Genomic DNA, 144,179 nt, shown 5'->3' on the forward strand with positions numbered 1-144,179 from the left:
CCAGAGCAAGTAAAGCAATTCTAGACGGGTTTTATGTAGATGATTTTATGTGTTGCTTCGAAGATGCAGAGTCGGCTGTGAAGTTAAAAATCGAGGTATGTGACCTACTTACTCAAGCAGGATTCCATTTACACAAGAGGTGCTCGAACTCATCAGAGTTTATGGCGACGATCGATGCAAATGATACAGAAATATCAGCGGAAACGATTATCGATGATACGCAGACAGTCGAAACTTTAGGGTTGTTATGGGACACAATGTGTTATTCCTTCAAATATAAGGTAGCTCTAAATGAAAAGTACAACCGAAAATTACCAAACGAACAGTTTTATCAGATATTTCGAAATTATTTGATCCATGAGGATGGTTAGCACCAGTGGTTATTTCTTTGAAACTTTTAATGCAGCAGTTATGGTTAAGGGGCATTGATTGGGATGAGCCGTTGCCTAATGATGTGGTCACACAATGGTACGAGATAAGGAGTGGCGTCAATGACATTTCGAAAATAAGGATTCCAAGATGGATTAGATATACAAATAGTGAGTTGTTAGAACTTCATTTCTTTGCAGATGCGTAAGATGTAGCGTACGCTGCGGCAGTGCATATTAAGGCTCGCCATTTAGATGGGTTAGTGTCAACAAATCTCATTGCCTCCAAAAGCCGGGTAGCACCTATTAAACAAATAACATTACCAAGACTTGAGTTATGCGCTGCACAGCTCATGACCAAACTGGTTGTAAAAGTAAAGGAAGCACTTGACGTTGATCAGGTACCCATATTCGGATATTCTGATTCAACTATTGTTTTAGCTTGGCTAAGAGATTATCCACGTCGATGTAAAACATTCATTGCTAACCGAACTTCATACATTTTGAATGTATTACCACGATAAAGCTGGCGTCATATTTCGTCACATAATAATTCTGCAGATTTAGCAACAAGAGGTATTACCGCTTGTAACTTAATAAATAACGAGCTTTGGTGGTACGGACCTAACATACTGAGAATACGTGAGCAAGGGGAAGGAGTTGCACCGGAGCCGCCAGATGGAACGCATTTAGAAGAAAGGCAACATATGGTCATATGCCATGCCGCTAAAAATCCAACAGATAATTTATTTGAATATTTTTTAAGTTATGGAAAGGTGTTGTCAGTGACAGCATACAGAACAAATAAATTAGCCAGAACAACAGGTTTTTTAAGGGTGCACGAGCTGCATAATGCACATGACGTTTTAGTTAGGCAAACTCAAAAGGATTCGTTCCATTCAGAAATTCAGATGTTATTAGCTGACAAATATCTGCCTGTAAAACACAGTCTATTTGGATTAACACCATTTATTGATCAAAAGCAGTTGTTACGAGTAGGTGGAAGGGTTGATAACGCAATTATAAAGTTTGATCAAAAACACCCGATAATTCTTAACAAGGATAGTTTGTTGACACAGTTATAAGAGCGATATCATCATAAGAAATATTTACATGCAGGTAATCGACAATTGCAATATGTACTCGGATTAAGGTACTGGATTCCAGGAGTGGTTCGAATAATCAAGCAATGTATATACAAGTGTACCACATGTATGCGCTTTAGAAATAAACCATTTTCTCAGCAGATAAGTAGCTACCGCTATATCGGGTGGAACCAGTATTAGCCTTCGTATTGTGCAAGACATATACACGTAACGTCATGGAAGGGCAGGGGAAGCGAAACTTACAAATGTTGGATAGCAATATTTGTTTGTTTAGTGACAAAGGCAGTACATTTACAGTTGGTTTCAGAACTATCAACTGCATCGTTTCTGGAAACCCTTCGTAGATTTGTGGCTAGAAGAGGAAAACCGTCGAATATATACTCAGATAACGGTACAAATTTTGTAAGCTGTAATCAGCAATTGAAGGAATTGTGGCACTTTTTAAATGAAAGGCATAACCAGAAGAAATTTGTTAAGGGTGTGGCAGAACAAGAAATTCAATGGCATTTCATTCCCCCAACTGGGCCTCACTTTGGAGGAATGTGGGAAGCAGGAGTCAAAAGTACCAAATACCATTTGAAGAAAGTTCTCGAAGATGCTAATACAACATTCGAAGAGACATACACGGTCCTATGCCAAATAGAGTGTTGTTTGAATTCACGCCCACTGTGCACGAAATTCGAAGGCGATCCAGATCCCATTACAACAGGGCATCTTTTAATTCTTAGATGAATGCCGACTATCCCAGAACCTGATTACACCCAATCCAAGGTAAATAGTTTAAACCGTTGGCAGTATATACAAAAATTAGTTCAACAATTTTGAAAAAAAAATGGTCATTAGAATATATAAGTCAGTTACAACAACGCCCAAAATGGAGCCAAAAACTCAAAAATATCGAATGAAGTGACATTGTACTCCTCAAAAATGATACATTGCCACCAAGCAAATGGAGCATAGGTAAAGTGGTAGAAACATATATAGGCAAAGATGTACTTGTAAGAGTCGTTTCAGTAAAAAAATCAAGGGGAATATTTAAACGTCCCATCGTTAAGTTATGCCCATTATTTATGGACTGTTGAAAGTGAGTACTTTCAAGAGTGGCGGTATGTTTGCGTCCGTTATCTATTGATAAACGAAGTAATCACAAAATTTGATGGTCTATAATTGTTCTATTTAATTCACTAGTTTGTATCCATTTTTATACCAAAGCTTTAGATATACTACATAAAATTATAATCCTGTAAATGTGCATAATAAATACAACCCTGTAAAATGCAACTATGTAAACAATCAGAAAGAACCTAATACAATTTGGCTTGGCTAGACAGTCTTCAAACGACATTTGAATCGTGCAGTTCACTTTTTTAATTATACAGTTCACAACTTTAAAAGTTCACTATTACATATGAACAATTCTTTTAAGGTATACAAGGTTACGTTAATCTTTTTGTGTAAAAAATTCTGTTAGCGGCTTATATAATTATCAGATTTCTAAATGCTTAGTAATATCTACTCCGATCGTAGTAGAATTCAAAGGCAGTTATGTATGATAGACAGCTCTCTAAAATATGCATGACGAACTTTTCTGAATAAAGGAAAACGGAATGGGAACACCTGAATGTTGATTTCATCATGGGGAGCACCTTCTTTCATTTTCAACTTCTTATTTCCCCGTTTTGTTTTATATTGGTTGCTGATTTGCTATTGGAAAAAATAAACTGCAATTTTTGATGTTGCGTATTTTCAATGACGTAGCAAATGCATAACCGTGCATTTTGTTAGTATTTTGCAAAAAATATGCTACGTCATTTTACAATGAAATAATGCTAGTCCCTTTGCACAAACCCTGAAGTCCCCTTATGCTATTTACTCTGTTTCGCATTATTATTCAGAACTTTGTCTTTTCTCTTGCTTTGTTGCTGGAGCTGATGAAATGTTGTGATGTTGTTGTTTTTGTACTTGTGGTTTCATTTTTTCATCTCTAAATTGTTGTTGTAGCTTCTTTTTTTTTTGTTTTTATTGTAGCTGCATTGGCGCACTCAGCTCTGTTCTCCCGTTGCATTGAAAATTATTGTAGATAAGTAGTAGCGCAAGAGAGGAAAAAGTTCTGCATGACCATGCCCAACAGAGCAATTAGCATACAATTTTTATAACTATCATGAAAATGAAATGGTATATTAAATATGTCACTAATCTCAAAATTGCAAGTCCTTAAAGGAAAATAGATAGACCCACTAATAAGTATACCGAAATGATCAGGATGAAGACCACAGCGGGTTAGGGGTTAGAATATACCCACGGTAGGTATGCCTGTCGTAAGAGGCGACTAAAATACCAAATTGATTCAAGGGGTTGCCAGCGCAATATATAGCTTATCCAACCCAATTGTCAACCTCACCTATCCGTGGCGAATCCTGTCTAATTAACAGCCGAGGCTCTGGCGCCCCCCAACTCCTCATTGATCAATGGGGAGGGAGGGCGCGATGGCCTAGAAGGTCGCATGTGGTCATGCCAAATCGTTCCCGAGATGATCGGGCTTGGTACCGGAACGTACCGGATCTGCATCCGGCAAAGGACCATGAACATCGATAACACTCCCCAAGGCCTTCGGAGAGTGTTCTTATCGCTACAACAACAACAACGACAACATCGGAATGAAGACCTGAGTTGATTTAGCCATGTACGTCTGTCTGTTTGTATGCAAGTTAGTCCCTCAATTTTTAAGATATATTTTTAAAATTTCGGTAGCGGATATATTTAGGTGTCCGATTAGATATTTGTCGGAACCGGCCGAATCGGACCACTATAGCATATATCCCCTATACAACCGATTTTTCAGAAAAGAGGATTTTTGTCATATCTTCCTGAGTTTATCAGATTGAAGTTTCAAACTTCACACATGCTTTCGTATATTGCACATATTATTGTCTGAAAAAATGGATGAGATCGGTAGTATATATATCATATATCCCCCACAACCGCTTGATTAGAAAAGAAACTTTTCGTAATTACTGCCCCATTTTAAAAGCTAGAGGATTCAAATTTCACCGAATGGTTATGTATGTAGCATTCATTTTTATCTGAAAAATTTGTACAGATCGATGGTATATATAGTATATATCCCATACAACCGATTATTCAGATAAGAAACTTTTCGTAATTTCTGTCCCATTTTAGCAGCTAGGAGCTTCAAATTTCACCAAATGCTTTCGTATATCGCACATATTGTTGTCGGAAAAAATTATAGTATATATACAATATGCCCACTAAAACCGATTGTTCAGATAAGAAACTTTTCGTAAATTCTGTCCATTTTAATAGCTAGAAGTTTTAATTTCAGAAAATACGGACGTAAATAGTATATATTGTTGTCTGAAAAAATCATAGAGATCGGTTGTATTTATATTATATACCCCATATAAACTGTTATTTCTGCACTCTTATTAACGCCTAGATGCTTCAAATTTCATCAAATAATTACGTTTACGTTATATTTTGTTGATATATGTGATTCATTGTCGTAGCTATTGTCACAAAAACGTGAAAATTTGCATCCTCACACAAACTATCTACCTATTTTTTATCAATCTTGAAACTCGCTTAGGTATGTACATCTGTTCACTATATATTTCATATCTTATATTTATACCCGATTATTTGGATATTACGAATGGGATAAGATTACTGTTCCGCCCCATTCATGAAAGGTATGAAGTTTTCGGCACAGCCAAAGACAGTCCCGTCCTTAATTGTTCTGTTTTTTTTTTTTTGCTCCCGCTGTGCTATATTTCGGTTGAAGTTTTTATTTTGCTGTTTGCTCCGCTCTGAAACACGATGTTGCTCGCAGCAGAGCTTAAGAAATGCTATCAGTTTTTTATTCACTCTGCTTCATGCTCTGTTCATGTTAGGAGCCGGAGCAATAGAAAAAAAACTCCGAAGTAATGTAGCATTTTAAATCACTGAAATTTGACGTGAGATGTGACGTTTTGCATGCACTTTTATGGTTTATTAAACTAAATAATTAAACCGAATTTTTCAACTGCTGAGCTGGAGTTTACCGGAACGGTAATTATATGGTAAAATTTAAAATTACCTTTTCCCTCTTACGCGTTTCGATGCTTCCGCGTCTTCTTCAGGGAGTCTACTCTTTGTTTGGAAAAAAGCTTCTACATAGACTTATTTTATTTTAAATTAAATTCGAAAAATCGTGTTTCAGAGCAAATCGTTAATTAAATTGTTATGATCCGCCTCATACTGTAACTGATCCCGAAACAGGGGCAAAAAATTACAAAACGGTGGTGACTATTAAGACATGATTCTGAAATTCAAATCTATCTCCGCAAGCTTTTCGACTCATACTGGTGTAGAAGCCAGAAAGCTCTTTGTACTCAGTCATTTGAATACCCCGCTGCATATTTTGTTCTGTTCTTCTTACTTTGGTCATTTGCTAACCCTTTTTTTACCAAATTTTTTCGAAAAGTCAGTGCTCACAGCTTTCATTTCAGATTCTCATAACCGGACAAAATTCAAAAATATCACAAGCAAGCTTTGTTGTTCATTATAAAAATGAAATAGGTGACTCCCCCTTTAACATGTATGCACACATTCAAGAAGTGTGTTTCAAATAAAGGGAAGTTTTGCATTCAGTTTGTTGTCAGTTGCATGCGAATGGTTGCATTTAAAGTTCGTTATAATATGGGGCCGAAAAAGGAGGTACTCTCTATTAAAGAAAAAATGGAAATTATTAATGTTTTCGAAAAAGATTAATTATCAGTACGTGGAGTTGCAAAAAGGTAAAGTATAGTGAGCCCAAAAATTTAGTGGTAGTAGGTACACGTTTCTTTTGCTTTGAAAGGTTCAATATTGGCATAACACAAGCTGCTGAAATCAATAAAAATAAAGAACAAATTCGTTATAAATGGGAATCTGTAGTTAATCTTCATGAAAAGCGAAGTATTCTTAAAGAAGGTGGCTCTGAAATAGATAAGATGTGTTTTAATTGACTCGCTAAGGCTAGAAGTCAAAACATTCGATTTCTGGTCCCATTTTGAAAGCAGGGCAATGGAAATTGCAGGGAAACTGGGTGTACCTAATTTTAATGCTTCAGATGGATGGTTAAACAAGTGGCGAATAAGGAATAATGTTGCCTTCAAATGCGTATCTGGTGAAGCTGAAGATGTAAACCAGAATGTTGTCGAACAGTTTAGGACAAAACTGCCATCTCTGTTGACCGGTTACAAGCCTCAAGACATTTACAACGCAGATGAAGGTGGCTTTTTCTTTGGTGCCTTACCTGACAAAACTAAACTATCATAGGAAATACTCACAATTTTGTTCTGTGCTAACATGGCTGGAGATAAGGAGTGCAATGTACAATGTACTTAATCGATATATGTATATGTATTTATATGTATGTAATACTAAAGTATGCAAATATTCTTTACTTCCAAAAATTTTCGCAATTACTAGCATATGCTGATGACATTGATATCATCGGCCTAAACACCTGCGCTGTTAGTTCTGCTTACTCCAAACTGCAAAAAGAAGCGGTAAAGATGGGTTTGATGGTGAATGAGGACAAAACGAAGTACCTGCTGTCATCGAGCAAAGAGTTAGCGCATATGCGCCTTGGCAACCACGCTACTGTTGGCAGCCGTAATTTCGAAATAGTAAAAGACTTCGTTTATTTTGGAACCAGCATCAACACTAGCAACAACACCAGCACTGAAATCCAGCGAAGAATCAATCTTGCCAATAAATGCTACTTTGGACTAGGTAGGCAATTGAAAAGTAAAGTCCTCTCTTGGCGAACGAAAATCATACTCTACAAGTCACTTATCGTACCAGTCCTGCTATATGGGGTAGAAGCATGGACCATGACAACAGCAGATGAAGCGGCTTTGGGAGTGTTCGAGAGAAAAGTCCTTCGAAAGATTTATAGACCTCTACGCGTTGGCGATGGCGAGTACCGAAGAAGATTTAATGATGAGCTGTACGAGCTATACGCAGACATCAACATAGTCCAGCGAATTAAAACGCAGCGGCTGCGCTGGCTAGGCCATGTTATGCGAATGAAAGATGATGCTCCGGCCAAGAAAGTGTTTCTATCGGAACCCGCCTATGGAAGCAGAGGTAGAGGGCGGCCCCCACTGCGTTGGAAGGACCAGGTTGAAAACGATTTAAACTCCCTTGGTGTGACCAATTGGCGCCGGTTGGCGGAGCGTAGGAGCAACTGGCGCGTCTTGTTGGACGGCCATAACCGTTTAGACGGTTAAGCGCCAATTAAGTAAGTAAGTCCAAAAATTTCGTAGATAAACTATGTACAATATAATTTATTTGTATGGTATATATTTTGTGACTTCATCCCTTATAAGCAGACATCTCCCATAGCCGGACAAAAACACTGCGACGGTGAGTGTCCGGTTATAAGGAATTTCACTGTACACATATGTCGCTGTGATCATCGCAACATCAACTCGGAACAAAATACCGATTTTTTTTCTGTTTTGAAACTACTTTCTATTTCTACATATTTCGTTCAGCATTTATAATGTCTTCAAACATGATGCAAATATTGAATTCTTTTGTTATTTGTAGTCATGAGTATTAATTTGTAATTTACCACTTTTTTCATGCATTTTGTCACTTTCTTGTAATTGCTAATGCTTTGTTGCTGTGATAAAAAAAAATGTTACTTTACAATGTGTATTTTTGACTCATCTCAGCTTCACTTTTTTATATTTAGTTTCTTTATCACACATGTATAGGCCAAATTTAATAAAAGTAAACTAAGTTCCCGCACACCTCGATTTGCGAGTTATTGCTTAAACTATGCGGGAGCGAACATGTGTTAGCCCGTTTGAAGCGATCGACGGATTGGATTTATAGAAATGGCCCTGAAAATGTATGGAACGAGATTAGAGGAACATCTACGCAACTAGATGTGGATTTGTATGTAGGTGTAAAACAGAGACCGTAACAGTTATAAGTTTTGTAATAAAAATGAATTTTTTTTTTATTATTTTTTCAGTTATACTTTTCGTTTGGAAAATGTAAGTCATTTTTTTTTTAAATAAGATTGTTTGTATATAAGTAGGAAAATAACTATTATTTTTAAAGCCAGTTAAAAATTATAAATAAAAATTTATTTTTCAAATGGAAATAAAAAATTTAACTATTTCCAAATTTTATAATAATAATAAAAAAATACAGATCTGTAAGTACTTTCTTTATATAAATCGACCAGAGAAAACAAAAAATGTCTCTTTAAACATTGACTTGTTGAATTTTGATATTAAAATTTTAACATAACCTCTGTAAATTTTTATGAGGAGCAAAAATATAAAGGTGTAGTGCAACAAACAGACTTTCAACAAAATCTTCCCCCGAGTGCGTCAATCAGCGCTCCACCTTCATTTTTTTATTCCTCATACAAATTTTTACAACGTCTATGTTAAAATTGGAATATCAAAGTTCAACAACTCTTTGTTTAAAGATACATTTTTCGTTTCTTCTGGTCCACGTATATAAAGGATGTATTTACATATTTTTTATCTTCTTTTTATTTTCGCCTTTTGTTGCATTGTCAAGGTGACCTGAAATATATGTAAGATATCATGATTCTAGGTCAATGAGTAGTGCCTTAAAAATCGTGCGCAAGTTTCCAGAATTCTACAAGGACTTTTTAATACCTCTTAAGATCTTGATCCCTGTTCCATCTAGAAAATGCTTTTATCCTAAATATTAAAATCAAATAAAACCCGGTGTTTCGTTCAAACTTTAAAGTCTCGGGGTTATCGGCAGTGGCGTAGTGAGGGGGGGGGGGAGACAAGGGGGAATCATGCCCCGGGCGCTACGCATAGGGGGGCGCAAAATGTTCCGCAAAGCAGAACTTCCTGGATAATTTGTATTTTTATTATAACTGATTTTTGGAAAAAATTTATTTCTGGAAAAATTTTTCTATACTAAAAAATGCATGCATATATCCGAAGCACTTGCGACAGGTTGTAGGATAATTGAAAGCATATATCTTTTTTTCTCACGCTCAAGACTAAGTGACCTTAATTTCAAATCTGATTTCTCTTACACGTTGGAAATTTGTTAAACAAGGATAATTAGAAAGAAATTGTAAGAATTTGGGTTAATTTTATAATACAGATTTTGATGGAACAGAACTTTTTATCGAAATATGTGACTGCAAAATATTACTTCGCAGTAGAAAAGAAATTGAACCTAAAACTACTTTAGAATTACATACTTATTCTCGTATGTAGAAGATGTTTTTCAAAACCTGCGAGTGACACTTCAAATACTCTTGACTATCTCAGTATCAATTGCTAGCTGCGAACGTTCATTCAGCAAATTAAAATTGATTTTGACTACGATAAACGATGGGGCAAGGTCGCCTAACATTATTAAGTGTGGAAAAAGAAAAGCTTGAAATGATAAAGCAAAATTTGCACATAGATATTCGTTTTAATAATGTATTTAATCATATTATTATTACATAGGTTTTTTTAAAAATATATGAAGGCAAAACCATTCTCTCTTCTTTAAAAAATTTTTAAAATCTCTCTCAAAAATTTTGTGGAAGTCCAAACCAAAGGAGACAAAAATAAATTTTAGCATATTTTACTTTAACAAATGCCCGATAAAAAATAAAATAGATCGAAAATTTGGTATGCATTTTTTTAGATCGGTTTTATAGTTTTTTTTTTTTTTAATTCGAACGATATAACCATTAGGATTGCCAGATTTTTATTTCGGGTTCCCGGGACAAACCTCAAATTTGAGCCAAATTCCCGGAATTTTTTAAAATTTCCCGGGATATTTGAAAAATAAGAAACACCTATGTATTTTTATGGGTTGCTCATTCGGCGAAATAATTTTTAAAGATAATTAAAATTTTAAACTAATTTATTTATAACAAATAGTTTTATGAAACCGGCCAACAACTAATACGTTTACTGTGTTTAATGTGAATTCAATATTCTCCGGATTCAATTTCCAAACGTTATTTTAAAACATAATACTTGCCTTGCAAAATGAATATTTAGGTGTGCGAAATGTCAAACATTGACAATGTTCGAAACCACAGTACCCTCCAAAAACGCTCCATGTCATCTGACTAGTAATTTACGGTCATTGTAGTCATATTCATAGTCACATTTGCATGGGCGAGAGTAGATTTTTCACCAACTTTTCTGTTTCGTTCCTATTAATGTGATCGTGCCGTGTGGCTGTGTGCGTTTTTGGTCACACGATTTTCGCAGGGTAGGGATGAATTTTTTTTCTTTACAGAGTTGCATGCAATATGCTAATGAGATGAATACAATCGAAGTCGCAAATATGGCCATGTTTCGTAGCAGATTATAATTTATTTATTTAGAAATTGTGAAAATGCCGGGACATAGCATTTCCCGGCGGGACACTTTAAAATTTGTGAAAAATACGGGATGTCCCGGCCAATACGGGACATTTGGCAACGCTAATAACCATGCATAGTCATAATTTGCTCATACCAGCATCCATTATTACAGATGTTGTAGGTATTCGCAGCTGGACGATTCACCTAGTCCAATTGGGGATATTAATTTGTAGAGGCTGAATGTTCCCGACACCTTACAGCTCATCGACAGAATTAGGCGGCGTAGTCTTTTTCCCGTCCGTCCATGTATGGTTCTTATTTTTGTTGTAAAAAGCCCTCGCCTGGGTTAATAGGCTAGAACACTCAAGAAATAAAATCCTCTATCGGAGGTCCAAGGAATCAAGCAGTTTCAATATGGATTTAACAAAAAGAAGTTGCTATTACAGATTTTTGTTCCACATCTAAGACGAAAAGATGATTTCTGCTCTACACTAGGCTGGGGCCGTACATAGAGATCGAAGTTGGGGCAGAGTAACGCGCATATCCTTCGGAAGTGTGCATTCTTCTTCGGCGATGCAAAAGCGGGAGCCTGAGTTTGTAGGAAATCACAGACTTTGCGCTCGTGTTACTCGGGATCATACTACACCAGATCTAGTAATAGGATTTATGCAGATGTTTTCTTTGCTGCCTTGGAGGCGCAACTACATCAATCAATGGCCTTTCGGATGCCTTGGTGCTAAGACGTGTTAAGAAAATATTCCGTGGCAGTTCTAAGTGGGAAATTTTGCAGCCCTGCAACTTTCTCCGTTGCAGCGACTTGAGGATTTTGATGCATCTTTGTTCATTGTAGGCAATTTTGGATGCATATGTATTGAAGTAGAGACTGGGTTTGGGCGTCACAACCAAAAATTGTTGGGGTTCCACAGTAGTACCGTTATGCCATCGAAGTGGCTGTCCAGTTTTTGTGTTATATGCAAGGTCCACGCCGTGAACAATATGGCCGTATGTACATTAACTCAGTTCAAGTCCTGTGATGTAATACTTTGAAGAGACAAGTGATATAAATGTTTATTTTACAGCATAGTTTTCTTTTGTTGATTCCAGTCTGCATTTGCAGAGCCATAAAGCTGCGGGACAAAACTAAGTTCCTCCTCTAAGCTATTTAATCCGCCGGGGAATGAAGATTCCTCCGTTGTTGTCCTTAAGCAACGAGGGCAATGTTTCCTATATTCAGGACGAGGGTGGCAGAGTTATGATAAGTTTCCCACCGTTATGATGGCTTTCCCACCAAAATGATTACTCTCCAACAATTAAGAATTCGGGGGTTCTCATAAAAAATGTTGAGCTTAACGTAGAAATATTTAATATAATAATATAAACTCATACAAATAGACAACAATGCTTAATTCTTTGTAGTTCTATAAAGAAAAAGTACCAGTTTCATTGACATGATTACATACAAAGTATGTACTGTGCAAAAAGAATAAATAATAAAATTGGGATACAGTTTACAACATATAAAAAATATTTTTCCCGGGCGCAAGAAAACCTCACTACCCCATTGGTTATCGGAAATTTCCCTATATTCGAAAGCAAAATCCAAGTTCGGGCGATTTTTTTTATTTTTCACGATCACTGGACCACCTATCAATTTTTTTTCCCTCATGCCTAATTGTCATTGTGTTCCAATGTGTGTTTTAAGTTTCAAGACGATCTCTCCGGAAGGTTACTAAAAATGGATTCCAATATTTTGCAATTTTGTATGGAAATCGGCGAAAAAGCATCAAACGAAACTAATATAAAGGAAGTAAAAATAGAAATCAATCAATAAATCGGTAGTATGTATATTATGAAAAGCGTTTATGTAGTTCTTATGTAGGTGGTGTTGACCTTTCAGTATGAATTGTTTGGTTTGAATTTTAATTAATATCCGTAATCGTGAATCCCTGGTATAAATGGCAGTTCCCATTTATACATATCTTAAGAAGTAGTAAAACAAATTCGAATTATTGGTGGGACTACGTTCGAAATTGTATGTACAGTAGACTGGGTCGAAAAAAAATTTCCAAACGACCGCTCCTAAATTTAAAGCTTATGTTTATAAGGTATCGAACATTTTTTTATGCTTGAAAACATTGCCGAAACTGTTTTTTATTTTAACGTGATTATTTTACATCCGTGTTTTAAATTTGATATGTTATTATTTTGGCCTTTTGGCCTCAAGTCGTTTTCATATTACTTTATACACTAAACCAGCTTAATCAGCTTAAAGGGACAAAAGAAAAAGTTATAGAACTTGTGAAGACCGAGAAATGCTGTTAATTTTGAAAATCGGATACCAAACCTGGTTGCTTTCATTGAAAAACATTATTGACCATATTTACATTTGCAACCTTCTTATTTTTTATGAACACCTACCCAGTCTAATGTACATATGAACGAAAATATGATATTTCTACTCTTAAAAATAATTCAGATAGAATACCTGTATCGTGTACTCGGTATCTGCTTGCTATAGCGATATCTACAAGGCACAATGTAGTGCATTAGGGTGCAGGGAAGTACTGAAAATATAAACATTTAAGTTCTACAAAAATCGGAGATTAAAGTAGTAAACTATGGGTAATCCCCATAAAATTTTATTAACAGTCCCGCCAAAGGGAAGAAACTGCAGTTTTTTTCGCCGGCTTCTAATCGATAGCAACCTATACCGACAAGTTATTATTTACTATCGGCCTATTATTGATAGCAAGTAATTATCGATAAACCGATAAGTCTTCGATAACAAATTGGTAACAAACTGATACGAAATCGATAGCAATTTTCAACCAAAGCGAAAACTTTTCTATAACAAATCATTGGCAAATCGATGAAACACCCATAATAAATTAGTAACACTCCCATAGGAACCCGATAACTTTGCAGCAACAAATCCGCTACCTTCTGATAACATAACGATGTCGATAGTTTATCGATAACTTTTCGATAACATATCGATATAATTTTGATATTAATCGATATAATTTTAATATTAATCGGTATCTTTTTAGACCATATGGTGAACACTCCACTAAACGTATAAACAGAAATCGGTAAGTTTTCGATGGCAAATATATAACTTTTAAGTAACAAATCTATAACTTTTAGTTAACAAATCGATAACAATTGTTGACGCTTCGGTTCGTTAATTTTTTGAAAACATATCGATAACTTTTGGATTAAAAGCCTATAAATAGTCTACAAAAAATCGATAACCATTCCTATCGACAGAAAATATTTTAGCACTTCGATGACAAATCTACAAGTCGTATTTTCCTCGCCGATAACCTACCTATGACGAACCGATGAGTCGTCGATAAGAAATGGATTATCCGCCCATAACCGTCGATAGCAAACCGATAACTCATCGACAATACATTGTTAACTCTTCGACAAAAAAATGATAACACGCCTTTGACTTTTAACTATTCATCTTCTTTACGTTCCTATTCAGTTTCTTTTCTTTTCTCCTCTTTACTTTACTTTTCTTTTCTTTTCTTTTATTTTCTTTTCTTTTCTTTTCTTTTCTTTTCTACTACAGTGCAAAGACTACACTTTCCCTTACATTCTATATTTCCCCATATAGCACACCACTTCCAAAGGCCTTCCCAAAGCTTACGCTTACAACTTTCTTAAGTATATGTTCTGAATTCCCCAATTTTGTGGGAAAAAATATTTACACATCAATAATAAACAAAAAATATTTTTTTCGGTTGAAACTAAACTCGTCATTGATTATTAAGCCATCTATCTAAATTCATCGTTAAGCGACAGTTTATAGATATGTATTCATCTCGGTTGCGCGTCATATTTGAGTACGACACAAACGAGATGAAAGAGTACAACTCCCTCCACATATTCTGACTTCTCGTTGCAAAAGCATGTATATTTGACCAACGCTACGTATGAGCAACATATTTGATTCATGGTACTCTACCCTCACTCTTTAGAGCAGAGGTTCATACTTAATGCCAGCGAGCTTCGAATACAAACGCAAGTTTTTCACTTAAACTCCTATCTTATTTGTTAAACGATTATGTTGGGAGATAAGAGATAAGCTTAAGATTGTTTTTTTATTTTGTTATCTACAATCGCGTTCGACATAGCAAACGAAAAATTTGAAAAATTTTTTGACACTTTATAGACATAAAATACTACAAATTACATAATTTCTCATATCTTAGCTAGATTAAGCAAATATCCGATTATAATTTTCACGCTTTTCATAATACACTTCGGTAGAAGTTCGAACCAACATTCCTTTTCAAAGCAGTCTAACGAATAGTTATATGGAATCTGAAAAGGTAGCTAATGAAGTATATGGAAATTCAGAAACATGTTGTAAGCAACATGTCAATGTAGAAGTTTTGTTAATTTTTTAAAATCAATAACAAAAGAACTTGTGGGTATTCTCTGTATCTAAAATCCATAGAAAACGTAGAAAGTTTTCCATTTCACTGTCGAAAGTTTTCTATATGCAACAACAAAACATATTTGTAAAAAATTTTCTATGGTTACAACATTTTCTATACTCAAACCCATGAATATTTGAATAGAAAATTTTTAAATGCGCCGAAGATGTTGAAACTGAATTTTTAGTTAAAAAAACAACAAATTTCTGTGCGCGGCAGTCTTTTGAGCTTTTTGAATGCATTAAATAAGCATTTCTTATTTAACTTTTAGCGCTAAATGCAGGTTCAGACCGACATTATCTTAATTGTGTAATTGCTGTGGTCTCTGGGTGTTATATATTTCGTATAGAAAACATGGAATATTTTCGAAGTTTACTACGCTTCATAGACTGAAAGAATAACCCTTTTAAATTTCATATTTTAAGCATTTTAGGAAATGCAAAAGTTTTGATTTTTTTAAATGTACTCTTTTTCTTATAAAATACTGAAATTTCATACTGCTCTTTCTCTTTAAACACTTCTTATATATTGGCTCGAGGGGACCTATATAATTTATGCCGACTCCGAACGATGCATCTCCACGTCACGTAAGCTGAAAGTTGTACCTTTTTAGAATAAAATTTGACTTGCTACAAAACCTTATGTTTTGTTTTTTTCGAAACTTGTTTTTTTATTTTTATACTCAGTTGAGCAGAGCTCACAGAGTATATTAACTTTGATTGGATAACGGTTGGTTGTACAGGTATAAGTGAATCGAGATAGATATAGACTTCCATATATCAAAATCATCAGTATCGAAAAAAAAATTTGATTGAGCCCAAGTCCGTCCGTCCGTCCGTCCGTCCGTTAACACCATAGCTTGAGTAAATTTTGAGGTATCTTGATGAAATTTGGTCCTGGGCACTCATCTCAGATCGCTGTTTAAAATGATCGATATCGGACTATAACCACGCCCACTTATCGAAAATTTCGAAAAACCGAAAAAGTGCGATAATTGATTACCAAATACAGATAAAGCGATGAAACTTGGTAGGTGAGTTGAACTGATGACCCAGAATAGAAAATTAGTAAAATTTTGGACAATGGGCGTGGCACCGCCCACTTTTAAAAAAAGGTAATTTAGAAGTTTCGCAAGCTGTAATTTGGCAGTCGTTGAAGATATCATGATGAAATTTGGCAAGAACGTTACTCTTATAACTATATGTATGCTTAATAACAATTAGCAAAATCGGAGAACGAACACGCCCACTTTTTAAAAAAAAATTTTTTTAAAGTCAAATTTTAAAAGAAAAGTTAATATCTTTACAGAATATAAGTAAATTATGTCAACATTCAACTCCAGTAATGGTATGGTGCAACCAAATGCAAAAATAAAAGAAATTTTCAAAATGGGCGTGGCTCCGCCTTTTTATACTCAGTTGAGCAGAGCTCACAGAGTATATTAAGTTTGATTGCATAACGGTTGGTTGTACAGGTATAAAGGAATCGAGATAGATATAGACTTCCATATATCAAAATCATCAGGATCGAAAAAAAATTTGATTTAGCCATGTCCGTCCGTCCGTCCGTCCGTTAACACGATAACTTGCGTAAATTTTGAGGTATCTTGATGAAATTTGGTATGTAGGCTCGTGAGCATTCATCTCAGATCGGTATTTAAAATGAACGATATCGGATTCGTTTATTAACGTTGATTATCGTAACGAAATGATATCGTTTCGTTGGTTAAGCATGGCTGCTTTTAACTGCCCCCTGCCACTCCTTTTCCTTTCACAACAACACAAACAATAATGCGCCATTGTGGTTTTACCGCTGTGCATGTGTTGATGTGGTTGTGCATTCAACAGTGAAATACCGTTTGTTAAAACTTTTGCAAGCTGTAATTTGGCAGTCGCTGAAGATATCATGATGAAATTTGGCAGGAACGTTACTCCTATTACTATATGTACGCTTAATAAAAATTAGCAAAATCGGAGAAGGACCACGCCCACTTTAAAAAAAATTTTTTTTAAAGTAAAATTTTAACAAAAAATTTAAAATCTTTACAGTATATAAGTAAATTATGTCAACATTCGACTCCAGTTATGATATGGTGCAACAAAATACAAATATAAAAGAAAATTTCAAAATAGGCGTGGCTCCGCCCTTTTTCATTTAATTTGTCTAGGATACTTTTAATGCCATAAGTCGAACAAGAATTTACCAATCCTTTTAAATTTGGTAGGGTCATAGATTTTATGACGTTAACTGCTTTCTGTGAAAACGGGCGAAATCGGTTGAAGCCACGCCCAGTTTTTATACGCGGTCGTCCATCCGTCCTTCCACATGGCCGTTAACACAATAACTACAGCAAAAATCGACATATTTTTACTGAACTTAGTTCACGTACTTACCTGAATGCACTTTATCTTAATGTAAAAAATGAACGAGATCCGACTATGACCACGCCCACTTTTTCGATATCGAAAATTCCGAAAAATGAAAAAATGCCATAATTCTATACCAAATACGAAAAAAGGGATGAAACATGGTAATTGGATTGGTTTATTGACGCGAAATATAACTTTGGAAAAAACTTTGTAAAATAGTTGTGACACTTACATATTAAGTAGAAGAAAATGAAAATGTTCTGCAGGGCGAAATATAAAACCCTTGAAATCTTTGCAGGTATTACATATATAAATAAATTAGCGGTATCCAACAGATGATGTTCTGGGTCACCCTGGTCCACATTTTGGTCGATATCTGGAAAACGCCTTCACATATACAAATATCACCACTCCCCTTTAAAACTCTCATTAATACCTTTAATTTGATACCAATATCGCACCTTTATGGCGATATCTCGAAAAGGGGTCCACCTATAGAACTAGGCCCCACGCCCTTTTAAAATACTCATTAACACCTTTCATTTGATACCCATATCGTACAAACATATTCTAGAGTCACCACTGGTCCACCTTTATGGCGATATCTCGAGAAGGCGTCCACCTATAGAACTAAGGCCCACTCCCTTTTAAAATACCTATTAACACCTTTCGTTTGATACCCATATTGTACAAACGTATTCTAGAGTCACCCATATCGATATCTCGGAAAAGGCGACCACCTATACAACTACCACCACTCCCTTTTAAAACCCTCATTAATAACTTTAATTTGATATCCATATCGTACAAACATATCCTAGAGTCACCCCTCGTCCACCTTTATGGCGATATTTCGAAACGGCATCCACCTATAGAACTAAGGCCCACTCCCTTTTAAAATACTCATTAACACATTTCGTTTGATACCCATATTGTACAAACGCATTCTAGATTCACCCCTGGTACACCTCTATGGCGATATCTCGAAAAAACGACCACCTATACAACTACCACCACTCCCTTTTAAAACCCTCATTAATACCTTTAATTTGATACCCATATCGTACAAACACATCCTAGAGTCACCCCTGGCCCCCCTTAATGCGATATTTCGAAACGGCGTCCACCTATAGAACTAAGGCCCACTCCCTTTTAAAATACTCATTAACACCTTTCGTTTGATACGCATATTGTACAAACGCATTTTAGAGTCACCCCTGGTCCACCTTTATGGCGATATCTCGAAAAAGCGACCACCTATACAAATCCACCTCTCCCTTTTAAAACCCTCATTAATACCTTTCATTTGGTCCCATATCGTACAAACAAATTCTAGAGTCACCCCTGGTCCACCTTTATGGCGATATCGCGAAAAGGTGTCCACCTATAGAACTAAGGCCCACTCCCTTTTAAAATACTCATTAACACCTTTCATTTGATACCCAAAAAAAATTTCGCTAGGTGGCGCATGGATCGAGATCCATGTTCGAGGTTTGGTGATAATACAATTTATGGAAAACAAAGTTCCGCTAGATGGCGTGCTAATTGAGATAACTACAAATCCCCGAAAAACCATGGAAATCTTGCGATCGATTTTTAAGTAACTTCCCGATGAGCTAGAGACTTGAAACTTTGGCCGTGAGTCAGAACCCAAAATTCCAAATGCCTTTTCGTAGGCAGCACTAAAAAAGTGAAAATAAATTATGATAAAAAAATTTTAAGGACTACCTTTATATAAATGGACCAAAAAATAGAAGGCTATTTTTTCTTTAATACAGACATAATCTTGTTGAATTTTGACTAAAAAACTTTATCAATAGCTCTTGTAAAAGAATTTTGGAATTTAAAATTGTAAAGGTAGAGCGCGTGCTTAAATTTTAAATAATCAATTAATTAATCCCAAGCACATGGTTTGCCTTAAATTGAAAGATTGCGCTCCACCTTTATAGTTTTCAATCCCAAAATTCTTCTACAAGAGCTATTGTTAAAGTTTTTTAGTCAAAATTCAAAAACATTATGTCTGTATTAAAGGAAAATTGCCTTCTTTTTTCTGGCCCATTTATATAAAGGTAGTCCTTAAAATTTTTTTATCATCTTTTTATTTGAAGTCTTTAATGATATTAGGCTTAGATTGGGGGGGGGGGGGGGGCTATAGAGAGGGATAGAGGGTTAACAGGAAGAGTGAGAAAAGCATTATGATAAGATTAAGAGCAATAGCGATAATAAAACTAAAATAAGAGTGAAAGCAGGACGAGTAAGAGGAAAAGGTGCAAGATTTAGGGAACATTAAAAGGGATTGGGAAATTGATAGGCCGATTGAGGTAATTACAAAAAAACGAGAGGGTGAGACAGAGACAGTGTAGAGGCAGGTGGAAGGATAGAGATACTCCGATCAATGTCTGTCAGGTATGATCATATATCTGTTAGAATTTCGTGATGTTTTACACGCTGAATTAGGAAGAGCTGTTAAAAATAAAGATCGTATAGGCAACGACTTCTTTTCTGTCACCAGGTAAATCTATTATATATTATAAAATTTATTATACCACAATTGTGCTCTCATTCCGTTTGCGCAAGGACAATCACTTTTCTTTTTTGAAGAACCATGACCTATAAGCTCCGATTTTTCCCGCTATATATTTTGACACTATTCAGCTTTTCCAACTAAATAAGTCTACATACTGGAGCTTGGTTTACATAGATAAATGTTAGGTCTTAGGGCCGAATACTGTCATGTGCTTATCCGAAGGTGTCCGACGACGCTATCCTTGCAGATCTATCTCAGTAGATCTACTGTCAAGGGAAATGGCCGATCTGTATGGCATTGGAAGCGGCCGAACATCTGAAGTTGCCAAAAAAAACAAGCAAGGTCATTAACAACAGTTAGGTCACAAAACGGTGGGAAGAATCGAGGAAAGGGTGCTGGCTCTTCATGCTAGTTCGGAATATAGGGGAATGGTACGAGCGGAAGCTCGCCTATATTGGACGGGCACTGCGGTTTGAAGTAATACCTATATAAGCCTATAATAAAGGAGGATCCCTTCTGTTCAGCTGGGACTCCATTTTGTAATACTGACTTCACCTTTTTTTTTGTTTTTTTGTATCATCTTGCATATGTAACATTTGATCAATTTGTGGATAAAATAAATAAACTAAGCTGAATTAATTTCCGCTGTACGCTCAAGAAGTTAATATAATAAGAGCTTTTTATTTTATATAATCTCTTTGTATTTTATACCTTAGCTTACATATGTATATACTTACTAAGTACAAAATAATATTAATACTTGCTCCCTATGAATTATACATTAATTTTGGTATGTACATTAAGCTGGGTCGATTTGTATGGACGAAAGTTAACCGATATAGCGCCATCGATTTTTCGATAGGATTTGGGCTCAGGAGAAAAAGTTCCACTTCGCATACCCAAAAAAATAATTTTCGAGCCTGCGAAAAAAAATGCCGAAAGTGTAAATTTTTCGACTAAAACACTCCCCAAAACCCAAAAAATATTTTTTTTTTTCAAAAAAAGTGTTGTAAAGACGTTGGATTTTTTTGGGTATGCGTAGTGAAACTTGTTTTCCTGAGCCCAAATCCTATCGAAAAATCGATGGCGCGATAACGTTTAATAAATCGATCCAGTCTAATGTACATTCATACATGAACTTGTTAAGTACAAACTGTGGTTTCATTTACTCGTCGTTCGACTTAGCTAAATGGGCGATGCTATTATGTTCCTTCTTTTCCGGTGCCGGCAAAAGCTTCGCGTCGCTGTTTGTCATTTTATTATTTGGTTTGTATTTGTAAGCAACAAGCATAAATAGCATCATATCAGCCAATAGGAGGCCAGCGAATAGGAAGAATTCAGAGGCTTGCGAATCAAACAGAGAGAGTTCGGCAATTACCACAATTATCACATTACCGAATGCCACTGTGAGTAGCCAACAAGCTTGCACTACGGATTTCATTGCCACCGGCGCCTGAGAGTACGAAAATTCAAGACCCGTTACAGAAAACATAACCTCAGCCATAGTCATTATAACATATTGTGGAATCTGCCATATAATTGACAGCGAGTTAGGATTTGTTACAGTTAAAAACTTGTTACGGTATATTCCTGACGATTTTTCAGCTACAAGAATCGTGTAAATGCCCCCCACTTCTAGTTTTACTGATTCTATTTCAATATTATCGATGAAAACCTGATAAGTATTGGCCTTATATTTCGTTATATTACGCGCATAGACTGGTTCTGCATGTTTTACACTCCCTTTACCATTCTTCCATTCGATTGTGCGACTTGGATTTACATTAGCCAATGTGCGTACGAGCGGATAACCACTAGCAGGCTTCGCTATGGTGTCCTCGGCGCAAATGACAGGATTGGTGGTGTTTTTCGAATTCAAAAACAAATAAAAACTTGTTTGCTCCTTTAGTAGACAACTTTGAGTTGGCAGTGCTGCACAATTATTACCAGATTTTGCATTGAATTGAAATTGTATATTTAAACCGTCTGTTGAAGTGATATCAATATTTTTGTTTATGTATAAATCGACTGAATTAACATCAAAATTTAAACCAGTCAAATTTGTGCTGATCGAATAGTCGCAAAGTTCGCCATTGTAAACACGAAGCTGGGCAATTCCTGACGTTGGCAGTACTGGATATGTTTGCTATTAAAGAAATATTTTTTAAAAGGTTATTATTCTTATTTAAATAAAATATGTTTTTTATTAATAGTTCTATTTACCTCCAACTTCAGTTCGACCAAAGCAGAAGCAATGAAAGCAATGCTAGCAAAAATTCCACCCAAAGTAAGCTTTTGCAATGGACGACGTATACCGATTAAACTCAAAAGCGGATAGAGCACAATCTCGTAAAGAGGTATGAATGCGAGTATAAGCAGTGAGTTCATCAAGTGCATTTGATCCGGTTTAATATCCCATGAGCCCATATTACCGTTCATGCGTGTGGCTTGTAGAGTCCAACGCGAGCCTTGCTGATCAAAAAGTGCCCAAAAGAATGGCAATGGCAGGTAGAGTACTAAAACGCTCATCAAAACTTTGATATCCTCAATTAGAGCATGATCAAACTTTTTATCGGCATAATCGAGCCAATATTTACGTGGATTGATTTTTTTCTCTTTCCATTTAGTTGAAATAGCGGTCTATAGATGAAGTGTATTATATATCGGTTATGATTGGCTATAGATTTGTTCGTCAGTCTACTTACACCAATAACTTTGCTGACCAAAAGGAACATGTTCCCAGCTGGCGGTTTCATCTTGTAAAACGGACGACCCACTATGAAAATAACTGAAGATTGAGATAAGAGAAGTCAATATGGTACGTATGATTACCCAGAAATAAAAAAGAGGTAAGTGCATCTGACCATATCCTATTATACTAAAGACTTAAAGTCGAAATATTGAGCTCATTCTTGTTGACAAACTCACCCATTGAAGTCGCCATAAGTACAGCTGGAACACCAAATGCCAGGGAATAGCATTCATTCTCACCAAAACAACTCACATCTTCACGCAAAATTGGTGTAACTGTAGTCGAAATTAATGAACCAGCATTGATCGAAAAGTAGAAGATCGAAAAAAATATTGTCAACTGTTTAACCTGATCGGGCACCTTAAATTGATCGCCACCAAAAGCTGAGATACATGGCTTAATGCCACCAGAGCCCAAAGCTATCAAGGCCAAACCAATCATTGTAAAAACTGTAGAATTCAAATTTAACGAGGGTATCGCACCAAGCGTGACCATAACCGAACCGGCGATATAAACGATCGAAAGGTATAAAATAGTTTTAAATTTTCCAAGCCAGCTATCTGAAATGATTGCACCAAAAAGGCATAGAAAATAGGCGAGCATAGTGAAAATGTGGAAGATTATGGTGGCATCATCATCGTTATAATCAAGTTGCCGAGTCAGGTACAAGACGAGTATTGCTGGGGATGAAAGGAGAAATACAAATTAAGCTTTGACCAATAACACATATTTTTAGTTCGTACGTACTTCGCATGCCATAGTAATTGAAACGTTCACAAAACTCATTGCTGATAATGAAGAATACTGATTTCGGATAAGGCAGTTTCTAAAAATATAAGATAATCAGATAATTTGTAAAAGAATCAATTCGGCCGTGTCTGCCCAGGCCATGAAATGTGCCTGACAAATTCGACGGATATCCCTATGTCTTGGCGTCCAGAAGTTTATTTCAAAATGTAGCTGGATGTCATCGCGATTGAGGTCAAGCAATCCCTCACAGATCTCTACCTTACGGTAGCAGAGCTAAACTATTTGATAGCCCCCTGACTATCTGAGTGGATGTTAAGTTGTCTAACGGTTGGCGAATAATATTCCATCTATCGCAACCTTTAGCCTGGAAGAAGCTGCAGTGATTATTTATATTAAATTTCCAGCTAACACCAAGCTCATGTAGAATAATAAACTCCCAATTTTTCGTCCACCCATCCATGGATCCAACTGTAAACAGGTTCAGTAGACTCACGTCCCATATTAATTCCACAATACATTCATTCCTTGAAGGAATATAACTGATGAATGAAGCAAGAGGAGCAAAAACCCAGAGTAGTCTGTCCTAATAATAATAAAGTCATAGTCGGTCAGAATGCTGTAGTGTCCCTTATTCACAAGCTAATAGCCCACGTGGCGGAAGCGTACTGCCGTCGACCCTGCAGCCATTTCATCCACGATGTTAACCGGGTACAGATTCAGCATTGCCCTAAGTTCAAGCGTAGGTGTTGTAGGAAGGGCACCGCTTCTTTCAACCATCGCTAATCACTGTACTATTTCCAACCTTTTGACCGTGTCAAGTGCTTTTCACAACACCAGAACGTTACAGAATAATCAAGTTGATCACCGTATCACACAGCCAATGTACCAAACTTGGGAGGAGCCTGCAATCGCTCCAAAATACTTAGCCATGTCAAGCAGCACCAGCGGTACTCCACCAAAAGAGGGTCCTCTAAACTCAGGAATATTGTACCTCCACTCAAAAAAAAAGGAGCTAGATTCGGACCACCTGGTCACGACATCCAGCTAACCCTGCAAAACATTGCTCAGCATATTCAGAAGCTCACCCCTAACAATAGTTGCCCGTTCATCGACATACGACTAGCGGCCACTACCCTCTGGGTCCTGAAGCAGATCGTTCGTTATCACGACCCAAAGCAGAGATGAAAGACCACTCTTCTGTGACACACCCAGGATAGCCTGATTGGGCTAAGGTCTTTGGGAGACACGTAGAAGTTTCCCCGCTTTTGGCATTAAAGTGAATTTGTCCATACATCGAGAATTGTCAACATAGCCCGATCTCAGAGAGTTGGCGGAAATGGGAGGCCGCCACCTGCAAGACACCTCCATAGATCTTATCAGCTGCGGGGGAATTATTTCATACAGCTCTGAAGACAGCGCGATTCAAAAGCCAATGGCCCATGCCGGCTGGCTCCCCAAGGGGAAGGACAGCATTTCTTTGTTAACCTTTGAACGGCACAGAAATAAGCAATTTATTTTGAAATTTCTACATTTTAAACTATGAAATCATATAAAGTATTTCCATTCGGGCATAATTTAGGCCTTATCAGGCAAGAGAGTTGGTAACCCTTGCAATCTTTATCTCATACCACTATTGGTATTTCTTAATTTTCTAACTTACTTCATATACGGGCTACGTGGAGTGATGGTAGCTCGCTCGCCTGCCACCCCAATGATCTTGAGTTCAACGCTCGGGAAAACCAGCATCAAATTCTTAAGGCACAAATTTTCTAAGTGTGGTAGCAAACACTTCGAGTGTACTTCTGCCTTGCACGTCGCAAGTGGAGGAGAATTATCACGCCATGTATTTTTATACTCAGTTGAGCAGAGCTCACAGAGTATATTAAGTTTGATTGGATAACGGTTGGTTGTACATATATAAAGGAATCGAGATAGATATAGACTTCCTTATATCAAAATAATCAGGATCGAAAAAAAATTTGATTGAGCCATGTCCGTCCGTCCGTCCGTTAACACGACGGACAAAGCGATGAAACTTGGTAGGTGAGTTGAACTAAAAACGTTGAATAGAAAATTAGTAAAATTTTGGACAATGGGCTTGGCACCGCCCACTTTAAAAATAAGGTAATTTAGAAATTTTGCAAGCTGTAATTTGGCAGTCGTTGAAGATATCATGATGAAATTTGGCAGGAACGTTACTCCTATTACTATATGTATGATCAATAAAAATTAGCAAAATCGGAAAACGACCACGCCCACTTTTAAAAAAAAATTTTTTTAAGTCAAATTTTAACAAAAAATTTAATATCTTTACAGTATATTAGTAAATTATGTCAACATTCAACTCCAGTAATGCTATGGTGCAACAAAATGCAAAAATAAAAGAAAATTTCAAAATGGGCGTGGCTCCGCCCTTTTTCATTTAATTTGTCTAGGATACTTTTAATGCCATAAGTCGAACAAAAATTTACCAATCCTTGTGAAATTTTGTAGGGGCTTAGATTCTGGGACAGTAACTTATTTCTGTGAAAAAGGGCGAAATCGGTTGAAGCCACGCCCAGTTTTTATCCACAGTCGACCGTCTGTCCTTCGGCTCGGCCGTTAACACGATAACTTGAGCAAAAATCGATATATCTTTACTAAACTCAGTTCACGTACTTATCTGAACTCACTTTGTATTGGTAAAAAAATGACCGAAATCCGACTATGACCACGCCCACTTTTTCGATATCGAAAATTACCAAAAACGAAAAAAATGCCATAATTCTATACCAAATACGAAAAAGGGATGAAACATGGTATTTGGATTGGTTTATTGACGCAAAATATAACTTTAGAAAAAAAACTTTGTAAAATGGGTGTGACACCTACCATATTAAGTAAAATGAAATGAAAAAGTTCTGCAGGGCGAAATAAAACACCCTTGAAATCTTGGCAGGAATACTGTTCGTGGTATTATATATATAAATAAATTAGCGGCATCCAACAGATGATGTTCTGGGTCACCCTGGTCCACATTTTGGTCGATATCTGGAAAACGCCTTCACATATACAACTACCACCACCCCTTTTTAAAACCCTTATTAATACCTTTAATTTGATACCCATATCGTACAAACACATTCTAGAGTCACCCCTGGTCCATCTTTATGGCGATATCTCGAAAAGGCGTCCACCTATAGAACTAAGCCCCACGCCCTTTTAAAATAATCGTTAATACCTTTCGTTTGATACCGATATTGTACAAACGCATTCTAGAGTCACCCCTGGTCCACCTTTATGGCGATATCTCGAAAAGGCGTCCACCTATAAAACTAAGGCCCACTCCCTTTTAAAATGTTCATTAACCCCTTTCATTTGATACCCATATCGTACAAACACATTCTAGAGTCACCCCTGCTCCACCTTTATGGCGATATCTCGAAAAGGCGTCCACCTATAGAACTAAGCCCCACGCCCTTTTAAAATACTCATTAACACCTTTCGTTTGATACCGATATTGTACAAACGCATTCTAGAGTCACCCCTGGTCCACCTTTATGGCGATATCTCGAAAAGGCGTCCACCTATAGAACTAAGCCACACGCCCTTTTAAAATAATCGTTAACACCTTTCGTTTGATACCGATATTGTACAAACGCATTCTAGAGTCACCCCTGGTCCACCTTTATGGCGATATCTCGAAAAGGCGTCCACCTATAGAACTAAGCCCCACGCCCTTTTAAAATACTCATTAACACCTTTCGTTTGATTACCATATTGTACAAACGCATTCTAGAGTCACCCCTGGTCCACCTTTATGGCGATATCTCGAAAAGGCGTCCACCTATAAAACTAAGGCCCACTCCCTTTTAAAATGTTCATTAACCCCTTTCATTTGATACCCATATCGTACAAACACATTCTAGAGTCACCCCTGGTCCATCTTTATGGCGATATCTCGAAAAGGCGTCCACCTATAGAACTAAGCCCCACGCCCTTTTAAAATAATCGTTAACACCTTTCGTTTGATACCGATATTGTACAAACGCATTCTAGAGTCACCCCTGGTCCACCTTTATGGCGATATCTCGAAAAGGCGTCCACCTATAGAACTAAGGCCCACTCCCTTTTAAAAGGTTCATTAACCCCTTTCATTTGATACCCATATCGTACAAACACATTCTAGAGTCACCCCTGCTCCACCTTTATGGCGATATCTCGAAAAGGCGTCCACCTATAGAACTAAGCCCCACGCCCTTTTAAAATACTCATTAACACCTTTCGTTTGCTTACCATATTGTACAAACGCATTCTAGAGTCACCCCTGGTCCACCTTTATGCCGATATCTCGAAAAGGCGGCCACCTATACAACTACCACCACTCCCTTTTAAAACCCTCATTAATACCTTTAATTTGATACCCATATCGTACAAACACATTCTACAGTCACCCCTGGTCCACCTTAATGGCGATATCTCGAAAAGGCGTCCACCTATAAAACTAAGGCCCACTCCCTTTTAAAATGTTCATTAATACCTTTAATTTGATACCCATATCGTACAAACACATTCTAGAGTCACCCCTGCTCCACCTTTATGGCGATATCTCGAACCGGCGTCCACCTATAGAACTAAGGCCCACTCCCTTTTAAAATGTTCATTAATCCCTTTCATTTGATACCCATATCGTACAAACAAATTATAGAGTCAACCCTGACCCACCTTTATGGCGATATTCCTAAATGGCGTCCACCTATAGAACTTTGGCCCACTCCCTCATAAAATACTCTTTAGTGCCTTTCATTTGATAGACATGTCATACAAACATATTCCAGGATTACCCCCGGTTCATTTTCCTGCATGGTTATTTTCCCTTATGTTGTCACCATAGCTCTCAACTGAGTATGTAATGTTCGGTTACACCCGAACTTAACCTTTCTTACTTGTTTTATACACATTTTAGCAATCGTCTAAATGGGTATATCTTCGCATCTTTCGCAGGTGTCTGAAAATGCCTTTATTCTATTATCAAGTAAAATGTTATTTTTCAATTGCGGAAAACCTTTAAGAAAAATAGTTCTCACGAAAAGTACATATGTTTAAGGCCTTGAGCTCGAACTCCAACAAATAATACTTGCAAATTTTTGAAATAAAAGAAAACAAGTATGGAAGATTAAGTTCAGGCCAAACCGAACATTACATACCCAAGATGGTCGCTTTTTGTTCGACTTTGTTATTGAGAGTTTTGTGAAGAGCTTAAAAAGAAGCGTACGAAAACCATTCACAATATTTTTTTAAATTTTCAATTGCAAAGCGGCACTACCGACTTCTGATTTACAACTTGAAAAACTTTTAAATTTTCTTCTTCTAAATGTGGGCTGCTCTACACTCATTTTCAAAAATTTTACAAAGTTTTCGTTAAGCCTTTTGTTCAAAAAAAATCCTTATACCAAATTTCGTTCGCATTGGTCGAATTGTTACCTAAGGAAAGGGTGATTCCACGCCACTTCAAAATTTTTTTAATTTTCGTTCTTTGCTTCAGTAAACCACTACTGAGATGAAATACCAGTATAATCTAATAATATACCGAAAAGCAGAGCTGTGTAGTTATGAATATACTAGGTAATGGCAATTGTTTAACTACAAGTACTTGATAATGGATACATCTTGTTTCAATTACTGATCAATTATTTCAAAAACATTCAATTATTTTCAATTATTTGCAACTAAAAAATACAACGGAATCAAGTAACAGAATTCTGATAATTTTGAGATGCAGAAATCAGAAAATAATACTTCAGTCCAATAAAATAAATTGCTTGACTTTTTATATGGTTTTATAGTAGCATATTTAACTTTTTTTTATTAGTTTAAAGGGTCGCTTGACCTATAAAAAGGTGGTGGTGGCGAACTTCCCGCTACTCAGTGGTGTGACCAAGCAATTTTTGTTTTCTATTATATCTTTACAGTCTGTGCCAAGGACCAGCCATTCTCAAATGGTTTTATTATACCCGCTGTACTTGTACACAGGGTATTATAACTTTGATTAGATAACGGTTGGTTGTACCGGTATAGGTAGGAATCGAGGAATCGAGATAGATGTAGACTATAATATATATCAAAATCATCAGTATCGAAAAAAAGCCATGTCCCTCTGTCCGTCCGTCCATCCGTCTGTACGTTAACATGATAAAAAAAAAAAAAAATAAATGTAAGGCGCGATAACCTCCGAAGAGATCTAAGGCCGAGCTTCTCTTCCAATTTGCGTCGTGCTCCTCTTGATTTTTCCCTACAAATTGGCCGGACGGGACCTACATGTTTTTTTTATGCCGACTCCGAACGGCATCTGCAAGGCAGATGAGTTTTCACTGAGAGCTTTTCATGGCAGAAATATAATCGGAGTGCTTAACAGACACTGCCGAGGGGCGACCCCGCTTAGAAAAATTTTCTTCTAATTGAAAAATCTTATTTCTAAAATTTTGATGTTGCTTTGCCCGGGAGTTGAACCCAGGGCATACGGTGTGATAGGCGGAGCACGCTACCATCACACCACGGTGGCCGCCATGGGTAATAAATGATAACTTGAGTAAATATTGAGATATCTTCACCAAATTTGGTACACGAGCTTATCTGGAGCGAAATCAGATGATAACCACGCCCACTCTTTATATATATAACATTTTTACAGAGAGGTTGCCTTTACTTTAAGGAATGCTTTGAAGAAAAATTTATGAAATCGGTTAAGGACCACGCCCACTTTTATAAAAAAGATTTTTAAAAGGGTCGTGGACGAAAAAAATAAGCTATATCTTTGCTAAAAAGAGCTTTATATCAATGGTATTTCATTTCACAAGTTGATTTATAACAAGAAATACGAAAAAGTTCAAATTTTAAAAAATGCGCGTGGCACCGCCATTCACACTGAAGATCCTGAGTTCACACGGGCAAAGCAATATCAAAATTTTAGAAACATGTTCTTTCAATTAGAAGAAAATTTGTCTAAGCGGGGTCGTCCCTGGGCAGTGCTTGGCCAGCACTCCGAGTGCACACATATTTTCCTAATAGCAGAAAATATTTTAGTAAAAATGGATAAGATTGGTTAAAGACCACACCCACTTTTATATAAATGACTTTTAAAAGGGTCGTAGGCAAAAATAATAAGTTAAATCTTAGCGAAAAATAGTTTTGTCCCAATCGTATTTTAATTGTTCTGTTATATCTTTATTTTAAAATAAACAGTAGGGAAATCCCCATATCTGAAGGAAAACTGTATTATTACCCGCTCAAAGTCATTGGTGTTAGCCGCTGTATCCTTTTTGCTTCTTTTAAACGAACATTAGTTCAGAATAGAATCATACGTATATGTATTATTACGCAGCCTTGTAACACTACTAAGTACATAAAACAAACAACAACAGCATTTCAAAATGTACAGCTGGGTATGTAATGTTCGATTTCACGCGAACCTAGACTTCCTTACTTGTTTTTCCTCTAATTTACGACACACACCGATGGTCTGGGTTCATGTCCTGCAAAATTTAGGAAGTGGTACGACGCAAATTGGAATAGAAGCTCGGCCTAAATCGCGCCAAGTACTTATTAAGTCTTAAAAGTAACACGGCGGCTATTTAACAAAAAATATCTATGTTTGTAATATGGTGCATTGTTCATTTTTTTCTAGCAATTTTTTTTAAAAGTTCAAATAATTGAAAGTTACTTGGTAATTAGTGTTTTCGATTACTTTTTATTTGTAATGGAAATGGTAATTGTACTCGATTTTTCCAGCTCAGCCGAAATGATATACAATTTTTTGTTGCCATTAGAACTTGAAAAAAAAACAAAATGTTCCCAAAGTATACATTTAAAAGGAAGGACAACCACCATGCTCAATTTCAAGATGACATCTTGACATTCTTTTGACTTAAGGCTTGCGAAACTTTACAATTTTCTTCTTCCTTTTTCCAAAATTTTACCAAATTTCAATTTGTTGCCTTGAAGTCAAGTGGCCACCAACGGATTTTATTAGTTTCTATGCATCGTATTTATGTTAGCGAAAATAACCAAAACGCCAAATTTTTTTAAGATGATATTTTAAGCGGCTTTTGATTTACGGCTTGAAAAACTTAAAATCTATCATCTTTTACACGTGGGCGGTGCCACGCCCATTTTCATGAGGACAGCCCACGTACCAACTTTCATCACTTTATCGTTCTTTGATATTAAATCATAGCATTTTTTCCATTTTTCGAAATTGTTTATATCGAAAAGTGGTTATCGTTCCATTTCGCTCATTTTGCAATACCGATGTCCTCTGGAACAAGATTAGCCAGTTTACAAAATTTCGTAAAGATATCTAAACTTTTACTGAAGTTATCGTGTTAACGGCCGGACGAACATTATTGCTCCTTTTCGATGCTGATAATTTTGATATAAGAAAGTCTATATCTAAGTATCCCGTTTCCTTTATGCCTTTACATACTAATGTTACACAGCCAAAGTTATAATACTCTTGTGAACAAATACAAAAGCGGTGTTTTTTTACATGTATATACATGTGCACTTAAACTTAATATGGACTGCCAAGCACATAACTTTATCTAAACTTATGAAATATATTTGTATATGCATATATGTAATAAAAAAACACAGGTAAAGTATCAAAACAGGAAATATAAAAAAGGAATTGTATCGATTCCGGATATACAATTTGCCCTGCAGCAGATATTTTGTAATACACTGTAAACAAATTTATTAAATATGCAGTATTCTACCATTATTAAAGCTCTACCTTAATTTGCTCCTCCGCTTCTGAAATACTCGAAACAGGTTCGACACCATAGTTTTCCAACATCAATTTCTCCTCATTTTCGTGAGCACTTAAATGTGGGGAAATTTTTTGTTCTGTTATGGCTGTAAATGTTACTTTAGGTTCTGTTCCATTAGACGGTTTAGTGTCTGCAAAAAAAAAAATAATAGTAATAAAATTCAATAAACGGTGTAGCTTATGTTAAAAATTCAAGTATTTAGTATTTAAAGCAGATAAAATACGCCGCCGGGATTGGTTATTAGTGTGAGCCTAAAATAAATCGATGTGTGTTTTTTCTTGAATGACCACTCATTGCTTGCATGCAAATTATCGCTAAAAGATCAATCAGCTAATTTATTTTAAGATATTTAAAAGAAATCGGGTATACAATTATCAGCTTTAGTATGATAGCTATTAGTTACTGATAAATAGCTTATTACTTTATTTATATTGCCTTTTTGGTGCACTCCATAGTGACGGGTGCGGCATTTTGACTCGACTTTGACTCAAATTATTAGTAATTTATTTTTAGTGAGTAATTTAAGAAGTTCTGAAATTGAGTTACTTAGAGTCGTTTTCTGCATCTTTAGTTACTTTATTTTCTATAACTTATCGAAACTTTCGTGTTCTCAATGCTGTCTCAAGTTCTGACTGCCAGTTAAGTTTAAGTCAAAAGTGTAAACCGAAGTCAGCTGTTTTGTGGGTTGTGTAGATTTTCGTGATTTGTTCTACAAAATATTCACATTTATCGATTTAACTAGCAGTTGTTCACCCTGTGTTGGTGAAAAAGAAACTGTCTGAAACATTGCTTTCCTCTAGTTAATTTCCAACTTGATTAGAGATGGTTAAAACCAATGTTGAAATAAATTATCTTATTTATAAAATTCTCGTGTCACAGTGTTAGTGGTTTAGCTCCGATTCTGAGGAAATTTTGTAAGCATATTAGAGTAGGTCTGAGAATCGTATGCTATCTATTTTTCATACTCCAAAATGGTTTTGTAGGTACAATTTATTTTTTTAATTTTGTTATGAAACAGCTTTCAAAAATACATACAACCGGAATGAAGGGTGGGGGTAGGAATTTAAGTGTGAGAGAGAGTGACACTGGGACCGGGACTGGCACTAGGACTAGGACTGGTAGTCGGACTGGGACTTTGAATAAGGGATGGAGAACAATAAAAAGAACTATATATAAAAAACGTGGGAAAGAGAAAGATACTCTGAAAGAGGTATAGTAAGACTAAGATAGAGATATAGGGATAGATGGAGTGGAGGAGGGAGAAGGAGAGGGAGCTAGAGAGAAGGGAAAGGATGGAAAAGGCGGAGAGGTAGAAAGAAACGAATAGAGAGGAGTGAATAAAAGGAAAAAGGAATGCGTTAGAGAGAGAGAGAAGGAGAGAAAGAGGTAAAAACTTAATAAGATTTGGCCATCTAGACAAAATCTAGTGCAGAATAACGTCTTATATAAAGCTCCTAAATCGGAAAAAGCAGGAGCATATTTTAAATAGATATATTATCATGGAAAAAATTCATAAAGTAAAAACTGTGTTAAATAAGTTTTTCTGCTCTCCTATAATATTCAAATGCTATCAGATAGATGTTTAGAAATCGACGTTATACTATGTTCAAACAGAAAAATAAATTGAGGCAATTTCGATTTAAATTGAGTGGTGTTCATCTCTACAGCAACCACATACCTTTGTTCAGACTGTCAAAATGTGCGTGTTGGTATTAGACGAATAGAATGGAATGAAAACATAAAACTTTGAAATGTTTGTGTGTTGTATGAAAATGTGTTCAATGTTTTGGTTTCATTTTGAGTTTGCCATCTTCTTTTGAAAATCCCTACTCCAGTGAAATGAAAAAAATAAAATCAGCTGATGGATGAGCCAACCATATAGTTGAGCCATGCGTTACTGACGTTTAAATCTACTCAATAAACACACTTTATATGGTTGCATTCGCAGTTTGAAACAATTTATTACGAAATTTTTTTTAAATTGGCAATTTATTACAATTTATTATATGATAAATTGCGTAATAAATTGCCCAAATGGTATAAATTGCCAATTTGGTGTGTGTTTGTACATAGTATTATATATATATGTTTATACCATTTTCTTCCGTCATGTTGTGGTGCCGTTCTTATTTCTGTTCTTGGCTCTATCTTCTCGATTCTACTTTTTTCACTACTAAGATGTATTTACATTTGTTTATATCTTAATATTATTAACTTTTTTTTAGTTTACTAGAATCATTCGCGATATAAGCGCACGGTGTTTCCACACACTAGCGACTGCGAATTTTATTTTGACTTTCACCCGTGCTTGGGAGAGCGCGGCACGTCTAAAACCGTTAACTACGGTTGACAAACTAAGCTGTCAGAATTTGTTCTGGCACATACCAAATACGATCAGTGAGTGAGAGGTTAACCATAGCTAAACACCTCAATAACACTTAAACTCATTTGTACAAATGAAAATACCCTGCAGGAAAAAATTATTAATTGGTAAAAAAAAGTTATGGATTATTTTACTACTTTACTAAATTCCGGAAACTAACTCACTGTACTTGCGGCCACCGTGGTGTGATGGCAGCGTGCCCCGCCTATCACACCGTATGCCCTGGGTTCAACTCCCGGGCAAAGCAACATCAAAATTTTAGAAATAAGATTTTTCAATTAGAAGAAAATTTTTCTAAGCGGGGTCGCCCCTCGGCAGTGTCTGGCAAGCGCTCCGATTGTATTTCTGCCATGAAAAGCTCTCAGTGAAAACTCATCTGCCTTGCAGATGCCGTTCGGAGTCGGCATAAAACATGTAGGTCCCGTCCGGCCAATTTGTAGGGAAAAATCAAGAGGAGCACGACGCAAATTGGAAGAGAAGCTCGGCCTTAGATCTCTTCGGAGGTTATCGCGCCTTACATTTATTTATTTATTTTTTTTTTTTAACTCACTGTACTGCTGCAGAGGGGCTATCGGAATGAGATGGGGACTCTCACCAGGAGTAGTACACTGGCATTATGAGATGGTGGTCAAACCGAACCTGCTATATGGGGTGCTGGTCTGGTGGAAAGCACTGGACACGGCGAGCACCTCTAAAATATTAGTGTCAGTGCAACGGACGGCGCTGATTGGTATCAGTGGCGCTCTGAGAACAACACCTACCTTGGCACTGAATGTCATGCTAAACACACATCCAGTAGATATTGCGGGAAAGGCAGCCGCGGCCCAGTCGTTGGTCAGGCTTTGTGATATGGGTTATGGGCTTTCTGACTTCGGACACTCTAGCCTTCTTACTAATTTCGACTATATCCCGGACAGGACGGACTATTGTATGCCGATGACCGCTCCCTATGCAAGAGGAATTATCAGGGGCATGGGACCGGTTAACTTGTTCACGGATGGGTCGAAGTTGGACGGAAAGGTTGGTGGGGGGGGGGGGGGGGTCTTTTGTCAAGAGCTAAATGTAAGCCGCAAGTTGGCTGATCACTGCAGTGTATTCCAAGCGGAAGTTGCTGGAATTAAGGATGCGGTGGATGGAATGCTATCCATTGCTACTAGGGTTAGGGAACTTAACATCTATTCTGATAGCCAAGCGGCTATCAAGGCCTTGAGCTCAACTACAGTGCGATCGAGGGTGGTCTGGGAGTGCCTGACCTCGCTTGCGATTGCATAAAATTATTTTACAATTAAGATTATCTGGGTCCCGGGCCATAGTGATATCCCGGGTAACTGTCATGTCAAGCGGATCTCTTAGTCCGCATCGATACAACTGAAGATGGCTGTAGGGATTTCGGGATTCCGCTGGCCACCTGTGGATTGCTCCTCCATAGCTGGGCCTCGCGTCATCTCAGCAAACGTTGCAGGGTAGCAAGATCTTTCTGCCCGAAAGTGGATGGCAGGAGGTCTTCTGAAATAATTGGGTTCACTAAGGCTCACCTATATATGGTCATTGGGGTTTTGACAGGGCACTGTCCGATGAGTGTCCATGCGGTACGTCTCAATATACTGGAAACTCCATCCAAAATCTAACACCGTTGCCACGCCAACCACTGTAATTGAGATATTAGAAAATAGTTTTAAATCTGAAAATTATTCGTCAAAAAATGCAGATTGTTTTGGTTTTTTTCGGCCTATTGGTTAAATATTCCAGATTCGAGTTCGAGCTCAAGGCCAGAATAATAATTTTTATGGTAATTATTATTTTTCTATCTTTTTTAACTTTTAGTGTAGCTAAACGGTTAGCACAGCGTGCCAAAAGCGTACTGATGATAAAGGCTTAGCAACTTTCGAAATGGATCTATCTGCAAAGCTTTGGCAGGGGTCTGAAAAATTGTCAATCTTCTATTATATTTTTCTCAGTGCTACATATTTTTTTTTTAATTGTTTGTTGTTAATTTGTTAGTGTAAATTTATATAGCATACCGATGTGCCTTGGCTTCATATGGAAGTGTTTTTTCTTTGCACTTTCATATGAAATTCTGGCACTTCCAAATTAATCGAATTTATATGTGAGGGCATATGGGAGTGCCATGAAAATTTTGGTTTATATTCAGTACAAAAACAAAAGTGCTATAAGTGCATAGAGGTTGAGCAGGTCTGATTTTAAAGCATAGGAAATTGTTAATTTTTTTTTTTTTGACGCTCTTCTGCATTTTTAAACGATTTTATTTAGCTTGAGTTGACAGGCAGGCCCCATGCACGGCCGCACGGCCGTTGTGAACGAATCTTGTAATTGAAATTTAAGTAACTTCCCGATAAGCTACAAGCTTGAAACTTGGAATATAGTTCAGAACCCGATGAAAATGCAATAATAAGAAAAAAATCGCCGCTAGGTGGATCGAGATATTCGCAAAATTCGCATTTGTGGTCCGATTTGGCTCATATTTGGAACACATAATACATGCAAGAATAGAAATCGACCTATGAAAAAAGCGCCGCTAGGTGGCGCAGGGAGCGAGATATTGGCAAAATTCGCATTTGTGGTCCGATTTGGCTCATATTTGGAGCACATAATACATGCAAGAAAAGAAATCGACCTGTGAAAAAATCGCCGCTAGGTGGCGCAGGGAGCGAGATATTCGCAAAATTCGCATTTGTGGTCCGATTTGGCTCATATTTGGAACACATAATACATGCAAGAATAGAAATCGACCTGTGAAAAAAGCGCCGCTAGGTGGCGCAGGGAGCGAGATATTCGCAAAATTCGCATTTGTGGTCCGATTTGGCTCATATTTGGAACACATAATACATGCAAGAATAGAAATCGACCTGTGAAAAAATCGCCGCTAGGTGGCGCCCAACGGTTTTATTTAATTGTCTGATCAACGCCCTAGATTGATAAGGAGTGTGATGACTAGTACCTAGGACCTATCTAATTATTTTCTAGCTTTTCGTATTATTATTATTTCATGTAAGTATTGTTTTCAATAAAACCGTTTAACTTAAAATTTTTTTTTTAATTATTTTATTTTGTTTAAAATTTAAAAAAATTATGAAAGTAAATTTTTTCTCTCCTCTGTCAAAATCTGATTTGATGCATCCTGAGTGGGATCGGGAATTTTGTTTAATATAATAGTTGCATATAATAGTTGCAAATAGTCTAACTTATATATCTACAGCAATTATTTGACTGGTAGTTAGTTCACGTCTACTGTAATAAGTATAACCACCTCTGATTATTTTGCGGTAATTTTTATAGAAAATTAGTTAGCTTCTTTCAAACATCAGATAGTAGTGCACGTTTGTTTATTTAAAACCGTGATACAGTTACGAGAGGTTTGTTCTCTAATCACAGCAGAACTTTCACACTGCCAAGTTTGAAAATCACTGATATAAATAATGTTTCGAATAGATTTGCATATTACATTCAACTACGAACTACCGAAATAGGGGCGTGGCACTACCCATTAAAAACAAATGTCTCCCGATTTCCTCTTATAATAAAACTTGGTAAGTGAAATATCATTGATAGAAAACTATTTTTCGTTAAGATATAACTGATTATTCTAATCTATGACCCTTTTAAATATCTTTTATATTAAAGTGGGCATGGTCCTTAGCCGATTCTGTCCTTTTTTTCTAGAAATATTTCCTGCTATAAGGAAAGTATGCGTACCCAACTTATTACGATCCGTTATTTTTTCTTCGGTTTATGGCTCCCGAAACATAGAAAGTTGCTTGGTCATAAAGGGACCACGCCTATTTTAAAAACTTTAAAATGTTTTCTTTTTTCTTGTTATAATTCAATTTGGGAAATGAAACACTTTTGATGGAAGTCTCTTTTTTGCACAGATATAGCTTATTTTCTTCATCCATGACCTATTTAAAAATATTTTATACAAATGTGGGCATGGCCCTTAACCGAATTCGGTATTTTTTTTCGAAGCATTTTCCTTAGTAAAGGAACCTTTGTGTCGAATTTTGTTATGATAGGTTTAAAGGTTTTTATTTATGATTAATAATATTTGTAACAGTGATTTTATCACAAGGGGGTGGTGCCACGACCATTAAAAAAAATTATCGAGAGTCGTAATATCAATTCACAAATCAAATTTCAACATTCTAGGTGTATTCTTTTCTAAATAATCAGATCTTTTGTGTTTTCCAAAATATATATGTATATGCATATAAAAAGCGGGCGTGGTTATCATTCGATTTTGCTCTATTTACATATTTGATGGGAGATGAGTGCTAAGGAGTCCACTTACCAAATTTCAATAAGATAACTCAATATTTACTCAAGTTATCGTGTGCACAGACAGACGGGCGGACACGGCTAAATCCATTATTTTTTTCATCCTAAGCCCTATATATGGCAGTCTATATTCATCTCGATTCGTTTATGCCGTTACGAACAACCGTTATGTTACCAAAGTTAATATACTTTGTGTGCAAAGCACGTTGAGTATAAAAATCAAGATGGGCTGCTTTCCCGAAACAAACCAATCCCCTCCACGAAAATTGTAGTAGAAAAGTACTTTAGGTAGTATATTAGTAGTGATACTAATTTTGTGAATTATTTTTGGGAAGTTTATCATATTTTACTAAATATTTCGGGAAATGATAAAGAGTTATATCGCTTTTCAATTATTTAAGAACTTGTTTGAAGAAAGGCGTACTTGAGAATTTTGTACAAATACGCCAAATCTGTCAATATATATATATTTTGGCACGAGATATAGCGTTTATAAAAAAAAATCAGAGATTGTGCGTACTTTAGCCTAATTCTGATATAGATATATGAAACAAATCCTGAGATGTGGCATTTTTGAAAAACATTTTGAGATAGGGCGTTATCGTGATTTGGCCGTCCATTTGGAAGTCGATATGACCTAATAAAAAAAGAAAAAAAAAAAGGGTGATTTTTAACAAGTGCGCTTTCGCAACACAGGGAAAGAGCTTTTCGTTTAACCATTCATGAAATTGTTCCGAAAAATCGTGCATTTGGAATATTCGGAACAGGTTCGTTTGATACTTCCTCACGCAGTCCGAATATTCCAAATATACAAATATGTAAATATCCACAATTTCAAAAATTCTAATAATAATAAATATAAATAGAGATGAATGTTTCGAGCATACTGCATGGATAAGTTATCACGCTTAATGGGTATATTTCGTTATGGCATCTACATTATTTTACATGAATCGTTTTGCTAGTCGAGTTTTTCACGTTGGACCACGAATTTTAAATTGGTTTAGGTTTCGTATACTCATAGTGTATGGAGTGCACGATTCCTTGGTGTCCGTAGTTTTCATAAAATTACTTTTGTTCAGCCATACAAGTGGATTATGGCATAGTTACAGTTTTCACCATAAAATTAAAAGAATTGTACTAAGGAATTATGCAGTTTAGTAGTTAACGGGTGTTTGTAAATTGCTTGCATCTCAATTCTGCAACCAATATTTTTCGAAAAAATGCAGAGAAACAACACAGTTAACGGATTTTAATTCGATTTGGAATTGCTATTGTCAAAAAATGAGTCCACCGAACAAATCTTTTGTGATTGAATCATGATTAGAACCCACCTCGTGCCTAGCTCCTAATTAACTTCTTTTCCTGCTGGGTTTTTAAATAATACTATCTTACCTACTTCATCAACGTATATTTGAAATACCTTAAGTTTTCCGTCGATTACTCGAGTGAAATAAGCAGGCTCTTGAAAAATTGGTTTTCGGGTCGCTACTAAAGATTTTGAAATTTTGGGAATGCAGAATTTGTCTTCTCTAAAGTCAATTAAACAAAGAAAAAACACGCTTTTCATAACAGAAATATAATCGAAATATTCGTCAAATCACTGCCAAGGGGCGTTCACGCTTAGAAAAACTTTTTCTAATTGCAAAATTTGTTTCTAAACTTCTGTTATTGCTTTGCCAGGGGCTGGAACCCAGGATCTTCGTCGTGGTAGGGGGAGCACGCTACCGTCACTCTACGATGGTCGCCACTCAATCAATTTATAATCAAATACTGCAAAACAATTTGATAAATTTTGTGTGATTGTAAAAATTACAATCGACAATTAGCTTGATTGGAACACTCCGTTCGCAATGAATTAAGCGATGTAAACATATAGTATATATATGTAGAACTAAAGCCCACTCCCTTTTAAAATACTCATTAACACCTCTCTTTTGATACCCATACTGTACAAACGCATTCTAGAGTCACGCCTGCTCCACCTTTATGGCGATATCTCTGAAAAGGCGACCACCTACACAACTACCACCACTCCCTTTTAAAACCCTCATTAATACCTTTAATTTGATACCCATATCGTACAAACAAATTCTAGGGTCACCCCTGGTCCACCTTTATGACGATATCTCGAAACGGCGTCCACCTATGGAACTAAGGATCACTCCATTTAAAATATTCATTAACACCTTTCTTTTGATACCCATATTGTACAAACAAATTCTAAGGTCACCCCTGGTCCACCTTTATGACGATATTTCGAAACGGCTTCCACCTATAGAACTAAAGCCCACTCCCTTTTAAAAGACTCATTAACACCTTTCGTTTGATACCCATATTGTATAAACGCATTCTAGAGTCAACCCTGGTCCACCTTTATGGCGATATCTCTGAAAAGGCGACCACCTATACAACTACCACCACTCCCTTTTAAAACCCCCATTAATACCTTTAATTTGATACCCATATCGTACAAACAAATTCTAGGGTCACCCCTGGTCCACCTTTATGACGATATCTCGAAACGGCGTCCACCTATGGATCTAAGGATCACTCCCTTTAAAATATTCATTAACACCTTTCTTTTGATACCCATATTGTACAAACAAATTCTAGGGTCACCCCTGGTCCACCTTTATGACAATATCTCGAAACGGCGTCCACCTATGGAACTAAGGCCCACTCCCTTTTAAAATACTCATTAACACCTTTCATTTGATACCCATATCGTGCAAACAAATTCTAGAGTCAACCCAAATCCACCTTTATGGCGATATCCCTAAATGGCGTCCACCTATAGAACTATGGCCCACTCCCTCATAAAATACTCTTTAGTGCCTTTCATTTGATAGACATGTCATACAAACACATTCCAGGGTTTCCCTCGGTTCATTTTCCTACATGGTTGTTTCCCTTATGTTGTCACCATAGCTCTCAACTGAGTATGTAATGTTCGGTTACACCCGAACTTAACCTTCTTTACTTGTTTTACTTGGATACATCATCAGCGCTCTGTTAGTTTGAAGTATGTGCGAACTTGCGATTAAACATTTTTTATTAATATTGAAAAATTGTTGCTACTGAACGCTGTTTAAAAGAAAAGCACCACGGTGCATCAACCATAATTCTGGTACCCTAATCATTAAAATAAATTTTACAAAAAAACAAAATGAATATTTTTTGAGATTGATTGAAATAACAATTTGTGTACAACCCACTCAGCATTTCGGTGATTCAATTTTGAATTTCCCTACATATAAATACAATTTGATTACTCTTTCTGACTAAATAATGAGTTAACATACAATTGAACAAAAGAAATAATCAAATATGAATACCTTTGATGATGAAAAACTAAAAAGCATTTTGCGATCACTTTTTGGAATCATTTTTGAAGTCCTTTAATGACTAAATTTTAATATTTCATAAAAACCAACAAAAAGTATAATCAAATATGCTTACCTTTGATGACCAAAAACTGAATATAGTTTTTCAACCACATTTTGGAATCATATTTGAATCAAATGTGTTTACTTTAGGTGATCAAAAATTTATAATCATTTTTCATTCAGCTTTCTGAATCTTTTATGAATATATTTGTTGACTGAATAATGAATTTTATACTTGTTGAAATTTTACTTTTCATTAAAAATTAAATTTTTTTCACATACACATATTTTTTCAATCATGAAGCTAAGAAAAAATATATAAAAATTTTATTATTTATGCAAAAGATATTCTTCAAGACAAAAATAATGTCATGCTGCTCGTGAACGAAGATTTCCCCAACCATTTCTCCCCTTCAGCTTCCCAGAAAATACATAATGATGGGAAAATACATACGTTGTGAGCTATTTGAACCCCAGGTAAGTGAAACTATCTTGACATACCTGGATACGGCATCCCGTATCGTATCCGTATTTTAAGATGCAGACTATAATGCTGATGTTGGATGTTGTAGTCGCAGGTGTATATCGGTCAAGTTTGTTTGCGAGTTAGCTGTGGTTCGAATAGCTCACTTTCGCATGCTTTCTTCCCCTGATGAAATAACATTATTATGTAGTATCCTATTTTGAATGAGATATGAAGAATAAATGCATTATAATGGCATTCAAAAATGATTAAAAAATCTCAAGCAAAACGATTGAAATATATTCACGAATATGATCAGAAAATGACTGTGAAAAGCAGTCAAATATTACTCTAAAACTATTAAAGCTCAATTTTGCAATGATATCAAATATGAATAAAAGGCGTTTCGAAATAGGAATCATAAATGATTATTCAAGAATAATCACATTTATGGTACATTTTTCTCCCGACAATAATTAATTTTCGAACAAAAAATGCTTTTAAATTTGAACGTTTTTAACCATCTTGGGGTATGATATTTAAATATTTTTTGATCAAAATTGTCAAAAAATGCTGGCTGGGAATGGAAAAGTGTTTGCAATCACACAGATACAAATGATTGTGTACTATAATTTTTATACAATCAATTATTGTACAGTATTCATAAATGATTGTATTTTTTACAATCATAAAAAACACAGTCACAAGTACTTATACATATAATTTTATTTTTTTTCGATAAATATTTTTTTCCTTCTTTTGTTGCTAACAGTTGTTTATATTTATTTATCAGTGGTTATTAAAAATTGATTACAAACTCTTTGTAATTTCCGCGCGATAGCGAGTGCAGTGGCAGCGAAGGTGTCTTTGACAGACTAACGGGGTTCAAGGGGTTGATAAGCGCAATTCATAGCTTCCGCAACACAATTGTCAACCTCACCTGCGCTAGGCGAATATTGTTATACAAATATGAGTGTATCATACACATATTTAGCAGACCAGGCTCTGGGGTCCAAGTTCCTCACGGTACTGGGGGTTGTGGGCGATATTGCCTATTAAATCGCTTCCGAGATGGTCGGGCTAGTACTTTAATGGTGCTTGTTAACGGAACGTGCCAGATCTATATTCGGCAAAGGACCATCAACATCGATAACACTCCCCAAAACCTTCGGCGAATGTCTTTATTGCCACAACAACAACGTGACAGACTAACTGCACTTGCTTGCAGCACTTGGCAGGGTATATTATCTGCCACGATAAAGTTGGTTCATTAAGGACGTTTGCGTTATGTGACGAAAATTTGTTGTTGTTGGATTATTGATGGTATTTAATTCAAATGGGGTTAACCGTTAAAAAGACTACACAGGTATGGGCTTGAAAAACCCTCGATTCTGCTTTGAGTAAAACTGAGCTGTCAGCCCTCTTCAGAAACTAGTCAGGTCGTCTGACAATCTATTAAAAAAGCTTTAGCGTCCATTCAATAAGTCCATTTTGCAAATGATACCGTTTTTATGGTAAAAGTCTAGTTGAGAGGTCGACTGCTAATCCGCTAGCAAAAATTTCGAGAGAGGTGTCAAAATACACGTATTGACCTCGACAACAATAATCCGACGGCGGAAAAGAAAAATTGTATCTCTGTCCGGAGATATTTGCAGTTGAAGTTGGCGATTTTCATGTAGTTGTTGTAATGTTTGTGTACCCACAAAAAAAAATTGTGAATTCCGCGGATATAGTTTTGGTCTCCAAATCCGTGTTGGACCCACCCAGGGTAATTTTTTATAAGCGCGGCCGAAGGCCACCAACGCAGAAAGGTGTTCTGTGCAAAAATACTATTGATACCACCCCCGGTTTCGGAGGGACCCGCGGGTAATTTTTCGGTTTCTTTTTAACGAATTAAAATTTTTATTATCCGCCTTCGGATTATTAATACTGAAGTCAATACGCGTCTTTTGACACCTCCCTCGATATTTGTGGACAGGTATTAGCAGCCGACCCTTCAACTAGACTTTTACCGTTTTTATTTCAGCTTATCAAAGTTTACCATTCATCAAGGTTAATGTTTGATTTTCGTAATAAAAAGGAGTGAAATCTTGCACTTCTAATTTTATTGATTTAGTTTTTATCTCACTATGAGGTACAAGATCCCTGTTGGACATGAGTCAGTACCTCAGCATTATACTTGACTTCAAGGTGTCATGGAAACTAAGTAAAAAGGACAGACCTTGGAAGTTCTCTACCGATTTGCACTGTTGAAGTGTGGTCATGGAAAATACTAGGGTTAAATCTTTGGGTTGTGCACTGGCTGTATGATAACGAAGTCCAACCCACCCTCTCTTATGAAGCAGTGCGCTCCAGCTTCTAAAGGCATAAGGCTGACAATTGTGCGCAGACAAGACATGGTTGAAGCTAACGGAGTTATTCGTACAATATCAGCTCTGACATTGAATGCAAGCGGCGGTCGACACCATCATGGAATTGTTGAATATATATGAGAGTATAAAAATTTACTCAGACAGTCAGTGAGGCTATTAACAAGTTCAACGCCAAAGCAGTGCGGTTGGGGGTGGTCGGAAAATGTATTTAACCCGCTCGCAGTCACATTGACCTACTTTTCGGCAAAAACTGTCTGGGTTCGGGGGCACAGCGATATTCCTGGGAATTGACACTCGGATCTCTTGAAGCACCGCTATAACTTGCATTCATTGGGTCAGCTAAGAAACCGTTGGTTTGACATTAACCCTTTCGAGATTCTTTGGGACAGTTATAAATGACAAGTGCTCAGCAAGGCAGGCTTATATCTTAATAGGGCTTGGAGAGTTCATGGAACATTGTTCGGTAGGAGTCCATGCGATGGGTATTCTGGACAACCCCAGCTGTGTTAGTTGCTTTGAAGATGACGATTTGTAGTAATCAAGTAACTTCATGCTTTTGCTGGTGAAGGCGTAAATATTTCGGCATGGGTGTCTGGAAATGGCCGATACCCACATCGAGGGTTGATGATGCCTTATCTGGAATTATATTGTTGCTATTCAGCGATACTATTATTGATTAGAAACAAGTTTCGCCGACATCACAACGTATAGAAGAACCGTTCAAGTGAAAGAGTGGCACCCGAACCTAAAAAAAATCAAAACAAAATTATATCGCAATTGATTGTTGAACGTCAAAAAATTTATCAGAAAATCTACTCGTGTATCAAAGCCTTAGACTAACCTATTTTGCAAAGATAAGATGTAAATTCCGGGAGTGTAAGAACAATAACTTCCAGACGCATGGGTTCTGTTTCTTTTCATGATTTCCGCGACGGAAACAAAGAATCAACAAATTGAGGAACTCTTTCTCATCATGATAAACTGAATGACGGGGACTTCGACGCCACTCAAAATTATTTGTATTTTAACACAAAGTATCAATAACTATCATCGATATCATACGAAACTTCAGGCGGTCGAGGACTACAAAGTCACATGCGAGGTGCAGCACAGGGATCATTTCCTGGTCCATGGAATATTAACTATGAGGAAATCTTCAATCACTATGCGTATTGAATACGCAGCCAACATTGCCGCTGTCATTACAGCCTGAAACACATAAAGCTCAATCTGGTCACATGATACGCACATAAAAGTGACTAGACTCGGGAGAACATCAGTTGGCAGCAGAATAGACAGAGTTGGTACTCCTAGCAAACAAGCATATACTGCTTGAAGTTGGATTTGAAAACTTTTTCGCTGGAAACAGAACATGGAAGAATGTAGTCAATTATTAAGGCGCAGGGTTAGATTCCCGATTGACATAGTGGGCATAAATTCAACATGCCTGAATTGCTGAGCAGGTTGATGGGAGAACATCAGAGGACCAAAAGAAAGAAAAAATATGCTACTCTGAGCTATATACAAACACATTTTAAAGCCAAACACGCTAACTAACTGTATAGCAAACAGGAGCTTATCGCACTATATATATCAGGATCAGCCACACAAGTGATAACCGGAACAATCGCCAGCGACGTTTTAATGCTAGAATGATGAAGGTAATGAAAAGAAAAATAGTGGACGGATCCAGAAGGCATGAAAGTCGTTAGCAATGAGAAAAGGGAAGAAACGTTTAAGTTAGGATTTGTGACAGTTAAAAACTTGCTACAGTATTTTTCTGATGATTCCTCAACTACAAGAATCGTATAAATATCACCAACTTCAATTTTTACAGTTTCGATTTCAACGTTATCAATCAACACCTGATAGGTATCGGTCTTAAGTTTCGTTACATTACGCAAATAAGCTGGCTCTGCATGCTCCACTGCCCCTTTACTATTCCTCCATTCCATTGTGCGAGTTGGGTTTACATTAGCTAACGTTCGTCCGAGCGGATAGCCACTACTAGAATGATTAATGTATTGAGAAGAAAAATAGTGGACGGAGCCAGAAGGCATGAAAGTCGTTAGCAATGAGAAAAGGGAAGAAAAGTTTAAGCTGTGACAATAACGATGGAAATGGACATCGGAACTAATAACAGATGTTGAATCATGGAGCAAAGAAGCTTTGGTGAGGTAAACTACAACATTACCCAAATAATCTCTGGACATGGATACTTAAAAAAATTTCTGTACAAAATAAGTAGGAGCAAAGTTCCTATGTATGTCTTTAGCGATGCAGACGAGAACTATGCTGAACACATCTTCCTCTATTGCTCGCCATGCAGCCAAAACTGGCATTTGTTCGAGCAAAAAATCGGCCAAATCACTGTCAATAATGTTAAAATGAATATGCTGAGTGGCCCAAAAGTGTAGCAACAAACACTCACTTCGCATAAATCAGACCCAGATCCAAAAAATGGGAAACTTGGACGCAGGAGCAACAGTGGGCCCTGAACAAAGGAGAAATATGGAACGCCACTCTGAAGGAATGCGAAAGCGGTCTGGGTGTCCAACGGTGCTAAAAGGGTGGTTTTTAGCCCACGATAACACTGTTGCGACGATGGCAGCAATTTTTATGCATTACATTATTTCCATCAAAACCTGAAAAAAAAAATTCTGAGGTTGACAGATTTGTTGTTATGCCCAATTTTTGATAACCTCGCATGGAATGGTATATTAAGTTTGTTCCGCCACCCGAAAGTTATATGTACTGCAAAATGATGAACGCATATATCTATCAATAAGTTGTACGAAATGATCAGAAAGACGTGCTGAGTCAATTAAGACTCACTGCAAACGAAGCGTATCGTCATAGACGCGTACCAGACAATTCATGTAGCGTTGATTTATCCTCGCCTCAAGATATGCACATGAAACGTCTCACTTTATTTTTAAAGTTAAATACTATCATAGTCTCATTCTGCGTCTCCCTCTCTCTATTGGAATGAAACTCCATGCTTAGCATTCTGCTAGTCAGTCAATAACCGCTTTAATGTGAAATGCTTGACTAATTATTTCATTAACTGCCTGTGTGAAATTGGTTGTTATATTTTCTTTATTGTTTTTGTTCCTATAAAATAATCTCTTCATGTTGTTAGTGTTTATATGTATTTTATACTTAAGCTTATAAACTTATTAAGTACAAAATTATATTAGAAAGAATTACATGCTGAATATAATTTAAAATTAAATTTTTGTGCGTTCCTAACTTATATAAATACAGACATGAACTTATTAAGTTTAAACTAGTGTTTTTTTTTTTACTCATCAATAGACCTAGCGAAATTGTCGATGCCGTTTTGTTCATTCGTTCGCGGTGCTGTCAAAGGTCCCGATTCGCTATTTGTCGTTGGATTATTTGGTTTATATCGGTAAGCAACAAACATAAATATTATCATATCAGCAAACATAAGACCGGCGAATAAGAAGAATTCCGAGGCTTGCGAATCAAACAGAGAGAGTTCGGCAATAATAACAACAAGCACGTTACCGAATGCCACTGTGAGTTGCCAACAAGCTTGCAATACCGATTTCATGGCGACCGGTGCTTGAGCGTACGAAAATTCAAGACCCGTTACAGAAAACATAACCTCGCCAAGAGTCATTATAACATATTGTGGAATAAGCCAAAGGATTGATAGCGAGTTAGGATTTGTCACAGTTAAAAATTTGCTACGGTATTTTCCTGATGATTCCTCAGCTACAAGAATCGTATAAATACCACCAACTTCAAGTTTTACAGTTTCGATTTCAACGTTATCAATCAACAGCTGATAGGTGTCGGTCTTAAGTTTCGTTACACTACGCAAATACGCTGGTTCTGCATGCTCCACTGTCCCTTTACTATTCCTCCATTCGATTGTGCGACTTGGGTTTACATTAGCTAACGTTCGTCCGAGCGGATAGCCACTACTAGGCTTCGCTATTGTGTCATCGCCGCAAACGACCGGATTTGTGGTGTTTTTCGAATTCAAAAACACATAATAACTTTTTTGCTCCTTTAGTAAACAATTTTGAGTTGGCAGTGCTGCACAATTGTTACCAGATTTTGCACTGAATTGAAATTGTATATTTAAGCCATCTGTTGAAGTGATATCAATATTTTTGTTTATGTATAAATCGACTGAATTAACATCAAAATTTAAACCAGTCAAATTTGTGCTAATCGAATAGTCGCAAAGTTCGCCATTGTAAACACGTAGTTGAGCAATTCCTGATGTTGGCAGCACTGGATATGTTTGCTTTTAATTAAATATGTCATTAAAAGTTAATACACTCATTTAAAAGAACAATGCTTAAAGTGTTCTACTTACCTCCAACTTCAGTTCGACCAAAGCAGAAGCAACGAAAGCTATACCTGCAAAAATTCCACCCAAAGTAAGTTTTTGCAATGGACGACGTATACCCACTAAATTTAAAAGGGGATAGAAGGCAATCTCATAAAGTGGTATGAATGCGAGTATAAGAAATGGGTTCAGCATTTGCATTTGATCTGGTTTAATATCCCATGACCCCATATCTCCATTCATGCGTGTAGCTTGAATAGTCCAACGTGAGCCTTGCTGGTCAAAAAGCGCCCAGAAAATGGGCAATGGTAGATAGAGTACTAAAACGCGCATCAGAACTTTGATATCCTCAATCAGTGAACGATCATACTTTTTATCAGCGTAATCGAGCCAATGTTCACGTGGATTGGTCTTCTTCTCCTTCCACTTAGTAGAAATAGCAGTCTAAAGATGAAGTGTATTATATATCGGTCATGATTAGCTATAGATTTGTTCATCAGTCTACTTACGCCAATAGTTTTGCTAACCATAACGAACATGTTTCCAGCTGGCGGTTTCACCTTGTATAATGGTCGACCCAATACGAAGATCACTAGATATAAAGATAAGAGAAGTCAAAAAAGAAGATGTAAGTGTTATTATTATATCGACGGCTGAGTAGAAGATCAGCCTATCTCAGCTGCCAGTTCGGAAAAGCACTATTTGAAAATACATTTTAAAAACATTCTATTTAAGAATTTGTTTCAAAAACGCCCTACGCGTCTTCTCTCAACCATATCCAACTTCAGATGTTCTATTGTATGTTAATGGTACAATGCTATTATTCTACTTAATTTTGTAATATAATAATATGGGGTCCATCAATGGAATTTTATCATCTGGTTGTACAATTCGAATAACAAGCGGCAAATTGATTAGAATTTAATCCACTCATTCACGCTCATCTGATGAAGTTACAGAACTGTTTCCGAAAATACGAAGGACACAAAATATGCTTTTTTTGCGAACTATTATTGTCTAAAACAATCGATAGCATTATACCGTATACACATGCATGATCTTGCGGAAGGGGAATGTTTTTGGTAAGAGCCTTAAAATTGTTTCGACATAGGCTTCAAATTATCCAGAAGTTTTTCCGAAATTATATCTAAAATAATCTTGAAGTTGTTCTGAAATTGGTCCATTGGTTGAAGTTACAAGAAACCGTCCTTAAACTGTTTCAAATTGAACCTGAAATATTCCCAAAATTATACCAAAACTAATCCAGAAGTAATCCTGAAATTGCATCGAAAAAGTTTCGAAATTATTGTTAAGGGAATCCCGTATTGTTCCTGAGGTCACTGCGAAATAGCAAATTTTCCAACAATATATTGTGACGAATATTAGTGACACTAAGTGATACTTCCATCACTAATCTGATACTAAGTAAATAAAGCCACAACAACAATGAAGCAAGCTGCTACACTTGTATGTACGTAAACGAATAAACCATTTGTCTACACATATGTACGTACACGCAGCAGAGAAGAGATGCACAAACACATGCAGATATCTTATCTAAGATGCTCCCAAAAGTGTACAATTGTAATTGTGGAAGTGTCGCTTACAAATACACGCATATGAGAAGCCATATACAAGCATCTGTAGTTATAATTATATGGCGGTAACTAAGTAAATTCTGGAAGCGCCTAGAAGATGCCACGAGGAAATCACAGAGTATAAAACACCAACGGTAGAGGCGCTAGAAGCAGTTTTGATTAAGCACGCTATCTGTCGAGCAACAGTAGAGTTATTTATTGTGAAGTACTTTAATAAAGGCCATTTTGCGTTATTAAATATTGGAGTTATTTATTCAACAGTTTAGTGATTCGAATTTAGCAGAAGGTTGCAAATAAGAGGATTTGTAGTAAATTCGTTAAAATATGTACGATATTATTTTACCTTCTTCAAAATTTAGTCGGCGTACGTCAATCCGTTATGCATGTACGAAAGTGAGACTTAGGTCCATATTAGTTAAAGCAGGAATAATCTTTCTAAACCTCATCTAACCTAAGATATGCTGCAGCTTATATTGCCAAAGAGATTAACTTTATTAAGCTTGTTCAGGTTAAAAAGAAAAAGCTTGAGATCAGGTTCAATGGGAAGTTTCGTGGATTACCTTCAAAGTCTCCAACAGAAAGTAGGAAAGTAGATTCATAAATAAAGGAAAATTGAAAGAAATTCTATTAAGTTTAAGCTCATTAACACTGCGACAAACCAGTTTACTTAGAAAGGATGAACATACACTGAAGTTCTAAAAACCTTAAACCCTTGGTAATATATCTAAAGCATTGGTCTCCAAAAATTTAAACTGATTGCCCTTTCACATACGCCATGAATACCCATGATCCAAAGCAACCTCAATTGCTCAATCTCACACAGCAAACTAAGTAAATTTCTACGCAGTAAAGAGTGGAATTGTTGCTATTGAACTTAAACATTTTTGGTATTAAATTTGTGTTTTAGTTCTAAAAAGTTTTATTTTAAGATCATGAAATTATAAATTTTAATCCATAAATGGTTTTGAAACAAAATTTTTATCAATGCTGATTGTCGCGTGTTAATATTTTCGGTTTTAATATTATACTTTCTGGCATTGTTATATATAAATGCCAAATTGATATTAAGAGTAAACTAAAAATTTTACTGTGTAGACAAGTAATTGTAAGAAGAGTCTTTACTATCAAAAAATCATTATAGTCAAGACTCATACTAAAATACTTGGAGGTAAATAAAGATTACTTTGAAAAAATAACCCAAGTCTTAATAATAAACTCCTTAATACTCACCAATAGATATAACCATGAGTATAGCTGGAACACCAAACGCCAGTGAATAGCATTCTTTTTCACCGAAACAACTCACATCTTCACGCAAAATTGGCGTAACTGTAGTCGAAATTAATGAACCAGAATTGATCGAAAAGTAAAAGAGCGAGAAGAATGTGGTCAATTGTTTAATCTGATCTGGCACTTTGAATTGATCACCACCAAAAGCTGAGACACATGGCTTAATGCCACCGGAGCCCAAAGCTACCAAGGCCAAACCAATCATTGTAAATACTGTTGCAGGCATATTTAATGGAGGTATCGCACCAAGGGTAACCATAACTGAACCGGCGATATAGACGATTGAAAGGTATAGAATTGTTTTGAATTTTCCAAGAAAACTGTCTGAAACGATGGCACCAAAAACGCATAGAAAATAGACAAACATGGTAAAGATGTGAAAGATGATGGTGGCGCTATCATCATTATAACCAAGTTGGCGTGATAGATACAAGACGAGTATGGCTGGGGATAGAAGAATAAATGTAAATTAGGTTATAAACTAGAATAATTTTTAATAGTTCATTCGTACTTCGCATGCCATAGTAATTGAAACGTTCGCAAAACTCATTACTGATTATGAAGAATACTGATTTCGGATATGGCAGTTTCTGCAGGTAAGAAAAATAATACACTTTAAATAAATATGTGAGCTGTTTTATCGCTTCTTACGCTAATGTAATCAATAGTGCGTGATATGCGTCAGGCAGTATTTAAATGCCCAAGAATGGTTGTCAAACCTATTTATATTTTGTGACTAAATTTGATTATGAAATGAGACCAAAACTTGAATATAAGAATAAAATCTAATTTCAAGAAAAATTTAATCATAAATTAATGTAAATGCCAACCAAAATAAATTAATCCTTTTACCTTTCTCTAAGAAGCTTTTCGGCCGAAATGAAGAAGACAAAATCTACAGTTCTCTATTCTACTACGCGTTTCGATAGCTTTTATACAACTTAATCAGGGAGTCTGATATTATTTTGGCTACCTGATGAAGATGTATGAAGATCATCGAAAATCGTAGGGGAATTTAAAAGTTTTTGGTTTACTTATATAAGACGAACACTACTAAAAGGAAGTTCATTAGAAATTATTAGTGATATTGATTTTTTGCCATAAAAATAAATCGGGATTGACTTAGTGATACAATACTTGGCGAAAAAAGGAGCAAAATTTCAGAGATTGGTTGTTGTGATGGTAAATTTTTTAGGACAAATTCAGTATGAACAAGTAAGGGTGTCTAAGTTCGAGTGTAACCGAACATTATATACTCAGCGGGAGTTTCAATTGTACAGTTAATTTCAGGTAAATTACTTTTTCGAAATTTGTTACAAGGGATTTATTTTTTTTTTTTTTGAGGCTCTAGAAATGTTGCGTAATGCTTGATCGGAATAAGGGCATATCACGGCTCATTAAAAAACTGTATCCCGATTTCTCTTAGAATAAAGCTTGGTAAGTTAAATATCATTGATACAAAACTATTTTTCGCTAAGACATAGCTTATTATTCTAGTCTAAGACCCTTTTAAATATCCTTTATGTATCTATATATATAAAAAGAAGTGTACATTTTGATTATCACTCCATAACTCGAGAACGGCTCGACAGATTGCCATGAAAGTTTTAGGAAGGATACAGGAAGGAGAGATGATGGTTAGTTGATTTTGAAATCCCAAATCGGTTAAGCCATATATATATAAAAATCAAATTCTGTGTGTGTGTGTTCGCTATGGAAACGTATTTCCCACACATCAATCATCACCAAATTTGGTTATGGGTTCCTTCGATCAACGGGAAGGTTTTAGGCTAAAAATAATTTCGATATATAAAAGGGGCGTGGCACCTCCCATACAAATGGAATCTTTGGTACTGCATACCTTTGAAGGTATACATGCCAGAACATTGAAATTCAGTAAGGAGTTATATGAGATCAATCCCTAACACCACCAAGAAAATGCGAATTGGGAAAAAGGGGGCGTGGAACCTCCCATTCAAATGGGATCTTTGGTACTGCATAACTTTGAAGGTATACATGCCAGAAAATTGAAATTCAGTAGGAAGTTATTTGAGGTCAATCCTTAACACCACCAAGAAAATATGGAATTGGGAAAAAGGGGGCGTGGCACCTCCCATACAAATGGAATATATTATACTGCATATATCTGGATGTCGTAATGGTAGGATAATTAAAATTGCTAAGGAGCTATGTGACGTTAAGTCCTAAAACCTCCAGTAAAATGTGGAATGGGGAAAAACTATGGCTGCCGTACAAACTTAAGTTATTTTAACACCTAAAGTTTGAGTTAAGTTTAGCTGTTATGCCTTTTCGACGTTTAGTAATCTGCCGCTGTTAAAAAAATTTTTTAGCTTCAGTCTATTTACATCTTCTATAAAAATCAAATTATGTGTGTGTGTTCCCTATGAAAACGTGTTTGCTATACTTTGATCATCACCAAATTTTGGCTCGAAGTTCCTTCGATCAAGACGAAAGTTTTTCATATTTCAGAATTAAGAATTTTAAATTTCAATGTTTTTGTTTTTTGGCTAAGCGAAAGAACTATCTTAGCTCCCAAAAATGAGCATGTTAACAAAATCAACGATCGCTTTCAAAATCAATTTCCTGGTGAAGTGACGAAATATAAATCGATCGACACAGTTACAGATGAAGATAAAATTGTGAATTATCCAAATGAATTTCTATACTCCTTAGAACCAAAAGGAATGCCTGCGCATATATCAACTTTGAAAATTGGCTCACCAGTCATGCTTCTGCGGAATGTAATCAAAGCAACAATCATCAGCGGTAAAAGCAATACAATAATATAAAATAAGATACAAGAATAAAATGTTTTAACAGAAAATTTCACCAAATATGCGTACAAAATGCAATTCAATTTACAGAACAAAAAATTAAATTATCAACAAACAAAACAGAAAAAATAACGCAACATCCATTCGATCTCGGGCGTTACAACGTGCGCCTGGTAAAGCTAGTATTTATATAAAAGTGAGCGTGGTATTTAACCGATCCCTTTCATTTATACTAGACATTTTTTCTTTTGTAAAGAAAATATGGGCAGCCAATCTTAATAAGATCCATAGAAAATTGCTTGTTCAAAAAAAGGGCGGTGCCACACCCATTTTGAAAAATTTTAGTTTTTCGATTTTCTTGTAATAATTCCACTTGGGAAATGAAACACCATTGACGTAAATCTCTTTTTTGCTGAGATAAAACTTATTTTGTTCGTCCACGTCCCTTTTAGAAATCTTTTATATAAAATAGGCGTGGTCTTTAACCGATTTTGTTTATCATCACTCAGTCTATATAATTTGGCTAAGATAGTATCACTGCAAATTTCAATGTAATAACTTTAACGGCTTTTGATTTACGGTTTGTAAAACTTCCAAATTTTCTTCTTCTAAATGTGGGTGGTGCCCGCCCATATCCCAAATTTTTTTTAATTTATGTTTTGCGTCATAAAACCAATCTATCTTCCAAAACTCATTAGCTTAGCGGTGTTCGTTTTTTCAAAATTTTCGATATCGAAAAATTGGACGTGGTTATCGTCCGATTTCGCTCCTTTGCAATACCAATCTATTCTGGTCCAGGTAAGCCCGTATACCGAATGTGGTGAAGATATTTCAATAATTTCTCAAGTTATTGTGTTAACGGACGGACGTGTCTTAATCAAATTTTTTTTCGATACTGATGATTCTGATATATGAAAGTCTATATCTATGTCAATTCCTTTATACCTGTACAACCAACACTCATCCAATCGAAATGAATATACGACCTATCGAAAAGTCGTAAAATGGGGTATCCAAAGACGAGTAGTTATACATTAACATTAAGAATGCAAATACGGAGACAAAGTTTTTCCACCTGTTTCTAAGTTATCTAAAGGTTTTTTTTAGGTTCAAATTGGACAGAGCGGCAACCATTTGTCCAATACTTACTATCGAAAGATTATATTGGGCCATATACATACAACTAGTAAATGCTTTTTCAAAGCAATAACTTAAAATTTCAATATAATAAAAATAAATATACAAGTCAATTTTTATCCATATGCCCATTGTTTGTGCTTTTTATAAACAAACCGGTTAATGGCCCGGCTAGAAAAAAAAAATATAGAAAAATTTATATACAAATACCCTTGGCCGAGGATTGATATGTCAAGTGCCTGGGTTTTCTCGATGTCGTTGTTGTTGATGTAGCGATAAGGATATTCCCCGGAGGCCTTGGGGAGTGTTATCGATGTTGATGGTCCTTTGCCGGATGCAGATCCGGTACGTTCCGTTAATAAGCACCATAAAGGTACTAGCCCGACCATCTCGGCAACGATTTGGTATGGCCCCCATGAAACCTTCTAGGCCATACCTCCCTCCCACGTCCTAGATCAATCAGGAGTTCGGGGTCACCAGAGCCTCGGCTGTTAATGAAACAGGATTCGCCACGGGTAGGTGAGGTTGACAATTGGGTTGGAGAAGCTATATATTGCGCTGGCAACTCCTTGAAAGGGTTGCGCTACACAACCCCTTGAATCAATTTGGTTTTTAGTCGCCTCTTACGACAGGCATACCTACCGCGGGTATATTTTAAGCCCCTAACCCGCTGTGGTTCTCGATATTCTGAGATGGCTACCAAATATAAATTTATTTCCTTCGGTTTGTGTTTGTCTGTGGAACTTCAAAGTCTAAACATTTCAGAAAATATATACTCCGCATAGCATAATTGCTGCGAGCAATTTTGAGAAAATATGTTTATACGTTTTTGAAGCTCTGCTACCAAAAACTTTCCAAAACTTTTTAATTTTGGCCACGTATGACGAACTGTAGACCACAACTAACGTTATTTGTTTTTACGCTTAAAATGTGTATTTTAAAATTCCCATAATAAATGGCATCAGGCCAAGTAAACAAATTTTATTTATATGTTGACATCAAAACTTTAAATTGTGATCAAATCAAGTCCCTTTAATCATATCCTACCTTAACTTGACCTTCTGCTTCTGAAACACTTGTTGTTGGCTCAATGCTACTCTTTTCCAAAACCTCCCTTTTGCCATTTCCATGTTCACTCAAACGTGGAGAAATTTGTGGTTCTGATGTTACTTCAGGTTCTATTCGATCAATGTGCAACGCATTATCTCCTGGTTGTGAATGACTCGCTTCCACGCTGCCATTAGGCGGCCTATTGTCTGAAAATAAAAAGAAACAAACGATAAAACTTCAATTAATGATAGCTCATGCAAACAAATGATGTAAATATTTACCCTCAAATTCATAAAAAAAAGGAAAAATTTCAAAACAATTTTCTAAGATAACGATAAAACTATTTTAATTTTTACGAATTTGGGAGTTAGTGTATAGTTTCGTTTATGTATATATATTTTCAACCTTTCTATAAATTTCATATTATAGTCAGTGACGGCAGATTATGGGAATCTATCCTTTTTAAAACTTAGAAAAGGGGAAAAAGTACATATTTTCGTCTTCCATATAAAAAAAGGGATTTTTTTGGAGCAAAATTGACTCATGCACTACTGACCATAATATAACTAAAAACAGGTAAGGAAGGCTAAGTTCGGGTGTAACCGAACATTACATACTCAGCTGAGAGCTTTAGAGACAAAATAAGGGAAAATCACCATTTAGCAAAATGAATCTAGGGTAACCCTGGAATGTGTTTGTATGACATGTGTATCAAATGAAAGGTGTTAATGATTATTCAAGGGGTGACTCTAGAATGTGTTTGTACGATATGGGTATCAAATTAAAAGTATTAATGAGGGTTTTAAAAGGGGGAAGCCCTTAGTTGTATATGTGAAGGTGTTTTCGATATCTCGACCAAAATGTGGACCAGGGTGACCCACAACATCTTCTGTCGGGTACCGCTAATTTATTTATATATGTCATACCACGAACGGTATTGCTGCCAAGATTCCAAGGGCTTTTGATTTCGCCCTGCAGAACTTTTTCATTTTCTTCTACTTAATATGGTAGGTGTCACACCCATTTTACAAAGATTTTTCTAAAGTTATATTTTGCGCCAATAAACCAATCCAATTACCATGTTTCATCTCTTTTTTCATATTTGGTACAGAATTATGGCATTTTTTTAATTTTTGATATCGGAAAAGTGGGCGTGGTCATAGTCGGATTTCGGCCATATTTTATACCAAGATAAAGTGACTTCAGATAAGTACGTGAACTAAGTTTAGTTAAGATATATCGTTTTTTGCGCAACTTATCGTATTAACGGCCGAGCGGAAGGACAGACGGTCGACTGTGTATAAAAACTGGGCGTGGCTTCAACCGATTTCGCCCATTTTGACAGAAAACAGTTATCGTCATAGAATCTATGTCCCTACCAAATTTCACAAGGATTGGTAAATTTTTGTTCGACTTATAGCATTAAAAGTATTCTAGACGAATTAAATGAATGAGGGCGGAGTTACGCCCATTTTGAAATTTTCTTTTATATTTGTATTTTGTTGCACCATATCATTACTGGAGCCGAATGTTGACAAAATTTACTTATATACTGTAAAGATATTAATTTTTTTTTTTAATTTGACTAAAAAAATTTTTTTTAAAAGTGGGCGTGTTCGTCATCCGATTTTAATGTTTATTTAGCACACATATAGTAATAGGAGTAACGTTACTGCCAAATTTCATCATGATATCTTCAACGACTGCCAAATTACAGCTTGCAAAACTTTTAAATTACCTTCTTTTAAAAGTGGGCGGTGCCACGCCCATTGTCCTAAATTTTTCTAATTTTCTATTTTGCGTCATAAGTTAACGCACCTACCAAGTTTCATCGCTTTATCCGTCTTTGGTAATGAATTATCGCTTTTTTTCGGTTTTTCGATATTTTCGATATCGAAAAAGTGGGCGTGGTTGTAGTCCGATTTCGTTCATTTTAAATAGTGATCTGAGATGAGCGCCCAAGAACCTACATACCAAATTTCATCAAGATACCTCAAAATTTACTGAAGTTATCGCGTTTACAGACGGACGGACAGACGGACGGACGAGCGGACAGGCTAATTGAATTTCTTTTTTCACCCAGATCATTTTGATATATAGAAGTCTATATCTATCTCGATTAGTTTATGCTTTACGGATTACCGTTATGCGAACGAAGTTAATATACTCTGTGAGCTCTGCTCAGCTGAGTATAATAATCAGCACTCTTACTTAACAATGCTGTCAAATGATTCTTTAACTTTCATTTCTACTATACCCTGACACAATTTCATTAGATAACACAGCGTTTATTGTAACGCTAATTGAGTAATGAAAAATAATAATTCATTCATAAGACATATGTAATTTAAGATATTTCAAGACATTATTATGTCCGCTGCAAGGACAAAAGCATTTGAAAAGAAGTTATCAGGTCGAGGAAGAGTATAGGTGTTGGTTGGAATCTGTGCCGAAGGATCCATTCAAAGCATTTTGCAAGGCGTGCAATACCTCGTTTCAATTCTCACTCAAACACATTTGATAACCCGGACTCCCTTTTTTTATATAAAAAGAAAATACTGTTCTCAGCCCTTGATAGTATATGTAGCGACTTTCTCCTCTACAATTGCACTGGTGGTATCAGCCAAATGGTTCAATGCAATGCCCGAACAGCTGACTGCATTCGCTTTGCCTTTGACATTGATATCAAAAATCACTATTCGGTATTTTAACTACGTTCCCTCGCTCTATATTCGGCGAACCATCATCAGATACGGACACATTTTAAAAAGCTACTCATTCCCGAGCTAATCGCAAATAAGTACTTGCATTACTTAACTTAGCTGTGATCTTTTTATAATTAAATAAATATATTTAAACGTTTCAAATTAATTATTGATTTGGCATTTGGTAAGTTGCAGAAGCCTGCCGCTACATATACAACGCAACCGCCGTGGTGTGGTGATAGCGTGCTCCGCCTACCACTCCAAATGTCCTGGATTCAAGCCCCGGGCAAACCAACCCCGACCTTTTTGAAAAAAGTTATTTCAATTCGAAAACAGTTGTTCTAAACGGGGTCGCCCCTGCAATTATATGCCAAACACTCCGAGTGTATTTCTACCATGAAAAGCTTATAAGTGAAAATTCGTCTGTCTTGCAGATATCGTTCAAAATCGACATAAAGCATGTACATGGGTTCCGTCCCTTAAAATTTTTTGGAAAAACTAAGAAGACCACGACGCATATTGGATGAGAAGCTCGGCCGAAAATATTTTCGGAGGCTAATGAAATACCTATTTGGTAAAGGGTTTAATGTCAAGATTCAGCTCGTGTAAAAAGTCTTTTAATAACCAATTTAAACGCTCAAGTATATTAGAAATTTCACTCGCTGCCGACTTAAATATTTATTTGAAAAGGCAAAATGATTGACTTCAATTGAATTTTGCAACAAGCTAATTAACAAAAACACGCAACAAATATCTAATGGATGGCCAGCATAGCATGCATCGGTACAGCTTAATCTCAAATTGATTCTATTTTGATAGCGGGAAAACGATCCTACAGTCTACATACATATTTTCCTAGTACAAAACATATCGCTATTATCACGCAGCAAAAAATTATTTCACAAAAAGTGTCCTAGATATCATAAATTTTTTGTTACGAACTGGTAAATCTTTTGGATGAAGTGCCTATAAAGCTATACATTGCTAAATTTGTTGTTGTACAACGATTAATGCGCGATTTATTCATATATATCATACAACAACATTTTATTACCCTCCTATATAAATGATTTATTGACCCCATATCTATGTAAATATTTTTTTGATGTAACAATGAATGTATTATTTACGTCTATAATAAATAGTCTGAGTTGAAGTCATAAATCGTATGCGTCATATTTAGATTATGCTTATCAGCATGGCTTGAAATAACTTATTAATTTTTATTGAATATTTCTCCAACTTGTTTTAACTGCCACAGATTGAAAGAAAGCAGGAAAGTCCTGCAGTCATTTTTGAAAATTTTTATTTGTTGTAATATCCAGCGGAAATAAATATAATAAACAATTGCACTCGGAGTTATTTACATATGTACGCTGAAAGTGCACGCAGTATTTTCCGTCCATCTTAATAGTAGCGTTCCTTTGAGTCATGGAGCTCTGGATCACGATCGGATTAGTACTATGACAGTTGGCAGCACTCAACTGATGTGAACACATAATAGGGTGCTTGTTATTTTCAACCTTTTTTCCCCGAATCGCTCCAAAAAGCTTACCTTAAAAAGTTAAAACAAACTATCAAGCTAATAAGGGATTCGAGGGGTTGTGTAGCGTAACCCTCTCAAGGGGTTGTCAGCGAAATATATAGCTTCTCCAACCTAATTGTCAACCTCACCTACCCGCGGCGAATCCTGTTTCATTAACGGACGAGGCTCTGGTGACCCCAAGCTCCTCATGGAACTAGGGGTTGGGGAGGGAGGGATGGCCTGAAGGTTTAATGTGGTCATGTAAATCGTTCCCGAGATGGTCGGGCTAGTACCTTAATGGTGCTTTGTTGCCGGAGCCTAGCGGATCTATATCCGGCAAAGAACCATCAACATCGATAACACTCCCCAGGGCCTTCAAACTAATAACTAATATTATTAGTTCTTTAAACCATGCCACAGGTGCGACATATTTTCCATATAAAATTGTATTCTTAACAAAATGGCCGGCAGCTAAAACACGTCCATAAATGTCGGGAGAGGTACCAAAAGAAGCGTTTTGAACTAAATAACTATCGTCCCAAAGCTGATATTAAACACTTTATATCTGTCAGGAACTTTGTGCAAAAAGCAATTGCACATTTTGCTGTGGTTCTTGTATTTTTCAAATAAAAAATGTATACTTTTTCTATCATGACTCAAAATGAATATAATATAATATTTTATGGACTTAAAAATTTGTTTTCAGAGTTAGCCCGGTTTTTAAGGGCGAGTTTAAACTACGGTTAAAGTTGACTAGGGTTTAACCCTGCCACTTTGGCCACTTAAGCTGAGATGAGCAGCAAAATTTTATATTTTCGAACAAAGTGGCAAGATTAAACTCTAGTTAACTTTAACTGGAGTTTAAACTCACACTTAAAAACCGGGCATTAAAGTTAAAATTTTTGGTTTCCGAGTGGAAAAAATATGTGAAATATCGGAGGCCCTAGTGCATATGTCTATAAATGCTACCAACCAAGGCGAATCCATACAAGGTGATGGCAAAGGGAATTCAGTCATTCGCCCTACCGAAAAATGCCAACTCAAAAGAATATTTTCATTGATTTCGATTAACTGACATACTAATGTACAAGGCGTTGTATGGAAAATAATCAAGAAGAAGAAATCAGCCGTTGGGATGACAACAACTGCTACTGAGTTCGCCTTCGCTACGAAGTACAGAGGGTATGCGTCAAAAATTTTCCACACAAAACCAAATCAAAAAAGCTCATACAGCTCATCGTTAAATTTGATTTACATATTTCCACGGATTACTTTCCTTTGCCTCCGAGAGACAGACGTACAAATAAAGGCACAAATCGACTCTTCTTTTTTCATTCTTGCAGTTCAGAAACCAGTTTCTTGCCTTTTCACTTTGGGAGATATCGAAAAGCCTTATTGTCCCTCTGACTTTTACCGGCCTCTTCTTTTGCTGTGAAGCGGTGATGGCAGCTGTTCTTTATTTCAGAAAATTGATCTGGATTGGCCTTACACGCAGCTCTTATTTTTGTTGCACGGGTTTATTACCGCGTCTTGCCCGTAGGTTACTCACGGTGCCCAGCACGTATGAACGACGTGGGTCGAAAGGGTAACGCATTGAATATCTACGGTATATTGTGATAATCGCAGTTTGTTCTAAATCGGTCATAGCTACATGGAAAAATCTCTTAGATCAGCTAAAAACTGCGCTGCTTCAGTGAACAATCGGGTTCACAGCAATTGTTGTCCGATATCTAATACCAATCCAATCATGCGCTCACTTACTCAAATAAAAAAAATAAAATTCTTGGCGCGATTTACCTCCGAAGAGATTTAGGCCAGGCTTCTCCTCCAATTTTCGTCGTGCTCCTTTTTAATTTTTTCCTTCAAATCAGCGGGATGGGGCCTACATGCTTTATGACAACTCGCAACGGGAGCTATAAGACAGATGAATTTTCAATCGGATTGTTTGCCAAACCAATGCCGCGGGGCGACCGCGCTTAGAAAAATGTTTTTCTAATTTAATAAACTTTTTTCAAAATGTTTTGATGTTGCTTTGTCCTTTACTTGAACCCAGGGTCGTTGGTATGGTAGGCGGAACACGCTACCACCACACCACGGAGCTTACTTAACCTAGCTTACTAAGTCTAGCAGTCGAGATAGGCGTATACTCCAATCAGGTGTCGATAAGGCAAATTAATCAGTTAAAATATATCGGCAGCATATTTAAAATTTTGGTTATAGCATAACATTTGCGGAAAATGTTATTTTTCTTATATATCGTGGGCTTGGAGTGTAAACATGCTAAGTACCATTTTGGTATAAAATTACTTTTTCATGAAGTTTAGTAGAACAGCAGTGTAGCTGACACATTGGGTGGTCATTACCCCCGGGCCCGGGCTTTGGAGACTCGAATTTTGTAGGGAAGATTGAGCTCAATAAGCGTCTTAATGTAGAAAACTGCCTTTATTATTCAAAAAGCCGTCTGTGTGAAAACAGTATTAGATAGCAATCAATTTAATTTTCAAAAAATTTTATAAATCTCTTAACGGGTCTGCACCCCGCATAAGGTGTTGTTGGTTTTTGGCGTCGGCTTTGTAGCATAAAGTTGAATTCGTTTAGTTTGGGGGCGCATACTTTTTTTGCCCCGGGCCCGGATTTTCTCTCGGCGGCCCTGGGCATATCCATTAAAAGATATTTCTGCTGCAACTATTGCAAAGAAATTTTTTAATGCATATATTTCTCGTTTGGCGTTCCTTTAGAAATAACAACTTTGTTCTTGGAACTAACTGAATTACTTGGGAGTCAGCATATATCATCTGCCTACCATCCTCAAGCTAATGGCATGGTAGTACGTTTTCATAGACAGTTAAAATCATCAATTATGGCTAGAAATGGGCTCAGAGATTGGTATCAAGAGTTGCGGATAATACTTCTAGGTTTCCGATCAACTTTCAAAGAAGATGTTTCGGCTACACCTGCAGAAATGCTGTATGGACAAAATTTAAGGTTACCTGGTGAGATTTTTGTCTCGGTTAATGAAAATTTAAGTTCATCAGATGTCTTAAATATTTTACGTGAACATTTTAAAAATTTTAGATCAAATTTAGCCAATCGTCAAAATTCTTCCAATATTTTTATTCCAAAAGACTCAAAAGATTGTAAGTTTGTTTTTGTGCGTGTTGTAAACAAGCATGATTTACAACATCCATATGAGGGTCCTTATAAGGTTATCGAAAAAGGCATAAACAATTTCAAGGTGGAAGTAAATGATGAAATAAAAAAATTTGTTGTTGATCGTTTAAAACCAGCATTTATTGATGTTGCACAAATTCCTAACACTAAAACCAAAAAGAAAGTTACTTTTAATTTGTTTAACAACAATTCTTCGGAAGCGGGAATAATGTACGGTTCTTATTATTTTTTTTATTTAACTTTGTGTTTAAGTTACTTTGAACTTTGTAATTTTAATATGTTTTATCAATATTGATTTTTTAATTACCAAAAATTTTCATGATATAAAAATCTTAATTCGATAGAAACGATTTTAAATAAAAATAAAAAATATATTAATCAACCACGTTGCTCATCCCACATAGCATATGGAAGATTGATTAAAGTATAAATCACCACAATGAGGCATTTTCGACTCCTTTTGAAGAGACTCGAAATCGACTCCCTCTTATGAGTGAAATATGATTTATTGAAAAAGCAACAACAAAATGTAAAGCGATCACAAAAGATGATTAAAATAAGATTCCAAATAGACTCTCAAATGTCTCGAGAAAGAATGGCAAAAGCTTTAAAACACACTTAAAAATTATTCCCACAAGACTCATAAATGATGGTAAATATGACTCGAAAAAGACTAAATACTGATTTGAAATATAGGTTAAAAGGGCTCACCAAGTGTAGTTGTGCGAAGGGTACCATCTTCTCCCGACGAGGGAGTTTTCTCTGATCAGATAATGAGCGCATATATGCTTATTTTGATCATGCTGGAGACTCGAAAAAGACTCTAATATGATTAATAATTTCAAAAAATGCTGGGTGCGATATTACCACAAGCAGATACCACATCAACATGGAAAACACACTGCAGTGGCTATTACTGAAGTAAGCCAACTTATTGCTGCGTTTACTACCTATGATTTCATTGAAATATTCAAATAGGAAATAAATATGACTCTACATTTAAAACTGTTCGATGTTTCACTATTCTACTGTAATGAAAGTTGTCATGGTCTATTAAAATCATTTTTACAGCGCATTTTTTTAATAACTGTCGTTTCAAACCAGATACCATGAATCACTTGTATTGAGTTTTTACAATGAGAGCTTTTTATAGGGCAACAAAATATATCACACAAAGGGAATTTGTGGCAATATTTTACACTGGACTACAATAAAATTTCCTTTTAGATCAATATTTATCCAGTTTCGGAAGTCAATGTCGTTTTCTTTTCTGGAAAAACTGTTGACCTAATGCTGCACAATTATAGTGAATGTCTTTTTCGTATTCAGAAGGAATAATTTTGTGAAATGAACATATACACCTGCAAGAAGTGAGCTATACCAGTATGAATACGCAGTTGGAAACTTGATTTAAAATAGGGCTGGCCAGCGTTGCCCGGGTGGGAGGTTTTGCATATAAATTAACACGAGCGACGCAAAAATTAGGTTAAAAAAAGTGTCTCGGGATGTCTCCTTACGTTAAGAGAACACCATTAACAGGTCGAAGCAATAATACTCCCCAAAAAGGAGAGAAAGAGAAATGCTGAATAAACAGCTTCTGTTGAATATCCAGAAACCTGGGCATCCCAACAGACATCGGATTGAAGTGGCCACCCAGTCCTCCCACGGACTCAAGGAGTTATATCCGTAAACACTGTTCATAAATCCTGCGCATAAGAACTAGGACGTTTGATCCTAATAGGGACAAACATGCCCAAGGAAGACGCCCGTCACTCTGGCACAATGTATGTCCCACATGTAACATGTAACATAAAAATAACATGAACCATATTTTCAATTGTAATGTGGAACCAATGCCTCTTACATCCACATCTCTTTGGTCCAACCCTGTTGATGACAATATGTAAGTTATCGAACTTACTGGATAGGGCGTAGCAACAATAGTAAAAACAACACAACATTTACGACTTTGTCACCTTACACGCGGCTCATCCCTACCCACTCACATATTATGCAAATTATCCACTAAAGCTGCCCAGCTCTTTTAAGTGTAAAAGGATTATTAGCAGAGAGAGGTTCGCTTCACTGCGGTTTGCTTTTATGCAAAAATATTTCTTAACCTTATCGCTAAATTTTTTGGAATAAATCATGAAAATTACTACCATCGGTCGATGTTTTTAACATTTGGGTTGACGCAGTCAATCATGGCATGCCATTCTAAGACATAGAAGGTCTTAATGAGAGGGTGAAAGGGTGTTGTGTCTTATCCCCAATTCTCAGCAATTGGAAAATGAGAATTCGTCAACACCTTACAAATCCGTTCATGTGCTACGAGTAGCTAGTTTGACTTTCCGACATAAAAGACTGTGCAGGTCTACCAAAATACTAGACGCTGAGCTATCTGGATGTCTTCTTAAAACGCCTCCTCCTTATTTTCGTAGTAAGTTAAAGAGCTTAAAATAAAGCTGCACAATGAAATGCGGAACAGGCAAACCTGAGCAGATAACCCTCGCATACAACTATGGCCCAAATCTATTGAAACCGCCAGATTTCTTAGACTGTTTTATAGTCCTAAAGAAAAAATTATTTCCGAAATTTTAATTTTTTAGTCCGAATGAAATAATTAAATCCAAACTTTTATTTTATAAATCCTAAAATAAAAGTTAAGCCCCGACCTTCATTTTTTAAGGACATAACAAAAGTCCTACCCTTGGAATATGAAACGGCTCATCCCCACGAAAATTGTTTTTTTACACAGAATTATGTCCTTAGAAAATTAAGTTTTTGACTAAAGTTTTATTTCGGAGTTATGAAATAAAAGTCCAGACTTTAATTTAATTTCTGGATTTTTTTGTTTTTTTTGAGAAAGTCCAAAAACTAAAAAAAAAAATTTTAACCCCAATTTTTTCTACTAAAAAAAAACATTATTACCCAGCAAACATTAGGAGTTATAAAGAACCTAAGAGGAGTCTGAAATTGGAGCATTAACGCTCCTTATGATCTCATTTAGGATTCCCATATGAATGCTATTCCCCTCTTGTGATGGTCGTCCAATATGAGCATATGACCCTGAATCTGACTCACATATGACACAGCTCACTTTCGGCACATGTTGTTGTTATATTAACAATATTCAATGGGAACAACCATTCACAAATTGTCATCAAAGTCTTCTAACAGGAGTCCAAGGAAACTGGCTGTTTAAACAGGAGCGGACCATAGGGAGGTAGGTTGATTACATTTCAATTCCTCAAAAAAAAAAAAAATACCAAAGTAATTTCGTTTTTTTGAGGCTAGAGTACAAAAAATTTTTTGTTTGTAATTGAAAAGAAAAAAATTATTTGCGCAATTGTAATTTCTTTCCCAGTACTTTCGAAAGGAATGGGATATGTAATCGAAATTTTTTTCAATTACATTACTAGGAATGGAAAAAGTACTTTCAAATTTCCCATTCCATTCCTCAAAGGAATTGCGAAAGTAATTGAAAAACTACAAGTTATTCTGTGTATATGAACTTACTCCGGTGGGTGGGTGATGTGGGTGACTTTACGGGTCACAGTTTTCATTATTTCATCAGATTTTTCTTGGGAGTGGTAACTGAAGCATTTGGAAACACCAATGAATATCAAATTATTACCCTCTTAAAGTTCCCACCTAAGTAAGGGCATCTCCTTTCCTTCCTCCGTTATCAAAGTGTGGTGCCTATAGGAAAGCAGCATATTTTTTAATTTTCTTTGATACATTCAGCTGGCATAACCTAAATACCATTAATGTTCCGGAAAACTTTTTCTCGTATTCTTAATTTTTGATCCATCCATAGTTGCCTCCTCTGAATCATATTGTAATATATAATATTAGAGCAGATAATGACAAAGAGTCGTCCGTATAAAACCTCAGAAGCGTTTGAAGTGAAGTGTAACTAAGGTATAGCGGCACCAGGTGCTACTACATTTGTCAATGCCATATGCTTCTTTATATTTAAAGCTTGCGTAGAAATGATAAATTGTTTCGTCTCTTTGTTTGAAAAGCTTAGTGGTCAGATGTTCTTCTGTTCCTCATTGTTTTTAAGTCGGGATATTTGCATTTCCGCATCCGCACATTACGATGTTTGTCCTTGTACCATGACTATGTTAGACAGTTTAACATCTCCCTCAATTTTGGCAATAAGACATTTCGCAAAATTTGTGAGTTTTTAGGTAATGGTATCCCCATTATTACTATCACACCTTCGTAAAATATATATGTATATCATACGCACGTGTATTGTGACTGAGCTCCACCTAAAAAACTGGACCCAATTTAATGAATATTTGTGTATATGTTATATGTATATGTTATATATGGAGTATTCCATCCCATTTCGACCAATTTCAAACCCGACCCCTTTAGAATTGGCTGAAAGTTTTTCTTCTTTTTCTGGCTTACGAAAGACGTTTTTCAGAAGTTTTTCAAAATTTTTCATCCAACTCAAAAAAAGTTTTGAATTAAAAAAAAACACCGTTTTTGTTTTCGAAATGCTATAACTTTTTCAAAAATTGACCGGATGGGATCTTTTTTTTTTTTTAAATTTGTTTTTAAGTGTACTTTTCGGGAAAAATTTAAAAAAATTTTTAAAGTTTTTTTTTTTTTTTGTAATTTTTCAGTTTTTCGAAATTTTTCGAATTTCGCCCTTTTTTTCTCATAAAAAACTTCAATCAATTCTGCAATCATCCCCACTAATCCCGGAGTGGGCCGAGAATTTTTTTTTTTTATTTAATTGAAAAAAAAAAAACTTAAAATTTGTTTTGTATTTTTTCCGAAAAGTACATTTAAAAACATATTTAAAAAAAAATGATCCGAAACGGTCAATTTTTGAAAAAGTTATAGCATTTTGAAAACAAAAACGGTGTTTTTTTTTTAAATTCATAACTTTTTTTGAGTTGGATGAAAAAATTTGAAAAACTTCTGAAAAACGTTCTTCGTAAGCCAGAAAAAGTAGAAAAACTTTCAGCCAATTCTAAAGGGGTCGGGTTCAAAATTGGTCGAAATGGGATGGAATACCCCATATACAGACGGATAGACAGCGGTTCGTCATCCTGATCATTTCGGCATGCTTATTTGTTTCTTTTTCTCTTCTTCTATAAGGACTTACAATTTCCGAGAACCAGTCTGTACAGTCTGTATAACATACTCAATTGTTCCTGATGATGGCTACAGACTGAAGTCGAAATATCGAATACAAATATAAAATATGAACAATGTGTTTTATTTGGATAAGGCCTCAAGCTCATAAAATCTATATATGTATATAAAAAGAGGTGTACATTTTGATTGTCACTCCATAACTCGATAACTGATAGAAAGATTGCCATGAAATTTTTAGGATAACTTAATAGGAACCCGGAGAGTGTTTGTGAAAAGCTTTTTTCCAAGAAGTGGACCAGGGACCGATTTATTCTAAACTATCGTATACATGGCTCGATTTGTCTGAAATTTGGTATGTAGGTAGCGTTATATCTAGAATACAATGTCGTATAAGTTTTCTTCCGGGAAGTGGACCAGGGACCGATTTATTCTAAACTATCGTATATATGGCTCGATTTGCCTGAAATTTGGTATGTGGGTAGCGTTATATATAGAATAAAATGTCGGATAATTTTTCTTCCGGGAAGTGGACCAGGGACCGATTTATTCTAAACTATCGTATATATAGCTCGATTTGCCTGAAATTTGGTATGTAGGTAGCGTTATATCTAGAACAATATGCTGGATAATTGTTCTTCCGGGAAGTGGACCAGGGACCTATTTATTCTAAACTATCGTATATATGGCTCGATTTGCTTGAAATTTGGTATGTGGGTGGCGCTATATGTAGAATAAAATGTCGGATAATTTTTCTTCCGGGAAGTGGATCAGGGACCGATTTATTCTAAACTATCGTATATATGGCTCGATTTGCTTGAAACTTGATATGTAAGTAGCGTTATGCCTGGACTAAAATAACAATAATTTTTCTTCCGGGAACTGGACCCGGGACCGACCTATTCTAAAGAATAATTTTTCTTCTGGGAAGTGAACCAAAAACCGGTTTATTCTAAAATATAATATTCGTAATGCGATTTAGTTGAGTTTTGTAAATTAGTAGCATTTTGTCTTAATTAAAATATAGCTATTGTTTTTCGCACATATACCTATGCCTGTTTACTCCAGAATGCATAACTTGCTTCCCCTATCTCTTATATATATAAAAAGAAGTGTACATTTTGATTTTCACTCCATAACTCGAGAACGGATAGAAAGATTGCCATGAAATTTTTAGGAAAGATACAGGAAGGAGAGATGATGGTTAGTTGATTTTGAAATCCCAAATCGGTTTAGCCATTCTTGAGTTATGATTTTTTTTAGAAAAAATTCAAAATTTGAAAAAAATAAAAAAATAAAAAGAAGTGTACATTTTGATTGTTACTCCATAACTCGAGAACGGATAGGAATATTGCCATGCAATTTTTAGTTTGGTATATAAATTTGCCATTTCGGCGGCCACCGTGGTGTGACGGTAGCGTGCTCCGCCTATCACACCGTATGCCCTGGGTTCAACTCCCGGGCAAAGCAACATCAAAATTTTAGAAATAAGATTTTTCAATTAGAAGAAAATTTTTCTAAGCGGGGTCGCCCCTCGGCAGTGTCTGGCAAGCGCTCCGATTGTATTTCTGCCATGAAAAGCTCTCAGTGAAAACTCATCTGCCTTGCAGATGCCGTTCCGAGTCGGCATAAAACATGTAGGTCCCGCCCGGCCAATTTGTAGGGAAAAATCAAGAGGAGCACGACGCAAATTGGAAGAGAAGCTCGGCCTTAGATCTCTTCGGAGGTTATCGCGCCTTACATTTATTTTTTTTTTTTTATACAAATTTGCCTATATTAGTATTTACGATCGTTTTTTTCGGGAAGTAGACCAGAGACGGACTGTGACTAGGATTAGGACTAGGACTGGGATTGAGACTCGGAGTGGGACTGGGACTGAGACTCGGAAGGGGATTGGAACAAAATACATACCACCCTATGGGACTGGACATAAGGGATGAAGAAGAATAAGAAGAACTTGAGAGAAGAGAGAAGAGAAAGGAGAAAAGGAGACTGAGAAAGAGATAGAATAAGACGAAGATGGAGAGAGATGAAGCGAAAAAGACGGAGAGAGGAGTAAATAAAAGGATTAGGAAAAAGTGTAGAGGGGGGAGGGCAGAGTTAGACGGAAAAAGCTTATTAAAATGTATGCAGATAGACCAAATTTAGGGCAGAACAACGTCTGCCGGTTCTGCTAGTAGCTTAATAAATTAAAAGATTAAAGGCCAATAATAATTTTTAAAAAAGATTATCTAGAGAAATTGCGCCAGGCGCTATCATGACCTAGAGATAACTTGACTCATATAAGGAATCTCAACTTGAACACTACGCGGCTGGTAAATTAACACAAAGTGCAATTGGGAAGAACATCGAAATAACTGCAACCTCTCTTGGGTGTCGATAAACCGTGGTCAATCGTCAAATCCTTGTCTAACCCGAAAAAACATAATGATAATATATCCATCGCCTTTGGCGATACAACTCTTCGGACTCGAAGACATGCGTAAGCGGTTTTTGCCGGCAATTTTTAATGCGTCGTTGAGTAGACAAGGCCAGATGACGTGCAAACAGAGGGGAACATAGACACAAACACGACGTGTGACCCGTTTCCATCATCCCACAGAGGTTGAATATGCCATGAAAAAAGCCAAATCTTGTAAATCAATAGGTCCAGATGGAGTAGTCATGCCAATGCTAAAACATCATGGCGCTGAGATAGAAAGCTACCTGACGTAAGTTAGCAAGCCTAGGAAACTGGATAACGAAGGTGAGTCATAACGAACGAAGACATTGGAAACCTTCCTGCTTCGTCAGTTTACTGCGAATCTTCGCCTAGCCGCTCATAACCATTGTTTCCGCAAAATACATAGCACTACCAGCGCTGTCAAAAGCTTTTGACACAATCAACCACGGTACTCTACTACAAGATATAGAAGGTTGACCCTTTCCCCTTTGTATAAAAAGATATACTGAAAATTATCTGAACCTAGCCGACCAAATCCACGGCCACTCTGTTTTGCGACCTGGAATATTCGACTTTCACGTCGATGGTGTTGCGCTCTCGATTTTCAGTCTTTCAAAGATCTTAGGAGTAACATTCGGTCACCTCTCACCTTCAAGGCGTATGCCATGGAAGGTGTGTCTAAAGTACAAAACCGCAACAAAATCCTCAAGTCGCTTGCCAGTAGCACTTGGGGAAAATATGAAGAAACGTTGCTAGCCACGTAAAAAGCAATTGGCCTTCGCTCAACTGCAAATCTAAACTACGATGATACAATTTTACAATACCCTTCCTCATATATGGCGAGGAGAAATCAATTGCCAGTCATTGAAGACTATGCTTGTGTTTTACAAATATTTTCTTATGGTCCAAGTAGTTACTATGGCCTCATAGAATCACCGCTTGAACCGCAAAAATATTTTTTACACTAAGAATTTTTCAATTACTTTTGCAATTCCTTTGAGAATGGGAAATTATTAATTATATTTGGCATTCCTTGTAATGTAATTGGAAAGTTTTCAAATACATTTGCAATTCCTTACGAAAGTACTGGGGCAGAAATTATATTTGAGCAAAGTATTTTTTTTTTTTCAATTACAAACAAACAATTTTTTGTACTTGAACCTCGAATTACTCAAACGAAATTACTTTTGGTATTTTTTTTTTTTTTTTGAGGAATTGAAATGTAATCAATTCCTTTGCTGTGGAGGAAAGAAATTGATTACTTTCCTCAAGTACATGTAATGGAGAATTGACGGCAATTGATTACCTAAATTAATCATTACTTCTCAGCTCTGTTCCTAGTAAACGTCTCATAGTTTTCATGATAACGGAGTCTTAAATACTGTTATAAGATCTTATTTCTTAGGCTCATACTTTTCAAATGTTTGGGATTCATATCGGATTCCTAAGTTATGAGCGCTCCGAGAATGTTTCAGGCGTAATAAACTATGCCCCTATTTATAATGATAGCAAATAATTGAGGAGTTGCCCAAGCATGGCAGCCAAGTTGTTTTAGAAAGATTTTTTTTGATTTGGTGGTAGCATACTCCGCTAAACACACAAATACCAGGATCAAGGCCTGGAAAAGCACCACCAAAATCTCTAGAGACAAGTTTTTTAATTAGAAATAATTTTCTTAGCGGGGTCGCCCCTCTGCAGTGGTTTGACAGACACGCCAAGTATATTTCTGGCATGAAAAGCTTCTCGGGGAAAATTATCTACCTTGCAGATGCCTTTCGGAGACGTATATATGAAAGTCCCATCCTGCCCATTTGTAGGGGAAACTAAAAAAAACAAGTAAGGACGGGACTGTCTTCGGCTATGCCGAAGACTTCATACCTTTCATGAATGGGGCTGAACAATAATCTTATCCCGTTCGTAATCTCCGAATAATCGGATGTATAAGATAAGAAATATCTAGGAACAGATCTACATACCTAAACGATTTTTAAGATAAATATAAAATAAAAAATAGGTAGGTACTTTGTGTGAGGATGCAAAGTTTCAGGTTTTTTGTGGTCTGCGTGTAAAAACTATGACTACGAATCACGTATTTCAACAATATATGACGTAAACGTAACTATTTGATGAAATGTTATGAATTTTGAAGCTTCTAGCCGTAAAAAAGGGGCAAAAATGACAGTTTATATGAAGTATATAATATATATACCACCGATCTCTATGATTTTTTCAGACAACAATATATGCTATATACGTAAGCATATGGTGAAATTTGAAGCGTCTAGCTGTTAAAAAGGGGCAGAAATTGCGCAAAGATTCTTAACTGAACAATCGGTTGTATGAGATGTATACTATATATACCATCGATCTCAATGATTTTTTCAGACAACAATATATGCTATACACGTAAGCATTTGGTGAAAGTTGAAGCTTCTAGCTGTTAAAATGGGGAAGAAATTGCGCAAAGTTTCTTATCTGAACAATCGGTTGTATGGGATATATACTATATATACCACCGGTATCTATGATTTTCTCAGACAACAATATATGCTATACACGTAAGCATTTAGTGAAATTTGAACATATCTAAACGATTTTTAAGATAAATATAAAATAAAAAATAGGTAGGTAATCTGTGTGAGGATGCAAAGCTTCACGTTTTTTGTGGTCTGCATGTAAAAACTATGACTACGAATCACGTATTTCAAAAATATATGACGTAAACGTAACTATTTGATGAAATTTGATGAATTTTGAAGCTTCTAGCCGTAAAAAAGGGGCAAAAATGAGAGTTTATATGAAGTATATAATATATATACCACCGATCTCTATGATTTTTTCAGACAACAATATATGCTATATACGTAAGCATTTTGTGAAATTTGAAGCTTCTAGCTGTTAAAACGGGGCAGAAATTGCGCAAAGTTTCTTATCTGAACAATCGGTTGTATGAGATATCTACTATATATACAACCGATCTCTATGATTTTTTCAGACAACAATATATGCTATATACGTAAGCATTTTGTGAAATTTGAAGCTTCTAGCTGTTAAAACGGGGCAGAAATTGCGCAAAGTTTCTTATCTGAACAATCGCTTGTATGAGATATCTACTATATATACAACCGATCTCTATGATTTTTTCAGACAACAATATATGCTAGCCGTAAAAAAGGGGCAAAAATGAGAGTTTATATGAAGTATATAATATATATACCACCGATCTCTATGATTTGTTCAGACAACAATATATGCTATATACGTAAGCATTTGGTGAAATTTGAAGCTTCTAGCTGTTAAAATGGGGTAGAAATTGCGAAAAGTTTCTTATCTGAACAATCGGTTGTATGAGATATATACTATATATACAACCGATCTCTATGATTTTTTCAGACAACAATATATGCTATAGACGTAAGCAATCGGTGAAATTTGAAGCTTATAGCTGTTAAAATGGGGTAGAAATTGCGAAAAGTTTCTTATCTGAACAATCGGTTGTATGAGATATATACTATATATACAACCGATCTCTACGATTTTTTCAGACAACAATATATGCTATATACGTAAGTATTCGGTGAAATTTGAAGCTTCTAGCTGTTAAAATGGGGCTAAAATTTGCGAATATATATATATATATATACTATATATACCACCATATATATACTATATATACCACCGATCTTTATGATTTTTTCAGACAACAATATATGCTATATACCTAAACATTCGTTGAAATTTGAAGCCTCTAGCTCTTAAAATGGGGCAGTAATTACGAAAAGTTCCTTATCTGAACAATCGGTTGTGGGGGATATATACTATATATACGACCGATCTCATCAATTTTTTCAGGCAACAATATGTGCAATATACGAAAGTATATGGTGAAGTTTGAAGCTTCAATCTGTTAAACTGGGTAAGATATTACAAAAATCCTCTTTTTCTGAAAAATCGGTTGTATGGAGGATATATGCTATAGTGGTCCGATCCGGTCGGTTCCGACAAATGTCTAATCGGACACCCAAATACACCCGCTCACCAAATTTTATCAAGATATCTCAAAAATTGAGGGACTAGTTTGCATACAAACAGACAGACGGACAGACGGACAGACGGACATGGCTAAATCAACTCAGCTCTTCAACCTGATTATTTCGGTATACTTAATGGTGGGTCTATCTATTTTCCTTTAAGGACTTACAATTTTCGGTTTCGTGACGAAATTAATATACCATTTCATTTTCATGAAAGGTATAAAAATAGTGGCACGACGCAAGTTGGAAGGCGAAGGGCGGCCTCAATCACCTCGGAAGTATATTGCAATAAGTACTTATTTATTTTTACATTTATTTAACCTTTTATCCTTATTTATTTACTAGATTTAATGCTAAACTAATATATACCATTTTCTTCCGTCATGTTGTTTCGCCCCTATATTATCTGCGCCTAATTTGTTTTGGAACACAAATATATTTCTTTTCACTTTATCTCTTTGATCCTTTCCGTATCTATTACTATTTGTATTTGTATATATCCATATATGTATTTAGAAATAGTTTTGTTTTATTATTATTTTTTGTTGCTGTTTGTTTATCACTTTATTTTTATACAAATATCCACAACATAAGCGTACAGTGAACCGGCAAACTCACGATATGAAAATTTATTTTTAGCCGCGCTTGGGACAGCAACGTGTATAAGTCCGTTAACGGCGATTAACAGACTGACTTTTCAGAATTAACTCTGGTCACATATTGAATACGATCAGTGGCAAATGAACCAAAGCAAAACACCTACAATAACACTTAAACTTATTAATACATACGAACATATTAGCGTACTTTTACTGTTTATTCCTCGTCAATATATTTTGTAGTGGAAGAATAAATAAAAAAAAATCAAATAAATATGTCGAAGATATGAACTAATATGTCAAGCATCCATATATTTACTTCATATCTGGGGTGTTCATATTTTTACATGGCTCGTTCCATCTCAAAATGATCAACTATCTTGATCGACGGTGAGTACGGATACTCAGATATGTTATGTATTTTAGATACATACATACATATATCAAAATCAAAATAGGTCAGCAGCAATTTATGCTCCCATAAGCTTCAAAGCGAAGAAACGTCGACAAATTGACCCACAATGAATTATCGCACTTTTTCGGTTTTTCTAAATTTTCGATATCGAAAAAGTGGGCGTGGTTATAGTCCGATTTCGTTCATTTTAAATAGCGATCTGAGATGAGTGCCCAGTAACTTATTCGTTAAGTTATCGTGTTTACGGACAGACGGACGAACGGAAATGGCTAAATGAATTTCTTTTTTATCCCAGATCATTTTGATATATAGAGTCTATCAGGCCTGTTTTGAATTCCGACTCGTTTTGAAAAGTTAAAAGAGGCTGATTCCGAGTCGATTTCTTTTTGGTGTTCTCAATTCCGATTGAAACAAATCGATTCGAAGTCGATTTCGAATCGTTTTCATTTCGATCAAGCGAAGCAGCTGTTTTTATTTATTTTGGTTTTAGTTAAATTAAAATTGTTCAAAAATTTTAACAAAATGCCAGAACCATGGTTTTCAGAAATGCTGAGGCAAGAAGACGTGCAATTGTGCATAAAAATCGCAAAAATTGATCGTTCGAAATGGAGAACACGTCGGCTTCCTTTCAACCAGAATCACTTTGTTTAGCTTGGCAAATTTTTGATAGGAATTTTCAAATTAAAATTTGTTATACTAAATAAACAAATAGTCCAGCAAAAGTCCGAATAAATTGGTCGGAATCGAAATCCAGAACAGGCCCGTATATCTATCTTTATTAGTTTACGCCGTTACGGGGCACCGTTCTGCGAACAAAAGTAATATACTCTGTGAGCTCTGCTCAGCTGAGTATAAAAATTGTGTCAAGAATGTGATATGTTAAAAAGTTAACTTGCCGTTTTGCAAGTGGACCTAAGAATCATCCGAACCTTTTTTTGTGCTTTGGACTTTAGTGATTTGTATTTGTATTTATTTAGTAATTAAACATTAGTACAATAAGACTTAGTCTTTTATAGTACAACAGCAAAATTATCAAAATATAAATGCTTGGGGAAACAATAAAATAGAGATATCGGATACATCATATCTTAAAAGTAATGGAAATCAGCACCCCCACTAATCTTGGCTTGCTAGGGCCGATAACATAAATAATTAAAAATAAAATAAAATTTCATAAAATAAAATAATTATAATTATGCTAAGATTAAAATGTGTATGACAAACATTACAGATTGAAAATAAGTCACTCTTATAAATATAATCCATTGACAAGCAGAGAAGTGACTGTAGATCAGTTTTTTGAAGTTGCCTTTGTTAAACTGGCTTTTTACAGAATAAGGAATTGAATCCAAAGACGAACGGCGTAAATGAAAAACAGCCTTTCCGAATTTTTAAATTTAAATGTGGGAAGTATTGACTCCAAGGAGCGATCCGATCTGGGGAATGTGAGTTTATCATATAGATACCGAGGTGTTTTGCAGTGAATAAGCTGATATAAGAAAATACAGTTTCTGGATTTCATATATTCTGAAATCTCACATCCCAGAAGAGAGCTTCTCCATGCAGAAATATGGTAAAATTTACGCAATCCATAAACATATCGGGAAACGTGGTTAAATAGAACGTCTATTTTGTGAGAAGAACTAGAATCAAGTCTACTATATACTAACTCAGAGTATGTAATAATAGGCAAAATCAACTGTAGCGCCAGATTACGCCTAATAGTAAGCGGGGTGAAATATGCAGATTGTCTCAGGTTCCTCAGAGTGGCAAAAACTTTGCCCATGGTCGAGGTGATATGATCTATGCAGCTAAGAGAGGAGTTGATTACGAATCCCAAGTTGGTAACTTTACTGACCAGCTTTAGTGCAGAATTGTTCAGAGTAACAGCTGGAATATCTTCACCCATCACTTTCCCACTATGTATGGGCAGGGCATATGATTTTGCTGCATTTAGGCTAAGATAATTCTGAGTAGCCCAGCGAGAAATAGAGTCTGTATCTTTGTTTAGATTTTCAACAACCACACCAATTTTAACAAGGTGACCTGAAAGATACAGCTGAATATCGTCAGCATACGCGTGCATGGTAGCGTATTTGCAAGTCAAAAATACGTCATTAACAAATATACTAAATAGCAAGGGACCCAAAATAGCGCCCTGTGGAACACCACACTTCAGGGGTTTAAGTTGCAAGGCTACTGATCCGATATTTACCTTTTGCAAACGACCAGATAAATAGTCCTTTATAAATATTAAAGCTGATTTACCAAACCCGAAATAAGATTTCAGCTTAGAGCAAGCAGAGGATGGTCAACTGAGTCAAATGCTTTTAAAAAATCGAGCAGACATAAGAGAGATAATTCACCCTTGTCAAAGCAAATTCTCAAGTCGTCCATGATTTTAACCATTGCAGGTGAGCATCCATGCTTTGCTCTAAATCCCAACCGCAAAGGAGATAATAAATCATTTTCAGATAGATGCTTAGAAACCTGCTCAGCTATTAACAACTCCAGTGTTTTCGACATATATGGAAGAATGCTAATTGGACGAAAATCACTGGGGGAAGAAGCAACTTTAGTTTTTGCCACAGGACACACACAAGCGACTTTCCACGAATCAAGAAAGGAAGATGTGGTGAAACAATGATTGATTACATTAGTTAAGGGGCTTACAATATAGGGGAAAATCAACTTTATAAACTTAATAGGTATCCCATCATCGCCAACAGCACTCGATTTTATTTTGAAGATACACCTAGCCACATCAGCTTCGGTTACGGTAGAAAATTCAAAGGGAGCGCCAGAGTACATAGCAGATTGACTTGGAATGAATTCAGGCAAAATGGCAGTCGATGAGACACTGTTTATAAAGGTACTGTTCATTACATCAACATCTAAAGTACATTCTGATTTGCCCTTTGACCAAACTCGAAGGTTTTTGATATTACGCCACAAAGTTCCACACGGTAGAGCGGGGTTAAGCTTAGCAGAAAAATACTTCAGTTTCTCACTCCTTATTATATGCGTAGCTCGATTTCGAGCCATGCGAAAGCCATCCCAGTTAGCACTACTTCTATTGGACTTCCAGACACGATATGTCTTACTGCGAGCTTTAATGGCTTTCTCGTGATCTAAATATTTATTAAAAAAATCAAATTTTCGACACTCTGTATCATCGCAACCGTGTTCATATTTCGGTCACCTTTTGCACAGCCCCTGTTCCCTACAATAACAACATTTTCACTAAGTTTGGTGGATTTTGGAGACATCAAGTTTTTCCAGTGGGAGTACTTAAAAACTGAAAAGCTCTATATACTATATATACAAATACATACATATAAGTAACCTCAATGGAAATAATCCATATCCATCACATGTCGATTTAGGATGGAATGGCTCTTAAATATACATATTGTTAGTAGATATCGCCAACAATGAGTTACGGGTGAATGTGCATACATACTAAATTATTTGTTTTCCAAGCAAGAACTCCAAAAGGAAACTGCAATGTAGGTAACTACTGTTAACATAAAAAAGCAGCAAAGATAAGTAACACGTATTTGATAAGAGGAAACATAAGCGAACTTAATTACGTTCGCTGCCGTAAAGGGTGCTGCCAGGCAACTGCGAAAAAAACCAATGTGATCGTTGAAGAATTTATGAATATTATGAAGATGACTAACACGCCACTTCCAAATGCAAAGATTTAAACAAATTTAAGCAAAGTGAGGGAGTCGAGCATAGCAACCGCGTCGACAAACAGTCGTACTAAAGATATCAATCAAATTTGCTATTAGCGAATCTGCATCAGCGCAAAATATTCAAACAACGGAACTTAAAATGAGAAAAGAAATCATGAACAGGTGACGGCCGAAAATCAGCTGATTGATACTTTTTGTACTCAGTTGAGCAGAGCTCACAGAGTATATTAAGTTTGATTGGATAACGGTTGGTTGTACATATATAAAGGAATCGAGATAGATATAGACTTCCATATATCAAAATAATCAGGATCGAAAAAAAATTTGATTGAGCCATGTCCGTCCGTCCGTCCGTCTGTCCGTTAACACGATAACTTGAGTAAATTTTGAGGTATCTTGATGAAATTTGGTATGTAGGTTCCTGAGCACTCATCTCAGATCGCTATTTAAAATGAACGATATCGGACTATAACCACGCCCACTTTTTCGATATCGAAAATTTCGAAAAACCGAAAAAGTGCGATAATTCATTACAAAAGAACGATAAGGCAACGAAACTTGTTAGATGAGTTGAACTTATGACGCAGAATAGAAAATTAGTAAAATTTTGGACAATGGGCGTGGCACCGCCCACTTTTAAAAGAAGGAAATATAAAACTTGTGCAACCTGTAATTTGGCAGTCGTTGAAGATATTAAGATGAAATTTGGCAGGAACGTTACTGCTATTACTATATGTACGCTTATTAAAAATTAGCAAAATCGGAGAGCACCACGCCCACTTTAAAAAAAAATATTTTTAAAGTAAAATTTTAACAAAAAATTTAATATCTTTACAGTATATAAGTAAATTATGTCAACATTCAACTCCAGTAATGATGTGGTGCAACAAAATACAAAAATAAAAGAAAATTTCAAAATGGGCGTGGCTCCGCCCTTTTTCATTTAATTTGTCTAGGATACTTTTAACGCCATAAGTCGAACAAAAATTAACCAATCCTTTTGAAATTTGGCAGGTGCATAGATTTTATGACGCTAACTGTTTTCTGTGAAAATGGGCGGAATCGGTTAATGCCACGCCCAGTTTTTATACACAGTCGTCCGTCTGTCCTTCCGCATGGCCGTTAACACGATAACTTGAGCAAAAATCGACATATCTTTAATGAACTTAGTTCACGTGCTTACTTGAACTCACTTTATCTTGGTATGAAAAATGAACGAAATCCGACTATGACCACGCCCACTTTTTGATATCGAAAATTACGAAAAATGAAAAAAATGCCATAATTCTATACCAAATACGAAAAAAGGGATGAAACATGGTAAGGTAATTGGATTGTTTTATAGACGCGAAATATAACTTTAGAAAAAACCTTATAAAATGGTTGTGACACCTACCATATTATGTAGAAGAAAATGAAAAAGTTCTGCAGGGCGAAATAAAAAACCCTTAAAATCTTGGCAAGTATTACATATATAAATAAATTAGCGGTATCCAACAGATAATGTTCTGGGTCACCCTGGTCCACATTTTGGTCGATATCTGGAAAACGCCTTCACATATACAACTACCACCACTCCCTTTTAAAACTCTCATTAATGCCTTTAATTTGATACCCATATCGTACAAACTCATTCTAGAGACACCCTGGTCCACCTTTATGGCGATATCTCGAAAAGGCGTCCACCTATAGAACTAAGCCCCACGCCCTTTTAAAATACTCATTAACACCTTTCATTTGAAACCCATATCGTACAAACATATTCTAAAGTCACCCCTGGTCCACCTTTATGGCGATATCACGAAAAGGCGAACACCTATAGAACGAAGGCCCACTCCCTTTTAAAAATACTCATTAACACCTTTCATTTGATACCCATATCGCACAAACAAAGTCTAGAGTCACCCCTGGCCCACCTTTATTGCGATACCTCGAAAAGGCGTCCACCTATAGAACTAAGGCCCACTCCCTTTTAAAATACTCATTAACTCCTTTCGTTTGATACCCATATTGCACAAACGAATTCTAGGGTCACCCCTGGCCCACCTTTATGACGATATCTCGAAACGGCGTCCACCTATGGAACTAAGGATTACTCCCTTTTAAAATACTCATTAACACCTTTCTTTTGATACCCATGTTGTACAAACAAATTCTAGGGTCACCCCTGGTCCACCTTTATGGCGATATCTCGAAAATGCGACCACCTGTACAACAACCACCACTCCCTTTTAAAACCCTCATTAATACCTTTAATTTGATACCCATATCGTACAAACACATTCTAGAGTCACCCCTGGTCCACCTTTGTGGCGATATTTCGAAACGGTGTCTACCTATAGAACTAAGGCCCACTCCCTTTTAAAATAACACCTTTCGTTTGATGCCCATATTGTACAAACATATTCTAGGGTCACCCCTGGTCCACCTTTATGGCGATATCTCGAAGCGGCGTCCACCTATGGAACTAAGGATTACGCCCTTTTAAAAAACTCATTAACACCTTTCTTTTGATACCCATATTGTACAAACAAATTCTAGGGTCACCCCTGCTCCACCTTTATGGCGATATCTGGAAACGGCGTCCACCTATGGAACTAAGGATTACTCCCTTTTAAAATACTCATTAACACCTTTCTTTTGATACCCATGTTGTACAAACAAATTCTAGGGTCACCCCTGGTACACCTTTATGGCGATATCTCGAAAATGCGACCACCTATACAACAACCACCACTCCCTTTTAAAACCCTCATTAATATCTTTAATTTGATACCCATATCGTACAAACACATTCTAGAGTCACCCCTGGTCCACCTTTGTGGCGATATTTCGAAACGGTGTCTACCTATAGAACTAAGGCCCACTCCCTTTTAAAATAACACCTTTCGTTTGATGCCCATATTGTACAAACATATTCTAGGGTCACCCCTGGTCCACCTTTATGGCAATATCTCGAAACGGCGTCCACCTATGGAACTAAGGATTACTCCCTTTTAAAATACTCATTAACACCTTTCTTTTGATACCCATATTGTACAAACAAATTCTAGGGTCACCCCTGGTCCACCTTTATGGCGATATCTCGAAACGGCGTCCACCTATGGAACTAAGGATTACTCCCTTTTAAAATACTCATTAACACCTTTCATTTGATACCCATATCGTACAAACGCATTCTAGAGTCACCCCTGGTCCACCTTTATGGCGATATCTGGAAAAGGCGACCACCTATACAACAACCACCACTCCCTTTTAAACCCTCATTAATACCTTTAATTTGATACCCATATCGTACAAACACATTCTAGAGTCACCCCTGGTCCACTTTTATGGCGATATTTCGAAACGGCATCCACCTATAGAACTAAGGCCCACTCCCTTTTAAAATACTCATTAACACCATTCGTTTGATGCCCATATTGTACAAACAAATTCTAGGGTCACCCCTGGTCCACATTTATGGCGATATCTCGAAACGGCGTCCACCTATGGAACTAAGGATTACTCCCTTTTAAAATACTCATTAACACCTTTCATTTGATACCCATATCGTACAAACGCATTCTAGAGTCAACCCTGATCCACCTTTATGGCTATATCCCTAAATGGCGTCCACCTATAGAACTATGGCCCACTCCCTCATAAAATACTCTTTAATGCCTTTCATTTGATACGCATGTCATACAAACACATTCCAGGGTTTCCCTCGGTTCATTTTCCTACATGGTTATTTTCCCTTATGTTGTCACCATAACTCTCAACTGAGTATGTAATGTTCGGTTACACCCGAACTTAAGCTTCCTTACTTGTTTAACATGATTTGACACTTCAACTTCTGGCGCAGTATGACTTTGACATTAGTCCATCGATTTACAAAAACGAAGTACACAGAATTTTTATTCAAGGATAGATTCGTGTGTGAGTTAAAGAACTGGCAACTAAGAAAGAAACTAGCCATGTTGAAATGTACACAAAAAATATGTAAACACCTGTTTGTACACATCAAACAAAAGCAAATCAGCTGATATCTAGACGTAGGAGTTAATTGTTGCTAGTGTTAGTTTTTCTCAAACGCAAACTCATAGTTCATGCAAGAAATAAAGTCGGCAAAATTTGAAAAAAAATGTAAAAAAGTTTTCAATTATTTGTCAGTAGCTAAATAAGTAGTACCTACTAGCTAATTACTACACTAAAAAAAACCTTACAATTGAGAAAATATAAGTTCGGGCGGCATAGAACAAGGTAAAGAAACCTAACTTTGGATAAAACAGAGCATTTGTATACCTAGTTGTGAACTATGACATGACTGAGGCTATAGCATCGGCAGGCCGATAAATATTAAAGCCCCGTTACATAAGCAGTTTTTCACACAAATGCGTTTAACGCAATCTTATACCGTTTTCACACAGAAACTTAATGATCTCATTTCACCTGCTAATGAAATCGTAAATTTTTTGCTTTCACACAGAAGTAACTGCTCGATTAGTATGAAGGATGAGACAGACAATCATGGCGGAACGATACAAGGTGGGAGCATGGTGACATACCTACAAACAAAAAAAATTCCATGTACTTGTAAATTCGATGGACAAATGTCAAAATCGTACTGCGCCGGCAGTTGATGTATCAAATTAAATAAAAAAGGTTATAATCAGCTGTTCGATGCGGCCACCTTGTATCGTTCCGCCATGCAGACATGACATTTGCTTTGAAAACTAAGAAGCGGAAACGTAAGCGGAACGCTGCCAACAGAGTTGCATTGTGCTTTTGACTTTATTAGGCATTCGATTAGCTACTAATGAAATAATAATAGATTCGAATTTTGTAGGGAAGATTGAGCTCAATAAGCGTTTTAATGTAGAAAATTGCCTTTATTATTCAATAAGCCGTCTGTGTGAAATTAGTATTATGCATTATGAGTAGATTACACGTATTTTTATCGAGAACGGCAGATTGAGCACCATCTCACATGACAAAGTAGCCAACTTCCAACTTTTGTTGCCAGCAAAACACAAGAAAATAAATAAATAGGGTGCATTCACACTTTGCAAGAGAAATTATTGTTCGCACTTGTTGCTAATTTTCCAACATTTTTCACAGTTAAAAACTGAAATTTAACAGGTGAATAGGACACAAAATATTTATCAAGTATTTTTCTTGTATAGTTAGAATGTGTATAACAGTGCTTCGCGTAAGTTTGTATGTGAATGGGCAAGGTGAAATACACTTCAATTGTCAATTGTCAAGTCTGAAGTTTCTTTATATTTGCAAACGCAACATCTTGCCGGAGTGTGACGATGTTAGTGGTATGCATATGATTGCGCTGAACGCATCTATATGCCAATTTTCAAACGAGTTTTGAATGTGTATCTGGTCTCTGGGTTTTTAGATTGATATCGAGTGACAAAAGTACCGTATAGAAATTCGTATAGAGGCACTTAGTTTTTGTTAAGTTGGATTAAGTTGCGCGTAGTTGGGCGCAGTGCATTAAATTTATTTTTTCCGCTACCACAGAAGTGAAAACATTTCCACTATCACTACAAAATTTAGTGGGAGTGTAAAAATGTTTCACTAAGTTACTAGCGATGGCATTTATCAGTTTAATGCGATACCTAGTGCTGCTTATTCTTGGATTTCACCTGGTCAAATTTGACCACAAACTTGGCTATATCAATGAAAACGGCTTGCCATAAAAAATAATAATTATTTTTTTTTTCGGAGTCGAAAAATTCCTGGTCAAAAAATTGCCCTAGGTGAAAATGTTTGAGTTCCCAGGTATCCCTATAGCAATATCATGTCGAATCATGCATACTTTTTATTTTTCGAACTTTTTCCATAAAAGTCCACATATAAAAGTAAAATCTGTATTTTTATTTTTTGAGTCCGATTTTAAAAGTCCGAGTGTAACTAGTTCTATCGGACTCAAAAAATAAAAATCCCAAAATAATTTTTATCTTGTTCCAAATATATTTAAAGTCCAAAATTAATAGATTTGCTAGGACTTATATTATAAAAGGAATAACAGTTTCAGCCCCTGATATAATGTCAAATGTATTTTGGCTACATAGTGACAATTAAATTGACCAATAAGCGAAAATAAGTGTTCGAAAGAAAGTTTTTCGAAAGGTTTATGGACCTCTACGCGTTGGCGATGGCGAGTACCGAAGAAGATTTAACGATGAGCTGTACGAGCTTTACGCAGACATCAAAATAGCCCAGCGAATTAAAATGCTATTGACGTTCCGGCTAAGAAAGTGTTTCTATTGAAACCCGCTGTTGAAGACATGAGCCCAAATTTAATTGACCTATAAAATGTAGTATACAATGATTTCACAAAATTTATTTGTAACATGAAGTATTGAAATATTAACTATTTTTAAGATACTTACCTTTTGCTAAAAATACTTACCTAATGAAATATTAACTATTTTTAAGATACTTACGTTTGCTAATATACCAACCTTTTGCAAAAATACTTACCTAATGAAATACCCTGCAAATGTGTTAAAATACTTACCTTAATGAACCACTCTCTTAACAAAGAATTTATAAATTTTTGTGTATTGTAAGTACCGTGCACTCAACTTTGTACATTCCTTTTACATACATACGAACATATAAATAGTTACCGTTTCCTAGCTGCGCAGGAGGCTGAAAATTTTACGGCTTAATATGTAAGTTTAGTTCGCTAATTACCGTCGATCGATCCGCCACTATTCGCAGAATAATTGAGTTATTTGAGTTACTTGAAACTTAAATGGTAGAATTCCCATAAAGGAAAGTAGTTTAAAAACAAAAAAGGAAATCTTTGTATACGAATTATATTGTGATCATTACAATAAAGTAAGATATATGTGGTTTAAAGTGTGAAGTAAAGTGCCGTGGTTTTTATTTGGAAGGAAGAGTATTGAAATTCCCTACCCATATACACTGAACCTTAACCACCCGCCTATAGAAGCAGAGGAAGAGAGCGGCCTCCACTCTGCTAGAAGGACCAGGTGGAAAACGATTTAAACGCTCTTGGTGTGACCAATTGGCGCCAGTTGGCAGAGAGAAGAAGCGACTGGCGCACGTTGTTGGACGGCCATAACCATTTAAACGTTCAAGCGCCAATTAAGAAAGTAATAAGTGAAAACGACAATTGCCCAACCATATGGTAATGTCACATAATGGAAACGGGTTTGACCCTGAACTGACCAACAGATCAGCTTGAGGAAGTTTTTGATGGCAGTCATGTTGACCTAATGAAAACTAAGCATAAGTCTTAGCTCGTCCAGTAAAAAGCTGCAGCTTAATCGGTTTAACAGGTACAATGCATACATGCCTTTCTGATGCATTGACGTCCCCAGAACGAGCCACTCTCTGTGCTTTGAGACTCAATAAAGAATAATCTGATCGACTGTCGTAGTATAGGAGTAATATGCTGGCGTACGGTACCGAAAGTTCTACATTCAAGTCAAGGTATAAGTGCAATCAAAAATACATTAGAAACATTTAAGCAGCGCTGCAAATTTTTTGGTGGTTCGCCATGCCCTCCGAGTGTATTTCTGACATGAAAACTTTCTTAATAAAAAAGATTAAAACAAAACAAGTATTTCAACTTAAATGGGAGCGCCAGTCAATTCCAGGCGTTTTGTCTAGACCTACATAGGTGTGCGGTATATTCGATTAGCTTACCGATTTAGAGTTTCAATAAATTATAATTTTTTGATTATAGTTAACAAAAAGTTGATTTTGCAAAAATATAGTAGACAACAATAACAACGTGAGCAGTAATAAACAATAATTGTGTGATATCAAAGCCAGTAAATATCTAATATAAGGTTTGATTTATAATCAAGATAAAATAAACCTTACGTGATTATAAATTTATATTTAGCAATATTATACCTTAAGTGATGTATTTCATAGATTTAAAACTAATAACTTTTATTTATAAAAAAAAAAAACTATGTGAGGAAATTGCAATAAAACTCGGCAGAAAGCCTTCTCCAAGTTAAAATACTTATATGCTTTCCTCACGACACCTAAGTGAGGCTCGAAATAATTAACATGAAAAGTAATTCGCAATTTAATCCGTTGACGCGGCTCATTGTTTTTAAGGGTACTATAAAATTAATGTTTTTGATAAGCTGTTAATAAAAGTTTTTGGTAAAATTTCAACATCAAAAGTTTTCATCTTTATATTTAACCCTTTTGTAGCATCGGTGCTCTTAACCATAACCATGAAGCCTCAAGCTTGTTTCAATAACAAATCTCATAAAAATTGATCGCTAGATTTCACTTCCGTACAATTTTCGAAGTACTTCGATACGTGAACCCCCTCGCGGAAATTTTCTAAATTATTTTACTCTCTTTCGCCTCAGAAATGAATTAAACATTTCAATCATTGTGGAAAAAACAAGTGTGATATCTTATCCGTCAACTGCCTGACAGGATGTTCAAGCACTTTTTCGCGTTTTGGCAGGTGATCGGTTCTATTACTTATTTTAACGTCTATCCCGAAGATATCACACTTGTCCTATCCACACTGATTTCAATCATTTTGTTTTCCTATCGGAACTGTTTCTCCTTTTGTTGCATTTTCACCGGTGTCCTGAATAAAGTGTAAGGTTTCAAGTTTCGCGGTCAACGTGGTGTGGTGGTGGCGTTCTCCTGGGTTCACACCTCAGGCAAAGCAACATCAAAGTTTTAGAAACAAGGTTTTTCAATTAGAAGAAAGTAAGCGGGGTCGCCCCTCGGCAGTGATTTGGAAAGCATTTCGAGCGTGTTTCTGGCATGAAAAGCATCCAAGTGAAAACTCATCTTGCAGGTGCCGTTCGGAGTAGGTATAAAACATGTATGTCCCGTACCGCCAATTTGTAGGAAAAATTAAAAGGAGCACGATGCGAATTGGAAGAGAATATCGGCCTAAAATCTCTGCGGAGATTATCGCGCCTCCATTTATTTGTTTTATTTTTATTCAAGTTTCGCCCCGAAAGCAAGATTTCCAAGTACGAATGTTTTTTTTTTTTTTAATTTTCACGATCCCTGCACCACGTATTGAATATTTTTTTTACCCATGCTGCATTGTCATAGGGTTTTGAAATATGTTCCAAGCTTCAAGTACCTTGCTCCACGGGAAGTTACTCAAAAATCGATCAAGAGATTTAAAATGCTGTAACTAAATTTTCTAAATATCTCCAAATATTTCGATCCCTTTCCCATACAGAAAAATTATTTTATCCTAAATATTACAACCCAATAGGTTCCTAAGATTCGTTTAAAGTTTCAGGTTTGTAGGTTGACAGGAGGCTCCTTAAAACTCGAAAGCAAAATTCCCAAACTCGGAAGGCTTTTTTTAATTTTCACGATCCCTGCGCCACCTAAAGAAATAAATGTAAGGCGCAATAACCTCCGAAGAGATTTAAGGCCGAGATTCTCTTCCAATTATTTTTTCCTAGTTAACATATTTTTCTTCAAGTTGCGTAGTCATCGAATTCATAATTACATACAGAGTCCAAAGGCAAATCTATCATTATAAATCTATTTGAGTTCACAAGTCATGTTTATAATGGATTTAGAGAAAATTTTCACACCGATCATATTTATACTGATTTCAGTAAAGCATTTGGCAAAGTCTCGACCTGGCTTCCAATTTGTGGGGCAATTCTTGTTCTGTGGAACGGTGATATGAAACAAAATTTCAAACAAAAATTTATTCAAATGCATGGAAATTTTTTCCGTTTCAGAGAACCAGAATTCCCACCCCTCCTGTAACTAAAGTTTTTTTTACCACATTAGTTAGACCGATATTAGAATCACATCAATAGTCTGGAGTCCGCAGATAGACTAGAATCAATACAAAAGCAACTTTTATTTTTCTTTTTAAGGAAGTTTCATTGAGACTAGTCGGTTGAAGCTTTTCAATCTTTCAGCTCTTGGAAGTCGTAGAGAAATGCTATATGTAATATTTATGGCTTAACTTCTCAATGTATTGATTTCTAGCCCTTTTCTTTTGAACGAAGTAAACTTCTACGCCCCATCACGAGCGTCAAGCCATTACACACCTCTTCTTTTATGTTCTCTGCACTGCCGAACTAATTTCGATTTAAATGAACCTTTTCGGCGTTTGTGAATTATTTTAATTAACATCCGAATTCATTTGATATAACGGAGTCACTTTTTACTATAAATAAAACTGTCCTATCCTATCTTAACTCGTAACAAAATAAAAAAATAAAAATTTTAAAAATCTTTACGTACTAAAAATGTTCACTAGTTTAATGTGGTGTATGTATAACTTCTAGCTGTAATGTATAATACTCAGCCGAAGATTTTTATTCTGTAGCTGAGCAGTTTTAGATCTCGACGCTTAGCAATCCTTCGCCTATCAACAACTCGGCAGAAACAAAATCCGTGCGTCATGCGCATGCTCTCCTCGTGTCTATTAGGCGAGCTTTTGAGGTTGGATTTATTCTTATTATTATTATTACGAATCTTAAATCAAATATTTTATTTTAAGAGTGAACTAAGTCACACCTTGGACACTCCCGGATGTAAGTAAATTGTGAGTCATTACCACAGAAAGTTTTTGCTGGTCTAACTAAAATTAGAACTTTAATCACAAAAATTTACCAAAACAATAATTAAAACTAGATTTCACCAAAAGTAGGCACTTTAAAATCGTTTCAACGTTTCAAGATTACACAATTTGAGTTGTTCATGGCATGAAAAATCACTTTCAGTGCAAATTAAATGATTAATTACCCAATGTACCGCACGAGGAGTAGAAAAATTTAATTTTCTTTGGTGACTGAGTGTAATCACCACGAAGTAAATCAGTTTCCATTGCCTTTATTTAACACAGACAAATCAAAATTATAGTTATCAGTTATAAAATTTCAAAAACGAAAACTTTTTAATTACTATTAACCGTTATCTTATTCAGTAGCACATTTTCCGTTCGACAAGTGTAAATTAATCTCTTAAACTTGGAATAAATAACACTAACGTCAAGCCAATGATAAATCAGTTAATAAAATGCCAATAAATAATCTTTGCAACACTTTAATCAGCGTTAACAAATATTCTTAACATAAGTAAATACACACACACACATATATATTAGGGTGGGTCGATTTGTATGGACGAAAGTTAACCGATATCGCGCCATCGATTTTTCGATAGGATATTGACTGAGAAAAAAAAATTTCCACTACGCATACCCAAAAAAATAAATTTCGAGCCTGCGAAATTTAATTTTTTTGACTTTTTTTCGACTTTGATTTTTAAGGTGTTTTCATGTATACCCTGTCCGACCCAAAAATGTCCGCTAAAAACGTTGGCGATAACAGTTTTTTGAAAAAACAAATATTTTTGAAAATTTTTTTAGTAGGTCATGAAAAAAAACTTAAAAATCAAAGTCGAAAAAGTCAAAAAAATGAAATTTCACAGGCTCGAAAATTATTTTTTTGGGTATGCGTAGTAGAATTTTTTTTTCCTGAGCCCAAATCCTATCGAAAAATCGATGGCGCGATATCGGTTAATAAATCGACCTAGTCTAATGTATATACATATATACAAATTACATTTATTACTTTTATGTGAAATAAGTGTATCCCCTGAAGCTCAGAAATATCTTGGATTCAGTTTATATATCCAAAGAATGCTATAGCGCAAATTCTAACAAGAGAAAATACAGTAGATTCGTCTTAACTTACCCACAAGTTCTCTGTTAATGTGAAATTAAAAAAATTCTAAAGAAAAACATATCGTGGGACCTTCCTCATCCTCTGTTCACAAGTGGTACTCTTTATTCTTTCATTTGACTTATTTTTTCAATCTCAAAGTCTACTAAATTTTAAACCAGTCATCAGCTTAAGCTATTTTTTTTTGCCCAAACTTAAAACCCCTCAATTTTCTACTCTGTTTTCTAGTATTATTGGGTTTAAATTCTAAACATAGTTTAACAATACACCTAAAATCACCAAATTGTTTTAAAACTAAACCCAAAAAGTTTAAAAAACCAAAAAACCATGTAAACCTTTCTGGTTTTAAAACAGAGTCAAAAAGATTGAAAAATCTGAAAATTTATACTCATACACATTTCTGATTTATTTACAAAACCAAGCGAATTCAGTTCCAGATTTTGTTAACCCTGCAGCTGATTGCTTCTGCTTCATTATTTTCCATACAACGCCTTGTACTACAATATGTCAGTTAATCGAAATCAAGGAAAATTTAATTTTGACTTGACATTCTTCTGCACTGCGAATTAGTTGAATTCGCTTTGCCACCACCACCAAACTTAGACTTTCTACTGGTGATAATTACATTCAAACTTAATATCCCTGTTCGGGATCAAACAAATATTTGAACTATCTTGAACTGAGCTGTTCAAAATTTTTAAATTTTGAATTAAAATTTTGTTCAGTGCTACCATGGTTCAACTATATGGTTGGCTCATCTCTACAGCAACAACATACGTTTATTCAGATTGTCAAAATTTGTGTGTCGGTGTTAGGCGAACGAAATGGAATAAACACATAAAACTTTGCAATTTTTGTGTGTTGTGAGAAAGCATTGTCAATGTGTTGGTTACACTTTGAGTTTGCCGTCTCCTTTCGACAATCCCTACTGCAATGAAATGAAAAAAAAAAAAATTAAATCAGCTGATGTGATGAGCCAACCATATAGTTGAGCCATGAGTGCTACAAAATTTTTAAAAAAATTTTAGTTGTCATCTTCTTATGGTGATTTCTTTACTACACCAAAATGTTCACCACTTTCAGGGCAAATATTTTTAAGATTCTCCCTTCGCCCTGTGAAATTGTAGCCACTTAAAATGTTCAGTGCCCCCTGCATGACTTGAAAAGAACAAAGATTGTAACCCTGTCACGTAATCAGCTATTTCTTCGCGCCAAATAAACAAAAACTTTCGCAAATTATATTTATTCAAATAAAATTCATTTTAGTATACTGTGTTAATTTGTCAATGTGATTCATCAGCTGATTGACAGTTCGAATTTGTATCTCTTATCTTGAATATGTAATGAGAAAAGGGAGAAAAGAATGCAAACCGTCCATAAATATTAGTGAATCAGATCTTTTCAGACGCATGATCTTCTTATTGGCTACTTCCTTCCTTTCTGGGCCCTTCTCATCGGTAATTTTCATTCGCCGCTGCTGAGTCTTAATGACTGCCTTTTTTCCACGGATTTATCCAAGAATTTTTGCCGATTTGTGTCTCTCGCACAAAATCCTTCATATGACCTTAAATGTGACATTAACAAAGCTGGTTTCGGGGACATAAAGCGCAGTTGCGTGCCTTCAAATCGTAGTTCCCTTCAAATCGTAGTTCCCTCATCATCAAAAAAAGGCTTGATTATTAACCGAATTTGCCGATGAAACTCGTCAGCATTCCATTAAATAGATTATGTCAGAGTAGACTTGCCAAGTTACTTAACCATTCAATTCCAGCGTTGTTCAAAATAATGCGACTATACTGTAGGTAGCAGCAAGTGATCGTAATTGAGAACAAAAGCGTGCCGATTTGCGTATCAATTCATAAATATTTACTTTGTAAGCTATTTCGATTTGCTCATAATTGATATTCATTTGTTGTATTCCTATTGATAGCTACAACGAACGAAGCATATCCATAAGGGGACGTAATTAAACAAATTACAACGCGCACCTGTCGGATGTCATCATAGAACTCTGTACAAAAAATTTTTATAATATAAACACAGTTGTGAATACGAAAAAAGCTGCACAAATTAATAAAAAAAACTGTCATCATCCATTTTGCTTTCACTCATGAAGTGTTAAAGTTTTCATGCCTAAAAAGATGTTGGTCTATATAAAATAGTGTTTCACATTTTTCCCGAAGGCATCAGAAAGGTACTACGTATTGGTGCAACATGCTGCCAAAAACTTACTCGGTTTTTTCGATTTCGGAGTAAATAAACTGTGGAAAGTCTAATACCGTCTTCACACAGAATCTTAATCGAATCACAATCCTATTTAATGAAACAATTAGGTTCCCTTTTCATACAGGGCCTTTTGCTTCATTAAGCGAACATTTATCAGCAGCCCAAAAAAAATATTAAGTTTTTACAAAAAATAGGATAATGGAAAGCAGCCGTTTCCTTCTTAACTATGTATACATAAATACAATCAAAATAAAATATATGCGCAACTACCCATAGATGTTGCACCTAACCAAATATGTGCCTATTTTCGAAAAAAGCCATATTACCTTTTGCAGCAAATGCACCGAAAATTTAATTTTGAATATTTTCGTTTTTTTTTTATTTTTCGTAAATTTTTGCAAAACCAGTAAAGCAATAATGTGTGAAATTGGCACAATAATGGAAATTTGATTTGTTATATGAAATCTTAACCTTTGCCCAGGGAGCAAAATTTTCTAGGACACCAAAGTTGCAACTCCTACTGATTTGATGCAAATTGAGCACAGGGCTTTTGTTACCCCTTAATTTTTAAGTGGAAAATTCCTGGATTGAAGGTCCGGGAAAAGCTACATCAAATTCTTTAGAAAAAAAGTTATTTCAATTAGAAAACAAAATTTCTATGCAGTGTTGCGCCTCGGCAATGATTTTGGAAACTAAACGAAATAAAAGCCTCGTGCTCTTTTTAATTTTTCCTACAAATAGGCGGTCCCTGTTTTATATCGACTCCGAACGTCATCTGCAAGACAGATGAGTTTTCACTGAAGAGCTTTTCATGGCAGAAATAACCTCGGAGTGTTTACCAAATCACTGCCAAGAGGAGACTCCGCTTAGAAAACCTTTTTTCTAATTGAAAAAACTTGTTTCTAAATTTTTGGTGTTGCTTCGCTCGAGAAAGTAGGGGGAGCACGGTACCACCGCAACACCACGGGGGCCGACAACCACTCCAAATATATTTCTACCATGAAAAGCATCTCAGCGAAAATGGATCTGCTTGCAGATTTCTTTCGGAGTTGGGATAAAACACAAAGATATCGTCCCGAAAATTTATAGAAAAAACTAAAAAATAGTACTAATTGGAAGAGAAGTTTGGCCTTAATCTCCTCGGTTATTTTCGCACCTTGTATATGTATATTTGGTCTATTTTAATGCTCCATACTTTTCGAAATTGGTTTACATAGTTTAATTTTTTTCTTAAATTAAACAAAATGAATAAAAGGAGAATACCTAAAAAAATGTGGTAATAATTTTTGCTGCTAGTTTCTTGCTCCAAGCTGTATGCACTCTTAAATGGTTGCACATGTTCTTCTGTCTGAAGTGTTATTTCAGAAGCTATTAGACAAAATTTTCTATATTTGTCTCATGTATAAAGCAATTGAAAGAAATACAAAGTGTGATTTCTTTTATAAAAAAGGTGCTTCATTATAGAGAGAACAGGTCTGGATTAGTTATATCTATGACCAAATAGGCAAGGGCCTATGTTCGTGCATTGCATAGAGGGCCCGTTCGTTTAAGTGGGAGAAACGTTTTCAAACTCCTCTATTTGTTTTTTTTTTTCGGGTGAGGCGCTGAAGACGTGGCATCGCAGCTGGCATATTCGAAATAACCGCGTTTCCGGGACTAGAAAACTTGGTCTTCAAGAGCTTTATATTGACGCTACCCATTTTTTCCTCTCTGTACGGTTTCTACAAAGTTGCTAATTGATTAACACCTTTCTGGGTAGCTCAGCAATTTACTATACGCTCATTTCATTTCAAGACAACCGGTCCGCGCGGGACATCACTTTTGATTTCAATGAAATTTTAATATGTATGTTGTTCTATGGTCAAAATAAAGAAACACGTGTTTTTTTTTGCCTCATACAAATTTTTTTTCGGATTAATCGACAATTGAATTCGATAAAATGCAATTGATATTTTATTCACCTATTTTTTCAACTGTCAATAACTTTGTCAAGAATTAACCGATTCTCATTCCTCATTCATTTCTTCGAAATGTTCGTTATTACATTTACTTTTATCTAAATTTATAAACAATAGCATTTAGTTAAAATTTTTTTTTTTTTTTTGTATTTAGTAAAAATGTATGTCTTTTCAAAAATTAATATTTCAAAAAAGGGTATTTTTTTTATTTAAACTTTTTCTATATTGAGCGAACAGTTTATATTTCAACTTGGCTAAATGCCCATTAGCCAAAATTCGTTGTTTTCGAAATATGAATTTTTGAATATTAAACTTTTTTTCGCCCATATATTGATGCAATACATATCAGCATACAACGCGATCAATGCCAAATGCTTCAGAATTAATAACCATATAACATTTATTATTGAAAACATTCATTTGTTGTTATTTTTGAGGATTACAGTGATTTTTTAATAAATCGGCGGCATCGTAGCAGCAGTATAGAATGAAGAAAGGCATGGTTCAACTATATGGTTGGCTCATCTGTACAATAAAACAAGTAAGAACGGGACTGTCTTCGGCTGTGCCGAAGACTTCATACCTTTCATGAATGGAGCTGAACAATAATCTTATCCCGTTCGTAATCTCCGAATAATCGGATGTATAAGATAAGAAATATATAGTGAACAGATCTGCATACCTTAACGATTTTTAAGATAAATATAAAATAAAAAACAGGTAGGTACTTTGTGTGAGGATGCAAAGTTTCTGGTTTTTTGTGGTCTGGGTGTAAAAACTATGACTGCGAATCACGTATTTCAACAATATATGACGTAAACGTAACTATTTGATGAAATTTGATGAATTTTGAAGCTTCTAGCCGTAAAAAAGGGGCAAAAATGACAGTTTATATGAAGTATATAATATATATACCACCGATCTCTATGATTTTTTCAGACAACAATATATGCTATATACGTAAGCATATGGTGAAATTTGAAGCGTCTAGCTGTTAAAAAGGGGCAGAAATTGCGCAAAGTTTCTTAACTGAACAATCGGTTGTATGAGATATATACTATATATACCATCGATCTCAATGATTTTTTCAGACAACAATATATGCTATACACGTAAGCATTTGGTGAAAGTTGAAGCTTCTAGCTGTTAAAATGGGGAAGAAATTGCGCAAAGTTTCTTATCTGAACAATCGGTTGTATGGGATATATACTATATATACCACCGGTATCTATGATTTTCTCAGACAACAATATATGCTATACACGTAAGCATTTAGTGAAATTTGAACATATCTAAACGATTTTTAAGATAAATATAAAATAAAAAATAGGTAGTAATCTGTGTGAGGATGCAAAGCTGCACCTTTTTTGTGGTCTGCATGTAAAAACTATGACTACGAATCACGTATTTCAAAAATATATGACGTAAACGTAACTATTTGATGAAATTTGATGAATTTGGAGCTTCTAGCCGTAAAAAAGGGGCAAAAATGAGAGTTTATATGAAGTATATAATATATATACCACCGATCTCTATGATTTTTTCAGACAACAATATATGCTATATACGTAAGCATTTTGTGAAATTTGAAGCTTCTAGCTGTTAAAACGGGGCAGAAATTGCGCAAAGTTTCTTATCTGAACAATCGGTTGTATGAGATATATACTATATATACAACCGATCTCTATGATTTTTTCAGACAACAATATATGCTATATACTTAAGCATTTGGTGAAATTTGAAGCTTCTAGCTGTTAAAATGGGGTAGAAATTGCGAAAAGTTTCTTATCTGAACAATCGGTTGTATGAGATATATACTATATATACAACCGATCTCTATGATTTTTTCAGACAACAATATATGCTATATACGTAAGCAATCGGTGAAATTTGAAGCTTATAGCTGTTAAAATGGGGTAGAAATTGCGAAAAGTTTCTTATCTGAACAATCGGTTGTATGAGATATATACTATATATACAACCGATCTCTATGATTTTTTCAGACAACAATATATGCTATATACGTAAGCAATCGGTGAAATTTGAAGCTTATAGCTGTTAAAATGGGGTAGAAATTGCGAAAAGTTTCGGTTGTATGAGATATATACTATATATACAACCGATCTCTATGATTTTTTCAGACAACAATATATGCTATATACGTAAGCAATCGGTGAAATTTGAAGCTTATAGCTGTTAAAATGGGGTAGAAATTGCGAAAAGTTTCTTATCTGAACAATCAGTTGTATGAGATATATACTATATATACAACCGATCTCTATGATTTTTTGAGATAACAATATATGCTATATACGTAAGTATTTGGTGAAATTTGAAGCTTCTAGCTGTTAAAATGGGGCTAAAATTTGCGAAAATATATATATATATATATACTATATATATATACTATATATACCACCGATCTTTATGATTTTTTCAGACAACAACATATGCTATATACCTAAGCATTCGTTGAAATTTGAAGCCTCTAGCTCTTAAAATGGGGCAGTAATTACGAAAAGTTCCTTATCTGAACAATCGGTTGTGCGGGATATATACTATATATACGACCGATCTCATCAATTTTTTCAGGCAACAATATGTGCAATATACGAAAGTATATGGTGAAGTTTGAAGCTTCAATCTGTTAAATTGGGTAAGATATTACAAAAATCCTCTTTTTCTGAAAAATCGGTTGTATGGAGGATATATGCTATAGTGGTCCGATCCGGTCGGTTCCGACAAATGTCTAATCGGACACCCAAATACACCCGCTCACCAAATTTTATCAAGATATCTCAAAAATTGAGGGACTAGTTTGCATACAAACAGACAGACGGACAGACGGACAGACGGGCATGGCTAAATCAACTCAGCTCTTCAACCTGATTATTTCGGTATACTTAATGGTGTGTCTATCTATTTTCCTTTAAGGACTTACAATTTTCGGTTTCGTGACGAAATTAATATACCATTTCATTTTCATGAAAGGTATAAAAATATGTCTGTTAAAATTGTCAAAATCTGTGTATTGGTGTTGGTGCGAATGGTATGGAATGGAAACATAAAACTTAGGGTTTTTGTATGTGTAAGAAAATGTTGCCAATGTGTTGGTTTCATTTTGAGTTTGCCATCTGCTTTTGACAATCCCATTGACCATGCAATGAAATAAATAAAATCAGCTGATGAGATGAGCCAACTATATAATTGAACCATGGAAGAAAGGCATATAGAAGTTATTGACAGTTGAAAAAATAGGTGAATAAAATATCGATTGCATTTAATCGAATTCAATTGCCGATAAATCCGAAAAAAAAATTTGTATGAGGCAAAAAAAAACACGTGTTTCATTATTTTGACCAAAGAACAACATATTAAAATTTCATCGAAATCAAAAATCATGTCCCGAGCGGACCGGTTGTCTTGAAATGGAATGAGCCTATAATATTTTCCGCAGTGAATTGGTTCATTCCTTGTTTGAACATTTTTCGATTCTGGCTACATAGGAAGAAATAAAGGAAGTTGTATGATCTATTCCATTCTATGAAGATATTATTGAAGAAACCGTTGTGAGAAAGCAGCATAAGTATGCTACCTCGCGAAAGCTTCTAGTGTTCGTTTTTCGCAGTCTAGTTACTCTATTAGTAATAGCCTAGCCGTCGTGTCCAAAATCAGCCTATCTCGTACATTAGTTTTAGGTTTTAGGCATTCACTATTCGTTGGCTATGTTGTTTTTGCATGAATATTGTCATGAGCAATGTCATGAAGTCTTCACCACTTCAGAAGCCTCAATGCAAACTTTCCGTATGATTCCCTTATTCAATCTATTGCATTTTTTAGGCGTCCATTATATTATTATTTGAATTCAATAATTCATCATAGTCCTTTAAACATTTTCCCTGGATCCCATAAAAAACGGCTTTGTATTCATAAGTACTGCGCTGCAAATATATATGAGCCTATTTTAAAATTATTTGAATTATCTCTGGCATCTGCGTTATTCCCGACACTTTGGAAACAGTCCTTTATTATAAAAAAAAAAATAAATGTAAGGCGCGATAACCTCCGAAGAGATCTAAGGCCGAGCTTCTCTTCCAATTTGCGTCGTGCTCCTCTTGATTTTCCCTACAAATTGGCCGGACGGGACCTACATGTTTTATGCCGACTCCGAACGGCATCTGCAAGGCAGATGAGTTTTCACTGAGAGCTTTTCATGGCAGAAATACACTCGGAGCGCTTGCCAGTCACTGCCAAGGGGCGACCCCGCTTAGAAAAATTTTCTTCTAAATGAAAAACCTTATTTCTAAAATTTTGATGTTGCTTTGCCTGGGAGTTGAACCCAGGGCATACGGTGTGATGGCGGAGCACGCTACCATCACACCACGGTGGCCGCCACCTTTATTATACCCTTGCATAAAAAAGGTAGTAGGTCGAACGTCGAGAACTACAGGGGCATTGCTAAACTTTCAGATATGTCTAAAATTTTTCAACAGATTGTTACCAGTCAACTTCAATATCAGTGCAGTTCCCTTTTATCTCCATGCCAACACCGTTTCATAAGTCAAAGGTCAACCACTACCAACTTGCTCGTATTTACGTCTACAGTTATGGAAGGATTTTTAGCTAACAAGCAAACTGACGTCATCTATACTGATTTCAGTAAGGCGTTCGATACCGTCAACCATGAGCTACTAATTCATAAGCTGTATTTATCCGTTTCGCCTTTTAAACTGGCTGACTATCTATCTTTGTAACAGGTCCCAGGTTTGGAGTTTCCTCCGGTGTACGTCAAGGAAGTCACCTAGGCCTTTGCTCTTTACCCTGTTTATAAACGACTTATCACAGATTATATTGCATTTCCATACTATAATGTATGCAGATGATTTACAACTTTGCTACACTTATTGCGGATACGGGTTCCTTAAACCTTCTTCAGGCCCATTTAGACCCGTTCCAATGTTGGCGCTCAACAAATTTACTAGTTTTAAATTGCTCTAAATGTAAGCATATGACTTTTCACCGTGTGAAACCAGTTTTGAATCCTTATACACTAGATGGCACCCCTTTGCAGCGTATATATATTTCAAATGATTTAGGTGTCCCTTTTGATCCGAAACTGAGTTTTAACATGCATATTTCATCTATAGCCAACAAGGCGTAGGGTGTACTTGGATTTGTTAAAAGGTAGGCTAAATAATTTAATGACCCGTACCCCACTAAGGCTCCTACACATCGCTGGTCCGTCCAATACTTGAGTATTGCTCATGCGTTTGGTGTCCTATCTCTCAATATCTTATAAAGCGTATTGAATCTGTACAAAAGCAATTTCTGATATTTGCATTACGTGGTCTTAATTGGGACTCAAATCTTCGCCTACCACCATACAGAAGTAGGCTTCTTCTTATTAACTTACCCACTCTAGAAAATCGCAGAATTTTACTTGGGGTATTGTTTATCCGGCAGACATCACTCACACTTCGATCACGGAGCTAGTGGTGCCGGGCTTGGTGATCGATACCAAGATCGAGTGGGCAGTGAAGACGTTTTCTAAGTATATTCCCGGCCATGCTACAAGTCTCAAGTAGGGCGGTCGTGGAATGGCTTAAAATAATATTCGATGGGTGCATAAGACTGAATCAAGTACCGCACTCTTGGAGAACTGCTCGTGTAGCTTTTCTACCAAAGGCGGGGAAGATCGGTCACGTGTATCCCAAAGACTATAGACCCATCAGCCTAACATCATTTCTGCTCAAAACCTTTGAGAGGCTGATAGATGTGTACATAAAGTCCAACGTGGATGAAAAGCTGCTCTCCACAACACAGCATGCGTACACCAAACGCAAGTCGGTAGACACCGCATTGCATAGGGTGGTAATAAGTATAGAGGAATCCCTGGAATATAAGGAGTATGCTCTTGGAGTCTTCTTGGACATTGCCGGGGCTTTCAATAATGTTGCAAAATGGGCGATTATGGATGGTCTTAATTACATTAAAGTACATCCTGCCTTAATCAGATGGATCGGCTGCATGTTAAATTGCAAAAAGATTACATCACAATGGGGATTGTACGAGGCCACGAAATCAGTGGATAGGGGCACGCCGCAGGGAGGGGTGCTATCACCTCTGCTGTGGACACTGGTCATCAACCAACTGCTCAGGCAATTCGATGAGGGACCCGTAAAACTTACGGCTTACGCAGATGACGTTGCAATTGTCATAAGTGGAAAATGCCTTCCAACGATTAGTTCTTTGATGGATCGGGCGCTTCGGGATATTCATACCTGGGCATCTAATGTCGGGCTGAAAGTCAATGCGGAGAAGACGGATATGGTCTTGTTTACAAAGAGGTACAAGGTCCCAAATTGGACCAGGCCTAAGTTAGGAGCGGTGACCTTACAGGAGAAACCTTGCACAAAATATCTAGGAATCATCCTAGACAGTAAGCTGTCATGGAAGCTCAACGTGGAGGAGAGGGTCAAGAAGGCCTCAACGGCACTCTATGCATGTAAAAGAATGCTGGGGTGTACGTGGGGCCTATCGCCCTCTCTTTCTCATTGGGTTTTTACAGCGATTGTAAGCCCTATTCTATACTATGGAGTTCTTGTTTGGTGGAAAGCCACACAAAAAAACAACATACCTCAAAAAATTAGAGGGGGTATGCAGACTATCGATGCTTTGCATTACGGGAGCCCTGAAAGCAACCCCGACGGCTGCACTGTATGCCATTCTACACATTCCACCTGTAGACCTGGTAGCAAAGAACAAAGCGTTAACGACCGCAAGCAGGCTCGATGCTTCGGGCAGCTTGAGCGCCGACCATATGGCCATAGTAGTATAGCGTCCTCAGTCACAAGACGAACAGACTACATGATTCCCTACCTGCACTTTGAGGGAGATCTTAAGGCCACAATAGAGGTGGACGGTTGGCGCAAGGGTGCGCAAATGGCGGACGAGGCGATACATGTGTACACCGATGGTTCAAAAATAGTGGAAGGAGTAGGGTCTGCGGTATACTGCGCTGATCCGGAATTAAGCAGATCCTACAGGCTGCCGGATTACTGTAGCGTTTTCCAAGCGGAAATATTAGCCGTAACCAAAGCAGTAGAAACCCTGGAAGAGAATAGCTTAAGCTGCAACCGTGTTAACTTTTATATTGACAGTCAAACGGCAATTAAGGCAATAATCTCGCATAGCACAGCATCTAAATGCGTGTTAGAGTGTAAGCAGTCTCTGGAGAGAATCGGGACGGGGATAAGCATACATCTATATTGGGTCCCAGGGCATATGGGAATAGATGGGAATGAAAAAGCGGACGAATTAGCTAAAAAGGGCGCATCCCTTGAAGCTTGCTCCGTAGACGTCCCAATTAGATTGGGCGAGATTAAGCGAAGGCGAGAGGTGCACATGATCGACCAAGCAGAAAAGGCGTGGGTTCAAGCGCGGGGCTGTAAAGTGTCGAAGATTATGTGTAGGTCTTACAACCTTAGACTAACACAGTTGCTTCTATCATTAAAAAGAGAGGACTGTAGACTCATGACGGGTATTCTGACTGGACACTGCCTTCTGGCGTCACATGCCTTTAAATTAGGCTTGGTCAGTGATAGCAGGTGTAGGAAGTGCGGGTTGGAGGAGGAAACGATCGAGCACGTTCTGTGCTCGTGCCCTGCACTTGCCAGGCTAAGACTCCAGCTATTAGGAGTGATACAGCTGTCAGATCTAGAAGCAGCAAGTGGCTTAAGTCCTAGGAAGCTTCTAGTATTTGCCAAGAGGACGGAGTTATTTTATAACATAGGTCCTGGTTTTTGATAGGGTTTTTCAGTTTGGTCGTTAAAACAAACTTCTGGTAACACTACGGACTCAATCAGTCTATGTGAGGTCCTCATGGACCGGCCAGTTCAACCTACCTACCTACCATTGTTTATCCATAAGCACATTATTGGAGAAATCGACTCAAAAGGCCTAAGCCGATTGAATTTTGCCTTTTTTTTTTTGCTTTATGTACCTTTTAATTTCCCCTTTTGTCGTCGAGACTTTGCTAAAAATAATCTTCTGCTTATCTAGTACTCGCACTACAATGACTTGTATAGCTGTATTAGTCTTGAATGTACTTTTGCCACTTTCGCTCACGATATAACGACCTGTACTATTAGTTTCGAATGTTCATTTGCTGCTTTACACACTGCCATACTCTTGTGTTTGACCTGATATTTTAAATGAAATAAATAAATAATTAACTATTAACCTCGTTGCATGCAGTTCGCGTGTTCCCTCTACTGGGCATCCGGCTCCTTTATGAGCACGTTGCGTCAGCCCCCTTATGGACACCGAGATCCTTTCTGAGCACCTCGCGTAAGCTCCCTTCTGAGCTATTCACGATGGCCCCCCACTGGGCACACTTATAAAAATTCTTAAATAACATTGTTACTTTCTGTATATTGTAATTGAAATTGGAATGCATTTATATACATATAATTTACTTTAATTCTTGGCTTGTAAGTTTATGTACGTAATTTTCTTGTAATTGAATCTATTATTCTTAGCAGTCGACCATTTCATGCATTGAAGGATGTTTTGCTGTAGCTTTTCCGAAGTCCAACGCTTGCCGGAGAGTGACAAAACTTACATTACACTTTTTATAGCTTTCCATCCGTTTTATCAATGATAAAGTTGAATTATCAGTTTAATGAACTCAAGTGCGTGTGTGTGTGTGTGTGTGTATGTGTAATTGATTTCATGTCCAATGCTGCGCTACATTCGAATTTATATTAAAACGCACTCGTGCATTACTACTCTTTCTATTCTTGTACAACATTTTATTAAACGGGGTTATCTAATCTAGAATTGTGTAAGTATATATTTACATAGGGGCTTTCCAGGGTATCAGACATGCCAATATTAAAGCTTTAACTTAATTATGGCGCAGATAAATCGTCGTTTAAATGTCTAAATCTTTATAGATTTTTCATTCCGTAATTTCATCCAACTTTACATGCGCTCGTAATTCGCAGCTGGTTTATAAAAAATTTATAATACGTTAAACTACACACGGAGTTTAGTAAGGTGAAAACGTATTATAAAAAGAAGAAGCTGATTCTTTTTAAAAGACAGAACTCGAAGACTTCTGGGACGAATATAGGGTTTTGTTGAAAATCGACAATCGTCAAACCAACAGGGAGAATAGATCCTTATAAAAAATCTGTTCGTGAATCGAATGCTGTAGCGAAGCGGTGGATATGAAGGAAGGAGTATGTATAGCAGGAACCCATTAAGAAAGATTGAAGAGAAGTTACACGAGGCATTTATCGACACATATATTCTATCGGTAGATGAGCGGAAATAGCGGGAAAAGATCAAAGAAACTCGCACCGATGATTGGTTAGAAATTCCTAAATTGAATTGAGCTTAAGACGCCAAAGCCCAATGGGATATTCACTGTCATGCAGCAAATAGCAGGTAGAATGATTGGAGAATGGCTTAAAACAATTTTTTAGGGTCATATTAATTTGAACCTTGCCCCGCTACCTCGAAGAACGGTTCGAGTAGTCTTCATACCATAGTCGGGTAAAACAAGTCAGATGCGGTCCAAAAATTGCAGATCTATTAGAGCAACAACTTAAACCCCGAGAGCGCTATAAATTACATGAAGCATTATTTTCTCTAGCACAAAACGGTTATACTATAAGAACCATTTGGTAGATATTATACTGCATAGGGTGGTCATGAACACGGAGAAGTCCCTAGAATACCAGGAATATAACCTAGGTGTCGTCCTTTGAATAGATTGTCGGGCTTTCAGCAATGTTTGAATCGGGGAGTAATGGGCAACCATAGCCCGACTTAATTACATACTTACTTACTTACTTTACTTATTTGGGACTTAGCCGTTTAAACGGTTATCCCCGCCCAACAAGGCGCGCCTGTTGCTTTGTCGCTGTGCCAACTGGCAAAACCTTGGAACTTTAAATCATTTTCCACCAGTTCCTTACAGTGGAGTGGAACACCATCTTCCTCTACTTCCAAAGGAGGGCTCCGATAGAAATGCTTTTTTAACCGGAGCAGCATCTTTCATTCGTTTTAAATGGCCTAGCCGGGCAAACCGCTGCGTTTTAATTCGCTGGACTATGTTGACGTCTACGTACAGCTAGCTTATCATTAAATATTTTTCGGTACTCGCTGTCACCAACGGGTAGAGGTTTATACATAAGTGATGCATATTGGAACGATTTTCCGTCATCCCTTGTCAAATTTGGTTTCGAGACAAACTGGTTTCAGCGTTGTGCCATCATCAGTGTCGATTTTCGGCACAACGCCGAAACCGGTTTGTCTCGAAACCAAATTTGACAAGGGATGACGGAAAATCGTTCCAATATTCATCATTTATCCACCCTGTCGGAAAATCAACAAAACAAAATAAGTCAGTCTATACATAAGTCTTTCAAAAAATTTTTCCCTCGAACATTACCAGAGCCGCCTCATCTGATGTAGTCATGGTCAACGCTTCTGCACCATATAGCAAGACGGGTACTATAAGGGATATGTAGAGCAAGAATTTCGTTTGCCGAGAGAGGACTTTACTTTTCAATTGCTTACCTAGTCCAAAGTAACATTTATTTGCTAGAGTGATTCTTCCTTGGATTTCAGACCTGATGTTGTTGCTTTTGTTAATGCTGGTACCCAAATAAACGAAGTCTTTTACCTTTTCGAAATGATGGCTGCCAACAGTGGCGTGGTTGCCAAGGCGGAAATATCCCAACTCTTTGCTTGATGACAGCATGTACTCGTTTTGCCCTCATTCACCATGAAATCCATATACTTCGCTTCTTCTGCAGATGTAGCAGCGTATATGCAGCTCCTGAAGTGTGTAAATTCTTTTTTCGTGGGTTTCTTCCAAGATGTTTCGCATAGTGAATATCTGATCGATTATAGATTTAGCAGTTCTGAGGGTCCAACCAGCCAATTCACGATGGGCGTCACCCTTTCGCACAATACGCTTGACAGGACCTCTTATGCCATATTCTGAAGTCGGATTCCGCGATAGTTAGCGCAGTTTGCATGATCACCCTTCTTGTTGAACGGGCAAAGAACACTTTGATTCGTCCTTCAATATTTTGCAAAGAAGCTGAGCATGCGCCTTACCAACCTATTGCCGCCATATTTGAACAGCTCTCAGGCAATTTCAATCAGGTTACTGCTATTCTGTCTTCGTCATAATCGGGTAGGGGGACATTAATTCCATCACCATCGGTTGCGGAATGGAGTTCGTTATATCTGGGCGGTACATTGCTGTCTCCATTTAAGAGAGCAGAGAAGTGCTCCCTCCTTCATCTAAGTGCTTTCTGGGTGTCGGTTAAAACCGTTCGTCTGTCGTCGAGTTCTTGGCTAGCAGCTCAAGCTCCTCGCACTCACGCCCTTCTGTTTCCGCTTATTTCTTCCTGTAAAGGCGTCTCGCCTCCCTTTTCAATGAACCCAATACCCTAATCGCCGATGGCGGAAATAATGTTTCGGCTGCCGACTATGATAAAATTAGAATCTATTTAGTGTCCATTAGTGGAGGGTGGAGCCGTGTGTAGAAGTCCACGAAAGTGGGGAAAGCTTCTGACCGCCGTTCACCTGGGAATGGCCAGAGCGATTCTTTTGCATGCGGTTCAAGCAGCTCAATACTGCCGGTCGCTTGTGGCCAAATATCCTCTGGGTAGCCGGATGTTTAGCGGTGAGCTAATGTGATAAGGCGACAACCTGGCTAGGTCACTCTGACATAATCGGTTTAAGGGCTAGCCGTGGGAGATCTCATCGGCAGCGTCTGTACACCTCTAGGTGCGGCTGCAAGCGGGCGTCTGTCTTGGAGCAAGTGGCTCGCTATATAAACGTGCAAGTAATATTTACACCCCCGCTGAGCGGGTTGTGCGCTGTGCTTGGGACCCGCCACATAAAACCATACTCCAAAGAAATATAACAACAAGCCTCGGATAAATAAACTCTCTATTGATGACGACCATGGCAAACTGTTGAAGGACAATGAATTGAGGGCGTGCACCTGGAACGTCCGCCCCTGAATGGGATTGCTGCAGATGCCCGGCTGGTTGATGTCCTCGTCAATGCAAAATCTGACATCACCGCCATCCAAGAAATACGTTGGACGAAGCAAGCAAGAAAGAAGATCAAAAATTGTGTAAATGATAATAATATAAGTCATGTCTGAGTAGAGGCTGATCAACCAAAGTTAACATACGAATCACCTTGTAACGATGGGAGAACAGGCACGTGAATCACCCTGTATGATGAAATAACGAAAAGGCACGAAGCAGTTGTTGCTGAGTCGTCATCGTGTTAACGTTTTAACAAAATGTAATTGAAATTATCACTCTAATTAAATATCTTTAAATATCCTTTATTACTTTTTAAAAACAACTATTCAATACAACAATTAAAGAAAGTGAATTAATGTCCATTTAAACTCTAACTAAACGTGTTTGATTTAAACTCGACCATCCGACCACGCCCAATCGTAAGTAATGACACATTAATCCCTCTTTCAATTGTGACATCTATTGGAGTGGCCATACGAATAAGCGCAGTTTCGGCGTCGGGTTCGTGGTGGGAGAGAGACTTTGTCGCCAAGTGCTGGCGTTCACGCCTGTGGGCGAGCGTCTCACCGCTATCCGAATAAAAGCAAAATTTTTTAATATATCATTCATCTGTGCCCATGCGCCGAAAGAGGAGAAAGACTATGAGGTGAAAGACACTTTTTATGAACAATTAGAACGCACATACGAGCGCTGCCCCCGTCATGATATAAAAGTCGTGCTTGGCGACTTTAACGCCAGGGTGGGAAAAGAAGGTGTTTTTGGCCCTACAGTCGGAAAATTCAGCCTACGCAATGAAACTTCTCCTAACGGACTGAGGCTGATTGACTTTGCCGGTGCTCGAAACATGGTCATATCCAGCACGAGGTTCATGCATAAAAAGATACATCAAGCTACATGGCTGTCTCCTGATCGAAATACTCACAATCAGATCGATCACGTTGTGATAGACGGACGGCATGCCTCCAGTGTTTTAGATGTGCGCACGATCCGAGAACCTAACATCGACTCGGACCATTATCTCGTTGCAGCCAAAATACGCACCCGCCTCAACGCGGCTAAAACCACGGAACAAAAAACACAAGGAAAGCTAGACGTCGAAAAGCTTCAATCACAACAGACTGCCAATGATTTCGCAACTCGACTCTCACACCTGCTCTCTGAGAGCACAACTCATCCTGAAGGAATACAGGAGCAGTGGGAGCATATCTCCAAAGAACTTCGTACTGCCGCCGAGGAAAAAATTGGTTACCAGCGGCCACGAAAAAACAACTGGTACGATGAAGAATGCCGCGTTGCAACCGAAGGAAAAGACGCTGCCTACAGGGCTACGTTAAAAGCGAGCGCGACAAGAGGAGTGTGTGAACGCTATCGTGAGTTTAAAAGGGAAGCGAGACGCCTTTTCAGGAAGAAAAAAGCAGAAGCAGAAAGGTGTGAGTGCGAGGAGCTTGAGCTGCTAGCCACCAGGAATAACGCCCGAAAATTCTACCAAAAAATACGGCGACAGACGGAAGGTTTCAAGACCGGGGCAAACTCCTGTAGGAATGAAAACGGCGACCTTGTAACTGATGTCCAGAGAGTGCTTAGATTACGGAGGGAATACTTCTCTGCTCTCCTAAATGGAGGCAGCAATTCACCGCGCAGAGATGAAGAACCCGATCTCGCAATCGATGATGATGGAATATATGTCCCCCCGCCCGATTATGACGAAGTTAGAATAGCAATAACCAGATAGAAAAACAACAAGGCCGTGGACGCTGATGCATTGCCTGCGGAGCTATTAAAGTACGGCGGCGAGGAGTTGGTAAGGCGCATGCAGCAGCTTCTTAGCAAAATATGGGCGGACGAGTGCATGCCCGACGGTTGGAATCTAAGTGTTCTTTGCCCAGTCCACAAGAACGGGGATACTGCAAAATGCACCAACTATCGTGGAATCAGCCTTCTTAATATCGCATATAAGGTCCTTTCAAGAGTATTGTGCGAAAGATAGAAGCCCACCGTGAACCGGCTGAATGGACCTTATCAGTGCGGCTTCAGACCTGGTAAATCTACCATAGACCAGATTTTCACAATGCGCCAAATCTTGGAAAAACCCGTGAAAATAGAATCGACACACATCACCTCTTCGTCGACTTTAAAGCCGCCTTCGACAGCAGGAAAAGGAGCTGCCTATATGCCGCAATGTCTGAATTGGTTTCCCCGCAAAACTTATACGGCTGTGCAAAATGACGTTGAGCAACACCATCAGCTCAGTCAGAATTGGGAAGGACCTCTCCGAGCCGTTCGAAACTAAACGAGGTTTCAGACAGGGTGACCCCCTATCGTGCGATTTCTTTAATTTGATGCTGGAGAAAATTATACTAGCTGCAGAACTTAACCGCACTGGAACAATATACGATAAAAGCGTGCAATTACTGGCATATGCTGATGCCATTGATATCATCGGCCTAGGCACCCGCGCTGTTGGTTCTGCTTACTCCAAACTGGAAAAAGAAGCGGTAAAGATGGGTTTGATGGAGAATGAGGACAAAACGAAGTACCTGCTGTCATCCAGCAAAGAGTCAGCGCATACGCGCCTTGGCAACCACGCTACTGTTGGCAGCCATAATTTCGAAATAGTAAAAGACTTCGTTTATTTGGGAACCAGCATCAACACTAGCAACAACATCAGCACTGAAATCCAGCGAAGAATCAATCTTGCCAATAAATGCTACTTTGGACTAGGTAGGCAATTGAAAAGTAAAGTCCTCTCTCGGCGAACGAAAATCATACTCTACAAGTCACTTATCGTACCCGTCCTGCTATATGGGGCAGAAGCATGGCAACAGCAGATGAAGCGGCTTTGAGAGAGTTCGAGAGAAAAGTTCTTCGAAATATTTATGGACCTCTATGCGTTGGCGATGGCGAGTACCGAAGAAGATTTAATGATGAGCTGTACGAGCTATACGCAGACATCAACATAGTCCAGCGAATTAAAACGCAGCGGCTGCGCTGGCTAGGCCATGTTATGCGAATGAAAGATGATGCTACGGCCAAGAAAGTTTTTCTATCGGAACCCGCCTATGGAAGCAGAGGTAGAGGGCGGCCCCCACTTCGTTGGAAGGACCAGGTGGAAAACGATTTAAACTCCCTTGGTGTGACCAATTTGCGCCGGTTGGCGGAGCGAAGGTGCGACTTGCGCGCCTTGTTGGACGGCCATAACCGTTTAGACGATTAAGCGCCAATTAAGTAAAGTAAATAATTTAGTGTCCTTTCCGAAAGATTGAATCCCAAAGTCGACGAACTGAATCGACCAGAAAATGCTCCAAATTCTGTGAAAGGCTTTATGTCGACCTCAAAGCAGCCTCTGACAGCGCCAAAAGCAGTTGTTTGCATGCTCCTATGTCTGAATTTAAGTTCCCAGAAAAGTTTATAAGGCTCTGCGAAATGACCTTGAGCTATACCACGACCTCCATAAGGATTGGGAAGGTACTCCCCGAGCCATTCGAAACCAAACTAGGCGACTCCGTACAATTGCTGTCGTATGCTGATGATGTTGATCCAAAAGATAATCGACGCTTTCGTGCTCTGGCTGTCAGGTTACTGTTGATGGATATAAATTGTAGACTATGGAGGACTCCGTCAATCTCGGAATCAGTATAAACAACGTAGACAATGTCAGCTTTGAAATCCAACAAAAAATAAGTCTTGCCAATTAGTGCTACCACCGTTTCGGCTAGCGTGGTGTGATGGTAGCGTTCCGCGCCTACCACACCGAAGGTCCTGGGTTCATGCCCTGGGAAAATCAACATCAAAACTTTAAAAACAAGTTTATTCAATGAGAAAAAAAATTTGTAAACACAGCCGCCCTTCGGCAGTGTTTGGCAAGCACTCCGAATGTATTTCTGCCATGAAAAGCTCTCAGGGAAAACTCATCTGCCTTGCAGATGCCGGTCGGAGTTGGCATAAAACAAGTATTTTTTTTTAACTAGTGCTACTTTGGACTGAGTGAGCAATTGAAAAGTAATGTCGTCTCCCAGCGAATGAAAATCACGCTCTACAAGTCGCTCATCATGCCATGTCTGGCTGGGAATCATGGACGGTATCGAGATCAGATTCTCTTGTAGTGCATGAGACAAAAGCTCTTAGGCATTTTTTTTTTTTTGTTCTGCCCGTGATGCCGGTGGCGAGTATGGAAGGGGGAACAATGATGAGATGTATGAACTTTACGCAGTTATGAAGATAGTGCAGCGAATAAAACCCTAAAAACTTCGCCAGCTTGGTCGAATTATGCCAATGGACGATGACGCCCGAGCAAGAAAGTTTTTCAAGCGACACCGCAGTTTGAAAGCAGACCTCCACTGAGTTAAGGGAGGCAGGTGGAGGGAGAATTGACCTCCCTTGGTTCTCACAATTAGCGTCAGTTATCGCGAGACGGGATAGCTGGTGTGACTTGTTACGTAACGGTAAAAATCGCTTATGCGGTTAAGCGCCAATTACCTAACAATGATTTTCTACTTGTAACATTTTTTTTGCGACGGAAGTTATTTTGAATTTACCCTTTTTAGGTACGAAAGTATTTAGGAAATTCCGAATATTTATATTAAACACATTTATAGCAGCTTGTAAATCATAAAAGGGCGTTCTGTCATTATTGACTTTAACAAGAATTATGAATTTTCATGGTCTTTATTCAACAAAAGTGTTTACATACATATGTACATACAATATAATTGCCGTGTAAACAAACAATTGTGTATTTATTATTGGCTTTGTATAAAAAAATTAAGAATTCATTGGAACTAGACCGCTATTTGTTAGATTTCTAGGGCAATAGAGAAAAATAAAAGAAGAAATCGAAATCAAGGCTTTCAAGTAAAAACAAACAAAAAAATTGATGCCAAAGCAAACTAAAAAGTCAAATGAAAGTAAATAAATAATAATAAAAATTAACGCATCATAATTTTTGAAATATGAGATTTAGTTTCTCTCCCATTGATTAAAAGTTCAAAAGCCAAAAAAAGGTTTGCAAAATACCAAATAAAAAATTAAAATTTGCTAATTTCATTTAGGCACTTGTTTGCTGGGTCAACTTTGTTTGGTGAATCGCTGCGCTTGCATACGCGCCGAGCGTTCGAGTACGTCAAGTGGGGCGCAAAGGACAGCGCGTAGTTCTAGACGCAGTTATGGTGAGTTGTGGCTAGTTGAGAGCTTAATTAATTGTTCTTGAAATATTTTAATCATACCAAAAACAGGACCCGGCTTATTTACGCCCCGCTGTTTTAATGGCAGTTGCACAAATACCGAAGAACTTGGTAGTCAAAGCATTTACTCATGTTTTAGTGAGCTCGATCGGTTGGTGAGTATTGAAGATCGCGATAATATTGGTCTAAAAGTTGTAAACACAAATTTGTCTTATTTATGCCAATCTTCAAATTATTTGTAATGCCGCTATATTTATTAATAATTTTTTCCCGTAAAAGCAATCAATTTTACTCATCATTCTATGATAATTGACAGTGTCATTGAGCGCTTTCAGCGAACACTATATTTGTTGATACGTTGCAAACATGTTTCCGTTAATTATGTTTTGTTTTGTGAACGGCGAGCTGAATCAAACACCAAATGAAATAAATATCTTAAATTTTAAGAAATTTCACACTTCACTATAATATTAAGAACCACTAAAAGAACGGCAAGTTATTTATTAGCTTAGGCTAATTTCAAGAAGTAAAGGTGTCTAAGTTCGGGTGTAACCGAACATTATATACTCAGCGTGAACTTCAATTCTACATTTCATTTCAGATAAATTACTTTTACACGTAGCACCGCCCGTTTAAAAGAAAAATGTCTCCCTATTTCCTCTTACAGTAAAACTTGATAAGTGAAATTATTGATTCAAAACTATTTTTTGCTAAGTTATAGCCTATTATTCTAGTCTACGACCCTTTTAGACTTGTTGTATATCTAATTTGCCGTGGTCTTTAACCCGCCCCAGTTCATTTTTACTAGAAATATTTTCTGCTATAAGGAAAATATGTGTACAAAATTTCATTACGATATGTTAAATCTTTCTTAGAGTTATGGTTGCCGAAACATAGAAAATTGCTTAGTCATAAAAAGGGGCGGTGCCACACCCATTTTCAAAAATTTTAGTGTTTTCCAATTTAATGTTATAATTCAATTTAGAAAGTAAAATTCTATTGATACAAAGCTCTTCTTTGCTAAGATACAGCTTATTTTCGTCTAAGACCCTTTTAAAAATCTTGTATATAAAAGTGGGCGTGGTCCTTCACCGATTTCGTTAATTTTTCTTCAAAGCATTCCTTATAGTAAAGTCAACCTCTCTGCCAAATTTTGTTACGTTAGGTTTAACGATTTTTGATTTATGATTAATTGATTTTATCACAAGTTGGCGGTGCCACGCCCATTTAAAAATTTTTTTTCAAATTTTTATCAAGAGTCTCAATATCAGTCCACACGTAAAATTTCAACATTCTAGGTGTATTATTTACTAAATTATCAGGTTTTTTTGTTTGTTTCCAAAATGTTTTATATATAAAACGTGGGCGTGGTCATCATCCGATTTCGCTCATTTTCAATACCAATATATTCTGGGTCCAGATAAGCTCGTGTACCAAATTTGGTGGAGATACCTCAAAATTTACTCAAGTTATCGTGTTAACGGACAGACGGGCGGACGGACGGACGGACATGGCTCAATCAAATTTTTTTTCCATGCTGATGATTTTAATATATGGAAGTCTATATCTATCTCGATTCATTTATACCTGTACAACTAACCGCTATCCAATCAAAGTTAATATACTCTGTGTAAGAGTATTTAACAAAGTGTGATTGAATTTAACAGTTTTTACACTAAGAACCGGACAATAATGTCAAAACGAAAAAAATCGTAAACCTTTCAGAAAATGTTTCGAAATTTATTTTTAAATAAAACACCATCATTTTGATAAGAACACGTCAAGAACAGTAGCGTACATGTACACTTATAATATATCGCGGTTTACACGCCCCTGTTGTTGTTGTAGCGATGAAGACACTCACCGAAGGTTTTGGGGGAGTGTTATCGATTTTTATGGGCCTTTCCTAAACTGAGATCCAGTACTTTCCGGTAACAAGCACCATTGGTACATTGAATCCATAAAGATAAAAATCCTAACAAAAAGACATGCAACTTCTTTTGAATGAGTACCAAGCCAAACGGAATATATGTACATATGTATATTGTGGTGTGTCAATGTAAACCAATATCGATAACCAACTTACACCTTTACTACTATGTTTATGGTGCCTGCTCTAACAGATGTTCGACTCTCTTACATTCATTCGTTCGTACCTTTTTCTCTGGTTGTTGAGCATCGCGCTAATATCCATTAGTCTTAAGTTTGCGCATATTAATTATTAATTCAATATTCAATAAATATTACTTTAACGAAAAGACGTGTGCAGTTATTACATTTCTGGCGACGAAAGAAAAAAAAAAGATAGCGAATTGCTATGGCCAATGATGGAAATGCGAGTTTGTTAGTCGGTGCTCCACTGGTCGGCACATCTCCCCGATTTGATCACGCAATAAGCAAATGGCAAATTTTTCACGTGCAACTGAAGCAATTTTTTATTGCAAACGAAGTTGACGACAATAAGAAGAAAATAGCAGTATTACTGACAGCACTTACGGAGAAGTCGTACATATTATTGCAGAATCTATTGAGTCCAAAGAAGGCCGAGGATGCATCGACAACTTATGAAAACTGCGTGGAGGCGCTTGAGCAGTACTTTAAGCCACCTTCTTCTGGATTTGCAGAAAGGTGCAAGTTTTATAGTGCAACTAAAGCCACAACTGAAAGTATAAGTGAATGGGCTGTTCGAGTACGCTCATTAGCAATTTCATGCCAGTTCGGAAGTTTTTTGGAGATTGCTCTGCGAGATAAGTTTGTAATGGGCTTGGAGAAAGGTCCAGGTCGCGATAAGATTTTTCTAGAAGATGTGGCTAACTGTACATTCCAGAAAACAGTCGATATCGCAAAAGCACACAACAGCAACAACAACCAAGAAAGCAGCGCCAGCGGGACGGGCAGAATCAGCAACGACAGGCATGTACGGTATGTGGATAGAAGAACCACGAAGCGAGTAAGTGCAAATATAAAGAATACAAATGTAACAAATGCAATAAAAAAGGGCATTTAGCTAAAGTATGTAAGACTAAAGAAGAAAAAGAAATGTTTTATGTGCAAAATCAAGAAGAAAGTTTGTTCAACTTAAAATGCTTAAATGCAGTTGAGGATACGCCAATTTACGTAAGCATTTGTATTAAGAAAAGCCCATTTAAGTGGCAGTTAGATTCTGGGTCTCAAAATAATGTAATTTCGCTTGATACATTTAGGCGGTATTTCGGTGAATATGCGCTCAAGCAGTCAAACGTAGTTTTGAAAACGTACAATGGGTCAGTGATTAGCCCAGTCGGTGTGTTCAATATAGGAGTAGAATTCAAGGGTCAAACAAAGGCGGTGCCAATATTGGTAGTCCAAAACGGGGGTCCCCCGCTTTTAGGTAGAAATTTTATGCGCACATTTGAATCAACTTAACGTCCCTGAATTATATAAGTGACACTAAGGAAAATGCCATTTTGAAGGAGTATTCTCGACTTTTCGATGGAAGCTTAGGATGCTTCAAAAAGGAAAAAGTGACTTTAAGGTTAAAGGAAGACGCAGTTGCGAAATTTTTTAAGCCACGTCCAATAGCATTAGCGCTGCAGAAAAAGGTGGATCATGAGATTCAGAAGTTGGTTAATATGGGTGTTTTGAAACCAGTCGATTACTGTGAGTGGGGTACACCCATTGTACCCATTTTGAAGAAAAATGGGGACATAAGGATCTGTGGTGATTTTAAAATCACCTTGAACCCACAATTGGTTGTAGACCAATATCCCTTGCCCCGAATAGAAGATATATTTTCAAAGCTACACGGTGGTGTAGAATTTACTAAGCTCGATCTGTCCATGGCTTACCAACAATTTGAGTTGGATCAGGGGTCGCAAAGGCTAACTACGATATCAACATCGAGGGGTTTGTTCCAGTATACAAGACTGATTTATGGCCTTGCGTCTGCACCATCAATATTCCAAAGGGAGTCGTAGTCGTCTTCTTAGATGACATTTTAGTAACCGCGCCAACTCGAGAGTTGCATACGAAAACTTTAGTTAAAGTTCTACGAACTTTAGAAGACTCAGGTCTCAAATTGGCGCCTGAAAAGTGCGAATTTTTTGTTAAAAAAATCAAATATTTAGGGCATGTGATTGACGCAAATGGGCTGCATCCAGATCCCGAGAAGACGCGCGAAATAGCCAATATGCCGTATCCTACCACTAAAAAGGAATTGAGATCATTCCTGGGTGTCATAAATTTTTTTAGAAATTTTGTCGCAGATATTACAATTTACTAAAGGGGAATGCAGATTTTATCTGGACTAAGAAGCATTCTGCGGCAGTAGATCTGCTTAAAAATGAATTAAAAGAAAATGTTTGCCGAGCGCACTATGATCCTAAGTTGGAAACTAGGCTGACAGTTGATGCAAGCCCTGTTGGGGTATCAGCGGTGCTGACTCAAGTCAAAGAGGGCCAAGAATTAACTATCAATAGCGCTTCTAGGAAGTTGTCCGAGGTGGAGAAAAGATATTCACAGCTAGACAGGGAAGCTTTAGCCATTTTGTTTGGTGTCAGAAGATTTCATCACTATATATTTGGTAGACATTTCACCCTTGTAACAGACAACAAGCCTCTGCAGCATATTTTTGGTCCTAAGAAGGGCATTCCGGTGCTGGCAGCCAATAGATTGCAAAGAATTGCCATTGTTTTATCGGGATATGATTTTGATATCACACATATCAACTCAGAAGAGAACGTGGCGGACTTTTTTTCTCGTCATCCGAGTGGGGAAGAAATGGAAATTTTACCGGAAAATATAGGATTAAATTATTTTCGGGAAATAAGTGCTCTACCGGTTAATGAGGACCTCATAAGAAAAAAATTAAAGGAGGATACCGTAATTTCCAAGGTGGTGAACTTTGTCAGAACAAAATGACCAAATAAGTGTCTCGATCCGGACCTAAAGCCTTATTTTGTGCGAAAATTAGAGTTATCAGTTGAAAATGATTGCCTTTTTTGGGGTCATCGAATCACAATTCCTGGCGGATTGCAGCAAAAGGTGTGTGAGTTTCTGCATGCTTCGCACATGGGCATTAATAAGATGAAGTCGATGGCTAGAGAATGCTGTTGGTGGCCGGGACAGTCACGCGATTTAGAGAACGTAGTCAAGGGGTGTGACGCTTGTCTAGCAGTTAGAGATAACCCACCTAAACAAAAGCTTATTTCATGGGAATGGCCGGAAAAGCCCTGGTCACGGGTCCACATTGATTTTTTTGGTCCGGTATATAACCGGATGTTCCTAGTCGTCGTAGACAGTTTTAGTAAATGGGTGGAGTGCGTTGATATGGGTAGGAACACCACCAGTGGTGCCACTATCAGGTCATTGAGGGAACTTTTTGCGCGTTTTGGACTGCCACAAGTGATAATGTCAGATAATGGGACAGCATTTGTATCGCTTGAGTTTCGACAGTTTTTAAAGGATAATGGTATTGAACACTTGACCACACCAGTAGGAAACCCTGCTACCATTGGTCAGGCGGAGAATAGTGTGAAAACGATTAAAAATGCTTTAAAAAAAAACTTGTATCAAGCGGAAAGTTCGAAATTGGAAATGGTATTATGCAGATTTCTACTAGACTATAGAAACACAGTACATGTAAGCACGGGTGTGTCCCCAGCGCAGCTAATGTTCAACCGGCAATTGAAAACAAGATGAGATTTATTAAATTCAAAACGCCAAGTCGCCACAGTAGACTTAGAAACGGTACGCAGACATGTAAAGGGTAAACAAATCAAACAGCAAGAGTATTACAAAGGCAAGAGCTCACATGAATTTGAGGTTAATGATAACGTAATGGTTAAAGATTATTCTACCCTAGGCAAAGTGTCATGGGCGCGCAGCGTAGTAACACGGAAGTTAGGACAACAAACTTATATTGTGAAAATTGCTAATTCGGGTAAGATTTGGAAGCGTCATTCGAATCAAATTATAAAATGTAATGAGCCAAAAGAAACTGATGATGTTCCGAGTACCTTGCTGGATCGCACGCAAATATTGCCGGTTGATAATTTGTTGCCTACTGGAGATACCGCCCAAAACGCCAATCTAGTAAATACGAATGTTGCACATAATATAAACGATACAGGAGGCCGCAGCGGAAGTGGTGACGAAACGGTGGCTAGCCGTCACGGGTATAAAATAAGGGCTAGAAATAAGCCTTAATATGGTACATCAATGTAAAGCGTGAGGTTTAACAATTAAAGAGGGGGTATTGTGGTGTGTCAATGTAAACCAATATCGATAACCAACTTACACCTTTACTACTATGTTTATGGTGCCTGCTCTAACAGATGTTCGACTCTCTTACATTCATTCGTTCGTACCTTTTTCTCTGGTTGTTGAGCATCGCGCTAATATCCATTAGTCTTAAGTTTGCGCATATTAATTATTAATTCAATATTCAATAAATATTACTTTAACGAAAAGACGTGTGCAGTTATTACATATATAAAAAATTTTTTGTTTGTTTAGATGAATCTACGAAAATGTATTAAAGTTTCTCACGATTTTATATTTATTTATTTCGGTGATGGCAATGCAATTTTCATATCAGTGGAAAGAATTTGTTTAAGTAGAATGCTTTTCTTTAAAAGAATCTTAAGTTAGGGAATTATTCAATAAAATTCTGACAATTCACTAATCTGAATTTGCAGTTTCGGAAGGGCAGCAGAGATTGAGTGATAATTCTACCATCAGTCGAAATCATTGTGGGTAAGACAAGTGTGATAACTTCTCCATAGGCGTCAGAACTACAAATAGAACCGATCACTTGATTTTTATTTGACTATCGTAATCGCAATCTGTATCTCGTTCTGTTAGAGGTTTACGCCGATCACTTTTTCGGCGGCGTGGGCGGCGCGCAGGCGTACGCCGGTGTTCTTACTTTATAAAGCTTGAAAAAATAACATTTAGGAAAGGTTTTGTTTGTGTGTATTTAAGGAAATCAACGTGTTGGCTATTTCGGAATGATTCGGGGTTTATGCCTCAAGATCTCACAGACGGTTCAAAAATGTTCAGGAGTAGTTCCTGGCGGAGGGATTGTTCCTCGTTCACTTACTCCAGTGAGGCTTCGAACCTAACCCTTTGGAAATGAAATAGAGATACATAAAATAGTCACACTTTTGTCTGCATATCTCGTGCAAGGCGTAGTTTCACCTAGGGTTAACTCGCAATTATCGTCGCGAACACAATTTCTTTAAATCCTTTGTGGCTCCTTGGCGGGCACGTACAAAGGCGACTTACGGTTGCTAGTAATGGTCTGTTAATACTCATGACTCTCGTGGTACAGGGCGCCTCCAGTTTTCTCGGCTGTTTTTAAGAGCTACAATTCCCGATATGCGAATAGTAGCAATCCTGACCACCAGTCGCCACTACGTCTCCTGAATCTCACACCATATGCCAACACAGAAGCTAGGACTGCGACGTGAACTCATACCTCCGTCGACACACTTTCCTAGAAGCTGTAAGCGTAGTTCCGAAGACTTTCCAACGGATGGTTTTGTCGAACTATGCTTCCGAGCCGCACCATAGAAGCACCTTGAAACGTTAGGGAGTGACTATTCGGCCAAGGATGCCGCCCTCGAAATCATAAGCAGTCTAAGTGGATGTTATTGCGGAATGGGTGAAAATCGTATAATCCTCGGCGCATCTACATAATTAAAATTTTACAAGGACCCTGAATAAAATTGTTAAAATGTAGACCAAAGTTTGCAGACATTTGTTCACAACATTGATTTCAATAGTCTTTGCTAAATCAAAACGATATTTTAGAACGGAAGTCGACCGATTTCAAGTTTAAAGATTTTAACTGTTGTTTTCCGGCCTTATGATATAAGAGCTCATTATGGATGACCGCGTAGCATCAGTTTTAAAACTAGTTCCACTGTCCACTACGTTAGGGTAGTAGCATACATGGTCATTAGTTCGACTGTCTTGGAAAAGCTTTTACGTCACCACTTTGAGTGTTCTGGCGAAGGACAAAGCCTCACCTGGTAAATATATGTGCCTACGTATTCACATTTGTAAAAGGAGCCAGCCATAAGGTGTAGGTGATATTTAAACTTGTTTGATAGGACTAGTTTTGGATAGGGCCGCCAACCTTAGGAAATGTCAAACCGGGAGACTTGGGTGTTGAAAGATGAAGTGTGAAAATCAAAATTAACATTGCAGACGCTTTGTATAGTTTCAGAAATAAACAACAGATGTTTGAATGTAAACCCAAGTGATTTTTCAAACCCTTCTCACACGTACATACATATATCCTCAACTTATGTATGTTTCATACATTTCAAAGGGGTGTTTATGTCCCTAAAACCTACTAAAGGATTTTGCAGCATTGATTTCGCTTATTCTTTCAACCAATCGCAATATAAAATGTTTCTAAAAATCGGCACCTTTTTGGGTATTTTGCTTTTTTTTTGCAACTTGAGGACAATTTGAAAACATGTTCGCCGTGGGTCATTTTATTTTAATTCATTGTTCATTACTAATTAAGAAAAAAAATATGCAAAGTGAGCATATAAATTTATTAATACTTGGGCGACCGAGCTTTTCTCGGCAACGTTTCGTTGTGCTGGCAACGTTTCTTTTTTTTAATTTCGAATAGGTGGCAATCTTAAATGGTAACCCTACTCAAAAATGTCCCTATTGTAATGCGGAGTGAAATCCTTTCGTTTGATACCCATATCAGCATATCTTATGCAATTTTTTTTTTATTTGGAATAGGTGGCAACCCCAAATAGTAACCCTACTCAAAAATATCCCTAAGCCCAAGTGTTTTTTCAAACCCTTCTCACACGTACATATATCCTCAACTTATGTATGTTTCTTACATTTCAAAGGGGTGTTTATGTCCCTAGAACCTACTAAAGGATTTTGCAGCATTGATTCCGCTTATTCTTTCAACCAATCGCAATATAAAATTTTTCTAAAAATCGGCACCTTTTTTGGGTATTTTGCTTTTTTTTGCAACTTGAGGACAATTCGAAAACATGTTCGCCGTGGGTCATTTTATTTTAATTCATTGTTCATTACTAATTAAAAACAAGTAAGGAAGGCTAAGTTCGGGTGTAACCGAACATTACATACTCAGTTGAGAGCTATGGAGACAAAATAAGGAAAATCACCATGTAGGAAAATGAACCTAGGGTAACCCGGGAATGTGGTTGTATGACATGTTTATCAAATGGAAGGTATTAAAGAGTATTTTAAGAGAGAGTAGGCCATAGTTCTATGGATGGACGCCATTTAGGGATATCGCCATAAAGGTGGACCAGGGCTGACTCTAGAATGTGTTTGTACGATATGGGTATCAAATGAAAGGTGATAATGAGTATTTTAAAAGGGAATGGGCTTTAGTTCTATAGGTGAACGCCTTTTCGAGAAATGCCCATAAAGGTGGACCAGGGGTGACTCTAGAATATGTTTTTACGATGTGGGTATCAAATGAAAGCTGTTAATGAGTATTTTGAAAAGGAGTGATCCTTAGTTCCCTAGGTGGACGCCGTTTCGAGATATCGCCATAAAGGTGCACCAGGGGTGTCTCTAGTTGTACGATATGGGAATCAAATGAAACGTGTTACTGAGCGTTTTAAGAGGGAGTGGGCATTAGGTCTATAGGTGGACGCCTTTTCGAAATGTCGCCATTAGGGTGGGCCAGGGGTGACTCTAGAATGTGTTTGTACGATATGGGTATCAAACGAAAGGTGTTACTGAGCATTTTAAGAGGGAGTGGGGACTAGGTCTATAGGTGGGCGCCTTTTCGAGATATCGCCATTAGGGTGGGCCAGGGTGACTCTAGAATGTGTTTGTACGATATGGGTATCAAATGAAAGGTGGTAATGAGTATTTTAAAAGGGAGTAATCCTTAGTTCTATAGGTGGACACCTTTTCGAGATATCGCCATAAAGGTGGACCAAGGGTGACTCTAGAATGTTTCTATGATATGGGTATCAAACGAAAGGTTTTACTGAGCATTTTAAGAGCGAATGGGCATTAGGTCTATAGGTGGACGCCTTTTCGATATATCGCCATTAGGGTGGGCCAGGGGTGACTCTAGAATGTTTGTACGATATGGGTATCAAACGAAAGGTGTTACTGAGCATTTTAAGAGGGAGTGGGCATTAGGTCTATAGGTGGACGCCTTTTCGAGATATCGCCATTAGGGTGGGCCAGGGGTGACTCTAGAATGTTTGTACGATATGGGTATCAAAGGAAAGGTGTTACTGAGCATTTTAAGAGGGAGTGGACATTAGGTCTATAGGTGGACGCCTTTTCGAGATATCGCCATTAGGGTGGGCCAGGGGTGACTCTAGAATGTTTTTACGATATGGGTATCAAACGAAAGGTGTTACTGAGCATTTTAAGAGGGAGTGGGCATTAGGTCTATAGGTGCACGCCTTTTCGAGATATCGCCATTAGGGTGGGCCAGGGTTGACTCTAGAATGTGTTTGTACGATATAGATATCAAATTAAAGGTATTAATGAGGGTTTTAAAAGCGAGTGGCCCTTAGATGTATATGTGAAGGCGTTCTCGCGATATCGACCAAATGTGGATCAGGTGATCCAGAAAATCATCTGTCGGGTACTGCTAATTTATTTATATATTCAATAACACTAACAGTATTCCTGCCAAGATTCCAAGGCCTGTTGATTTCGCCTTGTAGAACTTTTTCATTTTCTTCTACTTAATATGGTAGGTGTCACACCCATTTTACAAAGTTTTTTCCAAAGTTATATTTTGCGTCAATAAACCAATCCAGTTACCATGTTTCATCCCTTTTTTCGTATTTGGTATAGAATTATGGCATTTTTTTAATTTTTCGTAATTTTCGATATCGATAAAGTGGGCGTGGTTATGGTCGGATTTCGGCCATTTTTTATACCAAGATAAAGTGAGTTCAGATAAGTACGTGGGCTAAGTTTAGTAAAGATATATCGGTTTTTGCTCAAGTTATTGTGTTAACGGCCGAGCGGAAGGACAGACGGTGGACTGTGTATAAAAACTGGGCGTGGCTTCCACCGATTTCGACCATTTTCACAGAGAACAGTTAACGTCATAGAATCTATGCTCCTACCAAATTTCAAAAGGATTGGTAAATTTTTGTTCGACTTATGGTATTAAAAAAATTCTAGACACACTAAATGAAAATGGGCGGAGCCACGCCCATTTTGAAATTTTCTTTTATTTTTGTATTTTGTTGCATCATATCATTACTGGAGTTGAATTTTGACTTAATTTACTTATATACAGTAAAGATATTAAATTTTTTGTTAAAATTTGAATTTAAAAAAAATTTTTTTTAAAAAGTGGGCGTGTTCTTCATCCAATTTTGCTAATTTTTATTTAGCACATATATAGTAATAGTAGTAACGTTCCTGCCAAATTTCATCATGATATCTTCAACGACTGCCAAATTACAGCTTGCAAGACTTTTAAATTACCTTCTTGTAAAAGTGGGCGGTGCCACGCCCATTGTCCAAAATCTTACTAATTTTCTATTCTGCGTCATAACGTCAACCCATCTACCAAGTTTCATCGCTTTAACCGCATTTGGTAATGAATTATCGCATTTTTTCGGTTTTTCGAAATTTTCGATATCGAAAAAGTGGGCGTGGTTATAGTCCGATATCGTTCATTTTAAATAGCCATCTGAGATGAGTGCTCAGGAACCTACATACCAAATTTCATCAAGATACCTCAAAATTTACTCAAGTTATTGTGTTAACGGACGGACGGACGGACGGACATGGCTCAATCAAATTTTTTTTGGATCCTGATTATTTTGATATATGGAAGTCTATATCTATCTCGATTCCTTTATATATGTACAACCAACCGTTATCCAATCAAACTTAATATACTCTGTGAGCTCTGCTCAACTGAGTATAAAAAAATATGCAAAGTGAGCATATAAATTTATTAATACTTGGGCGACCGAGCTTTGCTCGGCAACGTTTCGTTGTGCTGGCAACGTTTCTTCTTTTTCATTTCGAATAGGTGGCAACCCTAAATGGCAACCCTACTCAAAAATGTCCCTATTATAATGCGAAGTGAAATACCTGTCGTTTGATACCCATATCGGCATATCTCATGCAATTTTTTTTTATTTGGAATAGGTGGCAACCTTGTAAAACATTCTGAGTGGCAGCACCTAGGTAGAAAGTCTTAGAAGATTATACATTATCTCTGTGCCAAATTTCATTTAAATCGGTTAAGCCGTTCCCGAGATCGTTCAGCTATACAAACAAACAAGAATTGCTCGTTTAAAGTTATAAGATATAACTTTTCTTTTAGTGGTTTGTTTTAAGAACTTGGTAAATTGGATGATGCAAAGTCCGTGTTATGCTGACATCGAAAACGCCTGTTTTTTTAAATAACTTTCAAACAGTTAGAAAGAGTTAAATTTCGCAATTAGTTTCTTATAACTGGCAGTGATGCGCATCCGTTGATACCACTTTCGACCATATCCGACCAATTTTCGACATGAACAATAAAAACAGTCGTAAACGAGAAAATATAGTAACGGGCCGCCGCGCCGATGTATTTGACATTCGGCGGCGGCGTGCTAACAACGACCAAAATCAGCGGCGGCGGCGGCGTATATATCTACTTTATATCATCCGCTGTCAGTGGCGTATCCAGGATTTTGCCAAGAGGGGGGATGCGCAATAATTTATTTTAAGTTAAATAGAAATTAGTACACACAATAACTAGGTTTACCATCTGTTTGTATTTCTTTATAAATAAGCAATACTTACCATCATATACATAAATAGATGAATTGAAGTGATTATATCGTTGGTTCCATGGAAGACTATCTCAGTTCGCTTATTTTCGTGGAAGACTATCTCAGTTCGTTTTGTTTTCTAAAAACTAACACATTTCGCTTGTTTGCTAATTTTGTATTATTTAGTTTAATTTTATTTATTTTTGTATTATTTAATTTTGTTTATTTTTGTGTTGATTACTCAGGTTTTTACAATATATTTTTTTTTTAATTACAAAAATAAAATAAAGTAAAATAATACAAAAATAAGTAAAATTAAACAAAAAAAAAAAAAAACAAAATACAAAGTTAGCAAACAAGCGAAAGGTGTCAATTTTTCATAAATCAAAACGAACTGAGATAGTCTTAGACGCAAATAAGCGAACTGAGCTAGTTTTCGACGCAAATAACGAACTGAGATAGTCTTCGTTGAAACCGACGATATAGAATTTCATGAGTACTGTATACTCCATGACAAAATTCAACATTGATATTACATTCCCACGTACGTACTTATATAGAAATTTAGATTTTCTCTTGTATTTTTTTGCTAAATCAGAAGGAACATTGGTAATTTTAATATAAATTACGAAGTTATACAGGAAGTTGAGCAACGAAGGGGGGATCTATCCCCCAATCCCCTTTCCACCCCCCTGGATACACCACTGTCCACTGAAAATAGTCGGCTCTATGCGAGGCCATATTGTACATCTTGTCAAAACGCTGCCAAACCGCTAAAAAGTAGCCATTTTGAACGTCTTGTCAGGCAGTTTACGGATAAGATATCTCACTTGTTTTTAAACGGTTTTATTTAGCTTGACTTGACAGGCAGGCCGCACGGCCGCATGCACGGCCGTTTGTGAACGAATTTTGTAATTAAATTTAAGAAACTTCCCGATAAGCCACAAGCTTGAAACTTGGAATATAGTTCAGAACCCGATGACAATGCAATACTCAGAAAAAAATCGCCGCTAGGTGGCGCAAGGATCGAGATATTTACAAAAATCGTATTTGTGGTCCGATTTGGCTCATATTTGGAACACATAATACATACAAGAATAGAAAGCGACCTATGAGAAAAAATCGCCACTAGGTGGTGAAAGGATCGAGATATTTACAAAAATCGTATTTGTGGTCCGATTTGGCTCATATTTGGAACACATAATACATACATGAATAGAAAGCGACCTATGATGTCCGATTTCGCTCATATTTGGAACAAATATTGCATACAGTCCGGTAGAAGTGATATCAAAATTTTTTCCAGTTGGAGAAGGGACAAGTACAGTCTTTGGAAGGATTATGTATTGAGGACTTAGATTGTAATAAATTGTCAGGAAATAGTCCTGGTAATAATGAGTCACTAAATGAACCAAATATAATGAGAAATAATAGGCAATTAAATAAAGACTAAAAACTTGAAAACAAAATAAGTAAAAAAAAACTTAGTTAAACGGTTTTATTTAAAACAATAAGTACATGAAGTAATAATAATACTAAAAGCTAGAAAATAATTAGGTAGGTCCTAGGTGCTAGTCATCACACTCCTTATCTATCTAGGGCGTTGATCACACAATTTAATAAAAGCGTTGGGCGCGTGAAATTTCTAAAAATGTGAGGCGTAGCATAACCTGATTAAGGTTCAGTTGGCCTTACATATGTATATACGACTATCAATAGAAAACCAACGCCCTAGATTGATGAGGAGTGTGATGACTAGTACCTAGGACCTACCTAATTATTTTCAAGCTTTTAGTATTAGTATTACTTCATGTAATTATTGTTTTCAATAAAACCGTTTAACTTAAAATTTTTTTTACTTATTTTATAGAAAGTGGTCGAAATATGTATTAAGATTTTTAATTTGTCAATATAACAGAGAGGAGCGGTGAAGCAGGGCTTTAAAACGCTTCCACTGCAATATTATATATTTTTTTTTATATACGTAAGCTACCGTGAATACTATTAAAAGTATAATCTTTAAATAATTATTGCTGGTAATTATATAATCTAACTTTTTAATCTTACACTGATCATCTGTATTCTAAACTAACAATCTATGACTCACTTCTATTGTGCAGCTGGTTATCAACAATCGGAAAATTGCTAAGTCATCGTAAATCAAGTATATATGTATGTAGTGTAACTGTATGCTTTTCTAGCTTTTATAAAGAATAGTAGGCATGAAATACTAGGCATGTAGGTGTGAAAAACACTTTTTAGATTTGTAACTTTCTTAGGCGTATACTAAACTTCTAGCATTTGATAGGATAAAACGGAAACGAGTAAAAATTAATAATTAATTAATTAATGCACATAAGGGCTGACACTAATATGTATTCATACTCTATACTTATATATGTTGTTAATTGTAAAAATGAGGTTTTAAATCTTATCGCCACTAATAGGTGTTGAACTCAATTTTCTCCCATGTGCTGTGTAAAAATTTATTGAGTAGATTAAAATGTAAGCAGTCAATTGTACAAATTGTTAATCAGTTTTCTTATATGGGAGATGTATAGGTGCATTACTGTTGTGCAGCTCATAGTTGAAAGACCTAGCGCTTGAGTGCGATTCCAAGAGGACCCGGGTAAAATTCAGTTTATGTGTTGAAGTGTAGACATTAGAGCTTAGAATTTTTTGATGAATATTATTTGACGCTACCAATGCAAAAATGGCTTAATTTATATCTTGAGACTTTCGGCCTATTTGTTCCGCAGGCATATAATGATACTATGCAAAGCCGTTACCACCACCACATTTCGCTTCAGCTAAAAATATGAAGCTGGTAATAAAATTTTGCATTATTCACTCACGTTCACTCAAAGCTATTGTGAATTCATACAAGTGGAAAATCTTTCTATTCCTCCATTGCCATACCTACCTGTCAAATAATAGCTGACAGGGAGAACGGCTGTCGCAAATGTCCAGAGAATGGAAAAATGGTTTGCTTTTTGCTTGCGGTTATTAAATTGAAGTGCCCTGAATTGCCCATTTGTGTTTCAAATCAACTTTTATTTTAAATGTGTATATAGAATATCAGACTATATATTAACATTCATTTCTAAGTTAATATATTAAATTTGGGCAGCCAGTTAAGCAAGCATTTTAAAATATCTAAATAATGGAATATACCAATTCTCTACAACAATGTTTGAAAAACACTATTGAGAAAATGATTTAAGTAATCGAACAGCGATGGAACAGGTGATCGAGGCTGTCTACTATTGTGAACGTTTTTATCAAACATTCGCCACTTGTATAAATTCACAATGCTCAAAGCTATGCCTTAGGAGTTAGGCCGTATTCGCAATGGTAGCCCAATTAAATCGCTCCTATCAAGAAGCGAAGCATTTTGAAAAAATTAAGTCTCCCCTCTGAGTCAATTGGCACTATCTCACTGTCTCATTCTGTCTAGAATCGTTTCAGGTATATTTTTATATAAGGTATTTTCAATTAAGGTATCTTAAAGCCGTTCTTCGGTCAATGTAAGACCCGTTTCTAAAGTAAATTAGTTGCGGTTCTCCAAACCAAGTTTGTCGGTTTTGTTGAAAACACGAATAAATACATAGTTCATATTAGGGCTGGGACTATCCGTATATTCGAATATCCGGATATCCGTACGGATATCCGTTGACACCCATAAAATCCGGACGGCATGGATATCCGGTTAATATTCGTTTGTGAAACTATCCGGATATCCGGATTTATGAAGATCCGGTTAATAACCGTATTTTTGGATATCCAGTGAAAGCACCAAATTGATGTACCATATATGTTTATTTAACATTATTAACAATATATTCGTGGGGCATTTAAATCAATTAACAATTAACAGCGTTTTTTCACAATATAAACAAATGGCACTGTTCTTATTTTCACTTCTTTGTAAAATTGTAACTTTTTACTTTTTGACATTAATTTAATAATCTACAAACATATTTTGTGAATAATTTTTCGATGTTTGCTTCGTTCAATTCTGATATGCAGATAAAAAAAAAAAAAATAAATGTAAGGCGCGATAACCTCCGAAGAGATCTAAGGCCGAGCTTCTCTTCCAATTTGCGTCGTGCTCCTCTTGATTTTTCCCTACAAATTGACCGGACGGGACCTACATGTTTTATGCCGACTCCGAACGGCATCTGCAAGGCAGATGAGTTTTCGCTGAGAGCTTTTCATGGCAGAAATACACTCGGAGCGCTTGCCAGACACTGGCGAGGGGCGACCCCGCTTAGAAAAATTTTCTTCTAATTGAAAAACCTTATTTCTACAATTTTGATGTTGCTTTGTCCGGGAGTTGAACCCAGGGCATACGGTGTGATAGGCGGAGCACGCTACCACCACACCACGGTGGCCACCTGATATGCAGATATTCAAGTTTATATTCCAGTATCGGGACATACGGATATCCGGATTTTCCGTTTACGTATCCGGATAGCCGAACAGCGGATATCCGAATTTCCCATTTATGAATCCGGATATCCATACAGCCAGATTTTTTGCTTAGCTATCCGGTTATTCGAATATCCGGTTTATCCGGATAATTGAAAAATCCGGATGCAGTTCACAGCCCTAGTTCATATGTATGATGATGACTGTCAACTAAGTAATCAATTTAACAGTTTCTCAAGCAAGTTGCACAATCTTCGACACCCGACAATTGTACTGATATAAGTGCAGTAAATTCGTATGTCTGATCTTATTGCACATTATTCACACAAAGCGAACAAGTATTAATCATGATTGCATGCATACCTACATTGATATTATGGTGGTCCTTAGAATATCAAATGACAGATATTGTCATATTTTTAAGAGGTAATATTGTGGTCATCGTCATAATCATTAATTGGCGCTTAACCGCCTAAGCGATTTTGTCCGTTTCGTAAGAAATTGTCCCTGTTTTGGGATAACTGACGTCAATTAGCAGCACCATGGATACCCAGCTGGTTAGCCGGCTTAAAATATATCCGCGGCAGGTATACCTGTCGTAAAAGGCGACTAAAATACCAAATTGATTCAAGGGGTTGTGTAACGCAACCCTTTCAAGGGGTTGCCAGCCCAATATATAGCTTGCCCAACACAATCGTCAAACTCATCTACCCGTGCCGAATCCTGTTTCTTTAACAGCCGAGGCTCTGGCGACCCCAAGTTCCTTATGGATCTAGGGGGTGGGAGGGCGGTATGGCCTAGAAGATTTCATGTGATCATACCAAATACCGAGATGGTCGGGCTAGTACCTTAATGGTGCTTGTTACCGGAACGTACACGATCTGCAAAGGACCATCAACATCGATAACACTCCCCAAGGCCTTCTGGGAGTGTCTCTGTCGTTAATACAACAACAACAAAAGCAGCAAGCCAAGACCTTCCTCACCCACCTCCCACAATTTAGTGGAGGTCTCAACTTTCTAGACTGCGCTGTTGAGTAAAATGCTTCCGTGGTCAGAACGTCTTCGTAAATTCGCATAGCACGACCTAGCCAGCGACCGCGGTCAATCATTACCTCATCCAATGGGCCTGACTACCCCCTATTTATCATGCAATTCCCCTATCGGGAATCGAAGAGTAACAGTTTGAACAGATTTCTTCCATACGCTTTGTTTATACCGATTCAGTGGTCGTGTTGTGTAAAACCGATTTGGTTCATACCATATTTGCTTGAACTGCATATTGCAATGTTCCGATTTTTTAACTTGTTAGCTCCCTGTTGATCTAGTGTGCGATATGTGCAAGTATAAACGTAGTAATAGCAATGTAGGCTGCTGAGTGATTCTGGATATCTAAGAGCTCAAGTGTTGCGGTACAGAGATCGAATTCTCTTTCGGAAGTTTGCTAGGCGTGATGAGGAAGACATTAATAATACTGAAAATGGAGATTTTCGACATAGCGTTCAGTCATTTTATAGTTTCATCATTTAATGTAATGTTTGACCTTTTTATATCTACAAAAAAAACATAAAATAATTAAAAAAAATGTTTTCTTAATTGAAAAAAATTTTAAATTAGAATAGAAGAAAGAAAAAATTTAGACAACTGCCAAAGCTCGTTGTATAGATCCATTTCGGGAACTGCTAAATTCCTTCATCGGCAACGTTTAGGCGCCGCTGCTATAACCATTCAGCCATCACAGCGGTTTTTTGTTTGTCTTCATTAATCCTACTTCTATTCTGGTTGATGAAGGAATTTAGCAGTTCCCGAAATGGATATAAACAACGAGCTTTGGCAGTTGTCTAAATTTTTTCTTTCTTCTATTCTAATTTAAAAATTTTTTCAATTAAGAAAAAATTTATCATAACAATAATAATGATAAAAAATTATTGTTAGGCCTTGAGCTCGATTCGAACCCGCGATCTTAAAATCAGTAGGCCGATATAACAACAAAAATTGTTATTAAAAAAAATGTTTAAGTTAAACAGTTTTATTAAAACCAATACTTATATGACATAATAATATTACTAAAAGCTAGAAAATAATAAGGTAGGTCCTCGGTACTAGTCATCACACACCTCATCAATCCAGGGCGTTGATCAGACAATTAAATAAAAGCTTTGGGTGCGTAAAATTTCTAAAAATGTGAGGCGTAGCATAACCTGATTAAGGTTCAGTTGGTACTTTTGACTATCAATAGAAATTTGAGTATTTTATTTAGTATTATTATTATTTCATGTAAGTATTGTTTTTAATAAAACCGTTTAACTTAAATTTTTTTATTTTTTTTAATTATTTTATTTTCAAGTTTTTAGTCTTTATTTCTGTCTAATTGCCTATTATTTCTCATTCTATTTAGTTCATTTAGTGACTCATTATTACCAGGACTCTTTCCTGACAATTTGTTACAATCTAAGTCCTCAATACATAATCCTTCCAAAGACTTTACTTGACTCTGCGCCACATATGCTTGTCCCTCCTCCAACTGCAAAAAATTTTGATATCACTTCTACCGGACTGTATGTAATATTTTTTCCAAATCGGACATCATAGGCCGCTTTCTATTCATCTATGTATTATGTGTTCCAAATATGAACCAAAACGGACCACAAATACGATTTTTTTGAATATCTCGATATTTGCGCCACCTAGCGGCGATTTTTTTCATATGTCGCTTTCTATTCTTGTATGTATTGTGTGTTCCAAATATGAGCCAAATCGGACCACAAGTACGATTTTTGTGAATATCTCGATCCTTGCGCCACGTAGAGGTGATTTTTTTCATGGGTCGCTTTCTCTTCACGTATGTATTATGTGTTCCAAATATGAGCCAAATCGGACCACAAATACGATTTTTGTGAATATCTCGATCCTTGCGCCACCTAGCGGCGATTTTTTTCTTATTATTGCATTGTCATCTGGCTGTGCACTATATTCCAAGTTTCAAGCTTGTAGATTATCGGGAAGTTACTTAAATTTCAATTACAAAATTCGTGCCAGCCAGCCAACCAGCCATCCAACCAAGCAGCCTGTCAAGTCAAGCTAAATAAAACCGCTTAAAAGCAAGGCGCGATATACCGCCGAAGAGATTTAAGGCCGAGCTTCTCTTCCGATTCGTGTCCTATAAATTGGCAGGACCTACTTCTTTTACACCAACACCGAACGGCATCTGCAAAGTAGATTAATTTTCACCGAGAAGCTTTTAATGGCAGAAATACACTCAGACCCCGATTTTTGGTGTTGCTGTGCGCGGGAGTTGGGTATGGTAGGCGGGGCACGCTATTGCCACACCATGGCCATACTTTATTTAAAAAAATAAAATTGGTTAAGGTTAACGATAAACAAGTTAAAGAAAAAAATATATTAAAATCTTCAGCTTAAGCCAATGATTTATCTCTAATTCAGGCTGGCAATGATCACAGATGCATAAATCCTCGTGAGGGCGTAAAAGCGAGACTGTAAAAACGGTTCATTTAATTTTTTAGGACCACGCTAATTGACATAGATACACAATAACCTCATCCAAGCAATTATCAGTAACAATAAGGAAATATGACGTTTCCAAAGTATAGCGGGTGTAAATGCCCGTTTGAAGAGCACAAAAGATGTCAAAGCAACAATAACAATGAGCAAATAAAAATATCATCATATCTCTATGCCTTTTGTTGTCAACGCATTGGGTGCACACTATCATTATGAAAAGTTCAAAGTCAATAACGATCATCAACCGGCAAGCTAACCGTCATATTGCATTTGTTTGTGGGCATCAACAGGGTGCTAATTGCCAGTTTGTCACGATGTCATTCGGACGTTCAGTTAATTAAATTTGACGGCAAGCGCTAGTGCTGGAAAAGGTATCGATAAACTATAGAAGGTTTCAAGTTATAAGCATTAACGATCATTTGAGTTAATATGGATATATTCAAAAATTTTAAATAGTGTCTTGCATAAATTTAGAACATATGAAGCGCATTGAAATATAAGATTTTTGATGTGCTCGTTTATTATTAGAATTCGATTGTACTATCGATACCATCGATTTACTTTATTATTGAAAGCTATCGAATATCGATTGTTTTAGAGTTCTAGCAAGTGTGGCATATATGTATATCATCAATTAATTTAAGTCTCTCAGCAGCAGCAGTAGCGAAGTTTGCATATAGTGAGTTCACATGTACATAGGTAACATGTCCGGGGTTTGAAGTCCATTAGGGACTGATGGAAAAGGCCATGAAACTTGCTGTTCCCGTGCTTATGATGCATCGACGTATTATTTTCTTTTAATTTAATTTATTTCAGTTAATTTTATTATAAACTATTTAGTTTAACTTAATATAATTTTTTTATTTAATTTAATTTAAATTTTTTTATTTGTTCTTTTTTATTTTATTCTATTTTACATTATTTTATTTTTTTAATTCTATTCGATTTATTTTATTTTAAATTAAATGATTTTATTTTATTATATTTTATATTATTTTATTTTATTTTTTTTTGCTTTAAGTTTTTTGTGTTTTTTCTTTTTGTTTATTTCATTTATTTTATTTTTTTATTTTTTATTTTATTTTATTTTATTTTGTTGTAATTAGTTCAATATAATTTAACTTACTTTAATTTAATTTTATTTGAAGTAATTTTCTTTTATTTTGCTTTGTTTTATTAAAAACCATATTGTTTTATTTTACTTTAATTAAGTCTTTTTATATTATCTTTTTTATTTTGTTTTACTATATTTTATTTTCTTTTATTTTTACATTTTATTTTGTTTCAGTTTATTTTACGTTATTTAATTAAATTTTATTTTATTTTATTCAACTTTATTTTATTTTTATTTTATTTTGTTTAAATTTATTTTACGTTATTTTATTTCATTATACTCAGTTGAGCAGAGCTCACAGAGTATATTAAGTTTGATTGGATAACGGTTGGTTGTACATATATAAAGGAGTCGAGATAGATATAGACTTCCATATATCAAAATAATCAGGATCGAAAAAAAATTTGATTGAGCCATGTCCGTCCGTCCGTCCGTCCGTCCGTCCGTTAACACGATAACTTGAGTAAATTTTGAGGTATCTTGATGAAATTCGGTATGTAGATTCCTGGGTACTCATCTCAGATCGCTATTTAAAATGAACGATATCGGACTATAACCACGCCCATTTTTTCGATATCGAAAATTTCGAAAAACCGAAAAAATGCGATAATTCATTGCCAAAGGCGGATAAAGCGATGAAACTTGGTAGGTGGGTTGATGTTATGACGTAGAATAGAAAATTAGTAAGATTTTGGACAATGGGCGTGGCACCGCCCACTTTTACAAGAAGGTAATTTAAAAGTTTTGCAAGCTGTAATTTGGCAGTCGTTGAAGATATCATGATGAAATTTGGCAGGAACGTTACTACTATTACTATATATGTGCTAAATAAAAATTAGCAAAATTGGATGAAGAGCACGCCCACTTTTTAAAGAAAAATTTTTTTAAATTCAAATTTTAACAAAAAATTTAATATCTTTACTGTATATAAGTATATTAAGTCAGAATTCAACTCCAGTAATGATATGATGCAACAAAATACAAAAATAAAAGAAAATTTCAAAATGGGCGTGGCTCCGCCCATTTTTATTTAGTTTGTCTAGAATACTTTTAATGCCATAAGTCGAACAAAAATTTACCAATCCTTCTTAAATTTGGTAGAGGCATAGACTCTATGACGGTAACTGTTTTCTGTGAAAATGGGCGAAATCGGTGGAAGACACGCCCAGTTTTTATACACTGACCACCGTCTGGCCTTCCTCTCTGCCGTTAACACAATAACTTGAGCAAAAACCGTTTGGAATCTTGGCAGGAATACTGTTAGTGGTATTGCATATATAAATAAATTAGCAGTACCCGACAGATGATTTTCTGGATCACCTGGTCCACATTTTGGTCGATATCGCGAAAACGCCTTCACATATACATCTAAGGGCTACTCGCTTTTAAAACCCTCATTAATACCTTTAGTTTGATATCCATATCGTACAAACACATTCTAGAGTCACCCCTGGTCCACCCTAATGGCGATATCTCGAAAAGGCGTCCACCTATAGACCTAATGCCCTCTCCCTCCTAAAATGCTCAGTAACACCTTTCGTTTGATACCCATATCGTACAAACATTCTAGAGTCACCCCTGGCCCACCCTAATGGCGATATATCGAAAAGTTGTCCACCTATAGACCTAATGCCCACTCCCTCTTAAAATGCTCAGTAACACCTTTCGTTTGATACCCATATCGTACAAAGATTCTAGAGTCACCCTTGGTCCACCTTTATGGCGATATCTCGAAAAGGCGTCCACCTATAGAACTAAGGATTACACCCTTTTAAAATACTCATTACCATCTTTCATTTGATACCCATATCGTACAAACACATTCTAGAGTCACCCTGGCCCACCCTAATGGCGATATCTCGAAAAGGCGTCCACTTATAGACCTAATGCCCACTCCCTCTTAAAATGCTCAGTAACACCCTTCGTTTGATACCCATATCGTACAAACATTCTAGAGTCACCCCTGGCCCACCCTAATGGCGATATCTCAAAAAGGCGTCCACCTATAGACCTAATGCCCACTCCCTCTTAAAGTGCTCAGTAACACCTTTCGTTTGATACCCATATCGTACAAACACATTATAGAGTCACCCCTGGCCCACCCTAATGGCGATATCTCGAAAAGGCGTCCACCTATAGACCTAATGCCCACTCCCTCTTAAAATGCTCAGTAACACCTTTCGTTTGATACCCATATCGTACAAAGATTCTAGAGTCAACCTTGGTCCACCTTTATGGCGATATCTCGAAAAGGCGTCCACCTATAGAACTAAGGATTACTCCCTTTTAAAATACTCATTACCACCTTTCATTTGATACCCATATCGTACAAACACATTCTAGAGTCACCCTGGCCCACCCTAATGGCGATATCTCGAAAAGGCGTCCACTTATAGACCTAATGCCCACTCCCTCTTAAAATGCTCAGTAACACCCTTCGTTTGATACCCATATCGTACAAACATTCTAGAGTCACCCTTGGTCCACCTTTATGGCGATATCTCGAAAAGGCTTCTTTCCACCTATAGAACTAAGGATCACTCCCTTCGAAAATACTCATTAACACCTTTCATTTGATACCCATATCGTACAAACATTATAGAGTCACCCCTGTCCCACCCTAATGGCGACATCTCGAAAAGGCGTCCACCTATAGACCTAATGCCCACTCCCTCTTAAAATGCTCAGTAACACCTTTCATTTGATTCCCATATCGTACAAACACATTCTAGAGTCGCCCCTGGTTTACCTTTATGGCGATATCTCGAAACGGTGTCCACCTATGGAACTAAGGATCACTCCCTTTGAAAATACTCATTAACACCTTTCATTTAATACTCATATCGTACAAACACATTCTAGAGTCACCCCTGGCCCACCTTAATGTCGATATCTCGAAAAGGCGTCCACCGATAGACCTAAGGCCCGCTCCCTCTTAAAATGCTCAGTAACACCTTTCATTTGATACCCATATCGTACAAACAAATTCTTGAGTCAGCCCTGGTCCACCTTTATGGCGACATCCCTAAATGGCTTCCATCCATAGATATATGGCCTACTCTCTCTTAAAATACTCTTTAAACCTTCCAGCAGAGCTCACAGAGTATATTAAGTTTGATTGGATAACGGTTGGTTGTACATATATAAAGGAATCGAGATAGATATAGACTTCCATATATCAAAATAATCAGGATCGAAAAAAAATTTGATTGAGCCATGTCGGTCCGTCCGTCCGTCCGTCCGTTAACACGATAACTTGAGTAAATATTGAGGTATCTTGATGAAATTTGGTATGTAGGTTCCTGACCACTCATCTCAGATCGCTATTTAAAATGAACGATATCGGACTATAACCACGCCCACTTTTTCGATATCGAAAATTTCGAAAAACCGAAAAAGTGCGATAATTAGTTACAAAAGACAGCTAAAGCGACGAAACTTGGTAGATGAGTTGAACTTATGACGCAGAATAGAAAATTAGTAAAAGTTTGGACAATGGGCGTGGCACCGCCCACTTTTAAAAGAAGGTAATTTAGAAGTTCTGCAAGCTGTAATTTGGCAGTCGTTGAAGATATCATGATGAAATTTGGCAGGAACGTTACACCTGTTACTATATGTACACTTAATAAAAATTAGCAAAATCGGAGAAGGACCACGCCCACTTTTAAAAAAAATTTTTTTTGAAAGTCAAATTTTAACAAAAAATTTAATATCTTTACAGTATATAAATAAATTATGTCAACATTCAACTCCAGTAATGACATGGTGCAACAAAATACAAAAATAAAAGAAATTTTCAAAATGGGCGTGGCTCCGCCCTTTTTCACTTAATTTGTCTAGGATACTTTTAACGCCATAAGTCGAACACAAATTAACCAATCCTTTTGAAATTTGGTAGGGGCATAGATTTTATGACGTTAACTGTTTTCTGTGAAAATGGGCGAAATCGGATGATGCCACGCCCAGTTTTTATACACAGTCGCCCGTCTGTCCTTCCGCATGGCCGTTAACACGATAACTTGAGCAAAAATCGACATATCTTTAATGAACTTAGTTCACGTGCTTACTTGAACTCACTTTATCTTGGTATGAAAAACGAACGAAATCCGACTATGACCACGCCCACTTTTTCGATATCGAAAATTACGAAAAATGAAAAAAATGCCATAATTCTATACCAAATACGAAAAAAGGGATGAAACATGGTAAGGTAATTGGATTGTTTTATTGACGCGAAATATAACTTTAGAAAAAACTTTATAAAATGGTTGTAACACCTACCATATTAAGTAGAAGAAAATGAAAAAGTTCTGCAGGGCGAAATAAAAAACCCTTAAAATCTTGGCAGGTATTACATATATAAATAAATTAGCGGTATCCAACAGATGATGTTCTGGGTCACCCTGGTCCACATTTTGGTCGATTTCTGGAAAACGCCTTCACACCACTCCCTTTCAAAACTCTCATTAACACCTTTCATTTGATACCCATATCGTACAAACATATTCTAAAGTCACCCCTGGCCCACCTTTATGGCGATATCTCGAAACGGCGTCCACCTATGGAACTATGGATTACTCCCTTTTAAAATACTCATTAACACCTTTATTTTGATACTCATATTGTACAAACAAATTCTAGGGCCACCCCTGCTCCACCTTTATGGCGATATCTCGAAACGGCGTCCACCTATGGAACTAAGGATTACTCCCTTTTAAAATACTTATTAACACCTTTCATTTGATACCCATATCGTACAAACACATTCTAGAGTCACCACTGGTCCACCTTTATGGCGATATTTCGAAACGGCATCCACCTATAGAACTAAGGCCCACTCCCTTTTAAAACACTCATTAACACCTTTCTTTTGATACCCATATTATACAAACAAATTATAGGGTCACCCCTGGTCCACCTTCATGGCGATATCTCGAAAATGCGACCACCTATACAACAACCACCACTCCCTTTTAAAACCCTCATTAATACCTTTAATTTGATACCCATATCGTACAAACACATTCTAGAGTCACCACTGGTCCACCTTTATGGCGATATTTCGAAACGGCATCCACCTATAGAACTAAGGCCCACTCCCTTTTAAAACACTCATTAACACCTTTCTTTTGATACCCATATTATACAAACAAATTATAGGGTCACCCCTGGTCCACCTTTATGGCGATATCTCGAAAATGCGACCACCTATACAACAACCACCACTCCCTTTTAAAACCCTCATTAATACCTTTAATTTGATACCCATATCGTACAAACACATTCTAGAGTCACCACTGGTCCACCTTTATGGCGATATTTCGAAACGGCATCCACCTATAGAACTAAGGCCCACTCCCTTTTAAAATACTCATTAACACCATTCGTTTGATGCCCATATTGTACAAACAAATTCTAGGGTCACCCCTGGTCCACCTTTGTGGCGATATCTCGAAACGGCGTCCACCTATGGAACTAAGGATTACTCCCTTTTAAAATACTTATTAACACCTTTCATTTGATACCCATATCGTACAAACGCATTCTAGAGTCAACCCTGATCCACCTTTATGGCTATATCCCTAAATGGCGTCCACCTATAGAACTATGGCCCACTCCCTCATAAAATACTCTTTAATGCCTTTCATTTGATACACATGTCATACAAACACATTCCAGGGTTTCCCTCGGTTCATTTTCCTACATGGTTATTTTCCCTTATGTTGTCACCATAGCTCTCAACTGAGTATGTAATGTTCGGTTACACCCGAACTTAACCTTCCTTACTTGTTTTTAATGTTTCCATATAACTTCTGACATCACATGCCTTTAAATTAGGCTTGGTCAGTGATAGCATATGTAGGTAGTGCGGGTTTGAGGAGGAAACGATCGAACACGTTCTGTGCTCGTGCCCTGCACTTGCCAGGCTAAGACTCCAGCTATTAGGAGTGATACAGCTGTCAGATCTAGAAGCAGCAAGTGGCTTAAGTCATAGGAAGCTTCTAGTATTTGCTAAGAGGACGGAGTTATTTTATAACATAGGTCCTGGTTTTTGATATGGTTTTTCAGTTTGGTCATCAAAACAAACTTCTGGTTACACTACGGACTCATCAGTCTATGTGAGGTCCTCATGGACCGGCAAGTTCAACCTAACCTAACCTCCGTATAACTCCAACGTGTTAACAAGATCAGTGGGCATTATTTGCTAGAAAGGGGAAATTACGCCCGCGGGATTAGTATCCCTTTGGACAAAGAAATCAGCCCCCGGTTGTTGTTTCCTTCGGTCAATGGGAGTTCTTTCCCTTTTTAAAAGAAAATAAGGCCTTCAGGCATTATATCCATAAATAAGGAAACAAAGCCCGATTACTGCAATTTTTCAGTCCACTGCTGTATATATATCAATCTGCTTTCAAGGCAGATATCTATCTGCAGTCACACCTCATGGTGAATAGACGCTTCCAACTTGAATTACTTTCTGTGCTGCGAAGCGGCTACGCAAATAATACAAAGTGGCTGTTTATCACGCTTGGGGTTTTCCGTTTACAAGTCTTATTTGAGATTATTATAGAGCTATAGCGTTGAGGTAGAAAATCAAGCATTTAAGAAAGTTTGGGATGTTTATAGAAACACCATAATCAGCAACTTGTTCTACCTATAGGTTAAAGACTTATGTACGGCGTTTGGCAATAACTCCTCTGTTAGCATGCGCGGTTTCAGGGGGGAGAAGTATATAATACAAATCTACATAGTAGTTTCTTATCATACAACGAATTTTTACTCATTTTTAATTTTTCTTGCTTTTTTACGTTATTATTATATACTAGCCTTTACCCGCGGCCCCGTCCGCAAGGAGAAAATAAAATATATGTGCTATTCACGTTAGCCTGCTTATCAACTTATCTGTTTAAAAATTATTTTTGTCTAATGTATTTTATTTTTGTAATTTAGTAAAAAAAGAACAAAGTGAGAAGATAAGCTGAAAGGCACGCTTTCATGAATAGTACAATAAAGTTTTTTTCGAATTAAAAAAAAATACATTTTGTTTTTAAATTAAATTAACTGATATGGGAGGGGTGAATGAATTACTACTCATAGAACAAAGGAGTGAACCTACAATTAGCTAAAACCAAAGAGAATTTTTTAGATGAAAATAGTGTTGCTTTTTCGGGTATTTAGTTGGTTAAAATATTAACAAAAAGTGTAATTATAGTTATAACAGTTCGTTACACGATTCATTTAAAAAACTCAAAAATAGAACGAAAAGGCTGTATTAGATTGAAGATAAAACATACGGAATTTTAATTAGCAGCAAATCTACGGCCATAAAAGCTCATAATTTAAAAAGGCATGTGTGCTGAACTAACGGTTGCGAAGAGACCTAAAATGATCCCGGAAGGGTCCCAAGATGATACTAAAATTCCCGGACAGATCCCGAAAATCATCCAGATATTAACCAGGAAGGGTCCCAAAATGATTCCGAAATAGTCCCGAAAAGTCGTGAAATAACCCTGATGGGATCCCGAACTGATCCCAAAACCCATCCCGAAATGATGCCCATATGATCCCGTAATAATACAGAAAAAGTCACGAAGTGACCCCTGAAAGGTCCCCAAATGGTCGCTAAACGATTCGTGCATATTATCAAAAAAGTACCGAAACGACCCCAACGGGTTCCCAAACGGATCCCGGAAACCACCCAGAAATGATACCGAAAGGCTCCCCAAATGATCCCGTATTAGCCCCGAAAAAGTACAGGAATGGCCCCTACGGGATTCCTGACGGATCCCGAAAACCATCCAGAAATTATGCCGGAAGGGACACCAAATGATCCCGAAAAAGTCACGAAATGATCCCGACGGGATCCCGGATGGATCCCCGAAAACCACACAGAAATGATGCCGAAA

General features: G+C 36.8%; 3 protein-coding genes across 4 annotated transcripts in view; all 3 read right to left on the reverse strand.

The window, feature by feature from the left end:
* The window catches only part of LOC137249090 (peptide transporter family 1-like), an 18,961-nt gene extending 10,616 nt beyond the window's left edge, over window positions 1–8,345 (reverse strand). Inside the window, exon 1 of the mRNA XM_067780265.1 lies at window positions 8,100–8,345. Within this exon, the coding sequence (XP_067636366.1) occupies window positions 8,100–8,115 (16 nt within the window). The 5' untranslated portion in view covers window positions 8,116–8,345. The remainder of the gene's footprint in view (window positions 1–8,099) is intronic.
* Window positions 8,346–20,832: 12,487 nt separating this feature from the next.
* LOC137251017 (peptide transporter family 1-like) lies at window positions 20,833–34,873 on the reverse strand. Its single transcript, XM_067784862.1, has 7 exons — window positions 34,596–34,873; window positions 32,464–32,630; window positions 23,691–23,769; window positions 23,120–23,623; window positions 22,897–22,979; window positions 22,415–22,831; window positions 20,833–22,337 (listed from the first exon to the last, which is right to left on the reverse strand). Exons 1-7 carry the CDS (start codon window positions 34,609–34,611, stop codon window positions 21,357–21,359), a joined length of 2,247 nt encoding a protein of 748 aa, XP_067640963.1. The 5' UTR covers window positions 34,612–34,873; the 3' UTR covers window positions 20,833–21,356.
* A 13,529-nt stretch (window positions 34,874–48,402) lies between these two features.
* Window positions 48,403–92,306, reverse strand: LOC137251015 (peptide transporter family 1-like). 2 transcript variants are annotated; one of them, XM_067784856.1, is made up of 7 exons: window positions 92,067–92,306; window positions 57,598–57,806; window positions 53,130–53,208; window positions 52,559–53,062; window positions 50,240–50,322; window positions 49,758–50,174; window positions 48,403–49,685 (listed from the first exon to the last, which is right to left on the reverse strand). In XM_067784856.1, the coding sequence occupies exons 1-7, from the start codon at window positions 92,146–92,148 to the stop codon at window positions 48,705–48,707; spliced, it is 2,355 nt and encodes a 784-aa protein (XP_067640957.1). In that variant the 5' UTR covers window positions 92,149–92,306; the 3' UTR covers window positions 48,403–48,704. The 2 variants fall into 2 exon arrangements, with proteins under 2 accessions (XP_067640957.1, XP_067640959.1); XM_067784858.1 differs by lacking the exon at window positions 92,067–92,306 and adding an exon at window positions 76,969–77,294.
* Between the last annotated feature and the right edge of the window lie 51,873 nt (window positions 92,307–144,179).

The sequence above is a fragment of the Eurosta solidaginis genome, chromosome 4 (assembly GCF_040869045.1).
Source record: "Eurosta solidaginis isolate ZX-2024a chromosome 4, ASM4086904v1, whole genome shotgun sequence".
Classification (NCBI taxonomy): domain Eukaryota; kingdom Metazoa; phylum Arthropoda; class Insecta; order Diptera; family Tephritidae; genus Eurosta; species Eurosta solidaginis.

Bases quoted from the DNA above. Each gene is read 5' to 3' on its own strand.
- LOC137251017 (XM_067784862.1), bottom strand. The intron at 23,770-32,463 runs GTAGAGCTTTAA...TTATATTTTTAG, and splicing joins AAGCGGAGGAGCAAATTAAG to AAACTGCCTTATCCGAAATC. The intron at 22,832-22,896 runs GTAAGTAGACTG...CTTCATCTATAG, and splicing joins TGGTCAGCAAAGTTATTGGT to ACCGCTATTTCAACTAAATG.
- LOC137251015 (XM_067784856.1), bottom strand. From the start codon at position 92,148: ATGGAAACTGATTTACTTCGTGGTGATTACACTCAGTCACCAAAGAAA. The intron at 57,807-92,066 runs GTAATTAATCAT...TTTTATTTTCAG, and splicing joins CTCCTCGTGCGGTACATTGG to ACAATAGGCCGCCTAATGGC. The intron at 53,209-57,597 runs GTAGGATATGAT...TCTTACCTGCAG, and splicing joins AAGCAGAAGGTCAAGTTAAG to AAACTGCCATATCCGAAATC.